The sequence below is a fragment of the Aulonocara sp. 'chitande type north' Nkhata Bay genome, linkage group LG7 (assembly GCF_057382095.1).
Source record: "Aulonocara sp. 'chitande type north' Nkhata Bay isolate Kocher_YH1m ecotype deep benthic linkage group LG7, A_spYH_male_GT1.1, whole genome shotgun sequence".
In the NCBI taxonomy this organism is placed as follows: Eukaryota; Metazoa; Chordata; class Actinopteri; order Cichliformes; family Cichlidae; genus Aulonocara; species Aulonocara sp. 'chitande type north' Nkhata Bay.
The window spans coordinates 1,181,751-1,292,759 of record NC_141350.1 but is presented as its reverse complement, the minus strand read 5'-3'; the positions used below and the strand labels follow the sequence as shown (position 1 = coordinate 1,292,759).

Sequence of the window (111,009 nt, the reverse complement as noted above, 5' to 3'; positions counted from 1 at the left end):
GCCGAACCAATCACAGCCGCAGCGTCACGTCGCGTGACTTGTAACTTACAGCACAAGTGCCAAGCCGCACGTGTGTTTGTTTGGGAAGCAGCCAGCGGGTAATGGAGCCAGCGCGTAATGGAGGAAATGAGTGTGCCGACTAGAAAAATCAACCGAGCGTGACCGAAGAGAAAACAGATGATGGTTCCAACGCCGGAGAGATTGTCGAACGGAAGAGCCATAGAAGTTCCGTAGTGTGAAGGTATTTCGGCTATTTCAAGTCTGACAAAAAACAGAGTAGCTGCACTGTAAATTGTGCCGAAAGCAAGTCTGGAAATACAATAAACTGGTGCATGCGTCACACTGTGCGCCACGTTATTGTTTCGGTGAAATGAATTTCTACAATACTGTTAATTCTACTCTCTGCAGTGTTTAAATGCTTACATATACACACAGTTACTGTCCCTCCACACATACGACTCGGTTCTGCTTCTATGCCCCAGCTTTGTTTACTTTTTCCCACCGAGGCTTCTAGACTTCTGATTGGCCAACATTTCTGCACGGTTAGGAATCTAGCGCCACCTGCTGCTTTGGCATGTTCATAGCAGCGTTTTCCTTCATTTCTCCCTTTATGTGTGGACGGGATTATTTTTTAAAACGAAAACGGAAAATCTCCGTTTTCAAAAATACCCGTGTACGTGTGGACGTAGCCTCAGTCTCTGACTGGAAGCGCTAATTCGTCATTCGGCTTTTGTCAGACTAAAGTAACTGTTAAAACTGTTTGAAAAGCTCAGCTATACAACAAGGAGAGATTGAGAATTTCCTTTTAGTTCTCAGTTTATTTGATACTGACAAAAGTTAGTCAGTTTTGTCTGTTCTTCTGTAAAACAAACTAAGATTTATTTTTAGAATTAATATTTTGTTTCTAAGTGGAATTGACAATTTAGTCTGTTTCGTTTGTTCTATTTTGAAACTTAAACGCTTTAGCGGCTGCCTTTTGTGTAGTTTGCAATATTTGCCTTTATTTATCTGAAAAAGTCTCATGTTCCTTAAGTACATCTACCCTGTTGAACTTATTATGGGAAATAAATATTTAAATAAAAACAAGCTGCTGATTATTTCACATTTTACTTGTGAGCAACGGCACATTTAAATCTTACAAATATAGTTATTTGGCTGATATCGTGATAGATATCGTTATCGCCTGAAATGAAAAAAACATATCGTGATATGAAAAAATCTCATATCGCCCAGCTCTAAAACCAAGTTAGTACAAACGTCACTAATGTCACATAACTTTGCCGACATGTGGCCAACAGGAATGTTTAATGTTCTTTGTTATTAAACATTCGCACATAAATAAGTGACATAATATTCAGTATGTCTGTGAAGGTTCTCAGTCATCCAGGTCATCGTAGTCAAAGGAGCTTGCAAAGAAAAGCGTCTGGACTTCTTTAAGTTGCTTGAAGACGTTTCACCTCTCATCCGAGAAGCTTCTTCAGTTCTAAGGTCAAATGGTGGAGAGTCCCAGATATAAACCTAGTGGGAGTAACCCCCACAGAGGGACAAAGGACCCCCTGATGATCCTCTAATCGCCTGAGCCAAGGTGTGAAACTGGGTGTGGGTCCCAATCAGCCAGGGTTTCGGGTGTGTTCATTGTGAAACCTGGTCCCACCTTATCATGCGAATTCCTGAGGTCAGATGGCCCAGGATGTGAGTGGGACACATCCAGGCTGTGTCCCCTGAATTGGGACACAGCCAGGGTCTGCACGCTTGAAGTACGCGCACTACGCGTACTACGTACGGTGCGTACTATAAGTACGAGAAGTGCGGAAGTGAGAGGCTTGTGAAATGGGACGGTATACGCTTCGTCGTGCTGTTCAGGTTGCCTAGCAACCATGATACTAACCGCGAGACACGTTACATACGCTTTGTGTGACAGAAATGAAGGAGAAAAAAAATGTTTTGTTGGTCATTCATTTCTGTCATGACATCACTTTGATTAGTTGAATATCAGAGGCTGAGACCACGGGACTGTAAAACATGATTGTTGGGCTTCATTTCTGTGCTGAACAGTCATTTAAGATTAGCTAGTAAATAACAATTAGCTAATGTTGTTCATGAGACTAAAGTCATCTCACTGTGGTAATGTAAATATAATATGGCCAATATTATATATATATATATATATATATATATATATATATATATATATACCGCAGGCATGCCGGCTCGGATGTCGCCCGGATCAACAAGGTCCGCGTCAGGTGTTGAGGAACCAGGGCACCCTGACGAAAAGTGGGCTACTGGAACAAGAAGGCATCGGTGGGCAAGGGACGAAAACAGGGCATTGTTGGAATGCTACTACGCAAGTAACCCCGGCAGAAGGGGCTACATGAATAGGATGAGGGACCTATGGATTCTTCGATACCCAACATCCACAATGACAGCGAAACAACTAGTAGCTCAGTGTTCCAACATTCGAAAGAAGGGACTGCTCTCACAGCTAGAGATTGACGAGGTACAACACAAATGCTACGGCAAGGAGGAGTCAGGACGCCAGGTCAGGGGGGCGATATCATCACCCCCACCCGAGATTGGGTACATAGCCCCAAGTGCGATAGGAGAAGGATCGTTGAGTGCGAGAGGAACTGACCTGAAAAATAGGATCATGGCCAAGCTTGAAACCTGGATCCCCCGTAGCCGGTTACCAAGATTACGTGAAGTACCCTCAGAAGGGCTGCTAGATGATGTTAATGCAGCACTACGGACAATACCTACAACCACGATTACCGACACTAACAAGCTGATCTACAATACGGCAGCAGTGATCAGTGAGATGCTTGGCTACAAGTTGAACAGCGACAAGGGGCAGTACCCTCCATGGAGAAGGAGGCTAGAGGGCAAGATCAAAGTAGCCAGGAGGGAGGTTAGCCAACTAACGGAGTTGCAGAAAGGTGCGACAAAGAAGGTGCATAAGAAATACAGCAAGCTGTCCATACCTGAGGCCTTGGAAACTGCCAAGCAAAGACTCACAGCCTTGGCCAGCCGCTTGAGGAGGTACACCAGAGAGATAGAAGGCAGGAGAATAAACCAGCTGTTCTCCACAGAACCAGCAAAGGTGTACTCTCAGTGGCAAGGGAACAATAAGAGAACAGCACCACCAAGGCTGGAGACGGAGCAATACTGGAAGAGCATATGGGAGAAGGATGCAACCCATAACGGCAATGCTCAGTGGCTAGTGGATCTGAGGGCAGACCACAGCGACCTCCCTGAACAGGGTCCAGTAACCATCACAGTGGCAGATATCCAAGAAAGGGTCTCCAGTATGAAGAGTTGGACAGCACCAGGGCCCGACATGGTTCACGCCTACTGGCTGAAGCTGAAGCTGACTGCACTCCACGAGCGTCTGGCAGCACAAATGAACCAGCTGCTAGTTAACGAGAGACACCCGGAATGGCTAACTGAAGGCCGGACGGTCCTGATCCCCAAGGACCCCAAGAAGGGACTGGTCCCCTCCAACTACCGACCAATAACCTGCCTCAGTACTACATGGAAGCTCCTGTCAGGCATCATATCGGCTAAGATGAACAGGCACATGGGTCAATACATGAGCGGGACACAGAAAGGAATTGGCAAGAATACCAGAGGCGCAAAACACCAGCTACTGGTAGACAGAACAATCAGCCGAGACTGCAAGACCAGACTGACCAACCTGTGCACTGCCTGGATTGATTACAAGAAGGCCTATGACTCAATGCCCCACAGCTGGATACTGGAATGCCTAGAATTGTACAAGATCAATGGGACCCTAAGAGCCTTCATCAGGAACTCAATGGGGATGTGGCGTACAACACTAGAGGCCAACTCCAAGCCCATAGCACAAGTCACCATCAAGTGCGGGATCTACCAAGGAGATGCTCTGTCCCCACTGCTGTTCTGCATAGGCCTGAACCCCCTCAGTGAGATCATTAACAAGACTGGCTACGGATACCGACTACGGAATGGAGCAGTTGTCAGCCACCTCCTGTACATGGATGACATCAAGCTGTATGCCAAGAGTGAACGAGACATCGATTCACTGATCCACACTACCAGGCTATACAGCAATGACATTGGAATGTCGTTCGGACTGGAGAAGTGTAGTCGGATGGTAACAAAGAGAGGGAAGGTAGTCAGAACTGAGGGGATTGAACTACCAGAAGGCAACATTGCAGACATAGAGGACAGTTACAAGTACCTGGGGATCCCGCAGGCGAATGGGAACCATGAAGAGGCCGCTAGAAAAGCTGCAACCACCAAGTACCTGCAGAGGGTCAGGCAAGTCCTGAGGAGTCAGCTGAATGGTAAGAACAAGATCCGGGCCATCAACACGTACGCCCTGCCCGTGATCAGGTACCCTGCTGGGGTAATAGGCTGGCCAAAGGAGGAGATAGAAGCCACTGACATAAAGACAAGAAAGCTCCTTACCATGCATGGAGGGTTTCACCCCAAGTCCAGCACCCTGAGGCTGTACGCTAAGCGGAAGGAAGGGGGCCGGGGACTGGTGAGTGTCAGCACCACAGTCCAGGATGAGACAACGAACATCCAAGAATACATTGGGAAGATGGCCCCAACTGACCGAGTGCTCAGTGAATACCTCAGGCAGCAGAAACCCAAGAAAGAGGAGGGAGACGAGGAACCATCATGGAAGGACAGGCCCCTGCACGGTATGTACCACCGGCAGATAGAGGAGGTGGCTGATATCCAGAAATCCTACCAATGGCTGGACAAAGCTGGACTGAAAGACAGCACAGAGGCACTAATCATGGCAGCACAAGAACAAGCTCTGAGCACAAGATCCATAGAGGCTGGGGTCCATCACACCAGGTGCAGGCTGTGTAAAGATGCCCCAGAGACAATCCAGCACATAACAGCAGGGTGCAAGATGCTAGCAGGCAAGGCATACATGGAACGCCATAACCAAGTGGCCAGCATAGTGTACAGGAACATCTGTGCCGAGTATAACCTGGAAGTCCCGAGGTCAAAATGGGAGATGCCCCCAAGGGTGGTGGAGAATGACCGAGCTAAGATCCTGTGGGACTTCCAGATACAGACGGACAAAATGGTGGTGGCTAACCAACCGGACATAGTGGTGGTAGACAAACAGAAGAAGACGGCCGTAGTGATCGATGTAGCGGTTCTGAATGACAGCAATATCAGGAAGAAGGAACACGAGAAGCTGGAGAAATACCAAGGGCTCAGAGAAGAGCTGGAGAGGATGTGGAGGGTGAAGGTAACGGTGGTCCCCGTGGTAATCGGAGCACTAGGTACGGTGACTCCCAAGCTAGGCGAGTGGCTCCAGCAGATCCCGGGAACAACATCGGAGATCTCTGTCCAGAAGAGCGCAGTCCTGGGAACAGCTAAGATACTGCGCAGGACCCTCAAGCTCCCAGGCCTCTGGTAGAGGACCCGAGCTTGAAGGATAAACCGCCCGCAGGGGCGTGCTGGGTGTTATATATATATATATATATATATATATATATATATATATATATATATATATATATATATATATATATATATATAATCACTGACTTTCAGCTTGTTGTGTTTGTGGATATATGACTGACTTTAATTATTAAACATTCGCACATAAATAAGTGACGTCATATTCAGTACTTTTGACAAACATAAATGTAAATTTCAAAACTCAACCCCATCATTTAATGTGTTTTTGATTGAAATTGAATATTACTTAAACTCTCTTAAATTAACTTCCAATAAAAAAGGTTTATCATTGATTGAAATTCATTCAGAAATGTTTAACGAATGAGCTGTCACAACTTTCAAGTACAAAGTTGTTGTGAAGTCTGTCACATTCCCCCCCCCTTTTTTTTTCTTTTTTCTTTTCTATCCTTTATTTATTTATCCTTCTTATTTCATTGTACTGTACATTGTTACTCTTATTTGCCTTGTATGTCTACTGTACAAACTGAACTGGAATGACTGACTGTTCGCTTTGTAATTTCAATAAAGTTTTGAATAATAAAAAAAAAAAAAAACTCTTCGGCCGCTCCCTTCTGTCGTATTTTGCGGCAAAATTATCCACACCCACCGCCGCGCTATGAATTGTGGGATATATGGGACCACGAAGCATGCACCGGACCACGCTTGATATTTGGGGAAATCGACGGCGCATTTGGAGTACACTTCAAATTGGGACACATTTCTGGATATGATCACTATGTTATACACTGATATTAATAGTTGTGTTTCTCTTTCAGAAGGCACAAGTCCCAGGTTCAGGGTGGAGAGAGGTATCAGGCAGGGCTGCAGCATCTCACCTCTTTTATTCATTGTAGCCACTGAATTACTTGCTATTACTGTCATAAACTCAAACATAAAAGGATTAGACATAAATAATCACAAATTAATAATAAGTCAGCTTGCCGATGATACAACAGTCTTTCTAAAAAATAAAGAACAAATTCCATTGGCCTTAGATACAATAAAGATCTTCTCTGATGCTTCTGGACTACGCCTGAACCTGGACAAATGTGAACTCATGAGTATCCACAATTGTTCTCACTCTTCTTTGTATGATATACCTGTCAAAAATGAAATCAAATATCTTGTAATCTGGATAACTAAATGCATGGCTGATAGTGAAGAAAAGAATATTCAGAATACAATTGACAAATGCAAAAAAACTCTGAACCATTGGCTACAGAGAGATTTAACGTTGTTCGGCAGGATAATGTTGACCAAGGTTGAATCTTTGTCCAGATTAATCTATCCAGCTTATTCCCTAGCCATCCCACCAAGAATTATAAAAGACATCAATAAGGTGAATTTTAATTTCATATGGAAAAATAAACATCATTATGTTAGTAACAGGGACTTGATAAAAGATTATGAAGAGGTGGGTTTAAAAGCAATCGATTTTGAAATAATGAATGGCATTTTAAAGATTAATTGGCTACGATCTTTCTTGAAAAATGATAATGAGATCTGGTTCTTGATACCATCTCTTATTTTCAACAAAGTTGGGGGGATCCAATTCCTTTTAGTGTGTGATTTTGAAATTTCTAAACTACCCATAAAACTTTCCAAATTTCATCAACAAGTTTTGTTAAATTGGAAATTAATGTTTAAACATAACTTTAGTCCCCACAATGTTCCATTGTGGAATAATAGGGTGATATTGAATCGGGGGAAATCTATGTTTGTGGAAGAATGGATGACAAAACAAATTTGGTCTGTGACACATATAATGGATGAAAATGGAGATATACTTGAATTAAACAGGCTTAATGAGAAATATGACATGATTTGCTCATTCGAGCTCTATAAAAAGGTTTCACAAAATATCCCAACAGTCCTTGTAAATACGGTAAAGAACAATTTTTCAAATATACAGACTCCAAATTTGCATAAAGTTAAACTAGATGGTCTTGAATTGGTTAATGGAAAATGCAATAATCAGTTTTTGAGGAGGTATTTGGTTAACACCTTATATCCAGGTAGGACAAAACATTCACTCGTCTTTAAAGATTATAACAAATCTGAGATCTCGTTGATCAGAACCAAATATTTAACATTTCCAATTCCCCCCAAATTTAAAGAAGTCCATTTTAGAACTACAAAAAATATTTACCCCTCCAATGAATTTATGAGAGAAAGATTTAAATTTGTGTTAGACAACTGTTATATTTGTAAAATAACTTCGGAAACAACAGAGCACATGTTCTATGGATGTGTGACAATCCAGAATTTATGGAAATCTCTCCATGTCCTAATATTGTCCCAGTATGGATATATTGATTTTTGGTCTTTTCAAAATATTCAAATTGGAGTAATCCTTAAGGACAAAAATAGTGAGTTTTTAATTAACAATCTCATTATTATAACAAAGTATTACATACATAAATGCCGATATGCTAAATCCCCCCCTTCATGGCCTGCTCCTAAAAACGACCTCTCCCTGTTCCGTAAATCTCTTAAGCTAATAAATAAGCCCCAAGCAATCAAATTGCATAGATTTTTAGAAGAGTTTGATTTTTCTTAGCCCCTTATTTAAGTTATGAGTCTTGTTTATGGAACCTCACTTTTAGAGATTTTATGATCCCCCTTGTCTTCTTTATTTCTGTTCCTTGTTTTTCTTTTTTTTAAAATTCTTATTTATGTTTGTATTGGTTATTCATCTTTTTATATTATTATTATGTAGATGTGTGAATATGGATGTGTATGTATGCATATGTATATGCATATATATGTATATATATGTGTGTGTATGTATGTATGTTTACTCTCAGTTACTGTCGATTTCATTGTGGTGTATAGGAGATGTGATTCTGTTCTGATTGATTTAATATGTCGCTTGTCTCTTTGAGATTGTCATTGTTATTGCTCTAAATAAAGTTCATATAAAAAAAAAAAAAAAAAATTGGGACAGCCGTCGTCGCGTGGCGGTGACGTAACCGCACTTAAAATGCGTACTTCAAGCGTGCGGACTCTTAATTGGGACACAGCCCCTGAGTTGGGATACAGCCTACGTCCACTGTGAGCGACCATCTTTGAACAGAGGGCGGGGCTTACCACACCATGTTTATTTATTCATGTTTTTGGAAACTTGCCTGTAAAGCAGACTAAATAATGTTGGAGCATTTGTCTAAACACATCAGTATTTAAAATGTTTACCTGCTCTCTTTTGATTTGATATAAACGTCTCAAATCCATCTAGAAATAAACCCTCCCTTTATAGGTACTGTAAAAAAAATCAGCCAAAAGTTATGAATGTTTAAAATGTAATTTAATAACTATTTTTCCACAAACACAAAGTTACATGTGCACTTTCTGAATACAGTCTACAAAAAGTAAACAAGTTAGACAGTTTTCTTTGGCTACAAATGCCACACGAACACGCAGCAGCTGAGAGCCGAGGCCGAGCGTGAAGGTCCATGCCACCGGTGACTTTACGGTCAGCTGAATGAAACCGGCACACTCGTTTTCTCAGACTGTCTGGGACAGGTCACCACAAATGCATGAAATTGGCGTCATACTCGAGTCCTTCTGTTTGTCTTAACTTCTGACTAAAGTGAGTAAATGGCTGCTCACGCAGGTTAGTGATTTAGGTAAACTCCAGCGCACTAGCTGAAGCCCTTCCAATCAGCCCGACAATTTTGCACAAAGTCTGAGGTCACCATTATATTTGTGTTGGCTGAATTCCAATTTCAAGAAGCTGGTGCCAAATGTTGCTTAAAACTGAGTCGTGGATTAAGGCCGCTTCAGTGTCTCTGCCTATCTCCTGCTGTTCTTGCTCCAAACGTACTCGCTGGCCTCATTACAGTTATTACACGTGCTGACTGTAAACTTCTCTAGTCCGCTCCCGCGTCCCTCATCCTTCCACTCTCAGGAGGATGCGGTGCCAGCCCTCATGATCCTGAAAAGCGCGTTGACGTTATTGCTTTTGATGGCGTCTCGACAGGCAGAGATCACTTGGTTCTTGGGCTTACCCACTGCAGAGAAGCATACACAGAGGCAGATACGCTTAATATATCATCTTCTCCCCTGGTTCAATTGGAGGTAGTTAACAAACAGTGCTGCTATGTTAAGAAGTAGTGCTTGTCAGACTTACCTCGAAGCCTGCCGGCTCGCTGTATGGCTTGGTTGACAGACTTGAGACAAGCCAGAAGAGCATTGTGGTTGTTTGAGCGGATCTTGTACTCATTGATTAGATCCCGGTTTAGATCATACAGCTCTCTGTAGCGCTTCTTCATAGTTGTCCTACGGTGGAAACGAACAAAGATGTGAGGAAAAGAAGGAAGTTTTTGCAGTTTCATGATAGAAGAACTGACATGAATGAAATGATACTGTAACAGGTTTTATTCTTCTGCGTTAAATCTATGCTGTAGGTATGTCAAGACTGCAAACCCCTGTGCAACCCTACGCCATAACCTATGCCGTTATCTGACGTGCACGTCCCTGGAAATGTAACGCTGCCTCGGTGCAGCGCTTGACTACCGCCATCCTCTCGGTCAGTGCCGTCAGTCCTCTGATCCATTTATGGATTTCTGTTTGCCGCGCTTTTTGAACGCATCAGTGAGAGAATAACAACTATCACCTTAATAAAGGACTCGTATCATTAGTAAATTCCTGAAGCTAGATCACCAAAACTATTAGATATGTTTACCTGTAGGGGAATAAAAACACGAATAAATAAATCAAACTGCTCACAACAAAGAGAGAGAACCCAGGATTTTATTTCTACCATGGCTGCAGTGAATGAAACACACGCCTTTCAGGGCACATACATCCATTCGCTTCCGCTTATCCTTTTAAGGGTTGCTGGAGCCTATCCCAGCTGTCATCAGGCTAACATACAGAGACAGACAACAATTCACACTCACATTCAATTAAGTAAGCCGGAGTACCCGGAGAGAACCCACGCAAACACCAGGAGAACATGCGAACTCTACACAGGTGGTGGAGACGGTGGAATTGAACTCAGGACCTTCTTGCTGTGCAGCAACAGTGCTAACCACCGCGCCACTGTGCTGCACATACAAGTCCAGATAATTCAACAATAATGTAGCAATATGGCTGCAAGTATTACGAAGTAAAATACTGAGATAACTCACATGTCACCCATTAGGCGCGCGTCCTCTGCTTGCACCAGCATGTTTCTAATGTAGTTGGAGTGGTCAGCCATAGCTGCAGTTAGTTTCTGGTGGACAGAATGGAACTCGTCCACCTAGGAAACACATTTAAACGTACAGGTCACCTTAAATTCAGCTGACCTATTTTTGGCCTGTAGTTTAGGAGATAGACTACAGGGACTAAAGTTTTGGTCCACACCTTCTAATCTCAAGAATTTGGACTTTTATTGCTACTGACCCAGGCTGTCCTGAACGTTTGACAGAGAGCAGATGAAACCTGAGCCAAACCTCAGTGAGCGTAGTGTGTAGCTCCTCAAAATATGTGGGGAAGTCCGCTTCTGCTGACAGGTCCTCAATTGCCAGGAAGGAGGCTAATGATTGGATCAGATCTCCTGCTAGGTCAATATCATCAGTTCTTATGGTGATCTGATTGGACACATTACAAATTATTATTGTTCTTAAAATACATATAAACTAATGACAGAGCAAGTCTCTAAGTTCATATAAGAAACAAATGAGTGCTGTGGATATTTTATTGTATTGTATATTTTTCACACAGCAGTGTTGATGTGTACCTGTCCACTGCTGGCCATGCTGAAGGACAACAGCCCCCCACCTCTTAGTGAACTGAAGGTAACATCGGGACTCTCCTCTCCCTCTGGAAGCAGGAAATTCTGATTCAGCCACATCACCACCTACACAAGAACACAATGACACAGAGCCGAGGATTAAACAGGAGACACATTTATAATCATTCAATATACAGCAAGTGTACAAGGAAGGACATTTCACTGCAGCTGGCTCAAAACAGGATAAAAAAAGTGCAACATTAAACATGTATTAACATACGGAGCAGAATTAGATTTTATAAATGCAGATGATCGTGCGACAGCCTACCCTCTGCTGTCGATCGTTGATGCTGAAGGCGACCCTCCCTGTGGGCTGTGCAGCCGACGAGTCGACAGCGAGGTCGTACATGGAGAAACGAGGCAGCTGACGAGTGATTTCAAACACGTGGAACTGAGTGCTAACGAGGACGAAAAGAACAGGATGACGTGAGAATGAGAGCGGCGTTGTTAACTGCATTAGAAAAAGACTCATTACTCGCAGAGCTTACCTAGTTCTCCCTCCAACAAAGGCTTTGATGTGCAGATCCACTGGTATATCCTTTGGGGGCACAATGGGGACTCTGACACAACCAGACAGGCTTTGAGCACTGGGGTGGACAACGTGACTCTCACCCTCAAATATGCCTTCTGCAAAGATGAGCACTGCACGGATAACAGTCTCTGTAAAAGATCAAGGAGAGACTCAGCAACTTATACGCAAACACTCAATAAACGGTGAGACGCGCTAACCAACTCTACCATTTGGTGTTGAAATGCTGAGCTCCACATGAGCCTTCTGGGTCTCTGTAGCAGCTTTCACTGACAGTGCTGTCTGGAGCTGAGTGTTGGCTGGTATGACTCCCATCCCACTGTGTGTCTCTGACACACCCTGAAATAAGAGCAGAGTTTATGACTCCTCACACAGGCTGAGCCCAGAAATTCTTTCAGAACACACAGTTGTGACTACATTCGATCAGAAACGTTGCTTCCACAGATCAGACTTTTTATTAACATGGATAAATCAATAACAAAAACTCTTTAACACAATTACAAACAGCTGCCTCAAAGGTGCATGTTAAACTGTAGTGGCGCCTGTCTGCAAAGCAGTGTGCTCCAGTTCTAGGGTTTTTATAAAGATCTTTCGTTAACGTTTAAGAAGAGCTTTTTAGATTATTGGTACCATAAATGTAAAGCCACTGTGTGCCTGCTGAAATGTAGAACCCACAAACATCACCAGATGCATGCCTCTTAAATCCCCGTCAGTTTATTGTGACTGAATAAATCACCTTGGCATTCTCCTCGTAGTTGCGAAGCTCCAGCAGCAGATTCTGTCTGCGCTGGCTGAGCTCTCGAACAAGGTCCTGCTCGGCACTCGTGTCCATGAGATTCCCTTTTAGGTCTTTACTGGCTGGCAGATAACCACGAACTACAAACACATTGACAAGTATAGCAACATCCTCTTATGAGCTCACAGTGTCAGTCTTTGAAATTATACCTGGCTTGTCCGTGTTCACAGAAAACACACAAGGAAATGTACAAATGTCCATTTTCAACCAGTTCTCACACACAGACTTACCTTCTCCTTCTGTAGAGGTGCAGATGAGTTGTTTCTGTCCATCCAGCCTGTAGTCTCCCTCCACTACTCCAGCCACAGAAGAAGAGAAGTTGTCTTTGAAAATGACCTCACCAGTGCGGTCGCTGCGAGCGTCAATCTGACATAAAAAGCACACCGAATCCTTGCCAGTTGTTGTCCCACAAAATCATTTTGAAAAAATCCCATGTTAAAACAGTAAGAAGTAGTTTGTGGATAACAGTTGTGTACTCACCTTTCCATTGGACCAACCAGTGATGAGCTCCACAACCCCATCGGCATTCAAGTCAAATGCAAAGATGCTCATTGCATGATTCTTGGACTAAGTGAGGAGAAAAGAGCACATTACACAGTAGAGAACTGAATTATTTACATTTAATCCCAGCCAAAACTGTCTTTACTCATCAGGTTCAAACTGCAGGTGAGCAATGCACTACTGTCCCTAAATCTTCATGCTGTGAAAGGTAACACTGAGAGGGTTCCATCGTTCATGGACGTCCTACAAATGACTATTAGTCATGTTACAAGTAGTATTTGTTACTACTACACTAATCCCCGTCAGAGACATTTATACTGGCAGACTTGAGCGGAGAGTCAGTATCATCATGGCACTCTGGACCCCCCAGTAAAGGCTACAGGTCGATCAGGTCAAAGACAAACAGACTCAATAAAGGGTTTTACCCGCACGCTGTCAAACATGCCCCACCTCCACCCTGACTCAAGGTCAACTGTGCTGCTAACATTTATTTACATTTTCACTGTAGTTATAAATAACATTCCTACCTGTATTTATAAAGCAGACTTATTATAGTATAATGCAACCGACATTCCTACCTCTTACTCAATGTGCACCACCAACTGTATATATCTGTGCATCTTTTATTCTAAAGTAACTTTAATGTAACAAATCTACATATTGCTAATGGAGAGATGCCAAACTGCCGTCCATTGTTCTTGTAACAGTGACAATAAAGATCTATCTCATCTAAACCACATTCACAGAACAGATACAGTTTGACATTATCTGGTTATAAATGAATTGAAAAAAACAAGAACATTTGGATTAATTAAATGTTTATTGCAGAATAATCTCAAAGTTTTGAACTTTTAGGAAACATAAAAAGTACAAAAACAAAATGAAAAGAAGGAGAGACGCCAAAGAAATGAAGAACGTATGAAGATGATTACGGTACCTTGATTCTCCAGTAGCGGGCAGCGCGGTCATACACACCGACAGTGCCATTAGCCAGAGCATAACCAAACCTGCTGCCGTGCATATGGCACAAAGATGTTACTGTCTGTTGGAGCAAGACACACAGATAAGAAATTGTACAACACATTAGTGCTACAAGTGCAAAGTGTTTTATTATTGCTTCTTGTGCACAAAGCACATTAAAAACATGTAACACAACATGATCAAGCTAGCAGTTACCAAGCTACGCATTGCACCCTCATTTTACCTCATTCTCAGTCATCTCTGACACAAGTTCATCCTCTTTGAACACTCTGATGTCAAAATCCTCAGACCCCACCAGGAGCTGTGAGTACAACAGCAACAACAGCCAGCTTTATTTATATGGCACCAAATGACAACAACAGTCACCTCAGGGCAGTTTGTATTGTAAGTTAAAGACCCTCCAGTCATATTTGTATGAATTAATTTCATACCTATATTTATAACAGAACTGTAAGATGCTCTGTTACTGAAATTGTAGTGTGTTAAGTGGAAAGCTCCCCGACTACTGGGCAGTCAAGACTTACCTCGTTTTTTCCATCTCCAGTGAAGTCACAGAGCACCAGAGACCTGACATTATCTCCAGTGACCTAAGAAGATGTAGTTTAAGATCAAGTGGAGCACAATTTTTTTTATAAATATGTGAAAAATATGTAAACATTCATGATTTTAGACCAAGAAAACCAGATTTTCTTACCGTCCAAAAGTGGTCATTGCCCTGATAGTCAAAGCCTTGCAAGGCACAGTTCCCTCCAATGATAGCAAGAGGAGAGGGGATGTCCCCAAGTTTCCCCAACGCGATGGCATTAGCTCCATCTGTCACCTGCACACAGAGAAGAAGCACGTTTAAATATAAGCCAGCTTCACATCGTTTTGGGCAAAGCATTTATAATCGAGCCACTTTTCATTTTGTGACTGTTACTATGAAGTAGCGGTGGGGGAAAAAATCGATACTGTGTAGTATGGTGATATTTTGTTTGCTAATAATGTATCGATACAGGGACGGCAGAAATCGATATTTTGTTACAAAAAGGTTTTTGTGCTCTGACTTCAGAGCATGTTGACCTTTTTCTGAGCAAGAATCCTGACATTCCTTCACTGTCCAAATGTGTTTAACTTTTTTTTGGCAGCAATAAACATGACAGTTTACTTATTTTAATTTAAGACATGTTTTATTTTAATTAAGTGTAAAACTTTTTTATTTAATGCAAAATTATATTTTGTTTTAATTTACTTTCAAATTCTTCAGTTGCTGAAGGGGCTGCATAGTTTTCATAAATTGCATAGTGCAGAATAGCTGTAATTGTACCAGATGGTTGCATTCAGTTAAGTTGGACTAGACTGTAATACAAACCGTTTAAGTTTGTCAACAATAAAACTGAAACGAGAGAAAGACTGAGTGCGAGACTTTGATATTAGATAAAATTAATATTGATGAAGTTTACCTTCATGTACAGAATCTGAATATCGCAAAATTTTTTAAAAAATTGCAATAATATCGTATCGTGCGTTAAGTATTGTGATAATATCGTATCGTGGCATGTTTGGTGATTCCCACCTCTACTATGAAGCAGAGATTTTTACTTGTCACAACTGTATAATTAGCTGAGTCAGTCAGGTTGTGGCGTCAGCTGGATTAATCAGTAATTCTGTCACTTTTTAAACCAAATTACATATAAAAAAGCTGAAATCAACAGAACTAATTAAGAATTGTTTGAATCCTGATTTAAATATAGAATAACACAAGTCACAACACCCAGTTCCAATGTCTTGATGCATTCTCAATCATCCAGGAAAGTAAATCTCCAAAAGTTGATTCTGTTCATCTGGACGCAGCGTTTTGTGGGAGAAACGTTTCGTCACTCATCCAGGTGACGTCTTCAGTCTCAGCTGACTGCAGGTCTCCCCAATCTTATAAACAGGACATTTGCATAATGACTGAAACCTCCTGATTCGAGGAGGGGGCCTAAGGGTACATCTGTCACCATCTTACAATGCTGTGATTGCAGCCATTCCCCAACTCTCTGTGAATGGTACTCATGGCCATTGATCAGTGGTTATTGATCAGTGGTTGTTGATCAATGGTCATGAGAATTTGCATAATTAAGATTAAGGAACTGACCTCCCAGCCCATTGTTCCTTCAGTGGGCTGGTTTCAGTCATTATGCAAATGTCCTGTTTATGAGATTGACACCTGCAGTCAGCTGAGACTGAAGAAGTCGCCTGGATGAGTGACGAAACGTTTCTCCCACAAAACGCTGCGTCCAGATGAACAGAATCAACTTTTGGAGACCCAGTTCCAATATTTTTCCTGACTTTACTCACCTCTCTGTAAAATATGTCAGCATTGTCATGGACATCATAAGCCAACAGGTTTGTCTGGGATCCCACCAACAGTGTGTCCCCAGTAGTATTTGGTCCCAGTCTTCCTGCAGCCAAACAGGTGACTGCCTGATTGATGTTGAGCAGAGAAATGTCAGAGTCTTGGGCACTCTGGCTCAGTCGGTGAGCCACAGGTCTCTGGCCACGGGTGTGGGGGTTGTGAATGAAAACCTTTTAATGAGAAAGACAACAAGAGAGTAGGGAACTGCCAAATGCTCCAGAGAGTCAGCAGTTCTTTTCCACACAGAGCCAGATAAGTTTGGGTAAATGAAATCATCATTTGAAAACTGCATTTTGTATTTACTGAGGTTCTAATTGTCTAACATTAAAATTAGCTATTAGCGTGAACCAGGTAACTGTGACAAGTACGATCAAAAAAGAAATCACGAAGAGGGCAAATACTTGGCTGTTTTCACTCTCATCGGGTCACAAAAACATGATAGTAATTTTCCTACAGCATGGATGATATTTATCACATAACTGTGAGGATTTTGCAAACATTTATTTCCCTCACCTTTCCAGCCTGCGTGGCGGCAGTAAGGCATGGATGAACCCCATCAAACTGCCCAATAGTCACCATGCGAGGGTTAATCTTGTGGTTCAGCTTCAGAGTGAATATGGGGACCAGCATGATGCTTACTCTGGTCTTAATATAGAGATGAGAACTTACTGAGAATCAAATATCTCACACACAAGACGAGAAGGTTGCCTAAAAATAAGCAAAAGGTGATGAGTAACTTTGCCACACTAATGTAATTACAGGCTTTAGCTCAGCCAGCCACAGGCGACTTCCGTTGCCTAGCAACAAGGAGTCGCAAGCTAAAGCTTTTCATCTGGCTAATCTCCCCGTCGTTTGCTCCAGAAGAATGGCATTTAACCAACCATAAGACACCACACCCGACACCTTCACACGTCGTAAGCCCTGCATAAACACCAAGTACGGCATGGTGCTTTCTGCTGAAAGAAATATTGGACTTAAACGCATGGAAAGCTAGCACAACTAGCTGACATTAACGTCGATGTCTTGGAACTCGCAGGAAACAAGTCCAAACTACTGACGGCCCAACAACAAAAGACATCACTCATTTGTGACAAACGTACCAGGCCCACGCGTTAGCAGCAAAACTTCGATTTTTGTTCCAAAGAATCCAGTCGCAAATGAGCTACCTGGATAAAATGATAACACGGCCACAGGAAGTCGACTAGCTGCCAACATCCGGTCTGCTGTTTTCAAAATAAATTACACAACTCAGAGTTGCAGTGGGCTAATGTTGCTATACATGGAAGAAAAATGCATTTCTTCCTCTTCTTTCAACAGATCACCTTCCTTCATCTTAACCTCTTCCTAATATTGTGTCACCTCAACCCACTTCATGTCCTTCTTCAATATATCCACGAACCTGCTTTGCTATCTTCCTCTATTCCTTCAGTTTGGGAGCTCCATCTTCAAGATCCTTGTGCAGAGGCGGGACTGTGGATGTATTGGACCTCTAATATACTCATTTTTAATCTTGTCTTGTCACTCCCACTCATAATCTTACTATCTCAATTCTGCCACCTCCAACTCATCCGCCTGTCTTTTTTCATATTTCTACTGCCACATATCACAACAAGTCTCACTACCATCTTGCAAACGGTCTATTTCACTACTGTTACCAATCACCCCTGACGCTCATCTTAACACACTCTACCTGCCTCACACACGTGTGTGTTCTGTTTCGTTTCTACTGACTTTGATTCCACGGCACACCTCTACCCCTCCAGACTATCACTACAGATAACAATGTTGTCTGTGAACATCATGGTCCACAGAGACTTCTGCCTAACCTCTTCTACCAGCCTGTCAGTCAAAACTATCTCATCACCTGTCCAAATGGGGATCAGATCAGAATTCTGTGCTCCTAAGGACTACCACATGATCGGCCCACGGTGTCTCTACGTTTATTTTATTAGTAGTTTAAAAAATAAAATAAAATCCCACCACCACCAACAACAACAACAACAACAACAACAGGCGTTTTAGTAAATAAATAAATACATTCTGACAACTAAGGATTCAATTCAGTGGGACAATCTCAGATTTTTCATTGAAAAGGTGTAGGCGGAAACTTAAGCTTGTTACATCTGCACTTTTTACATACATAATATCATAAATGAATTACACTAACACACGTAAAACAAAACACAACCATGAAAAAACATCTATAATAACTTTGCCACTTGGTTTTTGAACTTTAAAAATTGAAGAAAAACTTAATAACTTAACTCCTCATCAAATTTTCCACTCAAAATTTGTAAGCAATATACATATTTTTTAACCACTTACTTCTAAATTTCTATTTTCTAAATTTCTAATTTAGAAGTACTGATAAGTTCTGTGTGGTTAGAGAATAATTAAATATGTTAAATAACTCTCTTCACAGTCACAAAAGTCAAGTCCAACTGCATGAGAAAAGTAATGATTGCTGTTGTTGTGTGTTTTCATAAAGTGATTATCAACAGTCTGTCTTTGTAAAAAAGAAAAAGAAAGAAGAAAAAGTAAGGGCTCGTCCGGGATTTGAACCCGGGACCTCTCGCACCCAAAGCGAGAATCATACCCCTAGACCAACGAGCCAGTTGAGAACCACACCTGCACCTGGAATTTTTAACTATAAAGACGTGCTGTTGAATTCTTCAAAACTTGTGATGTGGCACTTTGGCCTCGTCATTTTAATCCGGTCAAACATTACCCTCTGGTGGTGGACAACAGTATAGCTTCAACTTGTTCCAATCCCGTCCAACCATCCAGTTCGGGGGGGGGGGGGGGGGGTGGGCACGTGAAACAGAGTCAGAGTCATCCGGTCGTTAAGTCTGACGTCACTAGCCGTGTCTGGGCCTAAACTCCGCTGCAGGTCCATATATCAAACGATCACTGTGGCATTACTGAGAGTTGAAAAACTGCCTAAAGTCTTTCATCTTTAATAAAATGATCAGCGTTCTGCTCTACCAGGTGTAACAACTGAGTTTAACATCCAGGCATCCATGAAAACGGAATTTATGACATTTAACGGAGTTAGAAGTTAGCAGGGAGTTAGCTCGCTAGCTTCTATCTAAATACAATATAGCATGTCCTGACTGCGGGGTTTTGGAAACAAATTAAAACGTATAGCTCTAATTAGACTAATTAGTTTTGATAAAATGAAAGATAAATATTCATTAGAAACACAGGATTTTTATAGATATCTACAGATGAGGCATTTTGTCAATAAAAAGCTAAAAGCTAAGGCTGGATTAAGTAAACAGCTGCTAGACGTATTTAAAAGGGCAGTTCAAATAAAAATAGAGGTATTATAGGTGACCTCTATAAAGGATTAACAAATATGAAATTACACTCAACCTTATATAGCAAAGCAAATTGGGAAATGGAGGGAGGAATAAAGGAGGAAGAATGGACAACAATATGGGCATATCAATGGAAATGTAGCAGCTCACAGAGCTGGAGGGAATTTGGGTGGAAAAGCCGGATAAGATATTTTATTACACCTCACCAAAAATCTCACTATGAAGGTAAGCCTCCCGCTTGCTGGAGAAATTGTGGAAATACAAATGCAAATCACTATCATATTTTCTGGGACTGTCATGTTATTAAAACTTGTTGGAAGGGAATACATGCAGCAATACAAGAGACATTTGGAAGATATTTACCTTTGGAAAGTAAAACTATGTTTTTGGACTTATGCCAGAAGGATGGACAAAGAACAATAAATACTTGTTTAATATTTTACTGGCAGCAGGCAAAAAAGCCATCACAAAAAAATGGCTTTCTTCAGAGAGCCCAACTATGAACATGTGGATGAACATCACAATGGGCATTTACAGAATGGAGAAAATGACAGCAGATGTGAACTACAAGAGGGACCTGTTTGTATCACGATGGAAGAAATGGATAGACTACATTAAAAAACGCAGGCCAGTTTTTGCTTTTGCTTTAGATTTTGACTTTGTTAACTACTAGAAGACTAGACGAAATATTAGTTACATTAATGGAAACAAAAACACACTCCCTACATTTATTTATTTATTTTTCTTTCCTTTTTCCTTATGTATTTTTTATTTATTTATTGTTTCCTGTTTTGCTTCTTTTTCTTTTCTTTTCTTTCTCTTCTTCTTCTTTCATTCTTATTTTAGTTGTTTAAATATAGGGAAAAAAATATATATATGTACTGAAAAATTGCTGAAGTTGATGGTATTGTATAGTGATTCCAAAATGTCAATTAAATAAAAATAAAAAAAACCATACAGCTCTGCTATCACTTCCAACATAAATGAAGACAGAAAACTAAACAGCAGTGACGTTTGTAGGGTTACTGAAGTTTGGCTAGCTGCTATATAATGATGTGCTACATGACCGCTAGCGACACAGCTATGTTAGCATAATATAAACAAGCTAACTTTTTTCCACTCGATAAAAGTTAACTTGTTGTGGTCAGAAACAAATGTAATCGCATGGCAGGATGCTGTAAAAGGACCAAACTTCAGCCAGGAGAACAACCCCCCCCCCCCCCTGTCCCCTTCTGGCTGCCTCTGCCTCAATTTTATCCCACAACTTAGACATTCACATTACTCACACTCTCATTACACATACATATAGGATCTTGGGGGTGGGCACGATACACGGAATCCAAAGTACCATCAGGGTGTACACCCCACCCCTGGTGTCGTTGCCCACCTCTCAAGGTTAAATACACGTAGACATTGAGGGCTAGCAGGAGGGACCATGCGCTTACCTGCTGCTCTCTGGCAGGTAGCTCCATGCCCTCCTGGGTTTTAAATGCACCTTAGAACACACATGCATCAACATTACAATGAGCGGGTGGAGGGAGGTTTGGAGTCTTCTCCCACCCCCATTCTCTGCGACCTGCTGGAGCGGGGGGGCTAGGAGGAGGAGTTGGCCGTCCGACTGCGGTCTGGAGTGTGGGGCCTCCCTGCTGCTGCGGAGTCGGGGCGGTCTGCCTCCCCCCACCGCAGGGAAAAGGGTAACACCACCTGGGTCTGGGTGCAGTTCCCCCCTCCAGGGGCAAGGGTACCTAGACCCGGTTTGTAGAGTACGCTTGGGGAGTGTGATCGTGTGTACAACGTCTCTTTATGTCTGTCTCCACGTTGGTTGAGTGTGGAGTAAGTGCATATGAGAGCATGAGGGTGGGAATGGATGTTTGTATCTGTGTGTGCCTGTATGTCTGTGTCTATATGTCAGGTTGGGTATCAGACGCCACCTCTCTGGGGACATCTTAGGCCCTCCAAGGTTTGGAGGCCTATCTCCCCCTACCACCACTTCCCCTGCCAGTGGCAGACCCCCTCAGACATCGGTGCGTTGGTGGTTCTTTGTGTCCGGGGATGGGCGTCCGGGTACACACCGGCTCACTCCTTGGCGGCCGCTTATCGGGGCCTGGAGCCTGGGGCTTGCTCGGGCCACTTCGGAGGTGGGGTGCCCCCGGCCTCTCGGCCTGGGGCTCGGTCACTCAGGCGCGGCTGGCTGCCGGCGGAGCTCACGGGCGCGTCACTGCAACCCCCCTGGCTTCTGCTCCGCGGCTGCTGAGTGAGCCCTCATCTGGGACTCTCCTCAGCTCTTTCCGGGACAGTGGCGCAGCTGCCCCTCTGTTGGTCTTCCTTGGTCTCTTGTGTTCTGGGGGCCTCTGGATGTCTGGAGTTTTGATCTCCTCCATACCTGCTTCATGCCCTGGAGGACGGGGCTGTGGCCCCCCCACACCCTCTAGCAGATCATTACATGAAGGAACCTTTTAAAAAAACAAAAAACAAGCACGTCCATGCTCACAGGTGTACACACGGGTGATCACACCCACAAACTACACCCTTTTTGGCTCCTACCTCAAAGCACACTGTGTTCTGTTGATCTTATGTGCTGCACAATAATGTTTAATATTTAGTATTTACTGTCATGTTCCCATATATCATTGTGATGTTGTTTATTCTATTACTCTTGTTCTCTTCTGCTTGTTTTCTTTTTTCTTTCTCAGCAGGTGATCCAGGTGATTGATATATGCATTTTTTTTTTCTCTGCCCATTCTGTTGGTTTTTGTCTTTTGCCCTTCTCCCCCGTCCCTCTTCTCAGCTGTTTCTCTTTCCCTCTTTCTTTCTCCCCTTCTTTCCCCCAGTCAAGTCTGTCCCGTATTCAGTAAGTGAAAATAAAATAAACAATAAAAGGTGAATCAAATGGACCATTACGGCAAGGCTGGGATGGTCAGTTTGGTAAAGTAAATCCGTTGGGCATCTTTCTTTGCCTTTAGACAACAATTCTGATGCAAAAGAGCCAAACGGGACAGGCAAAAAAAAAAAAAAAAAAAGGAGAACAACTGAGATAATCCATCCACAATACGAGGTTAGTCATTCATATACTGCTGCATGGGCTGGGCTGTAGTTACATCCTAAGGTTTTAAAAACTGAGTTTAAATAAATGATTAGCGGTAATAAAAGCCGAGGGAGGTCAACAGTGATCACTGACTGTTTTAGGAGCTTTTTGAGATCAAATAGAAGAAAATACAAAACATTAAACATGTTAACAACACAAAAGCCATATTAAACGCAGACTACTTTAGGCCCGGAAGTAGGATTCATCACTTAACGACCGGATAGCTGGACTGGCCATAGGCGCTAGTGATGGGATTTCCGGCTCTTTTTAGAGAACCGGCTCTTTCTGAATGAGTTGAAGTTATGAACTGTTTCTGAGAGACAAATAACACCAGGATCCTTTTCTATGTAGCTGACAGCTGGTAACTGTGCAGGGGCGGATCTAGCAAAGTTTTTGCCAGGGGGGCAGGTAGGGCATTAACAGGAAAAGGGGGCACAAAGACATACTTTTCTTTCTTATTCTCATTTAAAACGTTTCACTTTTATTAAATAATCATCTGAATCTTGCAACCAAAGTTTTTATCTGACATACAATGTATATAAATCATACATATACCAACAAGACAGTGTACATCACTGTCACAACAGCGTCCGTTTTCATTCAAAGGCTTTATGGCTTTTCCTATAATACCTGGTCTCTAGTCAAAATGCCCGGGCCCATTTTTTGTCCCAGTCCAGCCCTGGTCAAAGTAACAGGTAACAATTTAGAAACACCAGCTGACCTAACACCACAAATTTAAACTTAATAGCATTTTAATATATTTGCAAAAGATGCTCACTGCAAATGTATTCTAGTTAAACTGTTGCACCGACACAAATGGTCTACTATATCAGCAATCATATCAATAGTCCAATGAATCACAACAGAAAAGTTTTGACCTCTGAACTTTGGCTTCATAGAGACCCACTGTTGGGCTTCTAAATTTGTGATATATGATACTCTGGCCTCAGCACTTCATCCAGTCCCCTACCACCCCCTGTTGGTGGACAACATTATAGCTTCAACTTCTCCAATGTTTCTATACCACAGAATTATAAACATTCTTAATAAATCAATCAATAAATAAATGGAAACAAAACTTAGGTTTTGGTAGATTTGTCACACTTAAATGTCAATAAAATTCTAATAATAGCCAAAGAAAACCGAATGAACTACAAAATGCTTTTAAAAAAATATGATTTGAGTGAAACAGCAAAGAAACAAGGTCAGTGACGTCTGTCAGTCTCCAAAGAGCTAACGGTGCGTTCACACCGAACGCGATAGACGCGACCAGAGTGTCAGGTTTACATGTAAAGTCAATGGAGAAGCGTAATGAAGCGCGACTGGGGTTCCCACGAAAACGTGGTGGTCGCGTGTCCTAGTAGCGCAACTGACGCGTTTAACGCGCGAATAAAAATACACACGTCAGTTTGTGTGTTGCATTTTGTGCATTCGCGCATATCGTGTCAACCGCTCGAGTTGGAAAAATCTGAACTCCAGCGTGAAGTCGCGCCGCGACAACCAATCAGGAGCCTGGTGACGTGGCTCTGACCTAGGTCAAAGGGGCAGGTCCAGCCAAAGCCCTTCATTCTTCATTCAATATGTGCTGCACCCACAGCTATGTAATTGTAGCATCAGATGTACCGCAGCACTGATAACTTTTTACTCGCCCCTTGTGATCACTTGGCCATCCTGGTGTCCCTGAAGAGGCCACACCAGTCTCCAACGGAGCATTTCCTCCTCAGCCTTGTTCCTGCTCTGGAGAGCATGCCGCCTCAGATACGAGTATTAGTGAAATTTCAAATTTAGAAATTAGTTTTTGAAAACAGCTAAGCTGTGTTAAATTTGGAAACATTGGACCCGAGCGATCAGTAGTTTTCTGATGAGGCAGCAGCTCTGCAGGGCAGAAACAATGTTCGTAGTTTTCTCCTCCTTCTCCCTGAAGCTCTAACACTTTAAGCTGGGTCCTTTTTATTCCTGTCTCTCTGTAAATACTTATATTTGATATATTTATGTTTAATGTGTTTCTGTTTGAGAATTTTAATATTATTTCAAATAAAAAATTTTAATGACTAATGTCTCAGTTCAACTACACAGCAAATATTGGCACACAGCTTGAAACATGTAGAATTTATCTCATGTTATACTAATGAAAAAATATACTGCTATATAGGAACATAGTGAAGACCAATTATTTAAAAGAATAAAGAGAGGTTAGTTTATTTTGGAGTCAACCTCCATTTATTAAGAATATTTAAAAACAGGCAGGAACGCTCTTCAGAGGTTTGTGGGTGGCTCAGAGCCGTTGTGGGGAAGTTGCTGGGACTTCAAACGGGCTTCTTTTGGCTGCCAAGACGCTGCCCCCTCCACCGAGAAGTGGGCCCTGAACCTCTCCCTCACCAGGACGGCCTCTCTGGAGGAGTTGTTGGCTGCTACACGACCCAGGCCTGTTTTGAAAAATTAACCTGTGATAAGACAGCATATCAAGATATATTATCATATAACTAAAGATGAACTGTTCACAGTTTTATCTAGCTCTCAGTTTTAAGAAAGGCTGGTGACCCCTGCTATAGAGTCTGACAGCTGCAGGGATTATATACAAATATTCAACTGAATCTATACCAGAATTAAACCAGGTCTAAATAAAAAAAGGACTTTATAAGATAGACCTGAGTATCACTAGCAATCAGAGGTGGAAAGAGTACTCACTCAAGTACAAGTACTGTTACACTGGTTAAGTTGTACTCAATTACAAGTAAAAGTACTGGTGTTAAAAAAATACTTGAGTAAAAGTACAAAGTACTCTTCTCAAAAACTACTGTAAGTATTAATAACTTTTTAACAGACTGATGTTTTATTCTGTCGTCAACAGCAGGCATTCGACTCGATTCACCAGTATAAATATTTATGTTCAAAGCACATTTCTCAGATGAACAAGGTATAGAAAGGTAACTTGTTTTGTAAATAAATGTAGATATAAAAGGAGGAATTTTGTTTGTTAAAACAATGACAAAAATGTTTCTGAACATGTGTAGAACCATTTAAACTTTTCCCCATACACTGAACAACAGGCAGGAGTGTCTTAAAGTCTTAGCGTTTCTGTCACACTTTACTTTCTGAACCTTTTGTTCAGTTTCAGCAAGAGCTGGTTTTCTAAATTAACAGAGGCAATCCGACTTCGTTTGGCTGTGAAGAGTAGACCAGCACAGCTAAAAAGTCGTTCACACGCAGCAGAAGCAGGCAGAGCTGTGTTCAGTTTAAGAGAGAGGTTTTTGATGGCTGAGGAGTGCAGCAGCTCCATGGTGTCTGTGGCACAAGCAAGATAACCATCAAGCTCAGCTGCACTTTGGTCTGGAGAAGAATTCATCTTCATCAGATGACTCTTTGCTGATCCTCACTCTCATGCTCTGTCGTTTCAAGATGTTGTTTGATGCATGTCAAGGCTGTAATTGCAAGTAGATAACACAATTTTGTTATTTAAATTTCAGTGATTATTCCTGAACACAAATTTAAAATCGGCAAATTCTCAAAAAGGATTGTTTAGTATTCAGGACAGACCATCAATAACTTACAATGTATTAGGTGAAATACTCACTTAAGCATGTGTTCAAATGTAAAAATACACAAAAATGGGATCACATGAATCCTTACCAGCCTCTGTTACATCTGCTCTGTCAGTCCAGGAAGTCTTGAACTTGGGTAAGAGGACTGCAGCTGCAGCCAACTCTGGATCCTCCATCATCGCTCCAAAACGCTTTTGAAGGCCATTTTGCAGGGCTCTGATGAGTGGCACGCATGTCGTGCTTGATGTCTCCAGCCTGCTAAGTTTGGACAGTAGTTGTTGGATTACTGGCAGGAGCCATCCCATAAAGGAAGTGGACTCAGACTGAAGGATGTTTGCAGCTTTCACCAGTGGCTTCATGGTGGTACAGTACTCCCTAAGGAATGCAACTTCTGCAGGACTCAACCTGTAAGACACAACAACAAAACCCACCATGACTATAATAGGGATCTTCTGATTTAATATTAAGAGTCTGCTCACGTTTTTAACCATCCATTAAGGAAAATTCACAAAATTTGCAACCATATTGGTAGGTGTCCAATTTTACTCACATTTTCACCTTGAACTCACAAATGCTCCTGATGGCATCTTCCTCCTTCTCATCAATGATGCGCATTATCCTGTCAATGGCAAGGTAGGTTGAATTCCACCGTGTTGCATTGGGACGAATGATCTGTAGCTCACACTTGTCCTCTACCACTTCATTAGCCAAATGAGATCGGCCAGTTTTGTTCCAAATGGCCTGGCATTTTGCAAAGGTTGCACGGGAGAGCCTCTTGTAGGTTTCATTCATGCTCTCTGTTAGGGCAGCGTCAGATGTTGCCACAAGGTTTAGCAGGTGACATGCACATCGCTGATGAGGCGGGAGTTGATACTCCAAACCAGAGTCTTCATCAAGAATTGCACTTGCCTCATGGTAGTCAATATGGTCAGTCAGGTCAAGAGTTTCTGGGTCTGCTTCATCTTCAGCTTCATCTGCATCATTTTGTGCCCCAAACACGTGGAAGGCCTTGACAGAGTTGGATCCATTATCAGTTGTGGTTCTTACAACTTTGCCTCTAATCTTGTATTGGCAATGGATACCATCAAGCGCACCAGCAAGCAAGTCAAATGTGTGAGACCCTCTCAATCTTTTGCATGCTGATGCTGCAGACTCTTCCTCTATCCAATGGCATGTGACTCCAAGGTAACTTTTCTGATGAGCTGACCAACAATCAGTAGTGGTAGCAACAAATTTGACTTTATCGAATGCTGCAACCAAAGTCATCTTCATGTGATCAGCAGCTTCACAGATTCTGGCACGGACAGTGGGTCTGGAGATGACTTGAGGTTGTAATGTGGTAACCAATTCTTTGAAAGATGGCTGTTCTACCACTGCAAATGGCTGTAGACCCTCACATATGAAATTGATGACAAGCTGTCAACAGTTACTTGTGGAACATGTTTGTTTGCAGCTCTCAACATCAGGTCTGGTAACTTGGCTTGCGTATTTGCTGAGAGCTTGTTTGGTGTGGCTGTGGTCTTTCGCTGATGAGATGTTGATGCCACAGTGATATTGCACTGCTCAATCTTCGATGGATGTTTCCTCTGTAGAGATAAATATTATCATACGTCAGGTTCATACATTACTTCATAACCTCACTGTGATTAAAAATAAAGGAAAACACATTTTTAAAACATCATTCAACTAGAGTCGGGGTGGGCAACTCCAGGCCTCAAGGGCCGTTGTCCCTGCAGGTTTTAGATGTGTCCGTGATCCAACACAGCTGATTCAAATGGCTAAATCACCTCCTCAACATGTCTTGTAGTCTTCAGAGGCCTGGTAATGAACTAATCATTTGATTCAGGTGTGTTGAGCCAGGGTGAGATCTAAAACCTGCAGGACACCGGCCCTGTGGATTCTTTCTTTATAACTTCAGGTCATTCAGGTAAACTAGTTATGTTATGTGCAACGCTGTCATGTGCCACTCTGGTTTTATGTTTCAAATTCATGTAAGACATCCAGAGTACTCTGATGACATTGACAAGGACATCTCCAGTTTACATGGGAAACTATTATTTCGTGTTCTTGAGATTACTTATTTACATCACTTTTCACAAAACGTACATACAGGTCTGATTCAAAACTGCATTTCTATTTTTTTAATGCATGTTGAAAGGGCAAAAATATTCCTGAGATACTGTTAACATTATTAAATTTGAAGGTTATTATACAGTGGTATTACTTTAAACTGAGTAAGACGGTATTTTGATAAAAGTTAAGGTCTCCGTTTGTTTCAGAAAAAGCATACTGTCATTTATTTGCTTTTATTATTTATTTATATGCCCTCCGCGGACCATCTCTGCACTGCGATGGTGATTAGTGGCTCCCTGCACACTAAGGGCTGCACACAGGGACAAGACGCACTCGGTTACGATCGGATCTTCCCTGGGCAGGGGGAGGTGATGAACTGTATGCCACTTTTTCATTGGCATACATTAAGTACAATGTTTTATTGCCTACGGTGGGGCAGGTCACATACTGGGTGAAGGTGGGCAGTGTGGAGTCCAGCGAGACATGATTAAAGTCCCCTGATATTAGAAGAAGAGCTCTCGGAGATTGCGTTTGCAGTCTGCGGACCACAGAGAGTCACAGGCTGCCTCCACGGATGCTAACGGCTAATAGCTCAATGTCTCTGCTGCAGAGTTGTTCTTTTCACAGCGATGTGCCCAGGGATACCACAACAAACACTGCCAGTCCCCCTCCTTTCCTCTCACCGCTGTCTCTCGTCTTGTCTGCCCGCAGCTGGAAGCCGGGCAGCCTACTCACAGAGGGAGTACCGGGCAGTGCCGGGATACTGCCACTGTGACCGGGTTAGCGTCATTAGCTCCTCAATCATATCAGGGAGCGATCTCACATTTACAGTGATTACAGGAAGGAGAGATGGTGTGTAAGGTGTCCTTCTCGGGAGACATCACCCCCGTCTCTTCCCTCACCGGGGTTGTCGGGTCTGTCTGCCGGTAGCGCAGCTGCAGGGCGCAGCACTAACAGCTGATCCCTAACGTAAACAAAGGAGCCATGCGCCGAGTGTCCAAATACGGGTGAAAAAAGAGGAGACAAAAGAAGAGAAGAGTCAACATAACTAGCACAAAGCGGTAATGCATGATGGCAGAATCTGATTGCTAAGACATAAGTTAAAGGTTAAGAGAAGTAAAGAGGAAAATAAGAAAGAAGCTCAGAAATGAGCAGAGCTGCCATAACAGGTAACACAGTTAAGGTTTCAGAAAAAGTATTCTGTCGTTTGTTTGCTTGATCATGCTTTAAACACATCAAAATGCATAGTGGGATTATAATACAAGTGAATACTGTGACAAGCACTGGTATTGAATAGGCAATCACTTAGCAGCAAGGTGAATCGGTGATGCATTAGTGTGGTCTGCACTTCCTCTTCTTTGATTGGGTGAAATGAGTTGAAAGTAATTGGATGAGGGAACCATGGGGAGTGCTCTGCATAATTTCAATAAAACGCCGTTTTTATGCATCTTTGAACGGTGTTTTCTGCCGAGTGACGTAAAAAGCGGCGTTCAAAGATAGACGAAAACACAGTTTTTTCCGCCACTTGGATGGTGCATTCAAGGCGCCATGTGAGTGGCGGAAAAAACGGAGTTCTGTCTGGACAAACGCTGGGTTTTTTGCGTTTTAAATAATTAAACTGCGTTTTTTTACGCCATTTCTTAACCAAACGGGTTAGAAAAGGGGCGATATTTGGCACTAATGGCTTGCCATACCTGATGGACCCAGGTACGGCGAGGACGTCCTTTACGCCGCTGATCTGCTCTCCACAGTAAATAGAGAAGGGAGACTCTCTCTTCAAACGCTAGATTGACAGCTGCCATCTTGCAAACATACCGTCTGGCACTACTTCCTCCCACATTTCTGCTTCACGCGTGATCAATTCGCGTTGGATGTGCGTCAAGGTGCGAATGTGCACACGACCAGCTAGGGGCGTCTGGCGCGTTTTGGTTGTGTCTATCGTGTTCGGTGTGAATGCACCGTAAGAAACAATTTCAAAGGCTTTGGGACTCCACTGGTACCAAATGCACAAACCTTTGAACAGTTTGAACAGTTGCTATTTGAAACAGCCCGTTCTCCCCCTGTACTGTGCACAATACTATACAGGGCCCCAAAATACAGTACGGACTTTATAAAGGAATTTCTGACTGAAGTCACGATAAAATGTGACTCCTTTCTTATTGTCACGGATTTTAATATTCATGTGAGCTGTCCAGAAAAGCCCATGGTTAAAGACTTTTTCAATCTTACTGATTCTTTTAATTTAGTTTGATGTGTGTCTGCACCCACACAAAGGTGTGGCCACACTCTCGATCTGGTTTTAGCGCACACATTGCCTGTTTTTAATCTGAAAGTCTCTGACCCTGTTTTCTGTCCCTGTTGTTAAATTCTTTCACAGCACCACGGTTCTCCACCTACTATAATCAATTCTCCATTCCTGAGACACTCAAACGTAGAGGAACTCAGTTCTAGGTTTCATACCACTTGTCAGACTGCCTTGGATATTGTTGCCCTTCTAAAAATCAGGCATGTTAAGACAAAGCTTGAACCCCGGTTGAACGATGAAGCCCGCGCTGCGAGGCGTGAATGTCGTAGGGCTGAGCGGAGATGGAAAAAAGATAACTTACAGGTCTCTTTGCAAAATGAGAGCGCTGGGCCTTATATAAGTTCACAGTAAAAGAAGCAAAGCGGAAATACTTCGCTAACATTATTTTGATAAATTATCGGAAACCACATATATTGTTTAAGTCAATTGAGACCATTTTAATCACTTTTCAGTTTTGAGCCTTCACATGAAATGTGTGAAAAGTTTCTGCACTTCTTTATAAACAAGGTAGCTTCGGCTAGGGCGCAGATTATTTTGCCCACATCTGACGCCTCTGATCCTCCAATTTGCTCGGCTGTCTTTCAACAGTTTGAGTCGGTTACTCTTGCTCAGCTACAGGAGGTGGTGGATCATCTAAAGCCTGTAGGCTCGCCCTACGATGCCACCCCTCCCCGTTTTCTGAAGGAAGTGGTTTTCTACCACAGGTTCAACTGTTTTAACCATTTTAAATAGCAGCCTTACCTCAGGTGTGGTTCCAAAGAATTTCAAAGATACAATTGTGCAACCACTTCTTAAGAAACCTGGGCTAGATACAAATCCGGTTTTGAAAACTTTAGACCAATATCTAAGCTGCCCTTTTTATCTAAAGTCTTGGAAAAAGTAGCAAGTAACCAATTGATCCTGTACTTGAATGCACAAAATGTTCAGGAGATTTTCCAGTCTGGTTTTAAAGCAATGCATAGCACTGAATCATCACTCTTAAGAACTTTTAATGATATATTTTTATCATGTGATTCTGGTGAAAGTGTCATTCGTATTTTACACGATTTAACTGCTGCATTTGACACTGTAGACCATGAAATTTTAATCTCGTGTTTGGAGCAGTGTCGGTATAACAGGTGTGGCTCTGAAATGGTTCAGGTCTTACTTAACAGATCGATCCTTGTCAGTTCGCCTAGGAAAGTGCTCCGCTGTCTCATGGAGTACCACAGGGTTCCATTCTGGGCCCTATCCTGCTTTCGCTTTATTTACTTCCCTTGGGCTCAGTTTTTAGGAGACACAGAATATATTTTCACTGGTATGCAGATGACTGCCAGATTTATGTTCCAGAAAAGCCAGATCGGGTCGGTTGTAACCAATGTTCCCTCTAATGTTTCACGTGTCTGAGTGAACACACAAACTCTCTGAGCGTCCCTTGGACCACTGTGAGCGACAGCAGACGTGTGCACTGTGGTCACGCCAGCATCCAATCCATCCAAGTTACATGTTTATTAAAATAATCAAATTACAGCATTTATGTTAGACTACTTTTAATTAACTGCTTCAGCCCACTTACAATGAAAATTAAAAATAAAATCTTGTTCATGACCTGTAGTATGTTAACACTATTAGAAGTAAAAATAACTTGAACTCCAATTGTTGCAACTTTCATACATAAATAAAGCCGCGGCCGGCTGAGTTGGTTGTGTCCCTGTGACGCGCCTCCAATAATCCATAATGAGTCGTACTTGTACTTTGCACATTTATTTTAGGAACAAAACAAAAACAAGCGTTTGCGCTTTCAATCAATTTACAAATAGCGCATGGATTACAAGGTGTGCCAAAAAATGACGGTCAACAGAAAAGTTTGCCCACAAACCACTCACCCAACACACCTGCCGCGAACACCGAGATCAGGTACAGTAAATAGACTGTGACCACACCCACATGCTATCTCCTGAGATGCAGGTAAAGCTATACACCTGTGCCACCATAACAAATAAACAAAACATAAACATTGACTTTGGCTCTTACACCAATTTTGAAAACAAAACTTTCTTTTTTTATTTGTTATACAGGGAGTGCAGAATTATTAGGCAAATGAGTATTTTGTCCACATCATCCTCTTCATGCATGTTGTCTTACTCCAAGCTGTATAGGCTCGAAAGCCTACTACCAATTAAGCATATTAGGTGATGTGCATCTCTGTAATGAGAAGGGGTGTGGTCTAATGACATCAACACCCTATATCAGCTGTGCATAATTATTAGGCAACGTCCTTTCCTTTGGCAAAATGGGTCAAAAGAAGGACTTGACAGGCTCAGAAAAGTCAAAAACAGTGAGATATCTTGCAGAGGGATGCAGCAGTCTCAAAATTGCAAAGCTTCTGAAGCGTGATCATCGAACAATCAAGCGTTTCATTCAAAATAGTCAACAGGGTCGCAAGAAGCGTGTGGAAAAACCAAGGCGCAAAATAACTGCCCATGAACTGAGAAAAGTCAAGCGTGCAGCTGCCAAGATGCCACTTGCCACCAGTTTGGCCATATTTCAGAGCTGCAACATCACTGGAGTGCCCAAAAGCACAAGGTGTGCAATACTCAGAGACATGGCCAAGGTAAGAAAGGCTGAAAGACGACCACCACTGAACAAGACACACAAGCTGAAACGTCAAGACTGGGCCAAGAAATATCTCAAGACTGGTTTTTCTAAGGTTTTATGGACTGATGAAATGAGAGTGAGTCTTGATGGGCCAGATGGATGGGCCCGTGGCTGGATTGGTAAAGGGCAGAGAGCTCCAGTCCCACTCAGACGCCAGCAAGGTGGAGGTGGAGTACTGGTTTGGGCTGGTATCATCAAAGATGAGCTTGTGGGGCCTTTTCGGGTTGAGGATGGAGTCAAGCTCAACTCCCAGTCCTACTGCCAGTTTCTGGAAGACACCTTCTTCAAGCAGTGGTACAGGAAGAAGTCTGCATCCTTCAAGAAAAACATGATTTTCATGCAGGACAATGCTCCATCACACGCATCCAAGTACTCCACAGCGTGGCTGGCAAGAAAGGGTATAAAAGAAGAAAAACTAATGACATGGCCTCCTTGTTCACCTGATCTGAACCCCATTGAGAACCTGTGGTCCATCATCAAATGTGAGATTTACAAGGAGGGAAAACAGTACACCTCTCTGAACAGTGTCTGGGAGGCTGTGGTTGCTGCTGCACGCAATGTTGATGGTGAACAGATCAAAACACTGACAGAATCCATGGATGGCAGGCTTTTGAGTGTCCTTGCAAAGAAAGGTGGCTATATTGGTCGCTGATTTGTTTTTGTTTTGTTTTTGAATGTCAGAAATGTATATTTGTGAATGTGGAGATGTTATATTGGTTTCACTGGTAAAAATAAATAATTGAAATGTGTATATATTTGTTTTTTGTTAAGTTGCCTAATAATTATGCACAGTAATAGTCACCTGCACACACAGATATCCCCCTAAAATAGCTCAAACTAAAAACAAACTAAAAACTACTTCCAAAAACATTCAGCTTTGATATTAATGAGTTTTTTGGGTTCATTGAGAACATGGTTGTTGTTCAATAATAACATTATTCCTCAAAAATATAACTTGCCTAATAATTCTGCACTCCCTGTAAAGCTCTGACTTGTATTATGAGTCTGAGTCTGTGGTCTGGGAGAGAGTCTGTAACTCGGTCTGCAGAATACAGTAAATAATGACCAATGTTGGGCAATTAATTATATAGTTACTTCTTCAAAAAAGTAACGTTGTTGTTTGTTATACAAACAACAAAGTTTTTGCAGCTGTTTACCTAAAAATGCAGCCAAGGCGTTTTTTAAACAAACATTTCAAACTATTTACAGAACAATCAGCTGTTCTGCATCAAATCTGATGCCACACAAATTATTTGTGCCACTCCAAAAATAATTTGTGTCCACTATGAGATGAAGGAGAACAACACCTGATACCTGCAGGCCTGACAACAGGAGATGTATCACTGCTGTAACACCTGTAACACTCAGCAGTCGCCTCATTGTTCTGACACACAACAAAACTATTGACTACACTACACACTAACTACACACTAACTACACAAGATTTGCGCTAAACGTCACAAATCTCTCACATCTCAAACACGCCGTCACTCCTAAAACTTCCCCCTCCCTAAACAACTAAATGCCATGTTGCCATATCACGTTTTGATTGATCCACATAGTACATTTGTTCACAGGCTTTCGAGCGTTTTCCTTATAAAACGCAGTTTTTACCGTTTCTTCCTGCAGTAAATATAAACAACGACAGTATTCAGGAAGAAAACCAAACATTGCAGATATTTTTATCATAACTCTGGTTTTACGTGGCCGATCAACACAATTTAAAAACTGGTATAAAGTCCACACTTTGCCCGTCAGTTGTTCCGTCTGTCCTGCTCACATCTCCAATGGTTGTACATGCTGTCATTAACGTGGCTTCACTCGCCGCTTTGCTCGCTAAAACACCGGTGTCGGCACATAAGGACGCTGTCATAGCCTTTCAACCATGTGGATTAGCTGCGTATATATGAATGTGAATCGCATGATTGGCTGGACTGTGGGATAAGGTAAGATAAGAGAGAGAGATAAGATAGAACTTTATTAATCCCTCGGGTGGGTTCCTCTGGGAAATTCGACTTCCAAAAAAAGCACAGCAACGACCGAAGTTAGTTACAGAACTGTTATATATATATATATATATATATATATATATATATATATATATATATATATATATATATATATATATATATATATATATACACACACACATATATATAAATACAGAGACAAATATAAATAAAATATACGAAGGGGATAAATAGAATAAATAGGAATAAAAAATAAAAATACAAGTGAATTGCACATTTCAAGTACTGAGTCTATTGCACTGTTGACTATTTACAAAAGTATTGCACAGTGAGGTGCAGAGGCACTACAGCTTAGTTGTTCCCCCCTCCTTTGTCCTCCTGTTTCCCCTCCCTCTCCCCTCCAGAGAGGAGTTAAACAGTCTGATGGCGTGTGGGACAAAGGAGTTTTTAAGTCTGTTAGTTCTTGTCTTTGGGAGAAGCAACCTGTCACTGAACAGACTCTTCTGATTGTTTATGGCCGTGTGCAGAGGATGCCCAGCATTGTTCATAATGTCCAGCAGTTTCTTTAATGTCCTTTTCTCTGCCACTGTCACCAGAGTGTCCAGCTTCATGCCGACCACAGAGCTAGCCCTCCTGATCAGTTTCTCCAGCCTGGATGAGTCCCTCTTTGCTGTGCTGCTCCCCCAGCACACCACAGCATAGGTGGCATCGTTCTGATCCCATACGGGAGCAGCCAGTCACTGACTAACACTGCAGAACAGAATTGTTAAAGTTTTAATGTTAATTTCAATTCAGGTTAGATTTTTTTTCTGTGCGCAGAGACCGTGCCAGAAGTGCGCAATTGCGCACGCGCGCAGCTTAGAGGGACCATTGGTGGTGAGGTCTAGTTTCTTTCATCTGAGGCAGCTGACCAAAATTAAGCACTTTCTTGCATGACAGCAATTTGAAACAGTAATCCATGCCTTTGTAACCGTTCGGCTGGATTACTGTAATTCTCTTTATTTTGGGGTGAGTCGATCTCCTGCTTGTCGACTGCAGCTAGCTCAGAATGCTGCTGCACGTCTTTTAACTGGCACTCGTAGATGCGAGCATATCACCCAGTTTTATATTCACTTCATTGGCTGCCCGTGCATTTATTAAGCTGCTTTTATTTGTTTTTAAATGTTTGTCTAATGCTGCCCCTCTGTACCTCTCTCAGCTTCTTCATCCATACATACCTTCCCGGTCCCTCAGGTCGGCAGACCAGCTCCTCCTGAGCGTGCCCAGGACTAATCGTGAGCTCAGAGGGGATCGGGCGTTTGCTGTGCAACACTGTGGCAGCATCAAAACTGTGGAATGAGTTGCCTTTACATGTTAGACAGGACCTTCCTTATCTGTTTTTAAATCACGTCTTAAAACATATTTATTTACTTTGGCTTACAGCAGCAGGACTTGTTGATGTCTCTTCATATGTTTCTTATTAATCATATTATTTTTCAATTTTAAGATATTCTATATGTAATGTAAACTGCTTTCTCTTTGTTTATATTTGTAGTACGTTGGCCAACATTGTTGGATGTAAAGTTCATTATAAATAAAGATGCTATGCTATTCTAAGCAAATATGATATTGAAAATGTGATAAATAAAAATGAATAAAAATAAGACTGCAAGTTTTTTACAGCTGCAAAGTTCACGGGCAGCAGCCTTTTGTGTGTCTCCGTGTGTGCTGCATGAAAAGTTACAAGAAATACATTTTTCAATTATCACAAAATTAACTTTGACACAAGGGGATTAAAAGAAGCAAGGGCTCGTCCTTGACAGTTGACAGATGACTTGACAGTTCATGTGCAGTCACTTACTATACTTGCTTTGATAGCGTTTGTCTTCAAACATCTCATTTTGAGTACAGCTTTTTACAGGAGTTCAGTTCACAGGCAGCAGACTCTTTTGTGTCTTTGTCCATTTGAAAAGTTGCAAGAAAGTCATGTTTCTATTCTCAAATAATCCATTTTAACTGAATTGATTAAAACTTAGGGCTCGTCCGGGATTTGAACCCGGGACCTCTCGCACCCTAAGCGAGAATCATACCCCTAGACCAACGAGCCACAGGACACAATAGCTCACATCTGGACTTCTGACATATACTTGTGTGTGAATCCTGCAAAGTTGTGATGTGGCATTTGGTCCTCACTGCTTCATCCAGTACAACACCACCCTCTGCTGGTGGAAAACGTTATAAGTCTTCATCTCGTTAACAGACGCCCCCACTATATGCTGTAGCATTTTTATGGTATCTATGTACCTTTTTCACTAGAGATGTGTAAAAACAGCATTTATTTCTTCAGTTGCACAAACGTAATTATACAAAAAACATTAAAAAGTTTTTAAGGGACAGGAATACACCCCTGTGGATTCCTGCCTCATCCCCGTGGTCTGCCAGGATGGCGCGCCGCTCCTCCGTGACCCCTGTCCTCCACAATCTGAGGCCGCTGTGTCGGACTCCCTGTAAATGACTTTTCAGAATTTCTAGCTGGGATTATACCCAACTACGACCATGTTCTTATTGTGGGAGATTTTAATATCCAATTCTCATGTTTGTTTTTAAATGTTTAAACGGTCTTGCCCCAATTTACCTCTCTGAGCTTCTTCATCCTTACTCACCCCCAGGTCTCTCAAGTCAGCTGACAAGCTGCTCCTGGAGGTACCCAGGTCCAAGAGGAAGCTCGGAGGGGGCGGGGCCTTCTCTGCCCCAGCACATTAGAGAGGCCCCCTCACTGTCCACTTTTAAAACACGTCTTAAAACCCATTTTTACTCCTTGGCTTATGACACAGTCTGACCCTGATTTTATTGTTTTAATCTAATGCCATGATTTTTATTGTTTTAAATGCAATTCTAATTATCATTTTATTCAATTTTATTATTGTTTTTGCTATTTGTGCCAATTTTATTACTTTAAATGTTATTTTAATTGTCATCTTATTTTTTAAAAATATTTCTCTATTTTATATATATATTTTTTTAACTTGTTTAATGTATCATGTTTGGCATGTCAAGTGTACAGCACTTTGTGTTCAGCTTGGGGCTGATCTGAAAGTGCTATATAAATAAATTGCTTGCTTGCTATTTAAACAAAACACTTATTTACCGAGTAAAGAGAAATTTCTTGATGCATTCTGATTAACGCACTGTCACAAGACAAGCTGTCAGTTTGATAGTACGGTAATTCTTGACAGTTGACAGTTCATGTGCAGTCACTTACTATACTTGCTTTGATAGCGTTTGTCTTCAAACATCTCATTTTGAGTACAGCTTTTTACAGGAGTTCAGTTCACAGGCAGCAGGCTCTTTTGTGTCTTTGTCCATTTGAAAAGTTGCAAGAAAGTCATGTTTCTATTCTCAAATAATCCATTTTAACTGAATTGATTAAAAATTAGGGCTCGTCCGGGATTTGAACCCGGGACCTCTCGCACCCTAAGCGAGAATCATACCCCTAGACCAACGAGCCACAGAAAGCAGTGGCTCACATCTGGACTTCTGACATATACTTGTGTGCAAAGTTGTGGCATTTTGTCCTCACTGCTTCATCCAGTGCAGCACCGCCCTCTGGTGGTGAAAAATGTGATATCTTCAACTTGAACTTTTAAACGTTCTTTTTTTTTTTTTTTTTTTTTTTTTCTTTCTTTCTTTTTTGTGTGTCCCGTTTGGATCTTTAGCATCAGAATTGTTGTCTTAAGGCCAAGAAAGATGCCAAGCGGATTTATTTTACCAAGTGGATCATCATGGTCTTGCCATATTGGCCCATTGGATTGACCTTTATTATAATTATGAATTTATTTTATTTTCAGTTGCTACAAACGGGACAGACATGACTGGGGGATAGGACAGGGAGAAAGAATGAAAGAAAGAGAGGGAGAGAAAGAAAACCAAAGGTGGGAAGAGACGGTGAGAAGGGGGAGAAGAAAGAAAGAAAAAAACAAACAAAAAAAACAAAACACCTGGATCACCTGTATGGAGAAAAAAAACAGAAGAGAAAGCAAACAACAAAGAGCAACATAATTAAAAAAACGGCACCATCACAATAAACTAGCTAGCAGTAGATATCAGTAGATACTAAATAATTAACGATATTGTGCAGCACGCAAGATAGACAGCGCACAATGTGCTTTGAGGCAGCAGCCAAGAAAGCTGTAGTCCGCGTCTGTGAATACCCGTGTGTACACCTGTGTGCATACCTGTGTGGATCAGCATGCTTGTATTCCAAAGGTTTCTCCATGTAACGATCTGCTAGAGGGTGTGGGGAGCCACAGCCCCGTCCTCCAGGGCATGAAGCAGGTATGGAGGAGATCAAAACTCCAGACATCCAGAGGCCCCCAGAACACAAGAGACCAAGGAAGACCAACAGAGGGGCAGCCGCGCCACTGTCCCAGTAAGAGCTGAGGAGAGTCCCAGATGAGGGCTCACTCAGCAGCCGCGGAGCAGAAGCCAGGGGGAGTTGCAGTGACGCGCCCGTGAGCTCCGCCGGCAGCCAGCCGTGCCTGAGTGACCGAGCCCCAGGCCGAGAGGCCGGGGGCACCCCACCTCCGAAGTGGCCCGAGCGAGCCCCAGGCTCCAGGCCCCGATAAGCGGCCGCCAAGGAGTGAGCCGGTGTGTACCCGGACGCCCACCCCCAGACACAAAGAACCACCAACGCACCGACACCTGAGGGAGTCCGCCACTGGCAGGGGAAGTGGTGGTAGGGGGAGATAGGCCTCCAAACCTTGGAGGGCCTGAGATGTCCCCAGAGAGGTGGCGCCTGATACCCAACCTGACATATAGACACAGACATACAGGCACACACAGATACAAACATCCATTCCCACCCTCATGCTCTCATATGCACTTACTCCACACTCAACCAACGTGGAGACAGACATAAAGAGACGCTGTACACACGATCACACTCCCCAAGCGTACTCTACAAACCGGGTCTAGGTGCCCCCGCCCCTGGAGGGGGGAACTGCACCCAGACCCAGGTGGTGTTACCCTTTTCCCTGCGGTGGGGGGAGGCAGACCGCCCCGACTCCGCAGCAGCAGGAAGGCCCCACACTCCAGACCACAGTCGGACGGCCAACTCCTCCTCCTAGCCCCCCCGCTCCAGCAGGTCGCAGAAAATGGGGGTGAGAGAAGACTCCAAACTTTTAAACGTTCTTAACAAAAGAAGTCAAAGACTTTATCTTTGATGTGCATGGTATCCATTATTGCAGATCATATATTATATATCCTGTAGTGTTTGTTTTTCACAATAGTACACGTGGAAGTATTAGTAAAACTGACTATGATGTTAACAAAAGGTAGAAAGAATAAACAGGAAGTGGTCAACGTTCCTGCAAGACCATGGTGCTACATATTACATATAGCAGACAATCAAAACAGGACCACATGTGCAATGTGCAAAAAATGCAAAAAATGCATAAACAAAAATGGTGCAGCACCGGACAGAACAGAACGAGACAGACACAAGACAGTGCAGGAACAAGAGTACAATAGAAATTTGCAAAAGACTTTGTATTGTGCAAAAAGTCACATGTTGTATGAAGGTTTGTGTGTGAGAGAGAAAGAAGAGTGAAGAGGTGATGTCATGTTCTCGGCTTTTTAGGAAACAAACATTTGTTCCACATGACTTTTCCGGTAATTTGTGCCCCACCAGTGAGGCATGCCACACACTTTGAGAATTGCTGCCCTATAGCCCAACAAGCAAAATGAAACCTTTATGGTGCTGTGACATGAGAATCTATTCCAACATAATCTTCTGCTGGTAAAGTTTTTCTTTATTGTTTTTTAATTTCTTAAGACATTGGAGACCTACATAAAGAACGATTCAATAAGTCGCTGAGTGGATTTCCCACTGTATAGACTATGTGCACCTTAGCATATGCTACTTCCGGTGGGGAAACTCCTGTAGGGCTTCGTTTCCAGTGTGATATTCGCGTCTTGTTTACGGTCGGGTTTTCCAAAAAAAAGGTCAACCAAATGGACGAATCAAGCGGCGATTTACATTTCTCAAGATGTCTTGGGCATTTACCGAATATGTCTGTAGATGATGTTCATCGACTTATCGATATTTTTCCCTCGCACCTCAGAGCAAAAGAGAGAAAGGGTTGAAATTTCTCAGTATTTGTATATAGAGTTCCCTTGTCTTGATGCATGCTCAGTCATCCAGGTAAGTAAATCTCCAAAGGTTGATTCTGTGCATCTGGACGTAGCGTTTTGTGGGAGAAACGTTTCATCCCTCATCCAAGTGACGTCTTCAGTCTCAGCTGACTGCAGGTTTCAATCTTATAAACAGTACATTTGCATAATGACTGGTCAGTTCCTTAATCTTAATTATGCAAATTCTCATGACCATTGATCAACAACCACGCCCAAAACCCACTGATCAAAGACCACTGATCAATGGCCATGAGTACCTACCCTGGAACACCACCAAGTCATTGGTTCAGATATGTGGATGACACCTGGGTGAAAATCAAATCTCAGGACGTTCCACATTTCACGGATCACATTAACTCATCAAATTCACCAGGGAGGATATGAACAGTGGCAGGTTAGCCTTCTTAGACTGTGAGATTTCCATCAGTAATGGGGGACATCTAAAAGCTGACGTGTACCGTAAACCTGCACATACGGATCAGTATTTAAGGTTTGACTCTCATCATCCACTGGAGCACAAACTGGGCGTCATCAGGACGCTACAACACAGAGCGAACACCATCCCCACTGACACAGCAGCCAGGGAGGCAGAAGAACATCAAGAAGGCCCTGAGTAAATGTGGTTATCCCCACAAAGCTGGGAAGGCTCCTAAAGAAAGCTCCAGCCGATCCAGGAGAGAAGAACAACCGCTGCCTAAGTGAAAACCTGTAGTGATCCCGTACGTGTCAGGAGTATCGGAGCAGCTGAGACGCATTTTTTCTAAACATCAGGTCTCTGTGGCTTTTAAACCCCAAAACATGCTGCGGCAAAAACTGGTCCACCCCAAGGATCGGGTCCCCGACACAAACAGAGTAACATGGTGTACACTGTTAAATGCAGGAGGATTGGCAGGATTCATACATCGGGGAAACCAAACAACCTCAGTATTAATCATCAGTATTAATTTTAATTTCAATTCAGGTTAGATTTTTTTTGTGGGCAACGCAGATTTTCTGTGCGCAGAGACCGTGCCAGCAGTGCGCAATTGCGCACGTGGCAGCTTAGGGAACATTGGTGGTGAGTGTTCCCAGACTACAGCCAGATCAACTATGCTATGTGATAGTCAGTAGATGGGTTCCAAATTGAAGATCATATGCAAGTTTTGGAGACTGTTTATTACTAATCACTGTGTAACTGCTGTAAATTCACAGTAACTGCCATCTCCTTACAAATGTTTTTTGGATTAACCACACTTATACAGACTGTATAGAACTACCACCTCTAAAATGTTCGTTTGCAGAGAAAAGAGACAGGCAGACTATGCTTACAGGATGTGATGTGACAACACTAATGAAATATTGATGTGTCATATTTGTTCAAGACGTTTTTCTTATGGGCAAAAATATTAAAATCATAATGAACAGGGGTGGTGATTCCTATGACTTTGTGTATATAATTTGGAATTTTTTACAAATGTGGGCCAAAAATAGACACATGATATCATTTCATTCATTTCAAAGGTTTATTTGCATGACGCACAAACAGACACAATTGAAAGGTACAAATGTGTTGTGCCTGAAACGAATTCAAACGTGGTGCAGATGTGTGTCACAGGTTGATCTGGCTGTAGGCTGTGGCACTTGGCCAGAGGTGGCGCTGGTTGACTCGAGTCCATGTTAGTGCACAAAGTAAACTGCTCGCTTTAGTTGTGAAGCAAAAACGCTGAAATCGGAGAAATAAAACGTGCGAGGGAACGACTCGTTTACTCTTTCTGTCCTGTGAACAACATCGGCGTGGTGTTAATTGTTTGCTGTTTTCGCCATCGCGTCGTGCATGAGACAATCACCAGGTAAACTCGCGACAGTTTTAAACATTTTGTTGTTCAACAGCATCAAGACTGACGGAGTGTGTTTGAGATAACCTCACAAGTGTCACAGATGACACATTTGGCGTTTTTTTGCTGGTTTGTCGGTAGCAGCTCCTGAAACGCAAGTCTGCCGCACACCTGTTCGACCAAATCCAGTTAATCCAAGAGCGTCTGGAACACCGGAAATGTACAACCCTACAGCCGGTCTTAAAACAGGAAGTTAGCATTTTGTCGTGCACAGGGGCTGTATCCCAATTCGGGGTCTGCAGCCTTAAAGGCCGCACTTTAAGGCCGATTACGTCGAAGCGACAAAGGCTGTCCCAATTCGAAGGCTGCTCGAAATGCGGCCCTCAAATGCATCCTTCATTTCCCTGAATTTTAAGGACGTGGCGGTGTAGACTTCGTGGCCCAACATATCCCAGAATGCATAGCGCGGCGGTGGGTGTGGATTAGTGATGTTCGATTTGTGAACGAATCGTTCAATACTCAAGAATCACTTTACTGACTCGTGAATCATGATTCACAAGCCCAACTGACTCACTGACTCAACCCTGTTGCTGTTAGCAAACTAATTCCATTAGTAGAAATATATCTAGCTTATAATTAAAATTGTGGGGGGGGGGAAACAACAGCCAGTTTCGTAACAAAAGCATTTCCGCTCTGAACTGGAAGAAAAAACCCTGAGTAGAAGCTCACATCAAGAAAATAGCTCTTCGGTTCAGAGTAGCATCGCGCTGCTAACATGCTAACAACACATTTGAGCTACTCACCCCCTCCCTTCCTGTGCTGAATCGTAAGCATAAGCGAATCACTCAGGACTCACTAACCCCCTCCCTCCTGTGCTGAATCGTAAGCGTAAGCGAATCACTCAGGACTCACTAACCCCCTCCCTCCTGTGCTGAATCGTAAGCGTAAGCGAATCACTCAGGACTCACTAACCCCCTCCCTCCTGTGCTGAATCGTAAGCGTAAGCGAATCACTCAGGACTCACTAACCCCCTCCCTCCTGTGCTGAATCATAGAACGAGCGAATCACTCAGGACTCGCTCACCCCCTCCCTCCTGTGCTGAATCATAGAGCGAGCGAACGAATCACTCACTCACCCCCTCCCTCCTGGCTCACAGCTTCTTCTTCTTCTTGGTTGGCAACCAATGTTAAGGCGCATTACCGCCCCCTGGCTGAACGCACAGTGGACATTTAGATGAGAAAATATATATTTGACACACTTAAGGAAAATACTAATAAAATACAAATAAACAAAATAAATGTTTATTACGGAATTTTGATAGGAAATTGCTTAATTTTAGAAATGTTTTTGCTCTTTTTTTCTCTATAAAATAGTAGTTGTTTTTTTTTTAAAATCATTCATCTTAGCAGTGGGATTTACATGAAAAGGGAAAAAAATTAAGTTTGAGTGAAAATGTAAAATTTTTGCACTCTCTGATCAACTGACTCAGTGACTCAAAACACCCGATTCACTTCGGTGAGTGACTCATTAACACTCGACTCAGTAAAAAGAATCAAATTTACCATCACTAGTCTGGATAACTTTGCCGGAAAAAAACGGTGGATGAGTTGCGCCCGAAGAGTAAACTTTAAGTAAGTACTGAATATTATGTCACTTATTTATGTGCAAATGTTTAATAACGAAGAACATTAAAACATTACTGTTGGCCACATGTCGGCCGAAGTGTGCTCTTCGGCCGCCTCTCATCCGCCGTTTTTCTTTGCAAATTTATCCACACCCATCGCTGCGCTATGCATTCTGGGATACGTTGGGCCACGAAGTCTACACTGCCACAGCCTTAAAATTCAGGGAAATGAAGGATGCATTTCAGGGCCGCATTTCGAGCAGCTGTCACTACCCGATCCGTACCAGAAACCCGATCGGTACCCCGCATGCGCAAATCTTACGTCACTTCCTCTCTTTGCCAACATTGCGACATTCAATATATTTGAATGATACGGTTAGCCCCCAGTTAGCTCCTAGCATTTCTCAACAGCCCTGCCTCCTTTTCGACTGCCCGGGACATTTAAACAATGGATAATCCGTATACAAAGAAATTCATGCTTTTCTCCTCAACAGAGAGCATCCCCCGATTGAGCAACAGCGCCGTAAAATAAGAAGAATGGCGCCTAATTACAGAGTTAATAATGCAGACTTCGTAATATCTCACGTGTAGATTCATCAGCCAGATGAAGTGTTAACTGACAATTGACATCATCATCACTATTCCAACAATCCTCTCCTCACAGACAAGCATAAGCACACTCGGCTATCGCTAAATCAGATTTAACACACGTTTGTAATGACGCTAATTCAGTTTATAATAGGGTTTATTCGCTCGGTCAGCAGGTGGCGGTATCCTCGTACACTGGGGAGTACACTGCCATTAAACGAACAGAAGAAGAAGAAAACATCTGCACATGCGCGGTACGGATCGGGTAGACCCGATTTGTACGGTCAGACTTTACACATGCGCAGTAAGGATCGGAGAGTCCTGATTCGTAACTTTCTTTTTATTTTTCGTTTTTGTCCACATTGTACTGAAATGCTTCATTGTTGCAAACATTTTAAGATATACTTGTTATTCTTAACATCTTAACAGATACTCTGACCTGTAACTATCGTAAAACGCTACGACCGGAAGTAGAAACCTTTCGCGCATGCGGGGTACCGATCGGGTTTCCGGTACGGATCGGGTAGTGATAGTGACAGCAGCCTTTGGATTGGGACAGCCTTCGGCGCGCCGCTGTGACATAATCGGCCTTGAAATGCGTACTTTAAGGCTGCAGACCCTGAATTGGGAGACAGCCACTGTTACACTAGGCAACCTGGGCAGCGCGGGGGAGAGAAAGATGGCGGAATAAGCGGTTGTACAATCTGCGGGTCTGATTAAGAAACGTGATTTTGATGTCCTGTAAAATACTTTACTGACAAACTGTTACTCCAAAGGAAGTAGAACGCAAGCAAAACCCCCTGGAAGTTACTTTGACAGACCTTCAGGCAGACACAAAGATAAACTTAGAGCGATAAAAATGGCTAACCCCAAGCTAACAGGTAGCCTCTCCGACCATGATTACAACCTTGCTGCTATGCGAGAAGCATGTGAGGATGAAGATATAGAAGAGATGGAACTTCAGAAAGAGATTGGAAGACCCATAGGTGACCACACTCCGTTACCAAGTCCCAATCCCAAAAAAATGAAAAGCAAAATAACTGAGAAGCAGGTGAGCATCGAGAATGTATATGAAGTTTTACTTGGCTTCACAAAGAGATGCGAGGAAAGGTTTGATTCGCTTGAAAAGAAGTTGGAAGCCTTCGAACAACGCATTGAAGTAAATACACAGGCGACCCAAAAAAACAGAGAGGAAATTGACAAGCTGACGACGAAGGTGGAGTCGCTGATGAAGGAAAACAAAGAATTAAAGGAGAGCTGTCGGGAGAGTGCACGTTACCGCAGAAGATGGGACCTCAGAATTTTGGGTCTGACAGAGAAGGACAACGAGAATACACGTGAAACAGTGATCGGCATTCTAACAAGAGTGGTTCCTGTATCAGTGGGAAAACTGCAGCTCATGGTTGATACAGTACACCGACTGGGGAAGAAAGACAATGCAGTGAGCAACAAGGTGCCAAGACCAATCATCATACAGTTCAGCATGAGGACGGCAAGGGATGAAGTATGGAGGAAATCCAAAGAGGCCAGGGTCTGCAAAGAACTGAACATAAAATTTAAAGAAGACTTCTCCAAAGAAGACCGTGAAGCTCGGATCAAGCTGTGGCCCAAGGTGCAGGAAGCTCGAAACAACGGCAAAAGAGCATTCCTAAAGGAGGGTTATGCAATAATAGACGGTAAAAGGATCGATCTGTGAGATGCACTTGAAGAAGTCACTACAAGTTAACCATAAAATGTGGGTATGTGTGTGTGTATATATATATGTTTATATATACATATCTGTTAAAAATACACAAATAAAAAATAGGAGAGGGTCAAAAAGCAAAGCCGTAGTTAAACGTGGGCTATCCAGAGCTAAAATTGCCGCATATATAAAGGGGTAGTACTGTGATAGGGTCGGAGTACTGTTATGATTACATAGGTAGGACACTAGGCTTATTCCTGCTTCAAGCACTTTTTTTTTTCTTCTAGTAAGTGCCAAGGAAGCCGTTACTGTTCTTGTTTTGTATTTTGTTCTTGCGTTTTTGTTTTTGTTTTTTCTTTATCTTATAGATGGCTGTTCTATTAAGTTCCTTAAATGTTCGAGGCTTAAAAAACAATGTCAAACGTAAGGCCATGTTCTTATTCTGCAAGGAAATTAAGGCAAACATTTTGTTTTTACAAGAAACACATTCTGGTAAGGAAGAGGAAACATTTTGGAAACATCAATGGGGAGATAGTATTCTTTATTCACATGGTACTACTCACTCAGCAGGAGTTATGATCTTATTCAACAAATTTGCAGGGAGAGTTATTGATCATAAAAGCGACGGAATGGGGCATTGGATCATGGTGTTGGTAGAAGTCTGTGAACAGAAAATTATTCTTATTAACGTGTATGGATACAATAACAGGTCGCTAAATAGAAATATGATGTCTAACTTAAGTAAATTAATTGCAAAGTGGAGTACTACATATGGTTCTACCCGGGTGATAACTGGAGGCGATTTTAACCTGGCTCCTAACTCATGGCTTGACAGACAACCACAAAGAGGAAATCAACCAGAACACGATAGCATTATTTGTGACTTTTGTACGACAACCAATATGATCGATTATTGGAGGATGACAAACCCAAATACGAAGAAATATACTTGGTTTAGTCCATCAAATAAAAACGTATGTTCAAGATTAGATTATTGGCTTGTCTCCCAAACAGTATCATCATATGTTACGAAATGTGAGACCCAGTCAACCCCACTTACTGATCATTGTCTGATAAGTCTCTTATTATCTCTACGTAAACAACAAAGATCTGACAACATATGGAAATTTAACAATAGTTTATTACAAAACGAAGACTTCTGTAAACAAGTTAAAGAACTTAAATCAGAAATTAACAATATGAGCATGACTAATGTCAGTAAATGGGAATGGTTTAAATATAGTGTGAAACAATTAGCTATAGAAACGGGAAAGAAAGTGTCTGCCCTACGCGTATGTGAACAGAAAAATCTAATTGAACAAATTCATTTATTATGTGGTAAACCCTGTATGACTGCGGAAGAGTCAGAACGCTTACAATCTTTACAAAATAAGCTAGATGAGGTGTACTTGATTAAAGCTAAAGGAGCATATGTAAGGTCTAGAGCCAAGTGGATTGAGCATGGAGAAAAAAATTCATCTTATTTCTATAGTCTAGAGAAGCGTAGACAAACAAAGAAAAAAATAACTAAATTGAGTAAGGATGGTACTATAATTGAGGAACCAAACAAAATAAGTGAGGAAATTAACATGTTCTATAGTAATCTGTATAAATCAAGAACTGAAAAAGAAAATGCAGATATGTTTTTGATATGATTAAAGATCAGGTTAAAAAATTGGAAGAGGATGATAAAACATGGTTAGAAGAAGATTTGAAAATATCCGAATTAGATACAGCTCTAAAACAAATGAAAAATGGAAAATCGCCTGGAATTGATGGTTTAACGATTGAATTTTATAAAACCTTTTGGCAAGACATTAAAGATTTGTTATTTAATGGCTTTTTGGATTGTTTAAAAAATGAAGAACTATCCCCAACAATGAAAACAGGATTAATAACCTTATTACCCAAACCAAACAAAGATTTACAAATGCTAGACAATTGGAGACCCATAACACTTTTATGTAACGACTACAAATTATTAGCCTTAGTATATGCAAATAGGCTTAAAAGCGTCTTAACCAAATTGATTGATGAGTGCCAATCAGCGTTTATTAAAGGAAGGCAGATTCATAATAACATAAGATTAATATTAGATATGATTGACTATCGATCCTTTATTAATTCAGAAAGTTTAATACTATTTATTGACTTTTTTAAGGCATTTGATTCAATAGACCATAATTTTTTATTTAGATCTTTAGAACTTTTTGGATTTGGAAACAAATTTTGCAAAGTGATCAAACTGTTCTACAAGCAAATTTATAGTTATGTTTCGCTCAATCCAGGCATAACATCTAGGATAGACATATTCTGTGGAATTCGACAGGGTTGCCCAATTTCTCCAAAATTATTTATTCTTTGCACTCAATTAATGGCTTACCTCATTGTGAACCATTCAGACATCGAAGGAATAAACATTTTTGATATTGAACTGAAAATAAGTCAGTTTGCAGACGACACAGTAATATTTTTAAAGGATAAATCAATACTCGAGAAAGCATTGAATGTCATTTCAATTTTTTCTAAAGCTTCAGGCTTGTGTCTGAACCTAAATGGTAAATGGACTGGTTCTTATATAGCGCTTTTCCACTCTTCTGAGCACTCAAAGCGCTTTACACAACTTGTGCATTCACCCATTCGCACAAGCACAACTGACATTCACACACATTCATACTCCGATGAATGCATCGGAGAGCAATTTCGGGTTAGTATCTTGCCCAAGGATATTTGGCATGCAGACTAGGGGAAGCCGGGAATCGAACCACCAACCTTCCGATCAGTAGATGACCTGCTCTACCACCTGAGCTACAGCCACCCAGAAGTGTGAACTTTTGCCACTTTATGATTGTTTGGAAAATAGCATGAGGACGATTCCAGTGAAAAATGAAGTTAAGTATCTAGGCATCTATTTAAACAAAGACATCAACACTAGAGAATCAAAAAACCTAAAAGACAAAATTGATGGCATGTCCAAAACACTAAATCATTGGTTGACGAGAGATATTACAATTTTTGGATGCAATCTATTATCCAAATCAGAGGGCGTCTCAAAGATGGTTTATCCAGCATACTCACTATACATTACCCCGAAAAGCATTAAAAAGATTAACTCTATAATCTATCAATTCATTTGGCGCAATAAAACACATTACATTAAAAAATCACAACTTGTCAAAGATTACGCTAAAGGTGGTATAAAGTCAATTGATTTTCAATCAATGGTTGGAGTATTTAAAATAAACTGGATAAAAGCCTTCCTCTTGAAACCTGACTCCATATGGTTCCATATCCCAAAAAATATTTTCAAAAAGGTGGGAGGGTTGGATTTTCTCCTGAAATGTGATTTTGATATATTGAAGTTGCCTGTGAAACTGTCAGAATATCATAAGCAGGTCTTGTCTTATTGGAAGATGGTGTTTGCCCATAACTTTTCACCACATTGCTCCACCTTGTGGAATAACAGAACAATTACAATTAATAAGAAGTCATTGTTTATTAAAGAGTGGTTTGAAAAAAACATCATCTTTATAACAGACTTACTTGATGAAAGGGGTCAGTTTCTCTCAGTGGGTGTTTTTAATGCGAAGTTTAACATTCAGTGTTCCCTTAGAGAATATGACAAGGTTTGTAAGGCAATCCCCTTACCTCTGTTGAGTTTGATTCAAGGTTATTTGTATTACTCTAAGGCACAAATTAGTCTACCTTCTTTACATCTAAACCAGATTCCTTTGACGGATAAAAACTGTAATAATAAAACCATGAACAAGATATTTAAAAACAAATTATTTCACGACTTTAACAGTAACACAAAACTAAAAGGGAGTAATGTTAAAATAACGAACAAATATACGCACTTTTTAAAATGGCCTATCCCCCCCAAAGTCAAAGAAATGCAATTTAAAATAATTAATGGATATTACCCAGCAGCTGAAATGCTTAAAAAAAGGTTTGGGTTTGAGGTAGAGCCATGTGGATTTTGTTCACAAAATGTGGAAAGTATTGATCATTTGTTTTTTTCCTGCTCAGTAACAACTGACTTTTGGCAAGATCTAGTAGACTGGTTGAGTATAAGAATAGATGGGATGACCCCACTGACTCTAACACAAGTTTTATATAATAATGGTGATCCATCTAAGGAACTGTCCATGCTACACAAGGTGGTGATAATTATGGGCAAATACCACATACACAAATGCAAATGGCAAAGTAAAAGACCTTCCCTAACTGTATTGAAAATTGAATTAAAATCTTTTTTGTCATCTTTAGAATTACTGAGGGATTCATGTAAAGAGGCTGCTTTGATATGCGACAATGGGACTCAATCTCTATCCTTTTAATGATTGTGTTTTTGGTGTACTAAGTAAGCCACATGTATGTTAAAGTGTTCGCAGAAAGGAAACTGTTATATGTCATAAAAATGGCCTTCATATATTTATGTATATGTATATATGTGTTTTTTTTGTTTTGTTTTGTTTTGTTTTGTTTTGTTTTTTTGTTTGTTTTGTTTTTTTTTCGTTTGATTTCTTATTCAACCTTTTCAAGATGTTGTTGCATAAATGTTGTCTCCCAACGAGAGATTGTAATATGTGCATAAATTTAATTAAAGTATTTAAAAAAAAAAAAAAAAAAAGCCTCTCACTTCCGCACTTCTCGTACTACGAGTCACCGCGTGGGCCAAACTTAAGCTGCACATGTTTCACAGTGCGCATGCTCGAGTTAGCTTCGAGTGTACTTCTGCGGGATGGCAGCAAGAGCGAAACGAGCCAAGGTAACAGTTTGATCCGGTTTGTTTTTAAGCAGCAAACACGACGCCGCGTGTTTCTGTGTACGTGTAACATGCTGTGGTGCACACGCTGGGTTTACGCAGTCGATCGTGATCTGCTACTTAAAACGTGCCGCCATTCAGCTCACTTTATCACTTAGCATTGATGCAAGGAACACAGTTACCTTCTTCTAACTGTAATCACGTGGCTTCGTTTTAGAAGCGCGTGAAACCACGTGCACGATAGCATTAGATAACACGTGCCTGTTCGTATTGCTGATGTTTCTGCGCTGACAGGTGGAGGATGGCTCAGAGCTGAGCCCTCTGCAGAGCTTTTTACAGTGGTGTGACGGAGTCGGCCTGGAGCTCAGCAGTAAGGTTTGTTACGGCGTCGTGCGACTGCATTTACAGCTTCTTAGTCAGCACTAAGACCTGGTTTAGGACTGACGTTTGTACCTGTAGGTGTGCGTGAGTAAAGAGGGGACCGTGGCCGAGTACGGGATGCTGGCCAAGGATGACATAGAGGACGGGGAGGTTTTGTTCACCATCCCCAGATCAGCTCTCCTCCATCAGGGAACAACCAAAGTTTCTACCTTGCTGGAAAAAGGTGACGTGCAACGCTGCAAAGATGCTGCCTGCCTGCATCCCTCAGTTTGTAACTTTCTCCCTTTTCCTTCACAGAGCAGTCGACTCTGCAGAGCTCGTCGGGTTGGGTTCCCCTGCTGCTGGCTCTGCTGTATGAATACACATCCTCACAGTCCCACTGGAAAGCCTACCTCTCTTTGTGGACAGACTTCAAAACACTGGATCATCCCATGTTCTGGTGAGGAACACGCTTCAGCTCCCATCCTATCCAGAGGTGTGGTGTTACTTCCCTGGTACGATGGCGCGTACATCGGCGTGCTCGCTGGAGTTGTGTTATTTGTTTCCAAACCTGTTTAAATAGCTCACTTAATGAAAGAGCAGAATCCCTTTCCTTTCTGTTCTTCTAATATTTTGTTGAAACTGAGCTTAGTCACATTTCTGCACAGAGATCGGTGTAATTAAAACGTCTCTTCTCAGCAGTGAGCACACAGAGCAATGTCCATGTAATTTCTTTTTTTGCTAAAGATTTTCTCTGAGCCACACACATCAGGTCCAAATGTCTGTCCTTCCTAACTGCACGTGCCAATTTTTGAGCCGCTAATTTGCGTTTGTTTAATTGGCCTGATCTTATTTCAATAATTACCCTGCAGGTAATTATTGAAAGAAAGTGACTGTATCTTTGTTTAGTCTTTCTAAATTATACTACCGTACATGAAATAGTGTTAAATTAATATTTTATTTCCTCTCTTATGGGAAAGAGGAGGAAAACATTTGAGCTGTCCATCCTTTCAGGTCTAAAGAGGAGAGAGGCAGCCTCTTGAAGGGAACAGGTGTGCCGGAGGCAGTGGACAGGGACCTGGCTAACATCCAGCGGGAGTACACAGATGTGGTCCTGCCATTCATGACCAGACATCCTGACCTCTGGAACCCTGGCACACACACTCTGGACTTGTACACACAGCTTGTGGCCTTTGTCATGGCCTACAGGTTAGCATGCATAAATACATAAGACAGTTACAGCAGGGCACGAGTATGTGTGTTTGTTTCTTCTTTCCCATCCCGTCTCTCCATTCGTCTGCAGTTTCCAAGAGCCACAAGATGAGGATGACGACGATGAGGATGAGGAGAAGCCTCCCAACCCACCAATGATGGTTCCCATGGCTGACATGCTTAACCATGTGTCCAATCACAATGCTAATCTGGAGTTCACACAAGTGAGGAGACACATCTGTTGTGGCAGCTTTGCACCTTTGAAAATCATATACTGTAGATAAAAAATGGGAGAAGCCAGCGCGATGCCCCCCATTAGTTTTTGATGTCCAAGACAAGCAAGAGGTGGCGAAACACTCGTACAGCACCTGTCTGTGTATGCTTGGACAGTAATGTGGCCATGATGTATAAAATTAGCTTGAAACGAGGGATTGTGGTCATGAACTCATCAGGAAAGCGTAGAATAGAGTCGCTGTGTTTCCAAATTTTAGTTTTGAACAATGAATTTGCGCAACATTTTTTCAGGATAGCTTGAAGATGGTCTGCGTGCGCCCTATTCATAAAGGCCAGGAGGTGTTTAACACGTACGGGCAGATGGCCAACTGGCAGCTGCTTCACATGTACGGCTTCACCGAGCCGTGTTCCAGCAACAGCAACGACACTGCCGACATCCCCGTCGCTAAAGTCTACGAAGCTGCCGCACGAGGTGAACGATAACAACGATAACAGCTTTGTTTCAAAGCGTTGTGACGTGACGGTGTGAACGACATCCCTCATTTTCCCTCCCAGGTGCTCAGTCGGATCTGGACCGGCAGCTGGTTGAGGAGCAGTGGGGGGTGTTGTGTCAGATGACGGAAGAGGAAGCAGCCTTTGTCTTTGGTAAACAAGGCTGCCTTACAGACACAGAGCTCTATACGGCGCTCAAGGTGAGGGAGCACGTAAAAACAGCGCTAGTTATCGTCTGTTTTTACTTATGACAACAGTCGGGACAAACACTTGAAGCAGCGCCGTTTGAGATAAGATTGTTTGCTGATTGACTTTGTTTTCAGGTGCTGTGCATGTCAAAGGAGGAGCTTTCAGAGTTTAAAGACAACGAAGGATGGGAAGAAGACGACGAGGATGATGAGAAGATATCCCTGGCGCTTTCCAACGAGGGTCTTTCCGAGTTAAAGGCTTCATGGAAACGACTGATTTATGAGGCGGCCCATCTGACATTGAGGTCCTACGGAGACGGAGAGGAAAAAGTCATGGATGTCGACCGGGCGTTAATGGAGGATAAGGCGGCACTCGCGGGACTGAGCTGCAGGCAGTGGAAGGCGCTGCAAGTACGCTATGGACAGAAGAGCATCCTGCATGGACTCATGGAGCTAACCAAGTCATGAGTTCGGCTCTGACGGGAACCGCAGCCGAGGTTTTTAATCGTATGTGTGCGCCATCGTTTTTAGATGACACGGTTAATAAAACAAATGTCTTACAAGATGGTTTGGGGCTTTTTTGGACTTTTCTTCACTATTAATATTGAGATTTCACATTTCATCAGAACATCTCGCAAAAACAAAATCAAGTATTAATATACAGAACGTGAGCCGCTTTAACTCGGACTCGCTCCCACCAACACTGACTTCACTGTCCAGTGAAGGAAAATGTAGTAAAACTATTACACTGAGAACTGACCAGGCTCTAACCATGAATGTCGTGTCACGGTACAGCATACATCTGGAATTAGTTTTAAAAAGTTATTTTGGATTTTCTCCAAACCACTGAGGCTCATATGTCTTATCCTCATCAGAAAAATCAAAGAAACAACCGGTTCTGGTATACCCTCCAGTAGGGCTGCCACAAACGATTATTTTGATAGTCAACTAGTCACCGATTATTTTTACGATTAGTCGACTAATCAGATCATCATCCATTGGACGTAAAACTACAGCTTATTGCACCAGCAGCATCTGCTCTTATATAACTATCATTAGCTTACAGCTTTAAGTGTTTAAGGTCTGTGCTAACTAAAAATAAAGACAAGATGGTAGTTTATTAAATTTTAATGAAGTTTGCAGATTGTTTCGGTGAAGTTTAATAAACTCCTTGCTATCTAAAATATAACAGGACACCGGAGTAAATTTTCCAGCATCTCACACTTCTGATAATCAGCTGTCTGCTTGATGTTTATTCAGCTGTGTAAAAACTATAACTTTAATCTCAGCCAAACCGATTTACTCAGGAACAAATAAAATACTGAAAAAAAAGCCAAACAATAACATGTTTAAGTTATCTAAGTGACTCATATATCATGTTTAACCTGAGTAGCGAAAGACGGCGGTTGGTTTGAAAACGATTTGCGGGGAGTCCGGTGTTCTCACGGCGCTAGTGAGCCTAGCCCCCGGCTCGCTAACGAGCTAGTGGGTAACAGACGTCTCCGAAAACGTCGGCGCGCTTTTGAAAATATGAGGTGTCCTGATAAACTGAGCAGATATTTGAGGTTTACACAGCTACATTCTCACCTGAAAATATGTTAAACGTTTATTTTGTGACCCATAAAGAATAATAAGAGTAACATTAAAACTAACTAGCTGCCGCCATTGTTGGAAACTGAGCTGGGCCGCGCTATGAATTCTGGGACACAGCTGCTTCTTCTTCGGGGTTTAACGGTAGCTGGCATCCTTGTACATGCAGTGCTGCCATCTTCTGTTTCAGTCCGTTATTACACTCTTAAATCCTGCTATTATTCCTGCGTCTTTTGTGATCTTACAAAGCTTCAAACGACGCGTCGACTATTAAATCAGTCGTCGACGATTTTGATAGTCGACGTAATCGCGACTAGTCGACTAATCGTGGCAGCCCTACCCTCCAGCCACCCGCAGGTCTGTTTCTGATTGTTTGGTCAGGAACATTCTGGTGGAGGTCATTTCTCCTCTCACTCTCTTCAGATGGTGCTGGGAACAGCAAACCTTCTGGCATCAGCATGTATTGATGTGCTATCTTGGGTCCAGATGTCTCCTGTTAGGCATACTGATCTGAGCCAAATGTTGAACTGGTCAAAAAATAAATGTCAGTGGCCTCGACCTGTAAAATCAGTGGTGACGAACTCCAGGCATCGAGGGCCGGTGTCCTTGATCCAACACAGCTGATTTAAATGGCTAAATGACCTCCTCAACATGAAGTTCTCCAGAGGCCTGGGAATGAACTCATTTGATTCAGGTGTGTTGACCCAGGCTGAGATCTAAAACCTGCAGGACACCGGCCCCGAGGCCTGGAGTTCCCCACCGTTGTGTGAAATCATTCCTGTTTTGGGCATTGGCTCATTGTTACCTCTGGACTTAGGGCTGTTCGATACAATGATATATATCGGATGACGATATAAAAACAGCTATCGTTTATTTTACGACACCACGAAACAAACTGTTTACGGCAATAGTTTTTCATCGTTTTGATGGTCACTGTAGCGGCTATATTAATTTCTTAAAGTTCTCTTATATTTAATATAACCACACTACGGACGGACAAGCGCCTGTTTTTACGTGTTGTCGTTAGCAACAACGACAGTAAAACCATCGCGTGGCTCTGCTTTTTTTTGACGTAAACCTTTCACAATAAAGCTCACGATCCTGTTGAGACTTTTCAAAAGAAACTGAATCACGTGAAAGAATGCAGAGAGTTTACGGATGAGAAGCAAAAGCTGTCAGGTGCTAAAAAAAACCCCAAAAAAACCCTTAGACTCAAACTTTGAAAGAAAATGTCGGCCGTTACAACTTGTGTCTAAAAATATAGTTTCATGATCTGTTAAAACACTCGACTCCAGGTAAAGGACGCCAGCTGGAAACACTTCACACAAGTCGAGCTGCCCGAGATTCACAGAATTTACAGAAAATGTTACATTTTTGTGATTTATATCGTCAGGACGATACATGTCTTAAATCAGGATATGAGATTTGTCATATTGCACAGCCCTTTCTGGACCTGTTGTTAACTTTAAGACTAAGTCTGTCAGACTCGGCCCCCACCGGTCCAGCACCATCACACTCAGCACCGGGTCTCCACAAGGATGTGTTTTGAGTCCCCTCCTGTTTACGCTCTCCGACTGCTCCCCTACCCATCTCTCAAACACCATCATAAAGTTCGCGGATGACACCACAGTGGTTGGACTCATCTCAAGGGGGGATGAGTCGGACTACAGAGATGAGGTCAACAGACTGACTGAGTGGTGTTCAGTTAACAACCTCCAACTGAACACCACGAAAACTAAAGAACTTATCTTGGACTTCAGGAAGGGCAGAGCAGACCCGGCCCCACTCTACATCCACGGGAGCTGTGTGGAGAGGGTACACTCCATGAGGTTTCTGGGCGTGCAGATATCTGATGACCTCTCCTGGACTGCAAATACTACAGCGGTGGTTAAAAAGGCCCAGCAGCGTCTCCACTTTCTGAGAGTGCTCAGGAGGAACAACCTGGAGGAGAGGCTGCTGGTGACATTTTACAGAGCCACCATAGAGAGCATCCTAACGTACGGCATAACAACATGGTATGCAGGGTGCTCAGCTGCAGACAGGAAAGTACTGCAGAGGGTCATCAACACAGCCCAGAAGATCACTGGCTGCTCTCTGCCCAGCCTGGAGGTCACTGCAAACTCTCGGTACCTCAGCAGAGCTGGCAATATCATCAAGGACCACTCTCACCCCAGCAACCAACTGTTTGAACTATTACCGTCAGGCCGACGGTACAGGTCACATAAAACCAGGACAAACAGATTCAGGGATAGCTTCTTTCCCAGAGCTATCACCGTAGTAAATAAGCACAAAAACAATTGAACCTATTCCATACCGTCACTGTCATTATATTATGCTGCTATCCTGTATATATTGTACATACTATTGTTTGAGTACTTACGATTGTTTTTTTTGTACTTTTTATATTTTACATTTATATTTATTATTGAAACTTGCACCAAGGGAGTGGCACTCCAATTTCGTTGTACTCTGTACAATGACAATAAAGGCTATTCTATTCTATTCTATTCTATTCTAAAGCAGCTGAAACTGATTTACAACCCCGTTTGATAACTTAACTTCCCAGAAGTTTTGACTTGATGCTTAAGAAGTGTTTGATCTTTTGAGCAGTGCTCATATACTTAAATCTGTTTAAGTGGTGCCGTCTTAACGTGACACAGCCAAGCCTCATTAACAATCGTGATAGTCTACAACTGGTAGTTTCTCTTTGGCAGCATATACAGGATTTGACATCAGATTGACCAATACCAAGTCCAAGGACCTTCTCCAACTGAGAAGTTCTCTTTAAACCATCACCTAAACATCTGCAGATCCCTAGATGATCAGTTCAAACCCAACCCAAATGGTTGCCCTCAGATGTGAGGAAACCGGTTATGTTTAGAAACAACTCCAAAGACTCCACTATAAACTGCTGCTGCACCAGCATCACCGTCTACAGTGAAGTATTTGGACTGAGAGTGCGCCAACCAAGAAGCCCGGCTACAAAGCAAAGACATTTATGCTTAACTGAAATTACTAACTGCCCATATGAATAAGCCAAATGTTTTCTGGACAACAGTTCAAATTTAAATGAACTCTGGTCACTCTTTAGCAAACAGACGGCCAGAAACTCGCTGACTACAAAAAGCATTTGGTTCAAAGAGTCCATTTTTCTGGCTTCCTAATATTTAAAAACTAACATGCTTGAAAACTTATTACTGCTAATACAGTTAGTCCCACTTTGTTAATCTTAGTCATGCAGTCCTGAAAGAAGACAGATGAAATAGCAGTTTGAATGCTTTATTTACTGTATGTATGCATACTGCAGTTAAGTAGCAAGAACTAAAGGCAAACTAGAAAGGACTACAAAATACAACACATGGACCAATACATTTACAAAACATTCAAAATGTTACAAAATGGGCTGTATTGGTCCTTCTATTGTTGTTCTTCAATTTGGATCTTTATACAAATTTGTCAAGATACAAGGTTTCCATCACTGCATAATTTTACACGTGCCAGGGAGAGACTTCCAGAGCCAGTTTCAAATGGACAAACCATCAGCAAACGTTCTCCACCAACACACCAGGAGTAGACCCCCACCCCACATGGGAGAACTACATCTTTCTGTCCCACTTGGAGATAAAAGGAATCAAATGAAAGTAGGCAGCTTTTCTCGTCACTCTACCGTTCAGCCGCTGAAGAAAAACAACAACAAAAAAGCCAGGAAAAAAAGGATGTGTGGGAGGGAAGCAAACAGAGGACTTTGGTAGTGAGTGAAAATATGTTTACATGTCTTTACATGTCAAGGTACATTTTATTTGACATGTGCGTTGCTTTCCACTTGTCTACTCCCCTATTTTCCCCTTTTTTTTCTCCAATATTTACATCAAAGCGTCAAAAAAAGTATATTAAACAGCATGTCCCGATCCATCTCATCTCAACTCCAAAGGGATATGACAAAAAAGGGGGAGGGAAAAAAAACCTAACTAGATCCATGAGCAGTAGTCCTTTCATCCACAGTCCAAATGACTATGGTTGCCAGTTTATCCAGTGCCAACAGTAAAGAGGGAGGTGTGTATGTGTGGGGTGGTGAGGGGGGTGGATCAAGGCCACAGCATCTCTCCGGGGGGCTACGAGCTGGCTGGTACACAGGCTAACTGGCACCGGTGCCCTCCATCACCTGCTGGGCCTGCTTCTGTCCCATGCAGCACTGGGCGACAGACTGAAACAGCCTGAGGAGAGACGGGAGGAAAAGACAGCGTCGGTTTAAGGCGCCACAACAACAGCTGCTCCCAGACATCGCATATCAAACAGGCAACATACTTTTCAATCTCGGGCGCACAGTGCACAAAGTCGTGGCTCCAGAACTTGAAGGCAGGATTCTTGATCAGCTCGATGAAGGTGATGAGGAGACCCCACGGGTGAGGCCTGTTCACTATCAGCCTCTCCAACAGAACCCTAAAGAACAAGGAGGAAACATTAACCAAGTATTCGCAGACGACGCTCAACGACATCGTCTGGACCTCGGATCGGTCTCACCTGGTGATCTGCTCCTGGATGGCCTCAGTGTTGGCCTCGGCAAACAAATAGAGCATCGTGCAGCTGAAGTAGTGAGTGTGACTGTTGGGGTAACGCAGCTGATTGGCGATCGCATTCAAGAACAGGTAACGCCCTGGAAAAAGACAAAATCAGAAGCCTGATGATTTGCTTAAGGTCAGATGCTCAACACCTAAAAATCCAGCTCCGTCTGCACTACCAAGAGCCAGCAAAGACATTCGTTATTTGGGTGAAAAGAGCTTTAAACACAGTTGGTTTCTAAGGAGTAGTGTCTAAATATCTATGAAAAGACCTTAATTTAATGCTGCTAGCCTACCCTCAGTGTCCAGGTCCACAGCCAGATTCTGGAAGATGTCCATGTGAGCGGAGTGGGTGATGGTGCTCATGGAGGGGGTGCTGCCCTTATTGTGGATGTGAGCGATTGCCTGTGTCCCCACATACAACACTAGAGCATTGATCAGCTGGATGTTGTAGCGGTTTCCTGGTTCATTAGACACCTGGGAGACAAAAGACCGCCACAAGCTCGTCACACCTTTGTGCTTCTCTTACTCCTGATTTAAAGTAAACGGACACCAAGCCTACCTGCAGGTTACTACGGAGCTCCGACAGGAACGTCACAGGTGAGCGCGTCTTCAGATACGAGTCCAGATCCTTTTTGAACTGTGACGGCATCACGCCTGTGAAGTTTGTGAGAATCCGCGGAGCGATGTTGATCTCGCTCAGCATGTCCACCTGCGGCAGGAATCGATAAAGGACAGGCCTATTACATCTTTCGGTCTCGAACCAACTTGGCTCATATCCACGATTCACACCAAAGCGCTAATCGAACCTTCAGGTTGGGTGTGAAAGGGTCAGGAAGCCTCATGTTGCGTGGAAAGGCACTGAGGATGAGGTTGCGGAGCTGGATGCAGTTGGGTGGGATGACGTCACAGAAGCCGTAATGGTAATCGCACAGAAACTCTGGGAAGTCGTGAAGCAGAACCAGGAGCACTCGCAGCGTGCCCTGAACGGATCATCAGAACAGCAGACGTTTTCTACACATCACTCAAAATACTCCTTGCTTCAAGAGCAACATTAACACTTAAAAGCCAGGATATTGATTAAAATGACCCTGAAAGATCACCTTGTAGAGGATTTGCATAGGTTTGTTGAGCTCTACGTTCCTCAGGAAAGGGGCCAGGTACTTGAAAAGATCAATCAACAGTTGTGCGTACATGGGCCAACCCTAGAGGACAGCATCGGTTTAGAACAAATATTCAAAAACTATTCAAACAAAAACAGCCATGTGATGTTATTTATGTAAGATTTCTCCTTAAAGACCTTCTGCTGCGGGGTGTGTGCAAGCATCCTGGCAATGAAGATGCGATGAGAAATCAGTTCCAGCCAGGCGTACACAAACCCAGGTGCTTTGGTGGGTCTCAGGATGTGGAAGGTATTGCTGCAGATAAAGGCAAACGTTGGACGACCACATGGACCGAAGAAAACATCACAAGAACTCGCCGAACTACAGTTTCTCGGCAGGACGAGGCCCTTCAGAAAAAGCGACTACTTACCAGAAGGCAGTGAGTGTCTGGAAGTTGATGGTTTCCAGGACATGTTCAGGGGCGTTGAGCTCCAGCAGCAGCATGATGAAAATGCGGTGATACGGCAGCTGCTGGAATTCAGTCTGACGAACATCGTGGTCCTGGATCAACACGCCAACTACAATACCGAGCACCTGTGGAGATATTAAGGTTATACCATAATGAAAATGAGTGAAACTGGGCTATAAATGATATATCAGAATAATATTCAGTGTGATGTGGGTGCACCTTGTTGAGGAGGTTGATTTTTGTCACTGTGTTGGTGGCCTCTCCAGAGTGTTTCACCAGCAGGGCTATGAGCCTCACAAAGGCATCCAGGTTGTGGTAACATTTGGCTCTGATGATGGCTGCACTGGCTGCTGGGTTGTGCTGTTGTTCAGCTTGTGCCCGATAGCTAATCTCCACACACATTTCTGTGCACAGCCGGAAGAAGCGAGTGATCAGGTCATCTGTCTTCAGAATTCCCTGCTGGTGCATCTAGGAAAAAGAAAACGGGGATGCAAACATGAGTAACAGTACTACTTTTTAATCATTCCCATTAACTAATAAATGCTGATAAAAACCTGGCCAACAAAGGCAGAGAAAGCTTTGGTGCTATCCCTGCCAGCAGCAGCGGAGTGATACAGGTTGACCCATTCCCTCAGGAGGTACTCCGCTTTCTCCCTCAAGCCTGGAGGATCATCATATTCTGACGCCTGTGAAATCCCAGAGTGCATCATGAAGTTGGGTCCACCGTGGGCCCGGTCAATCATGGCTTCATAGTTGGAGCGAACCACATCCATCAACTGGGGAAGCCTGGAAACGAGGTGGTAGAAGGCGTAGGAATCAGGTCTCAGCACACTACACCTCCAGAACTACTCATGCCATCAGAGCAAAGGTCAAGCTAGGGTCTGCCACCTCAGACGAGCAGACCACAAACACATGTTCAGATCACTGAACATCAAACACATGTAAGCGCAGTGAACAAATGCCATCACAGAGCAAAGGGAAACATTACCGTCTACCAAGATTTTGCACTAGCATCATAAAACTGGCCAATGGAGCTGTAAAGCAGCCCTGAAGGTTAATCTCCAGCCTCAGATTGTAGCTATAATCATTCCACTTCTAATGAATTAAAACTGCTGTGGTTCATTACCCCTCAGGTGCATTAGCTCTGGAGTGCGCACAGGTCCTCATCAAAGTCTCAATTGTGTGGAAGAGGTCAGCTTCTGTGACGTGGCTCACACTGCGTTCATCCACCAGCAGCAGCTTCACCAACTGCATGGCAAATGCAACCGCCATGTAGTGCAGTCCATTTTCCATTGACTGGAGGGAGGAGGGGAAAACATTTTGTTAATTTAAAAACACATTGACAGAGCAACCAACAGCAAAGGAAACTGATTCAATCAGAAAAAGCATGTTTATGCCTCCAGAAGTTTTATTTCACCAACTTACAGAACAGATGTGAAGACCAGTTAATGGCAGTGAACAGACAAAGACACTACCCACAGAAGTAGAAATGTGTGTACCTGTGCTAGGTGCAGGTCATACTGCTGCATATTTACAAGATGGTTCCTGATCAAAAGCTCCACCGCCTCGACGTTGTACTTGTATTCGTCACGGCATTCAATCAGACACCTGCGAACATGAAGCAAGTCAGAGACACTAAATTTAACAGATTCATGGAAAATGTTACAATAGCTTTTAGGATGGTGCAGGATATCCCATTCTGCACAAAAACTGTTCCAACATAGACGCACCTGGTGATCTGCTTATTGCACCACTGTGGGCCATAGGCACGTCCATCCTGCAGGGCTTTAAGCACCAACAAGTGGCACTCCCTGTAGCGAAGCAGCAAGTCGGCATCGGCGCCACTTGTAGCATCCAGAAGACCTTCAACAGCCTGGAGGATGGAATGAGCATTAAGACCTGACCTGTCTAACAGCGATTGTGAAGACAAAACGACATCAGTTCTATAAACTGCTTCTAAGTATGCACAAAACGAGAAGCTACTGTGCGGAAGACGTCTACGAGCCAAAACTAAACCAGCAACATTTAGTTATCCCACCTTCTGCAGCAAGCCAAGCGCTGCAATGCCATCCCTGGAGTTTCTAGCCAGAGCCACAGCTTCCAGCAAGCTCCGCAAGGCCTGGGTAAGAGGGTTCATGGCAAGCGCTGGAGGGATGGCATGAAGATGCTGCTCCAGGTCTGCTATGCACTTATCATAGATCTGAGCAACATCATCCGTCGCCCATGCCTGTTGCTGAGATAACATGGGGAAAAAAAGTTTGAGTTAAATGCGGCAACACAAGAAGTATTTAGTTAAATGTTGCTTTCTGAGCAACTCATCCACTGAATATTCATAAATGATGACAGAATAATAAATGATGATCTCTCCATGCTACTCTAACCTGCAGGACATAAACTTCTAAACATGTTATCAGTTCTGTAACACTGTGGTACTTTTCAGCATTCAGCTCTTGTGTTTGGGATGAGTGCGTGGGTCCCTGAAAATAAACGTACCTTCATGGGCTGAGCCAAGAAGCCAGTTGGTTGGGAAAGGTCATTACTTGGCAAGAAACCTGGAACGTTTCTAGCAAACTCCTCATACACAGCCAGCTGCTTAGGGTCCACTCCTCCCACCTGCAGCACAGGCACACCGTTACTCAGAGACTGTATCCACAGATTATGAGTTCTTTTTGTTGCATCTCTTCAAATTAATACAAATTCAGGGCAGGTTTCCATTGTTAATCGTGCGTTTTAAGATAAAACTAGCATGTTACAGTGACCTCACCTTTAGCCTGATCTGCTCTGGCATACGTTCAGCCTGGTAAGTCAGAACAACGGGATCACAATAGCGACGTCCCTCCTGGCGTGCATGCTTCCTCAGCTCAAACTCCTGGAAGAGTAAAAAGGAAACAATGTCAAGAAATTTGACTTAAACGTTTCTACACAGTTACAAAGCTACCGTATTTTCGCGACTATAAGGCGCACATAAAAGTCTTAGATTTTCTTCAAAAAGTGCGGCGCGCCCTATAGCGCAGTGCGCCCTGTGTGTTGTAAGGAGGACGTAGTAGAGAACACCATGAGAACGCTAAAGGGTGAAGTGTGGGCGTTGATTGTTTATAAAAGAACAGGTATGTGCGTTATGCAGAACATCGTTGTTTTAACAACCCTGAAAATGGCAAAGAGACACGCTTATGAAGCACAGTTTAAACTGAAGGCCATCAGCTACGCGGAGGAACATGGAAAACAAGCTCCGACAGGTCAAGAAGACGCAGCTGAGTTTCCGCGGACATAAGGCGAGGTGGCCAGAGTTGGAGGAAAGACTCGAGCGGTGGATCATCGAGCAAAGAACGAGCGGGAGAAGCGTTTCGACTTCACCATTCGACTAAAAGCAGTTTCACTAGCAGAAGAAATAAAAAATTGAACATTTCCGAGGAGGTCCGTCTTGGTGCTTTCGTTTTATGAAACGGTGCCATTTTTCCATCCGGACCAGGACTACGGTAGCGCAGCAACTTCCAGCGGATTATAAGGAAAAGCTGGCCATCTTCCGCTCCTACTGCAGCAAACACATTGGCGACAAAAACATCCAGCCCAGCCACATCACTAACATGGACGAGGTCCCGCTCACTTTTGACATCCCGGTGAGTCACACTGTGGAGAAGAAGGGGACCAGCACGATACGCACAATGGGGTACGAAAAGTCTTCTTTCACTGTTGTGCTTGGCTGCCATGCTAATGGACAGAAACTGCCGCCTATGGTGATTTTTAAGCGAAAGACTTTGCCTAAAGAGAAGTTTCCAGTAGGAATCATCATTAAGGCAAATGAAAAGGGCTGGATGGATGAGGAAATGATGAAAGAGTGGCTGAGGGAGGTGTATGTAAGAAGACCAGGTGGTTTTTTTCCACGCATCACCATCGCTGTTGATCTGTGACTCTATGCATCTCACAGCCGATGTGAAAAAACAAGTGCAGCAAATGAATCAGAATCAGAATCAGAATACTTTATTGATCCCTGGGGGAAATTATTTTTTGTTACAGTGCTCCATTTTAAACCAACATTAAGACAAGACAGACAATACACTAACTAAGAATAGTACAATATATACATATATATACATACATACATACATAAGTCACTTATAAATAAATATTTGGAAAAGAAACATGTGTAGTTGTAGCAGCAAACAGTGTGTTAAGTGGATGCGTTGTACAGGGAGCCACAGGCAGGAATGATTTCCTGTGTCGTTCAGTGGTGCTTTTCGGTAATCTCAGTCTCTCACTGAACGAGCTCCTGTGACTGACCAACATGTCATGGAGTGGGTGGGAGGTGTTATCCAACATTGTCTTTATCTTGGACAGCATCCGCCTCTCCGACACCACCTTGAGGGAGTCCAGCTCCATCCCCACAACATTGCTGGCCTTACGGATCAGTTTATTAAGTCTGTTGGCATCTGCGACCCTCAGCCTGCTCCCCCAGCATGCAACAGCATAGAGGATCGCACTGGCCACCACAGACTCATAGAAAATCCTCAGCATTTTCTGGCAGATGTTGAAGGACCTCAGTCGCCTCAAAAAATAGAGACGACTCTGGCCCTTCCTGTAAAGTGCTGTGGTGTTTTTAGCCCAGTCCAGTTTATTGTCAATGTGTACTCCAAGGTATTTATAGTCCTCCACAATGTCAACACTGACCCCCTGGATTGAAACAGGGGTCAAGTGTTTCCTGGTCTTCCTGAAGTCCACGATCAGTTCCTTGGTCTTTGCCACGTTGAGCTGCAGATGATTCTGCTCACACCACGTGACAAAGGAGTCGACCACAGCCCGGTACTCTGTCTCATCATCCCTGCTGATGCATCCAACCACCGCAGAGTCATCAGAAAACTTCTGAAGATGGAGGTCTCTGTGCAGTGGCTGAAGTCTGTGGTGTAGAGGGTGAAGAGGAAGGGGGAGAGGACAGTCCCCTGTGGTGCCCCTGTGTTGCTGATCACCTTGTCAGACACACACTGTGGGAGACGTACATATTGTGGTCTTCCTGTCAGGTAATCAACAATCCAGGACACCAGAGAAGCATCCACCTGCATCGCTGCTAACTTATCACCCAGGTGGGTCGGCCTGATGGTGTTGAAAGCACTGGAAAAGTCAAAAAACATGACCCTCACAGTGCTCGCCGGCTGGTCCAGATGGGTGTAGACACGATTGAGCAGGTAGATGATGGCGTCCTCTGTTCCGAGACGAGGCTGATAAGCGAACTGAAGGGGATCCAGATGTGGTCTTACTATGGGTCGCAGCTGGTCCAGGATGAGCCTTTCCAGGGTCTTCATGATGTGGGAGGTCAGTGCCACGGGCCTGTAATCCTGGGGGCCACTGGGACGTGGCGTCTTTGGTACAGGGACGAGGCATGATGTCTTCCACATCACCGGGACCCTCTGCAGACTCAGACTCAGCATAAACAGTTTATGAAAGACTCCACACAGCTGGGGGGCACAGGTCTTGAGGACGAGGGGACTCACTCCGTCTGGTCCAGCAGACTTGCCTGAGTGAAGTCTCCTCATTTGCATCTCAACCTGGTATTGAGTGAAGGTGATGGGTGGGGGAGGGGTGTCAGGAATCTCACAGGAGGCAACATGTGAAGAGAGAGGCTGGCACAGTGGTGTGGCTCTGGATTCCAGGCTGACTGCAGGTGAGGTTGTGGGGGTGGGAGCAGACACTGTGGTGTCGAATCTATTGAAAAACAGATTCAACTCGTCGGCTCTATTCTCACCTCCCTCAGCTCCCCTGCTGTTGGTTGGCCTGAATCCAGTGATGGTCTTCATGCCCCTCCACACCTCTCTCATGCTGTTCTGCTGGAGTTTCCACTCCAGCTTCCTCCTGTAATTGTCCTTAGCCTCTCTGATCTTGTCCTTTAGTAACACCTGGACCTTCCTCACCTCCTCTTTGTTGCCCCCTCTGAAAGCCCTCTTCTTGTTGTTGAGGAGGGCTTTGATGTCCTTAGTCACCCACGGCTTGTTATTTGGGTAACAATGAACAGTCTGAGCTGGAACAATGGAGTCGGTGCAGAAAGTTATGTAGTCTGTGATACACTCAGTAAGCCCATTGATGTCCTCGGCGTGAGGCTCACAGAGTGTTTCCCAGTCGGTCACCTCGAAACAGCCCTGTAGTTCCGCTATTGCCTCCTCTGACCACCTCCTAACAGTCCTGGTGGTCACAGGTTCCCTCCTCACAATTGGCACATAGCGGGGGGTGAGGTGAATCAGGTTATGATCTGACCTACCAAGTGGGGGGAGGGAGGAGGAGCTGTATGCATCCTTGACGTTAGCATACAGTAAGTCTAAAGTTCTCTCTCCCCTGGTGGGACAGTCCACATATTGTTTGAATGTTGGTAGTGTATTGTCCAGTGATACATGGTTGAAGTCACCCGAGATCACAATAAAGGCACTCGGGTGCTGAGTCTGTAGCCGAGCTATGGCAGAGTGGATAGTGTCACATGCAGCTGTGGGGTTAGCAGAGGGGGGAACATAGACAGCCACCAAGATGACTGTGAGCTTGCTGTCATTCAGGAGGCCTGACAAAGGAACTCCAACCGCTGGACATCACTGTGAACCGGCCGTTCAAAGTAAGGCTGCGAGCGGCCTGGGAGCGATGGATGAACGATGGAGACCACAGTTTCACCAAGAGTGGAAGGCAGCGCCGGGCGAGTTACGCCACAATTTGCCAATGGATTGTAGATGCTTGGGCTAACATGTCTGCTGGCACTGTTGTTCGAGCTTTCGCAAAAGCCGGCATCATTTCCGAGGAGCCGCACGGCACGGAAAGTGACTCTGACAGTGAAGAAAGTGAACCTGGCATGTTTGATGGAGATTTAGCGCAGCTGTTCAATTCAGACACAGAGGATGAGGACTTCGATGGGTTTGATTGATGACTATTACCGGTAATAAAAATGTGAGTACCAAACTCAGTTTTGCTCCCGCTTTATTTTTAAATACGCACACTTGTATGCGCCCTATAATCAGGTGCGCCTTATGTGTGTGTTAAATACAGTAATGGCACACATAACTGAGACTGCGCCTTTTAGTACAGTGCGTCTTATGGTCGTGAAAATACGGTACATGTATTCACCACTCCAACTTGGGCCATAGGCCAATGATCAGTTCCATGAAAATCCAAGTAGATTTGTATTTGTGCCTTTTGGGTTAATCCCCTTTAAAGTCTTACCGTGGCTAGTCTCTTGTCCATTTCAGGGCCAGCCTTCTCCACTGCCGTTTTCTGAATGAAACAGCAAGCAAGTTCACAGTTGTCTTGAGCAATTCTGGCTGCAGCCTCTTCCATCATGTCCCTCTGTTGGGGTGTTGGTGCCTAAAAGGAAAACAAGTTTGTTATTTGATGCATGCTTTTCCTCTTTCTTCTGTAAACTAGCAATTTAAATACACACCCTCGTGGAGGCCTTACCCTCAGAGCTGCAGCAAAGCTATTCTTAAGGTTGGTGGCAATGCTCATGAGCAGAGGCTCACGGCAGGTGATCATGGCCATGCCAGCAGTCAGGTTTCTCATCATATGGTGCGCAGCCACACGCATGCGGGACTCTTCAGAATCCAGAGCGAAGTCCTTCCTGATGATCTGCTCACAGGTCGTCATTGCGATTTTGATAGAGCGATCGACCACAGGGTGCACCAGCTCCTGGACGGCACGCTCCACTGACTGACGCACACATTGCTTTAGCTGAGGATGAGCCTGCAGCAGAGGGATCTAAGAAAACAAGAGCAGCCCAAGAATGAGAGAAACTACTAAGAAGAGATCCAAACACATGAAATGATTACTCATTAATTAGTTACTCTCGGTGTCATCAGGTCCCTGAGGGCGTCTAGTGTGCGTAGCTTCATGTGTGCATAGCTGAAGTGTATAGAATCCTGCAACAGTCTACAACTCTGCTCAGACGCCAAAATCATGACGCAGTCTTTATACTTACGTTGACATTTATATTGATGTGGGGAGCCAGGCCTGCCAATGCATACACATTGATGTCATGGTAACTAAACTGCGGGGTGGGCGGCCCGGTCGTTGTACAAGTGGTGGTGGTTGCAGCTGGGGTGGAGGGAGGAGCTGCAAATGGAACAAAGTCTCCTGTTGGTTGAAAATGCTAATTTGATTAAAAAACTCCCAAGAAAAGGCAAAACAAACAGCAAGCACACAAAAACCAACGAGCTTCTTAAAGTGTTCTCAAAGGACAAGTGATGGCCCCAACATGACAAGATTACAAGTAACAATAAGATTCTGACATGTTCAAGTATTCAAAACAAAACTATTCAAGTTTCAGACGTAACAGAAGTAATGCATTTTGTTTCTACATGACAAAAACAAACATTTGAGATGTTTAAACTACAAAGACAATTTAAAGAGGAATAACATGATCACCTGCAGTAGAGACTGGCAGCATCTCCTCTGGAGGTTTTGCCTCCTTCTTTGGTGCCGATAGCTGCTCCTCGAGGTTCTTTAGCTTCTCCTTGTCCTTCAGCAGGTTTCCTGGCTTCAGCTCGTTGATGTCCAAAGATAAGTTCTTACACAGAACTTCAATCTCAAACTTCAAATTCAACTGTAGTAAACAAAAGCATGGAAGCAATGAACTTCTGATACCTTTTTATTTACCTAAGGAAACGTCAGTCACTTGAACTGTAATTTTATTCATGACGTTAAGTGATAATGACGGTTTAGACAAGTGCAGTTTTCAGTGATAAGACATCCTGCTATGCATCATTGTGCATTTAATCTTAATTGTTAAATATCACTCAGTGCATCCAATCAAAAACAGGAATTATGGGAGGCAGCTCCACTGTTGTTACTGTAAATGTAAAACAACCGGACTGGAGTTTAAGACTACGGTACAAATCCAGATGTGTTTTCTAAATAGCAACACACAAGGCTAACTTATTACCTTCAGGTCATGTTCCTGATGCAGCTCAGCGAGAACATTCATGATGGCCATAGTCCAAGGATTCTGGGGTCTGAAAACCTGTGGACTCAAAAATATAATCACGCTGAGTGGTTTGGACATTTCCCCCCACTGTATATATAGAAAAGTTGGTATATGGGCCATACTGCTTAGGGTCTACTGAGAAGTACACCTATATTTCTCACCATGCTTCGCACGCTGGACTCCAAAACTTTGGCCACAAAGGGAACCACATAGAGCAGCTCCTGCTGGCCTTTCACATAAGCTTCCAGTAGCAAAGACTTTACTTCTAGATCCTAGAAGAGGGGAAAAATAAAAATTAGGCCACTCTGAAGCACAAAAACCAGCAGATAATTTTACGGAGCAAGTAATAAAATGCTCTTACTGTATAAAGGATAGGCTTGTTTTTGGCCAGTGTAATCATGCCTAACCAGTGGCCAAGGTTCTTCAGCAGGGAGCGATCAGAGAAGTTGGCAGCTGCCTTGTCTGAGGTCAGAAGCACCTGAAAGACGCAGGGGAAAAGTACTTTACAAAGGATGACAGTTTACCAGAGCAAAACCAGTTTACCCAACATAATAATGTGACGTGTGAGAAACGTAACTACAAGCGCATCACACTAGGCAAGTTTTTGGCAATAAGACAGCAGAGCTCAATCCGACTTTTGGTAGAGGTGTCAAACATTGCACTGAACTAAATATTCCGTCTTTAAGTCTACCTTGATGTTCCTGTAGGTTTCATTAAGAACCATCTTCACAAACTCGGGGTTTTTCAGTGTGTCCAAAAAGTTCGAGTAGAGGCTGTGAAAGTTGGGCTCGATGCTGACTCGCTTCATCACCAGGTACTGAGACACCCAGGGCATGAACTCCTCTTTCACCGTCTCTTTCAACTCCTCGACCTGACAAAAGAAATGTTCTGCTTTTAAAAAACAGCATCTTTGATTATTAAGGTTGTTCTAATGCAGTAATATTTTGTTTCTTTGTCTTTACCTTCTGAGTCATGTTGGATTGAGAAAGGTTGTTGAAAATAAAAGCAATCTTCTCCTGGACATTCTCCGGAGGTTCTACGATCCTTTCCGTTTGGTCAGTAGCCACCAGCAGGGTGTCAATGTTGGTAGTGTTTATGGAGGGCTGTAGGTAGGAACGGAGACTATTTATTATGATTGTGTGTGTGTGTGTGTGTGTGTGTGTGTGTGTGTGTGTGTGTGTGTGTGTGTGTGTGTGTGTGTGTGTGTGTCTATGTCTATCTATATCTAGATATATCTCTCTCTCTCTCTATGCTGCCGCATGGTGTCCGGTCAAAACTGAACTCACAGGCACATCCTTCTTGAAGTTAGTGGCTGTCGGCCTTGCGATCGTGGACGTCTTAGAGGCTGTGGTTGTAGGCGTGGTGGTTGTGACGAGGGTGCTGGGCTGGCCTGGCTGTGGGGCTTTAAGGCCGGCAGGTTGCTGCGACTGTGCCTGGGCTTGTACTAGAGCCAGGCTCCCAGGTGTGGTGATGGACCCCTGCATCTTCACTGGAGGGTCCCGTGACTGTTGTCCATACTCAATATACTGCACACACAGGATATTTGAAGATGCAGAGCGACAGATTTAATTTAGCTGAATCAAAGGCGCGCTTCTCTCTCCAGCAAGAGAGAGAACTAAGTAAAACTTAATGAATGCTGATAACAGAAAAAGGATCACCACAAATAAATTAAGGAAACCTGATTACCTCTTGTAAATGGTGGGGGAATTGCAAGAAGTGACCAATTGAAGCCAGGTGCTGACAGTACTGAGGGTAGTCCTTTAGCCTAGGGGAGAAAAAAAAAAAAAAAAGAGATGTCAGCTGTAACATAACGCCTTATACTTACACTTGTTTTGCAAAAGAAAAAGCTAGTACCTGTTTTTGAACCGATCTAGGGCAGCAATTCCAAAGTAATACATTTTGGATCCGTACGGTTTTCGTAAGGCTTCAAGAACATATCGGAGGGCCAAACCCAGGGCCATGTAAGTGACGAGACCTTTCTCGATTATTCCACCAAAAAGACAGGCAGTGATATGCAGCTCCTTGTCTGGGTACTGGGGGAAGAATCTGTATTCCTCAAACAGGTTTCGAAGCATGCAGTTGAACACCTCTCGCTCCCGCTTGATGGTAGAATCCTTAAACCTTTGCAGCATTTCCAAGACCTGCATGAGTCCAATGACATCACATATGAATTGTTTGACAAGTGTGGAAAGGATTCTATTTGAAGAGGAATGATATTCGCAGAAAAAAATGTCATGTAACTACTCACTTCATCCACAGACATGGTTGGGTGAGGTGGGTGGTTGTAAATGCGCTGGAAGTAACTGTTTGCTTCGTCATCTATTTCCTTACTAAAGTGCTGGTTTGCTTCGGGCCACACCTGAGAAAGGTCGGCTGGGAACAGAAAAGCACAAGTGATCATTTTAAGTCCAACAATGAATAAGAATGCACTCATTTTCACTATAATAAAACACAAAAGTGTCTTGGTTTATCTACAACACGCAAGTCACATTGTTTGTGTTGTTTAAAATTTCTTCACACACAAGAAAAAGAAAAGAAAAATTCCCGTAGGGGCCCTTTCGGAAATGTTACAGAGGCGAGCAAACACAACAACAACAGCTGAAACTGAATGACCTGATTCAGCCCAAAGTACAGGCGACAGCTGGAGGTCAATAACAGCTGAGAAAACTTCTTTCACCGTTAACCTTAAAACACCAACATCTAGGGCTGCGCGATATGACCAAAATCAAACGTAACATTTTCTGTAAAGTCTGTGAATCTCGGGCAGCTCGACCTGCGTGAAGTGTTTCCAGCTGCGCGTCGTGTAGCTGGAGTCGAGTGTTTTAACCGATGCATGAAACGACACATTTTTAGACACAAGTTGTAACGGCCGACATTTTCTTTGTGAGTATTTATTGCACGGCATGCTGCGGGGAAAAGCCTGTTCTAACGTTTGAGTCTAAGGTCTATTTTTTAAGCACCTGACGGCTCTTTTTTACTTCTCATCCGTAAATAATCTGCTCTTTCACATGATTCAGTTTATTTTGAAAAGTCTCAACAGGATCTTGAGCTTTATTGTGAAAGGTTTACGTGGAACATTAACAAGCGGACACGCGATGGTGTTACCGTCGTTGTTGCTAACGACAACGCATAAAAACAGGCGCTTGTCCGTCCGTAGTGTGGTTATATTAAATATAAGAGAAAGAGAGAAGTTTAAGAAATGAATATAGCCGCTACAGTGACCATCAGAACGATGAAAATAATATTGCTGTAAACAGTTTATTTTACGACACCACGAAACAAACGATAGCGTGAAATGAAACGACAGACGTTTTTATATCGTCATCCGATATATATCGTCGTATCGAACAGCCCTACCAACATCAATCATTCATGTTCGTCTTTATAGACTGGATGAAAGAAAACAAGTGTCTCCTCATCTTAGAGGCCTCTAACAATTCAGTACTGTAGACAATTACGTCATGTTGAAGAAGCTGAAAAATATTAAAGTGGGGCTGTCAGCAAAAGCAGACAAGGAATGGAAGACTGATCTGTATTTCCTCTCACACTGAAGTCTACAATCATTTTATGTAAAACAAATCACCAATTAACTTGTTTCAGGAATAAAATCTCACGTTAAGGAAACGTTTTGGTGCGGCAGACAAAGTGCCCTGAAAGCCAATTTCTTTAGTAAGTGATTGTTGTCAAAAGCAGAGGAAATACAGTGCTGAGCAGCGCGGGGCGGGGCTCTCAGTCACACCACTACCACCACCACTTACAGGCCTTCATCTTACTCTGCTGAAAGGTTGGTGGGTTCAGGCCCGGTGTGCTCATCTTCCTGGGACCAAAAGGATCAGTGCTCCCTGCTGGCATCCCTAGACCAGGACCGATGCCCGTGCCCAGTGGACCTGGAAGTAACAATAATGTCACTTTTCTGCTTCACACTTGATAGCATGTTTGGATTGAAATACAAAAACCTGAGGTCATACCAGGGAGTTGTGAGGGCAGGCCGGAAATGCTCCCAAAAGGTGTGCTGGGATTAGGATTGGGAAGTGGTGGAAAGGCTTTTGCTGGAGACTGGGGATTATTGAAAGGTGTATTCACTGGGGTTGGGAAACTTATGCTTGGATTGAGGGAAGTAGCTGAGGGCCCCAAATTCAAACCGCCAATGCCACTCAGAGGGTCCATCTAAACAAAGGGACATAAAGTTAAGCAGGCAGGAATGGAACAGAGCTACTAACGTCAGCTTTTTACAGTAAAAGAAAACATGACAGAACTGTTACAGAAACCCAAAACATTGTACACTTTATAAAAGTGTTAATATCAAAATTAGCATCCACAAAACCAATCATGAAAATGTATTTCAAAAGACGTGATATGCAAGATACCTGTACAGGTGAGATGGCATCTAGGGTGCTGGTGCTCGGGGCACGTCCCTTTGGCATTACACCTGGTGGTGGCTGTCGGGCTTTATTCATTACATTGCTGCAATTAGCCACCATCGTCAGGATAGTCTCCGACAACTCCTGGGATACACTGCTAAGGATTTAAAACAAAAACAACATACATGTAAGACAGATGTTACACTGCATCGAACCAGCGTTGGGCTCCACTCGAAGCTCCAAAAGTCCAGGAGCATCAAACAAAAGCCCCTTTTCCTTTAGCACCTACTCGGATCAACTGGCCACAGTTTTCCACTAAGTCAGTCTCTGGTGCTAAAATAGTACCCGCTCGGCCGAGGTTCAAGTGATCCAAGCAGGTACTGAAATGCGATGTCACCAGAGTGCATGCTACTGATTGAGAGATGAGTCGTGAAAGCAGCACGTTCACGAAAATCACAACCGCCATTTTCATAACCTGGCATCGAGGGAAATGGCTACAACTAAGAAGAAAAAGCCGCGGCCCGAGTACGATCACCTCTGCTTGTACCTTTGTTGTAGTGTGTTGCATACCAATTACATCACAGGACGCTCGCTCGCGTTGCTATGATGACGACCACGCACAAAAGGTGGTGCGCAATTGCAATGGAAAAAGCAGTCGATCCGAATAGGGGATAAACACCAGGCTTTAAAGTTCCTCACCCAGCACATGACTGCAAGCAGGCCAGCATGGTGGCTAGAGTCTCTGGAGGCAACTGGGCACTTTTGGGCTGGTCCTTATCAGGAGCCAAACCCCCCATAATGGATGGACAGCGCCTCTTCAAGAACGTCACACAAGCTTGGATGAAAGGTTCCTGTCACAAGAACAAGAAATATAATTAATACAAAACCAGACTTTTCATGAAATACGTTTAATGTTACACTAGCATAAACAGGAAACCCATCTAAAAAGACATATCGATTAGCAATCATTAGTTTAAAGACCTACCCCGTGCTCTCTAATTTTGTCAGTAAGCCATTTATCGAGTTTGAGGTATTCACGACGCGAGGCAAGTGCAGCGAGATCAATAACAAAGGCAAACGGAGTACCATTCAGCAGCATTGATAGAGACTGTAGAGAGGAAAAACACATTCATGTTCACATTGGGTTCACTTAATTTGTCTCCATTTATTACATGAAACATTTAATAATCCACCTTTACAACTATAGACACGGACTCTTTAAATCCAATAATCAGATTATGTACAGAGGTCTGTTATTGCAGCAAATACAATGTTTTTAAATATTAAATCAAAAAAAGTTTCTAAGGAGAGAACCGACATGCTATACAGCGTGTACCTTTACCCTCTACCTTAAATTCAGATGAAATGTTACAAGAGTACAAAAACTTTAATGGTCAAGGAGAACGCAGTATTCTAACCAACCTTTAAGTCTTGGGCCACATCCAGGATGCGAGATAACTTTGCTTGGTCATACTGCTCCCCTCTCATGTACCATTCAGCCATCGAATGCATAATTAGCTGACGTATGGAAGGAGACTGTCCCTGCAAGACAGACAGACAGAGTTTTGTATGCAAGCAGGATTTTTTTAGTTTTTGTTTTTGAACGACGCACCAAACTAGTAGAAAACTTGAGAAACACTTAACTGAAGACATGACTTGCCAAACAACATGTTACCCAGCAACACTGATCTAATAACAAACACCAACCTGTCCATGCCAGGCATAGTGCAGGATAATGGCGGAGTTGGGGTGATTTCCCAAAAAGATGGGCATCAGGGTGGAGATGAGCTCGTGGCGCAGTGTGTGCCACGAGGTGGTAATCTGCAGTAACGCCAGCACCAACATGTCGGGGCAGTGTTTGATCGGGAAGCTGAACAGCTGCTTCACCTGCTCATACTGGCCCACCTCAGACAGTCGAAGCAGACTCTCCACCAGATCCAGACTTTTCCTGTGAAGAATTACAAAAAGATGAGCGCTTTGGCAGAGTTTTAAAGTGTCGTGGTAAACTTGATTTGAAGTGATGGATTTTTTTTATTTATTCATTTTTTACGTGACCACTTCAGTACACACAGAGGTCCAACTTTGCCTCCAGTTTAAGAGCCCATCAAGGACACCTCAATTACATTTTTACTGCTTTAAAGCAAAATCTGAAGCCACAGTAAGAAAAATACGCAACGGCACACCGTTCTGCAGAGGCAAGGTGATATTCAATTTCCATACCATGTGGCAATCTCTCTATTGTCATCCTCTGGTGGGGCCTTGAGGATGTCAATGGCCACAGTGTGACAAGGGTAGTCAGCAAAGCAAAACACGTCTGGGTTCATCAGGGAGTGTTGAATGAATGACAACTGGAAAAAATACAGAAAAGATGCATTAAACTACACAAATCTATTCCAACTTGACAAAGATTCCTCTCATAATTTTCCCCAAACACCTGAATTTTTACCCTCTCGATGAACATAAGTTACCTGTCCCTCAGCATGTTTCCAAGGCCGATAGATGAGATCCACAGGAAAACTTTCAATGCCCAGCCCTCTCTGGATCCCATACACCACTACCTGCAGGCCTTTGCTGTCTCGGATTATAAAGCCCGGGTGGTCCAGTTCATATGTCACCTCTTTGAAGTTGAGATTGGGATTCTAGGGTATAGGTTAAAAATAAATAAATAAATAAGCAGTGAAAATTCAGTCATTAAAAAGGATTTTTTATTTTTGTTAAGTTTTCCATCTCAGCGTTTCCTGGAAAATTTCTGGTTTTCAGATGAACTGACAGTTCACTTACCACTTCTTTGACAATGTCGATGAGGACCTCAACGTTCCATGTATGTGTCTGCGAACCATCGTTCTTATCTTTCCCATCGCTCCAGATACCGCTTCCTGGAGCAGAGATAGACTGCAGAAAGAGGAAAGCCATCAATCATCCATCAAAATCTGTGTTTGAGCCACCGTCTCCACCTTTGTCCAGTACCATGGGACAGAGTGCACTCACATTTAAAAACAAGAGAAGAGCAAAGCAGGTACGCCTGGGCTTTGATAAGGTTTCTTTTTAACATTAAGCCCACGGCGTGAAGGCTTAACTAAGAGGGACAGAAAGAGCCGAGTGTCGAAGGTGAACTGCTACATGCTTACAGAACACAGCATCAGACAGAAGGGCTGCTCGGCCTTGTATGATAACAGGGTACTCTATTCGACTTCATTCTGTCAGTTAAGGCCGACTTCAGCATGAAAATAAAACATGTGCACACGGAGAAGCTGCCTGACATTGAGAAGTCCACAGCTGTGCTAGCCAAATCTTTAACTGGTTGATAATAAAACAGTGTGAACTGCTAGACTGTCTCCTGCACTCAGCAAAAACAACAGCAGTTTGAATCTTCATGTTTGCACTTACAGTAGTTCATGGCAAGTCTGTGTGAAGAGAAACTAACTATGAAGCAAACCAAACAGCGTTCTTACACTTTCCTGTCCCCTCCATCAAATAAAGAGTCTCACCTGGAGTGGGATGCCGTCAGTTAGACCAGAGTGGGTACGAGCCATCATGCCCAGGACCCTGGCTACCTGGCTGGCCGTCACCTCTCTCACCCCATATTGAACGATTATGTTTCTGCACTCGTCCAGACTGAAGAGAGGAAAGAAAAGGTCAATGTTGCCTACAATCCGTCATTACTGAGCACTCGCATGTAATTTCAGACCAGAACTTATATTAGGACAGGATTAAGTAATAACTCACTTTGAGGTTTGTGATAAAGCGTGTTCAAACAATAAAAAGACTGCCAGTTTTCTTTCATATTTATTTAACACAATTTACCAAACACGCAAGAGCTTCTTGGTGCCAACACACGGTCGTTCAAATGATTACTTAGAATTTAGATACAAGACAAATAACTGTAGTCACAGGTTTATTTCTTTTAAATCACTTTGTTCACACAGTTTCAAACAAGCCACACTCACCTAGCACAGAAACCATAGCCAACTTCTTGAATGAATTCTGCAAGAGAACTCTCCATCCTGGTCTTAGCTAACTCCCCCGAGTCAGGTAGGATCCTGTCCATGAGAATGTCCCGTTTTTCAGGGTACAGCAGTGGTGCGAGCACCACAGGACAGCGCTCCTGGGGGAAATCTGACAGCAACACACAGAAAGCGTGGCAGAGTCAGATTGGGAAAACAAAACTGGCCGTTTCACCATATCGAGTCAGTCTGCGTGCATATTTAAGATTTACAATCAGCCCCCCCCCAACTGATCCTCCATACCTCGGCAAAGTGTTTTGAGGAAGGCGTCAATCTGCTCTTGCCCTACCCCACTGGCTCCCTTCTGTCCAAACAGTAGATGGGAGAGCAGTAGGTGCAGCACCTCTATGGCAATGTCTTGGAAGCCACCTTCTTGGTTTCCTCCAAGATCTGCGTCAACGTATGACCGCAGGAGGTCTGGAAGTTTCTGCTTGATGAACTGAGCAGCTGAGAGAAAAAAAACAGTTTATCATGTGCTTTCCTGTGTACTATGTTTGAAAAAAAAAAAAAAAAAAATCATTAGGTGCAGCTAATGTGAAACATTTAAGTGATTAAATGTTCAGAAGAATGATAGGGACAGTACGCCATGCCTTCCAGAAATGACTGCAATCAAAGCACACAATGCTCCTTAATGCATCTCCGCAAGAAGCGTGTTTGTGTGCAAAAGAGATGAACTGAAATCTTGAAACAAAGTCAAGCTTTCTCTGCATTGGTAAGCGTGTGTGTGACAGGTAGAGCTGCCACGATTAGTCGACTAGTCACGATTACGTCGACTATCAAAATCGTCGACGACTGATTTAATAGTCGACGCGTCGTTTGAAGCTTTGTAAGATCCCAAAAGACGCAGAAATAAGCAGCAGGATTTAAGAGTGTAATAACGAACTGAAACAGAAGATGGCAGCACTGCATGTACAAGGATGCCAGCTGCCGTTAAACCCCGAAGAAGAAGAAGCAGTGTCCCAGAATTCATAGCGCGGCCCAGCTCAGTTTCCAACAATGGCGGTAGCTAGTTAGTTTTAATATTACTCTTATTATTCTTTCTGGGTCATAAAATAAACGTTTAACATATTTTCAGGCGAGAATGTAGCTGTGTAAACCTCAAATATCTGCTCAGTTTATCAGGACACCGCATATTTTCAAAAACGCTCCGACGTTTTCGGAGACGTCTGTTACCCACTAGCTCGATAGTTAGCCGGGGGCTAGGCTCACTAGAGCCATGAGAACACCGTAAATCGGTTTGGCTGATGCAAAACGAGGGATTTAGGAGAATGATCAACACCCTAGACAAACGCTACACAGTGCCGTCCCGCAACTATTTTTCTATTGTTGCACTACCTGCTCTATACACGCAGCATCGAGCAACGGGGGAGACAGAATTTCAAGCAGTACAACATTTTTCGGCAACAACAAAACGTGAGACATTTGTTGTTTTTATGTTTATTTATTGTTTTTATGTTCAATCTCAACTGTTACGAAGTTGATGTGCAGTTAATAAGTGCAATAAATATTTATACTGGAAAAGAAAATCGTGAGAGAATCATGATCTCAATTCTAAGCAAAAAAAATCGTGATTCTCATTTTATGCAAAATCGTGCAGCCCTAGCTGGCATAAAGAATGCAAACTGCATACCAGCAGCAGACTACCAGGCTCATTTCAGCCAAGATTTTAAGACAATTCAGGAAGAACAAGCATGAAATGTATTAGTTCATCTTTAGAAATACAAGATTTGTTGGAAATATAACCGTTTGTTCACTTTACTGACAAATACTGCTAGAAAAACACTGTTTATTCACTGGGTTTAAATAAATGAAGGTGTGCTAGAAAAACTTACCAAAGCCACGAAGGTCTGTGTTGCTGGAGTTGAGCAGAGCAAGGCCAAATATAACCTGAGGGGTAAAAAAACAAAACACTTAAAAGGAGAGCCTAATGTTTGCTTGATTTCATACAGAGAATCTTTAGATCAAAATTTAACTTTATGTTCATACAAGTGCCAAAGCTACTATATTGCATTTACATTGTTTTCACTTGATCCTTTACCACCTAGTGTCATCGAGGCCACTTGTCCTTAATTTGTCATTTTTCGCTGAAAAGTTACAAAATACATTCTCATCTTTCAGGAACTACTTAAATTTTCTATTTAGCCCAGAATGGTGGGAGCTACAGTTAAGTAAATCATTGCAAAGTTGACTTCTGTCTGTTCAGACATCAGCATATGTGAAAGCTTTGAAGCTCGTCTTCTCTTCTTTCCAAAACAGTTTGAATTTTGTTTAAGGGAAAAACTGTCTCGGAGTTAGTCATTTAAAGAATGCTTGTAAAATGGGCTCGCTGATGGGCCAATGGTTTAAAATAAAGAAAGAAATAAAGTTGATAGAGCGGGCTTACCTCTTGGACTTTGCTGAGCTTAAGAACTTTGCTCAATTGAGTGAATAAGTGAGCAGATGGCTTCAAACTCTGAAAGACAATTTAAATCAACAATGAAAACCGGTTGTTATCTTGTGTTTCACCTGAAGGTTGAAAGACAATTCATTGTTAGTATTCGTAAACACCTTTAACATGGGTGTCTCGAGTTTGTCTCTCAGCTACTTAACCCTTTAAGACCATAGAACCAAGTTCGCCAGAGCTTATCTTTATATTTTTCATGCTGTACTGCCAATTTTGGGAGCACTTCAAGTTGCTATGCATCAATACAACCGTTATAGCCCAAATTTTAATAATATGTCTGCATTAAATCCATAGGAACTACAGTGGGGCAAAAAAGTATTTAGTCAGCCACCGATTGTGCAAGTTCCCCCACCTAAAATGATGACAGAGGTCAGTAATTTGCACCAGAGGTACACTTCAACTGTGAGAGACAGAATGTGAAAAAAAAATCCATGAATCCACATGGTAGGATTTGTAAAGAATTTATTGGTAAATCAGGGTGGAAAATAAGTATTTGGTCAATAACAAAAATACAACTCAATACTTTGTAACATAACCTTTGTTGGCAATAACAGAGGTCAAACGTTTACTATAGGTCTTTACCAGGTTTGCACACACAGTAGCTGGTATTTTGGCCCATTCCTCCATGCAGATCTTCTCGAGAGCAGTGATGTTTTGGGGCTGTCGCCGAGCAACACGGACTTTCAACTCCCGCCACAGATTTTCTATGGGGTTGAGGTCTGGAGACTGGCTAGGCCACTCCAGGACTTTCAAATGCTTCTTACGGAGCCACTCCTTTGTTGCCCGGGCGGTGTGTTTTGGATCATTGTCATGTTGGAAGACCCAGCCTCGTTTCATCTTCAAAGTTCTCACTGATGGAAGGAGGTTTTGGCTCAAAATCTCACGATACATGGCCCCATTCATTCTGTCCTTAACACGGATCAGTCGTCCTGTCCCCTTGGCAGAAAAACAGCCCCATAGCATGATGTTTCCACCCCCATGCTTCACAGTAGGTATGGTGTTCTTGGGATGCAACTCAGTATTCTTCTTCCTCCAAACACGACGAGTTGAGTTTATACCAAAAAGTTCTACTTTGGTTTCATCTGACCACATGACATTCTCCCAATCCTCTGCTGTGTCATCCATGTGCTCTCTGGCAAACTTCAGACGGGCCTGGACATGCACTGGCTTCAGCAGCGGAACACGTCTGGCACTGCGGGATTTGATTCCCTGCCGTTGTAGTGTGTTACTGATGGTGACCTTTGTTACTTTGGTCCCAGCTCTCTGCAGGTCATTCACCAGGTCCCCCCGTGTGGTTCTGGGATCTTTGCTCACCGTTCTCATGATCATTTTGACCCCACGGGATGAGATCTTGCGTGGAGCCCCAGATCGAGGGAGATTATCAGTGGTCTTGTATGTCTTCCATTTTCTGATGATTGCTCCCACAGTTGATTTTTTCACACCAAGCTGCTTGCCTATTGTAGATTCACTCTTCCCAGTCTGGTGCAGGTCTACAATACTTTTCCTGGTGTCCTTCGAAAGCTCTTTGGTCTTGGCCATGGCGGAGTTTGGAGTCTGACTGTTTGAGGCTGTGGACAGGTGTCTTTTATACAGATGATGAGTTCAAACAGGTGCCATTCATACAGGTAACGAGTGGGGGACAGAAAAGCTTCTTACAGAAGACGTTACAGGTCTGTGAGAGCCAGAGATTTTCCTTGTTTGAGGTGACCAAATACTTATTTTCCACCCTGATTTACGAATAAATTCTTTACAAATCCTACCATGTGGAGTCGTGGATTTTTTTTTTCACATTCTGTCTCTCACAGTTGAAGTGTACCTCTGGTGCAAATTACTGACCTCTGTCATCATTTTAAGTGGGGGAACTTGCACAATCGGTGGCTGACTAAATACTTTTTTGCCCCACTGTACATAAATTGCAAAAAAGTGCAATAAACTACAAAAAAAATGGAAAAAAAAACAAAACTATTTTTTTACATATATTTCTAGTTAGAGAAATTTAAGAACTTTATCCCCCAAAACTGTAAATACAAAAAAGTTGCACAAAATGGTTTCCAGAGGAAATTTGTGCTTCATAGTTTTATTTTTGAGATGCACCATTTTTTATGGACTGCAGGAAAAACCAAAATAAATATCGTAATGCAAATTTGCAAAAAAAAAAAACAAACAAAAAAACCACCAAACACACAAACAAACAGCATGTGCATCAAAAACTATTTCCAGCAGTTCCAAGAAACAATACAGAAAAGCATAAAGTCAAACAGGACTTTTAAAAACACCAGTATAGGCTTATAAGGCCCTGAAGGTAAAAAACAAAAACTGTTTTCTGCAAAAAATGACAGCACTTCCGGTTTTGGGCAGGTAATGGCGGATATGTGATAGTTCGCGCTGACGTCTATTCCAATGCAGGAAGTGTTTTGAACAGCTGATCGGATCGGCAAAGCCTGTTTCTGGAATATTATGTATTTGTTAGCTTGCTTCCACCAGTGTGTGAATGTGAGAGTGAATGAATAGTGGCATTGTAAAGCGCTTTGGGTGCCTTGAAAAGCGCTATATAAACCCAATCATCATCATCATCATCATTATTATTATTATCATTATTATTATTGTTGTTGCTGCAAGTGCTTTTTACGCAGTTTCTGCAAAGCTTTATGTGGAAGGAAACTGACCTAGGACAAGCTGATGGCACAAGATGTAAGTACAACTCCTCCGGTTTCATATGCAAAAAAAATTACTGCGCTAGCTTACGTGGTTGCAGAGCTACAGGAATTTAAAAATAGTTACACAACATGGAGCGTGCCCACTCCGACCGGTCTTAAAGGGTTAAAGCCCAACATGTAAAAAAGTGGTTTAATAGATCAAGAGCTTATCTTACTGATACGCTGACATTTCAGCATCTTTCCTTACCTTCTGGTAGTGCAGGGGATTGTCGATGGCGTAGCACAGAGTAGAGATAAAATTTGGTTTTGATATCAGCGACACACACTCCTGGATCAGAAACTGTGTCTTTGACAGGTTGGAGGAAAAAAATAAAAAAGTTTAGGGTGAAGAACAAAATCAGAAAACTCATAAAAACAATAACCAGACTAAGCCATTTTAATTAATGTAACTTTCCTAACAGAGTTACCAGTGACTTATGAAGTATAGGTTTCCCCACTTACAGGGGCACAAACAAAGCTGCACAGAGACCGCAGTGAGCTGTCAACACACCAAACTGCATCTCGGAGAAAGTGTATTCTGTTTTTTAATAACGTCAAAGACACAAACAACGTGCATTTCAGGGGTTTAAGCTAATTTTCTGATTATAATAGCAGTGTCCTAAGCAAGGATTCATCTTTCTTCTGCAAGTTTTGTTTGCCCAACTCCACTATTACCAAATATGAAATGTATAAGATTGTCATTAAACATAAAGTGTGAAGGAGTTGATGACAGATGCTTGTGTCTTACAGCTTACAACATCAGAGCTCAGTTAATAAGTTACTGTCAAAGTGAAAAGAAGGTACTTGTACTCTTGGACAGCCACCCACAGTGGACTCACACTTTGCTGCTGGAAGCTGATTTTATTACAATAGTTGCTCCAACAGTTTAAAGGTAATTTCAAAGGAAGATGTATTTTCATGTTTTCATGGCCAACAGCTTTCAGAAAATGACAGATTTAATAACAAACGCTAAGTTCACAAAAGAAGAAGAAAAATAAATATGATACTAAACAGGAATTGATTACATCAGCCTTCTACGTATTACTGGGGCTCCAAGAAGCAACAGCAGTCCGACTCTCAAGAAGAGATGTGAAACTAAACCAGAGGTTAAAACGGATCTTACCAAGTGAAACCATTTTACATTTTAGTTTCCATATTGCAACCCCCTAACCCTAATGTTTTGTTTACACCATTTTTATTCTTTCCAAATAGAGTCTAGTTGAAATTCGAGCAGGATAAATTTTTCTCTTCATTTCTGCCAAATTACTGCTGTAAACACAACCAATAATAAGTTAAAGGAAAGTTTCAGGCAACTTTAAAAGACTGATTATTTTCTGAAGTTGTTTGGAGCGAGAACAGAGTTTCTGGTCATCCACTGCTAAAAGCTTACGTGTCTGTTTGATGTTGGATGATCTGATAGCCTCGTGTTGGTGTTGGTGTTGTTCCCAGACCATCATGAAAATGTTGTTCCAGGTTCAACATTGCAAGTGACCAATCACATTGTTGTGACGTTATTCTTTTGCGCGCCAAGCCATTCGTGCATTTATGAAATTCCAATGTTGCAAGGACAATATCAATTCTGCTTACTGTTTATTAAAGGGTCAGGGTCCGTTGATCGGCGGACAGAGGCGGTTTCTCGCAGCTTAAGTACAGTTTTTTGTTTTACGCCGGTTTTTCCCGAAGTCGCAAAAGTATGACGTCACAACATTCTGATTGGTCACTTGCAATGTTGATCCTGGAACAACATTTAGTATGATGATCTGGGAACAACACCAACACGAGGATATCAGATCGTGCTTTGATGTTAGTCATCAAGTAAGTAGATGGCAGTGCAAGGGTCAGAGTCTGTAACTACTGTATTTCTGACACGTCAAACGCCTATATCCTTATACATTACATTAACTGGTGTTCAAAATGGAGAAATTGCAGCCAGCGGTTGTATATTTACAGTTATTATCACTACAGCAAAACAAAAGACCCCCAATGTTGCAAAGGCAGTCTAAGGAGCAAGCACAGACAATTAGTATCAGCCCCATCTCCATCCCTAAGGTCTAATATCTCAACTCTCACAGAGTTCACTGATGCCACATGTGTTCACAGCTGTATAGAATAGAATGCCTTTTACTGTCACGATTCTCACGTACAATGTGATACAGAGCATCTCCTACCCAATGCAAACATGTGGGAAAAGAAAGGGGTGTGAGGTGCACAGTTCTGCAGCACTATATACACATGAACAGTAGTCAAAAAAAATATAAAAAAGTAAAAAAAAAAATACAAATCTGCAATAAAATAAATAGTGTTCTAAATTTATGTGCAATAAGCCACACTGTAAATAAAGTAACGCATAGTAGTGATTGTAGTCTGTTTGAAGTCGTTGGATTGGGGGGTGAAGTGTGTGGTCAGTGCATGTGTGAGTTCAGGGTGGTTATGGCTTTTCTGTAGTGCTTGAGTGAGTCATGCTCAAAATACTATGAAAGGAATGGGACATTTTGCTTGGAAACAACATCCCCACTGAAATTTAAAAGAAAAGAGGCGCTGTTACTTTGTTATTGGTCCTTGTTTCTGTCATTCTAGCGGTAATAAATGTCAAAGAAAAATGCCAAATTCAAAGAAAGCAATGAACATATCCTGTGTAAACATTTAAATTTTAAAAACACCATGCTGCCATTTGGCAGCCAATTTCTTATCTACATGCTCCATGGAGCATGTCTTTATGGATCCAGCAATTTTTCAGGATCAGGCCTTAAAAAAAAGAAAGAAAAAAAAATACCCTTGCAGAAACTGAGGTATTCTTCCTAAACAAAGTGTGTGTATGCTGTGAACAAACAGCCACCTTGGAGGATGTCAGTGAAAACATATCAAAGGGTAACAACAAACAAATTTAAAAACATTTAATTAAAATGCCACACCGCACCTCCTTAGATCCCCCATCAAAATCTTTTCCAAGTACGAAGAAGTTGAGATAAGCAATGGTTGAGCAAACTGAAGAACAAACACGAACACTCGGCCACCATGTTAAAGCTAAGTGTGTTTTCCACCTAATGGCTCTGCGCACATCCCTTCTAGTAAGACGAAAACCTGTCAAAACCCACTCAAGAGTTTTGTTTTGCTCCTCTGGCAAAATTTAGCTGCAGCCTTATATGACAACAGCACATATGAAAATCCAGAATTCAAACATCTCAAATTTAAAGTTACCTGGTGAAAGTCCTTGCCACTGCTTTTACCATCGCCACTGAAATCCACATGGGAGAAGAGACAGCGTAGTAGATGCCTGTCTGCCTCAGGACCGTGACGATTTACAATCTGGGAGAGCACATGAAACACACCAAAATGTCAGAACATGTCACACAGACCATCACAGACACACTAAGCCATATAAAGTTCAAGTTTTCATAACAATGTGGCCACAAGTGAAACATCAAAACGGCAAGACCGTGTCCTCTTTGCTCCTCCTTTCACCGAGGGAAAAAGAGCACTGCCCAGCTGATCCAATAGTATCTTGAAAGTGAGCCAACTTAAACTTCTCTGATACGCAGACCCTGATCAACATTGGGCAGTCCTAGCGTATTAGCATCATAAAATTTACACACACAGCTCTCTAAAACAGAAGAAAAATGCAATTTTTTGTTTAATTAAGGTTTTAAACATCTACAACTTTAAGTGAATAGAATATCTTGTGGTGTTTAAGTATTCCAAGATATCTGTTTGCAAATTTAAAATTAAATAAATAACGGTAAAGACTTTTCGCTACCACTCACATGCTGTATTTCCTGCTGGCTGGCTCGGTAGTTTTTCTTTGTTAAATTGTCCACCAGATAGCTGATTTGAGACAAAGCCAGCGAGAGCGAGTCAAGATTCATTGCTGGTTGGGGCGGAAGCAGGCGGCCGAGCACGGCGCAAAATCACCATTATTCCCCTTTAGTCACTTCAGTGATAAGTTACTTCTGCTCCCCCCCCCCAAAAGGTGTGAATAATGTTGACTTCCAAGGTAATGGTGGGTGGGTGGCTCCCGGTGCTAAGTAGGTAGAGTCTTTCAGTTTAAAATCAAGTTCAGCATCTGAAACAAGAAAAACAAACACAAAAATCACTTTGAAATATAAGAGAGAAACTTACTTTTGAGCTGCACTAAACTTTATGTGCAGCCTAGGTGCCACTAATGAGGCCTACTTGAATGACAGACCCAGCAATGCAGTGAATAACTGCATGGCTACTTATCTGCTAATAAATTCAGAAACAACAGTGAAAGAAGTTACTGCCACACAGTTTGGTACAACATATGCACTAAGATTGTATAGGGTTGCATAAACTACACTAGGCCTTAAAAACACCGTAATGTTTGGAACAGAGTCACTCCGGTTTGGTCACTTAATGAAATGCCCCCCAAAAAAGTACGTGGCGTTAAAAGCAACCAGCCCTGAGTTTACAATGAGAAAAGGACAAGTGTGGAAATCACACACTGAAACAAAGAGCAGGCTAACGTAACTTACCAAATCTTGGAGAGTACCTATGCGCAAGCATGAGACATTTTTATGAGCGTTAACAGATTCATAATTTACCCAAACGTCTTAATATGCGAATAAAGACAACGTTTAAAAAATGTCAAGATTCAGGGACCCGGTTCATGTAGCAAGTAGTGAAACATGCCAAATACTCGAGCTAACTATCACCATGACGCTGATAAACACTTGCTACGGAGCAGTTAGCCCTTATGTTCACCGAATATTAGCTTCGTATTAACATAAAACATGAGATGTATTATTGTTTACTCAGCCAAGTCTAAACGGGAATTTAAATCGGATCGATACCATTCGTCGCTGATTAAATACCAACATTAACCCATTACCAGCCCCGGGTGCGAGAGTACAGGCTAATGCTATCTCATTAGCAATGTGAAGCTAACGGCAACGTGAGTCCCGTTTCATGTTGGTTATTGTTATACAGCAGAATCGAATAAAATGGCATTCCTTTTACACATTCAGATACAAGTTGTTTATGTAAGCAACTACTAAGGTTTGGAACGCCACATTTGGCCGGAAGCCTGAAGGCCGCGAGCGCAATACTCGGACGGGTTTTGCGCGATCATGTCAGCTAACGTTAGCACTAACCTTTTTAACGCTAGCCTCGCTCTCTCTTCGGGCTCCGACTAGTTTATGGAATCGCTAACACTTTACTTAAAACTGCTATCTTCGGACATAACGTAAATCTCACGTGTTACCTGAACAAATACACGTATACAGCGGTACCTTCGCTACACGAAAAACTTTGCTAAATTATGGAATTTTTACTTTTTTGCGTTCACCAATATGACAGCTGTTTCTCAGCAAGTAGACCTCCCCCGCTCCGGGAGCTAACGGCTATTCTCCGTATTAATATCGCTGCTTTTGTGCCAATTTCTCAACCTAAAGCAATCCACGATCATTTGTTAAATACATCACAAGCCTCACCGTGCTCTCAATAAAGTAATTCAGATCCTCATCTCTTTTTGTTTCTCGGAACAAACTTGACGAAATGGAAGGGTTGCCGTGCCTTCAATTCAGTTTGATTTTCAAAATAAAATGGCGACTATCACCGCCGCGGCGCGCTCACGGTTCGAGAGAGACGAGTGCGTGAACTTATTCGCGCGACACACACCTGAAACCGCCACATATTCAGTCTGTATTTTATTCATTTAAAACGATAAAAGAGAAGAAGTTATATACGACAAACAATGAAACTGGCGATATTAAAAATATCTAAATAAAAAGGTTTGCTGTGCAGATTTTTTCCCCCTAAACTAGGAAGGAATACATTTTAAAGGGACCTGCGCAAATTTCACACGTGAAGGTGAGCAGGCTGGTGCTCTGCAGCCTGTGCTTTCTGTTTCTTTTGTAATGATGAAAACGATGTCACTGGGGTTGTAAATTCAGGGACATGGCAGACGATTTGGGTTTCATTAGGTTGTAAATAAAAAAGGATGGTACGGCTAAACAAAAAAAGATCCCACCTATAGCCTGCAGGGTTGGCCAGATACCTACAAGGTTGGTCTGACTACAAGCAGGCGGAAAGGCAGTTTGGTGTCAGCGTCAATGTCAAGAAAATAAATGAGATATAGATTTCAGGTGGCACAGAAAGTGGGGAAGCAGGTGTGAAAATGGTCTCCAGCAAGGATTTTACCTGGAGCCAAAACACTTCCTTCCTTCCTTCTGCAGATGTGTGGTTCGTGCATCACTATGTGGTGTGGCGGCTGCTCTGTGACAGGGAAGAAGACTCTACTGAGGGTGATGAAAGCTGCACAGAGGATTGTTGCCAGCAGCTTCACCACCACCACCACGGACATCTACATCAGCAGATGCAGGAAAAGGACCTGCTGTATCTTGAAAGAGCCTATAGTCACCCAGGACACACACTATTATTGTCCCCCTCCCCTCAGGCAGGAGCATCAAGAGTAGAGTTCCCAGACTAAGAGACAGTTAACACGGTTGAACTTTGGTGGTGCTTTCTATCATCTGCTACTCCCAACCAAAAGCAACAGATATGAGCAATCGCCTGTCTTTGTGCTATTTGCTGCACATGTTGTAAACATGTTCAGTTCCTTGGTTCTGCAAATATTCCTCTTGTGTTCACATTGTTGTTGATCAGTACAGGTGTTGGAATGACAATAAAAATCCTTGAATCAATCCTCAAAGTTTGGATAGCGTTAGTTATCTAACTATCCAATAACATAAATAGAATTATATTGAAAATATTAAACAAGATAAAATCAGTTTTTATTCATAGCTTGGTATTCTTAAGGTGAAATCTTACCAAGTCTTGACATAATACAACATGTTAGCTGTATAGTTGTCCAGAAATGGTAAATGGCCTGTATTTATATAGCGCTTTACTAGTCCCTAAGGACCCCAAAGCGCTTTACACATTCAGTCATCCACACATTCACACACTGGTGATGGCAGCTACATTGTAGCCACAGCTGCCCTGGGGCGCACTGACAGAGGCGAGGCTGCCGGACACTGGCGCCACCGGGCCCTCTGACCACCACCAGTAGGCAACGGGTGAAGTGTCTTGCCCAAGGACAAAACGACCGAGTTGGTCCAAGCCGGGGCTCGAACCGGCAACCTTCTGATTACAAGACGAGCTGCCAACTCTTGAGCCACGATCGCCCACAGAAACATCTTTGGGTGCTCCCATCTTGACTGACAGGTATTGTTTCCTTCATCAAAACCAACATTCATTCGACTGCCAAGTATTCAACATCTTTTTTTTTTATCGAGTCCTTGTTTTTTTGTCTAGAGTTTCACATTTTGTTGAACACAATGAATTTGAATTCATGTTTTGAAACACACTTGCTCGGGGACTCAGAGATGCTTTCTTTCTAGGAGATAAAGGAGGACAATAAATCCCTTAATGAGCAGTTTTAAGATCAACACAGGAAGGAAGTAGGGGGGAAAAAAGCTTGAAGGAAAACACAAGCTTCTAATAAATCATCAGTAAATATAGGGCTTCATACTAAAGCTCATGTGGTAACCCTGGAAGTCCTTCTGAAAAAGAAAATGGTTGAAAAAGAGGGGGGGCAATAAGGACAAAAGCTTCGAACTGGAGATGCAGTGGAAATTAAGAAGGCTCTGCTCTGTGACAAACAGTTTAAACAACAGGAGGCGTGCCAGGAAAAGAAAAACAGGGGTGAACTCTGAGTCAAGTCACGATAGCACACTTAAAATAATAGTTGATTCTCATGCCATCATGAAGACATATCTTCATTAAGGTAACTAAAACATACATATGTATGTTATTAGAAAAGGTCATAGATAGACTTTTCCCCGTGCTGAATAACAGCAAATTTGAAAACAAAATTGGCCAAGAGACACGTGCCAAGGACTGATGGACTTTGATACAATTGCCAAGGGTAATTTTTAAAATGTTGAACCTCACTGAACCATCAGTTACTGATGATATGTCCTCAAATCGAGATTTGGAGATGAACGGAATATAATGTGATCATTGTACTGACGTGTGCAGCTGTCTCAAGGTATCTTGAGGGCTGCATTGTCAGTCGTAACCTATATTAACCTTTCCAGAAACAGGCAACATGGGACTATACACACCCAAGTCAGCTGCACAACTCAGTGCAGCTGATTTGGAGTCTCCTGGGACGGTACTGTCAGATACACCCTGGATAATAGTTTCAGGATATGGAAACAGAAGAATATGGAGATCCAACCTGGTTCAGTTCAATTCGCTTTTATTTATACAGTGCCAAATCACACCAACAGTCGCCTCAATTAGGTTTTTTTATTGTAAGGTAGACCCTACAATTATACATACAGAGAAAAACCCAACAATCATATGACCCCTATGAGCAAGCACTTTGGTGACAGTGGGAAGGAAAAACTCCCTTTTAACAGGAAGAAACCTTCAACAGAGCCAGGCTCAGGGGGGGCGGGGCCATCTGCTGTGATTGGTTGGGTTGAGAGAAGGAAGACAGGATAAAAGACATGCTGTGGAAGAGAGACAGAGGTTAATAACAGATATGATTCAATGCAGAGAGAAGAAACACCCAGTGCATCATGGGAATCCCCAGCAGCCTACGTCTATTGCAGCATAACTAAGGGAGGATTCAGGGTCACCTGGTCCAGCCCTAACTATATGCTTTAGCAAAAAGGAAAGTTTGAAGCCTAATCTTGAAAGTAGAGATAGTGTCTGTCTCCTGAATCCAAACTGGAAGCTGGTTCCACAGAAGAGGGGCCTGAAAACTGAAGGCTCTGCCTCCCATTCTACTTTTAAATACTCTAGGAACAACAAGTAGGCCTGCAGAGCGAGAGCGAAGTGCTCTAATAGGGTGATATGGTACCACAAGGTCATTAAGATGAGATGGGGCCTGATTATTTAAGACCTTGTATGTGAGGAGCAGGATTTTGAATTCTGGATTTAACAGGAAGCCAATGAAAGGAAGCCAAAACAGGAGAAATCTGCTCTCTCTTTATCTTCGGTTGTCTTCCTTATCTGTAACCACAGATGGCATGGCCCTCTCCTCCAACCCACAGTACACAGTATGGTCGTCACATCTTTCGAAGCATAACCAAACCCATTAACGTATTTGTTTCTAAGCAATCAAAGCTTTCTCTAAAAGATAAAAAGAACATGCAGGTGTGCTTATGATTCACTGAAGATCAGACAGGCTATTATCTGTAAAGCCACAGGCAGATCATTCACCTGGATTGCTGAGTGTTGATTAAAGTGAAAAATCCTAAAGTGGTATCCTCACAGATGCTTCCAGCTTCCCTCTTAATTAAACCAACCCAGGTATTGGTTTTTTGTTTGTTTTTTTGTGATACTCAGTTTTTACTTTACTGCTGTCACTTGAGTGAACCTGATATGCAAGGTCAGGGTTTGTTTGTGGTCACTGTTTTTTACATGGATAATTTTGAAAAGGAGTACTGCTAAAAAATGTCAGCGAAAGAAAAACTAAACAGGTAATGAAGAGGAGAGGAGGCAAATGAGTGATGTGAGTGACCTGAATGGACAGGATTGTAAAGGAGAATATCAGAGAAAATACTCAAACTGAGTTATTTGGACTCAAGTATGTTTGGACATGTGCAGTGGGAGGACAGTGCATGTATTTTACAAAGGATGGCGAATACGGAGCTGACAGGCAGGAAGAAAGGAGGAAGACCACAAAGAAAGGAGGACTTGCTGTGAGTTGGTGTGACAGAGATGCATGCTAGTGAGATGGAGGGAGATTATTAATCTGAAGGAGCAGAAGCAACAGCACCGCCTACAACTGCAAAGCTCTCCAGCGAGTAGTGCGGTGCTCTGAACGGATAATTGGAGGTGAGCTTCCCTCCCTCCAAGACATCTACAGGAAGCGGTGCCTGAGGAAAGCGGGGAGGATCATCAAGGACTCCAGTCACCCCAGCCATAAACTGTTCAGACTGCTTCCATCAGGAAGGAGGTTCTGCAGCATCCGGTCCCGTACCAGCAGACTGAGAGACAGCTTCTTCCACCAGGCCATCAGACTGCTGAACACGTCATAGACACCTCAGCTTCACTACTGGAACTTCAACATTATGCACTCCACACTGTATATAAATGCCACTTGTTTTGCACATATTCAACTCTGTATATTTTATATATTTTATTATTATTATTATTATTTTATTTTATTTTTTTACTATTTAATTTGTAAAAATGTGTATACACACACACACACACACACACACACACACACACACACACACACACACACACGTAGGAAAATATTTAGTATACACATCCAGAAATGCATACACTATTATATATTGTACATATATTTATTAGTTTCAGGTTGGCCATTCTTGTATTTTGCTCGTTTGTGTTGTTGTGTTTGCACATCTCTGTTGCTTGTGGGGCTCGCACACAAGAATTTCACTCGCATGTGCTGTGCCAGTGTGCCTGCACATGTGATGTGACAATAAAAGTGATTTGATTTGATTTGATTTGAAGAAAGAAGAAAAACAATATGACAATAAACAGCAGTGTACAAATGTAAATGCTGTACTGAAATCTGTATTTTTAATTCAACTAATTAATGGAGTTATATGTCATATATTTATTTACTAATATATGTGTTTCACGATTATTATCACTTTATATTTCATTTTTTTACATCCTTAGTTATTAATTATTTGTCAAGTTTTAAATTTAACACCTACATTTAGTTAATTTGTAGTTTCGTTTCTGCCTGTTTGTTTACAAATCACTTTTAATGTGTAAACAAAGAGCTACAAGCTGCTAGGAGTTTCAAAGGCGCAACCATTAATGTTATTAGAGGGTCGTCCAGCAGGGGGCGATGGTGCACCTACACACTGTGAGAGCAGTAAAGCCAGAAGAAGAGCTCTTCCCCTCCTCGTTCATCACCACAGGCTGTATCTGGTAACATTGGCGGAATAACACCAGGAGAGCGTCTTTTTCTGGGTGTTTTTAAAGCTGCCTTTTGCTGAGGTGAAGTTTAAAGGCAGGCAAAATGTCGTCTTGGGTGAAATCACCTGCGGGTGGTCGGCGGCCATCCGGTAACCCTAACGGAAGGTGAGTTTCCAGGCTAGCGAGGTTAGCATTAGCTGCTAGCTCACAATAATATAGAAACGTGAAACGCTGTCAATTAGCGGCCCTATAAACCGCCACCTGTGCTGTGTAGTGCTCCACAGCCGCGTGTGTTTCGGAGGGCAGCTCCATACCCAACCAGAGAGGAGAGGACCGAAGAGCTCAAGGATGCCCTGGACAGGTACCAGCCTCGGGCAGCCTTTTTGTTGTCGGCAATGGTTTAAAGTGACCAAAGCTTTATTATGAGTGATTTACTGTGCACCTTCACTTCTGTGTGTAGTGCTACACGTCATTCATGGTTTTGTTTTAGATGAAAGAAAATGCACCATCTTAGTAAATAAAAACTGCATTTAAAGCCTCCAAGTTGCTATAAGTCATATTTAATAGTTCCTTATAGCTGCCCAACTCTCTTTATGTCAGCACTGGGGAACATCTTACTTCCTTCCCAGCCAGACTTTTCTTTCCTCCCTGAAGGTAAATCATGAAACAAATAATTCTAGGATCTTGTTTACAGGTTTAACTGGTTAGACCAAACTTTGAATGCAGCTCTCCAGTTTGAGTACACTTACAGTTTCAGCTGCCTAGCGAGGTTGTAGACTCATCTTTAACACAGAAATCACTTTTATTTGGGTAAGTTCATAATTGCATGTGCAACAGGCAAAGCAGGTACTGATAGAAGCTTGGTAGTTTGGAATCATAGATGTAAAATGAACTAAAGTTACCTGAACATTAATTTTTAGTGTGTGTTGTAAAACTGTTAGTGCTTAGAGTATATAAGCTGAAAGCAGCTGTTCTGAGCTCTGTGCAAACTGCACTGACTTTTTTGCAGCCATGTCACCAGACTAGTATAGAAGTAACGTGTTACTGCTGCTTCCTGATGAGAAAAATATTGCACACTGTTCACTGTAGAGCATGTGCTATATGGATGGAAGAATTGGGGCCCACCTTTTATCTTTAAGTGAGGTGTCACAGGTGTGTGCTCCTGGCTGTGGCGTTCCAAACATTTGTGACGGGATGGGTCATTCAAACGAGTACGCTGAATTTGAGCGTCGTACTATAATAGGATACCGTCACTGCAACAGTTTCTTCTCTCCTACATATTCCACAGTCAACTGTAAGATGTGTTTTTGTAAAGTTTAGCAACCAGCCACTCGGTCACGAACGTAAAGTTAGAGAGTGGGGTCACCGACTGCGCTCTGCTGACTCACCAACTCCACATTTCCAAACTTCTCAATGAACATCTGTGCTGACATGCCACTGGAGTTTCAGGGTTTGGGTTCCGGCAGCTGAGCAGCTCCCGTGGGTCTAAAGTGTGGGTGATCCCATACTTTAGTCTCTATTCTGTACTTTGGGACAGAAGACGGATGTAATTTTACTGTCAACTATGACAAAATCAAGTATTTCAACACTTTAGCTGTGAATCCTTTGAAAGTGTGAATGTCAGAATATGCTGACGTAATGTTTTAGTAAGACATCAGGAATACGGTGTTTGCAACAGTCTACTATTGTTTCTGTGTTGTGAGGGGAAAAAGCTGTTTGAGTGAAACTTAAAACTTTGATGCACTTCGTGCACTTGCTCTCTGAGTCTCACTTTCAGAAAATCTATTTTTGGATATTTATATGCTCGTCATATTAAGGTGTCGTAGAGGAGGCATAGAAATACCTCCCATATTAAACTGTTATGACACTTTTCACTGCTTTTTTTCAGTTATGAAGAGCTAGAGCAAATCCAAAACTACAGTGGAAGTGTGAAGTACGAGGGCTACAAGCATCAGCCAAATGGTGAGATTTGTTTCTTTGTTTTGTCCGTATGAGCAAAATGGATACGCTTTACACAAGACATGTTTTTAAATACTCTAAAATCTTAATTACACATTGATCCAAAGAAGAAAAGAGTGCAGTAATATTTTTGCCGCTTTTCGAGTCTCTTTCAACGTCACCGTTCTCAAACTTCCAGCCAAACCAGAGGGTGGCACTCCAGCAGACAGACGTAAAACGCTGTATCAGAAGTTCTACAGACAGGTGCAGGAGGAGAGGAAGCCAGCCGACTGCGTGGTTCTCTCTGTTACCAAACAGTGCCTGTGAGTATTTATTCATTGCCAACAGAATTTGCTGGTTTATCCTTTACTATCAGCGTGAGGAGACTGATATCATTCAGTGTTTCCCCACACTCGGGCCGACTCATATTATCTTTTGTTTTTCTATCTTCCTCAGTCTTATATTAAAACCTTAGTTGATGCTAACAACCTTTCCCCGGCTGGTGTTTTCCCTACCGGTTGGCTTGCTGGCCAGGTTACTGTTGTAGTGTTTCTCAGTGTCATTGAGTCAACTGCACCGTCTTGGACTGCAGCTGGCCACAGTAGTCGTCCTCCTGCTTTGGAGCTCTGCTGTGAGCTTTAGGGTCACTTTAATCAGAGCCTGCAGCAGATGGAGGACTGGTTCTTGTGCTGCTGTGCTAAGCTCACAGAGACCGCAGAACAAATGAGTGCTTCCAGCAGCAGCTGCAGACCATGACTGTGGAGTTTTGGTTCCCTGCAGGATGAGACTTATTGGATGAAAGCTGTTTTGATGTGTCAGTAAGTATGAGGCAATGAAAGTGTTAGGAGCAGAAGGACTTATAACTCTGTATCAGATCTTATCCTTTTATTATCACCGTCAGTTTTTTGCTTGCCTTTCTTTACTTTCTTGGTGTGCTGTGCAGGCTGCAAATCGTTTCAGCTACGAGGCTTTGTTCACATTTAACGTGCTGTAACTTCAAATTTGTTCTGGCTACTCAAGTTTAGGTTCTTGTTCCCTTTGGAAAGTCTTTTTGTTGATGTATTAACAGTGTTTCACACGCAGACCCTGTGTGTAAGTGTTCATATAACCACATTTCCAATGCAGATGTCTGCTGTGAAGCTTTGTCACCATGGCAACAAACAAAAAAACAACAAAAACCAAAGTAAAAGCCCACAGGTTTTTTTGCACACGTAGTTTTCTTCCTGTGTTGTGTTGAATGATTGTCTGTTAAATTAGTTGTGATAACTGACAACCACAGACGAAGCAACGTGAACACCAGCAAAAAAACACCTCACTTTGTCACTCACACAAACACATTTACATAAAGTTGGAACAGCTGTTTGTTTTTGGTGTCTTGATCAGTCAGTAACGAAGATTGTATTCATTTATGCACAGTCAAAAAATGTCATGTAGCACATCTTTAAAATTCAGTGTTCAACTACACACTGATTTGCATTGAAGTACATTAACAGATACATACATGTGAAGGTTAAACATTCTTGAATACACCTTTCACATATCAAATGTGCCACTTGGATCACGTTCTGTTAAAATACTCTTTATTTTATGCTTTTGAAAAACTGCCACAGTTGTAAACCAGTAATCAATCAATCAAACAAACCTTTATTTGTCACATGCAAGTTTGCACCTGCAGTGAAATTGGACCCCCCCACCCCCCGACCATGACATTCTACACATGGTAAAAGTCTAACAGAGTAGCGGTCAAAGCACACTAAAAAACTTGCACTCCTTATGCTCTGCAAGATTGCAACATCATCAGTCAATTTTCACGCACTTCTACACTAAAAGCAACGATTAATTTGAATCACAAATATGGCCGCTTAGGCTTGATTTAGGCCATACTCCTGTGTTGAATGGCACGGCCATGCACCCTATACTGGGTATACAGACGTGTCCAAGAAGACTTGCTGAAGTTCAAACTGAGCATCAGAATCAGAGAGAGTGCTGATTTTAGGGGACACATTTAATGTGGAATGGTTTCCAGCACCTTGTTGAACTTGCAGGGTGTACTTAATAAAGTGTCCTACTAGTATAGTCACAAGGGTGTCAACCACTGGAATTGGTTCAGCACAGGAGTATAACTCAAGCTAACTATGAGACTCAGTTGATACAGATGGACTGGCAGTTATAAAATGCTTATTGATAAGTATAAATTGATGCAGCACTTTATTTGACTTTCTCAGTATCCCAAAGACACTAGGAAATACTAGTATTATAATATTTACGGTACAAACATCTCATTAAGAATAAACCCACAATACAACACTAATCACACCGATGAGAGATTTGAAAATCTGTGTTAGCTTCACATAAAACACTGTTTTTGTTGGGAAAGCACATTTTAAATGAAGGAGTCACCCTTTGCTCCGTCACAGATTTAACTCGGGGTATCTCCTATACGAGGTGAGTCGCTTAATATAGAAATGTCACGTTAACAAAGTGTTTCTCTTCCTCTCAAAGGGATTACCCCAAATCGCTAAGCCAGTGCTTGCAGGAGCGTGGCCTGTCAGTGGAAATGCTCTACCTTCAAGCGGAATCGGGCCTGACCCGGGCCCTACAGGATGTCCGAGCAGAAGGCTCCCCCTTATGTATTCTGGTGGAGCAGACAAACGTAGCTCTGTCCTCCTGCACTGTTATCATATTCTCAGAATCCCTCAAAAGTAAGTTCGTACCCCTCGTATTCCTTCAAACTTACCAAACCATCCCTTTTACTAGGCTCAGTTCAACAGTCTGTAGATTCCACATCTTTAAACACGAGGTCTAAAACAAATTTCTTGTAAAACCAAATAAATTAAAAAGACACACTACCATTTAAAAGACCACTATCTAAAGTTACACAAAGCTACAGTTCTTCAGTCATGCATGCATTTAAAAACTGTGCCGAGTCTATCATATCTACATGTTAATAGCTGGATCTTGGCAAACGATCCTTTGGCTAGCACATGCATATACTTCACACAACAATACATGACAATACATCCCAAAAAAACCAAACCAAAAACTAAAAAACGGTCAATTTATTACAACATGTGTTTCATTTTATGGGTCATCAGTTCTGTCACTAACTGCTATCTTAAACCAAATAACAAACCAGACCAAACCAACAATCAGACTTCTTTGGAAGACGGCACAAAGGCAACGTTGTAGCTACCATTCAGACTATTTGTTAGCTTACACACCAACTTCACTTCATCTTTGATTTTTGTGCGATAACGTGAGTGTTACTCTTAACAAAAACAAATAAACCAAATCTGTATTATTATTATCAGACGTATGCACGATCTGTGCCAGGTGCCAAACGCAAGACCTGGGCTTGAGGTCAGGTTCAGCTGCATATGAGGTGCAGTCGAGACGTTTAGCAACACAGACCATAAAAGTATTTCTGTGTCACCTCAGTCCTGTGGGAACCAGATGTACCAAGTGTCGCAAAACTACAACGTTTCAGCTGAAACTTCATTTCAGGGAGGACAGAAAATTCTCAGGATGGTGTGAAGTAGGGCTGCCACAAACGATTATTTTGATAGTCGACTAGTCACAGATTAATTTTGTAATTAGTCGACTAATCAGATCATCATCCATTGGACAGAAAACGTACAGCTTATTGCACCAGCAGCATCTGCTCTTATATAACCATCATTAGCTTACAGCTTTAAGCTTTTAAGGTGCTAACTAAAAATAAAGACAAGATGATAGTTTATTAAATTTTAATGAAATTTGCAGATTGTCTCGGTGAAGTTTAATAAACTCAGTCGTCTGCGCTTTGCTCCCTAAAATATAACGGGACACCGGAGTAAATTCTCGACCATCTCACACTTCTGTTTAATCAATTTTCTGTTTGACGTTTGTTCAGCTGTGTGAAAACCACCCAGTGGATTAATAAAGTTTTATTTTATCTAATCTAACCTAATCTAATAACTTTAATCTCAGCCAAACCGATTTACTCAGGAACAAATAAAGGCTATCTCATCTCATCAACAAATAAAAAACACAGAAAAAAGCCAAACAATAACATTTTTAAGTTATCTAAGTGACTCATATATGTTTAACCTGAGTAGTGAAAGACGGCGGTGGGTTTGAAAACGATCTGCCGGGAGTCCGGTGTTCTCACGGCTCTAGTGAGCCTAGCCCCCGGCTAGCTATCGAGCTAGTGGGTAACAGACGTCTCCGAAAACGTCGGAGCGCTTTTGAAAATATGAGGTGTCCTGATAAACTGAGCAGATATTTGAGGTTTACACAGCTACATTCTCGCCTGGAAATATGTTAAACGTTTATTTTGTGACCCAGAAAGAATAATAAGAGTAACATTAAAACTAACTAGCTGCCGCCATTGTTGCAAACTGAGCTCTTAAATCCTGCTACTTATTCCTGCGCCTTTCAGGATCTTACAAAGCTTCAAACGACGCGTCGACTATTAAATTAGTCGATTAGTTGATAGTCGACGTAATCGTGACTAGTCGACTAATCGTGGCAGCCCTAGTGTGAAGATTGTATACAAATCCTTTCACAGTTCCACAGCGGCGTGTATCACAGTTCAGCTGACCCAGTTTTCTCCTTCGAACTCCTACGGTCGGACTCCTACTGTAGGACTGCATTTTCACATCTGAACCTGGGAAGCAGATTTGCTGTGAATGTCAAAAGGAGACCGTGACCATGCTCCTGATGCCTGTGGTTTCTCAAACTGAGAAATTTTAGGTCGAAGCTGAACAAGCAGCACTTTTTAACAGAGAGTAATCCTCGACTCCAAAGCCTGAGCTGAACTTTGGATCTGCATCAGATCAGATACTGGCTCTAAATATGATCACGAGGAGGAAACTGGCTACATTTAAATCAGTTATGGTTTTATGGACCTTTATGATCTAACCTCGTAACTGTGGGGATTTTCATTTTTATCTTTTGTATCCTCCTGGACGAAGCGTGCGGCCGGTTTTACAGAGGCATGACCCAGGCTCTGGATAAAATCAAACTCAAGTTGTAATAATGTGCAGTTTGCTTTAAATCTGCTTAATATGACATTTTATGCTTTATTAGCACACATACACGACCTAATCTTTATAACACAAATGTTAAACACATTGTTAGGTGAATTCAACCAAAATTAGATCAATTCAACAAACACAATTGTCTGTCCTCAGAAACAAAGCTGAAAAAGCGTCACCATTCATTATATTTAGAATAAAATGTCTGGATGCACATTTAGATAAATTCAGTACTTACTAATCAGGTTGTATTAAAGTTACTGATAATGCACGTATTTGCACAAAATGCATGTCCCTCAGTGCCACACATCCAGCAATCCAACACCACCCCCACCCCCCGAAGCATTACTTACCAAAATACTAATTTAATCAGCTGATCCCAACATTGACATCAAAACGATCTCAGCGCGAGCTGAAAGGGATCTTTTTTTCACCTCTTTCTCCTACCTCAGCCTCATGACACTTCACCGTTACCGTTCCCTTTCCCTCCTCAGTCCATCGAAACATGCCCAAAGACCAGGCCATGGACTTTGTTCTAGCAGAATACAACCGTGGACTGGCTAAAGAGCGACCCCCGAGGGACCCAGCAGACATTGCAGCCGAGGCGTCGCAGCTGCTCGATGACTTTCTGGATCGAGAAAAGATCGCGCGCCACACCGTTCCCTCTGAAACACGTCAGCTCCTCGTACTGTTAGGCGAGGGTGTCCATCTGTACCCCGAGGAGTTGGAAACCATCTCGGAGTACGTGCGCTCTCGGCAGGATCACGTACAAGGTGAAACGATTACACAGCAGTTCCTACAGAAGCGCTGTTTCAGCTTTGACTTCTTGTATCAGCTTTGCTTTGTCCTTAGGTCATATATCTCTGTTTCACCTGCGTTTTATCTCTTCAGCTTCCAACAGTGAGGGTGAGAAAGGGATCATGTTACCTCCAGGGTTGGGGAAACCACCTCCTCTGCTTCCGACTCCATCTGGGCCACCACAGCCTCAGCCTGCATCTTTAACAGGGGGGCCCATGGGAGACCACGCCTCACCTTCACCTGTACCCCTCTTGCCTTCACCAGGTTTGGGTTTTCCCTCTTTGTGTCTTTTTAAATCTGTCAAACCTTTAATGCTGTGAGGCTGTGAAGCATGATGAAAAGTCCTGGTGTCCTACTTTGGTGAGAGTGCTAAAACCTACCACGGCATTGCTAATCATGAACAGCTAGAGGCTGATTTGCTTCTTTTTATTTTTAGTTGCTCATCCCAAAACCAAACCTCCTCCGCTGCTCTCCTTGCATCGCCTTCCTGGTCCGTCGTTAGGGGGCCCAATTGTCCGAGGTCCCCTGTCGTCACACATCCCTTACGGCGGTCCCGGTGTGCCTCGTGGGCCCCTGCTCCACCCTCCTCCTGTGTTCCACCCAGGCCCCAGAGGTCCCACTAGAGGAGCCCCTCCCACTCTAAAGAGTGCTCGCCCTCCACTTCTGTCGTCTCCAGGTTGGTCTTTGGTTTCTTTTGGGGGGTTTTTCTTTCTTTTCTTAAACTTTTGTCCTAAAGTCGTGTTTTTTGCCTCTTTGTTTTCTCAGGTGCTCCTCTTCTTCGTCAGAGTGTCCCCCGGCATTAGGAAATGAGACGCACACACACACACACAAATTTGCAGGTTATGAACAGTGTATCACTTCATGTTAGAGCAAAAGCATCCTTTTTTATGTTTTTTATCTAAATTTAGCTGGAAGATAAATGAAAGTTGATGTCATGTCTTCAGCTCACTGTGGATGGTTTGAGTGGTAATGTTAAGACCCCCCCCCCCCCAAGGCATCGGTGCCTTTTTTATGTTTTGTCCGTCAGGGTCTGTAACTGTTGGTGAGTGTTGCACAGGTCCATCAGGTAGTTCGTTTAGCTGATTGCACAGAAATACAGCCACGCAGTAATCAATACCCAATCACGGCTGCAACAGGACGTCTTCTGTATTAAACGCCACGAGCCTACTTGCTGTGTACAGTTTTTCAACATGGTGCTTTGAATTTCTCAAAGTTTCTCTGGACAACAGATATTTCACTTTATAATGGTTTGTTCTTCGGAGCCGTATGTCTGGTTCAAATATAACTTGATTCATGTGTAATTTTATTTGTGCCACAGAGGAAAACGGTCACTCTGAAGGACTCTGTATGATGCATGCAGTATCTTCATGGCAGAACACAAACACGTGTATTTGTTAAATTGCATTTCCTGCACTGTGCACAGTAAAATCGCTGTCGTGTACAGTACATTTCAGTAAAATAATCGTCCTTGTGACATTGGAATTGCAACTATCAGCTTTGTTTTGTTACCCAGGCTTCTGACAGAGTCCTTCTATCAAAGCACAAGACTAAGCTCCAACTATTTCCCAGCATAAATGAAAGAAATGCGACTCTCTTCATTATAAGTCCAGTGACCACATATTTTCTGAATGGCAGGTCTGATGTGAGTAAGAAGGCTCCACAGGTTTGGTTACACGCTGTGGGTTTCAGCCTTTAAGCTTAATATCTGTTAAATATGTGATGCAGGCAGAGCACACGAGTCTGGAACAAACAACTACTTATCATATGTGGCTTTTTTTGTCATTGCTAGAATTTCTAGCACACTGTTGTTTTGTTGCTAATATTTATTAGCATTACTGAAAAGCATTTATCTGGTTAAGAAGCCTTTTTCTGTTGGAGCTGCGGGAGGCTGAGGCCTCACAAAGACAAACACTTTGCTTTGCTTTTGTAGATACTGTAAAAATGTTTTTTTCTTCATGTTTTTGAACCACTGTATGCTTTTCCCTTTGCTGTGCGGCGTGCTGATCTTGAACAGGTTTGGAGTCCCGATTATATTTTCAAAGAAAACATTTATAAATGTTTTGAGACGTTTTTCTTTTATTACGAATTAAAATGAACATCTTGATACAAGTTCACCAAACTGACGCATCTTTCTGTAAGAGTCTGAATAGATGTTAGTGCTCAAATTCCTAACACATACGTATTGATCAGTCTATTTAAGTGAATAAAACATAAAAGTGAACCCTTTGTGTATTTTGTACAACGAGCTGCTGCAGCAGCGAGTGAGGCCTGGACAGGCTTTGGTTTCGCTGCATCGGTTTTTAAAGTTGTATGAGGATTTTTTTAAGCTCCAGTTGAAGCTCTCGCGTGGATGGAGATTTCTGGACTCATTTTTATTTCCATACTGGAAGCTTGCCTGAGCTGCTGTACAGTAACACACAGGAAACAGCTTCCAGGCTTCATGGTAGCGAACTGCATATTAAGTGGCACAGAAGTAGTTGTGTACATTTGTATTGGTGATTTTCTGTCGCGTGTTTGCTGTAATGTTCTTTTGACATCTTAGTGTAGTTTTAAACACCAGAGTCTCTACTTTGCTCTTTTTATACACAGTCATGTTGCTGACCTGTTGCCAGTTGTTCCAGCTGTTTGTTTTTACTGCCACCTGCTCGTCTAGCCTTTGTTTATCAGTTTATATATGTTCATATATTCTACTGTGAACAATCAAGATTATTATATATGGTTTTAATTTATTTACAGTCCTGTGCAAAAGGGTTTCGGCAGGTGAAAGGTGCTTTCAGAAATATAAACGATTGTTTATTGGCCCCAAATGTATTCTGCAGGACAACGACCCAAACACACAGCCAAAGTCATGAAGCGCTATCTTCAGCGTAAAGACGAACAAGAAGTCCTGGAAGTGATGGTACGGCCCCCACAGAGCCCTGATCTCAACATCGAGTGTGTCTGGGATCAGAGACAGAAGGATGTGAGGACGCCGACATCCACAGAAGATCTGTGCTTGATTCTCCGAGATGTTTGGAACGACCTACCAAGATTCTTTATTTGTCACGAACATAGTTAAAAAATGGTAAATGGCCTGCATGTGTATAGCGCTTTTACTCAGTCCCTAACAGTGTTGGTCAAGTTACTTGAAAAAAGTAATCAGTAACTAATTACTGATTACTTCCCCAAAAAAGTAATCCAGTTACTTTACTGATTACTTATTTTCAAAAGTAATTAGTTACTTAGTTACTTAGTTACTTTTTAAAAACACGATTTACAACCTGAGTAGGTGATAAAGTGATAGATCTTTCAGCCCAATTCTACTTTTTCTGCATAATCCATCATACAAAATGTAATCAAATGGAAAAGTCTCTTTTTAAAACTTGTTTTATTAGTTTTAATCTTTTAACTTTATGCATCAAGCAAACATTTAATTATCTGCAACATTCTCTGACTGGAAGAAATTAGTTTAACATTTAAACCTATTTTCTGCACATTCCAGCTCATAAAATAAAATATTTTTGTGTTTACACTCAGTCTTTCAAATAGATGCAAGTAAAACACAGCAGAAAATAAATAAAGTCAAAGACTCAGCGGTCCTGTTGCTCTATTTTCACCTGTAAAGCAGGAGTGGGGTAGGCGGAGGTTTACCCTGGTGCAGGTGTGCCGCGGTCAGTGGAAGAATCCGTGAGTTTCTCTGTGAGTTTCCCATTACATCGTAGCTACTCGGTGCTTGTTGGAAGTTTAGGGGTTTTTTTGCTGTAAAAAGAAGTTTTCTTCCCACGCACAGCGGACACTAATGTTTTTGTCACTTTTTATGGAATCAAACTCAAAGTAAGGTCAGTACTTCCACGCTTTAAACGCTGCACGCTCATACTCTCTGCACTCGATATGTGATCCATTGTTGATCTGCACACAGCTGTTGTCACGAACGTCGCACTCGCTTACGTCACTGTCGTGAGAGATTCTCGCAAAAAATCACGGTTTTAGTAACGCAGTAACGCAGCGTTCCTACGGGAAAGTAACAGTAATCTAATTACCGTTTTTGCAATAGTAATCCCTTTACTCGTTACTTGAAAAAAGTAATCGGATTACAGTAACGCGTTACTGCCCATCTCTGGTCCCTAAAGACCCCAAAGCGCTTTCCACTACATCCAGTCATCCACCCACTGGTGATGGCAGCTACATTGTAGCCACAGCCACCCTGGGGCGCACTGACAGACGGACACTGGTGCCACTGGGCCCTCTGACCACCACCAGTAGGCAAACATGGGGTTAGTATCTTGCCCTACAGTGGCTACAGCCACCCCTAATAAAAGTACAACACGCAGGTGACCTGATACGCTCGACTGTGCAAAAAGAGAGAGAACATTATATTTAGTGAGTGAGTTACATTATATAAATAAAACAATCTGGAAATTTACAGTTCAAAATCTGAGCATTGTGTGAGTGGGGTGTTAAAGTGTGCTGTAGTGAAGCCAGAAGGCTCAGCCGTGATATGAGAATGTGGTAACAATGACAGGAGAGAAGCTCCTCTTCAGCCTCTCTGTTGCTCGGGTGGTGTTGCACCTTCTGCCTGATTGCAGAAGTTGGGACAGTTTATTGCTGGGATGGGACGGATCCTTCAGTATGTGAGCTGCTCTGGACCAGCATCTCCTGGTGTAAATGTCCTGTAGCGAGGGGAGAGCAGCCCTGCAGCAGCGTTCTGCTGTATGGATAACTTTGAAGAGCTTTTTGGTCCTTACAGCAGAGTTCCTTCAAAAACTGTGTGCCAGTGTACTATTAGATTATTCTGTTATTATATGTTACCTTATATATGTAATCAAAGTAGTTGAATTAGAATACTGCTGTAGATCATATTATACCCTTTAATATAGAGTGTGTGAGCTGTATGTAGTGTAGTTCTCGTTATACTTTTGAGTTAACAGAACATATTCACTTATTAGTTTATTAGACAAGTGTGCATCACTCTGTATCCTTGATCTGCTGTGAATGTGTTACATGCTTAATTGTTGAATCATGAAGAGAAGATTGTAAGCAGGAGACTCTGTGTCTAAGACAGGGGAGATAGACAGACCACATTCCACACCCCCACCTTACAGAGAGCAGAGAGACAACTGCCGAGGTCATAACTTAGGCGCTGTAACAGAGAAAGAATGTGATGTTTTGGCTTTTACGACTAGATGGGGGCCACTAGAGACTATAAAAAGCTGAGCAACCCGTCACCATTTTGAGACTTGCTGTGACCCTCTTCAGGCAGGTCTCCCCATCATGATGGTCCTTATGCTCTTAAGTGTTGAATTGTATGGAAATAAATGATTGTTGATTGAGCATAAATACACCGAGTATTGTCCTTCCTTCAGCCCAAAGATTCAAAGAATTGGGAGATTTCAACAGTACCTAGAAGAAGGCCAAGGCTGCTCACACCAAATGTGGATGTGATTTAATTTCTCCTTCTTTCATTCTCTGCATTTTGTTGATTGATGAAAATAAACAATGCTTTTGTTTTTGAAAGCTTTCTTTGTTTACAGCATTTTTTCCTCACCTGCCTAAAACTTTTGCACAGTGCTGTATTTTTTTAAATTATATTTCACAACTTTTTGCGGGTACTGGGGCATCAGATGTTACACACTATATGTTCAACCAAACTAAGTGGACAAGCAGCCTGGTGTGTGCACTCACGCACGCTGTTCAGAGGTTTCATTAAGCGATTTTGCAATAAGATGAGACTTTATTGATCCTACGCAGGGAAACCTGTGCGTTACCACAGCTCAGGTACAGATAGCAGAAGAATACAAAGAGTATACCAGAATACAGTCAAGTAATACAAAATAAACAAGATAATACAACAAGGACTTGCAACAGTAGCTGAGGTTCTGAACATGTTATATATTTTCCATCTACTATCCATATGAGGCTTGTGGAAATATGCAAGTATTAAATTTCAACTATTCTACTCTTACTGTGTAAGTAACAGATAACTATAAGTATAGACATGTACATGCACACATACATGTACAAATACACATACACCAAATATGTAGACATATGCATGCACACATCCATACGTCACCACTTCATGCATAATGCATCAATAGCAAGAGATTTGGGGCTTCAGTCATTTGAGGGATGTTTTTCTTTTCTTTTGTCAAAATAAAAAAAATCTAACGTTACCTTAATCCCGTCATGTGACACTGCGAGGCAATATTGTCCTCTGAAAGGAGAAAAACATCAGTTTCCAAAGCTGCAGGTTAAACTGGATTTTACAGCCCAACATTTTAATTCAAAACATGAAACTGGAATAAAATCGACTTTCTGTTTGAAGGAAAAACGATGCTGCTGCTTGGATTGTATCGTGTGTGCTTTTTTGAGTTGACATGAAGCGTAAACCTGTAGAAATCCTGTGACGTTGCACCTTTTCACCTCTAGATGGCGACACAGACCTGTTCTTTTATTTGATGTCACAGCAAAAGTTTGTCCTGTCAAATTGTTTATTCTTATGAAACTTGCTAATTTAAACACTCCTGAAACACAAAGTTTTCTCTGACAACACGACTGTGTGCCAAACCGAGTGTGTGACCAGCATTTTCATTCATCACTGTGATGCTGGCATCGTGACTGCAGTTAGTTGTTGAGCATCTTTACAGTCAACATCATACTACCCAGAGTCAAAGTAATTATATGTATAAATAGAAAGTGACATCTGCATTACTGCGTCGTCCTAGCTTTGCATGAATGAAGATGTTATATCGTGGCACGATCTTCCTGCCTCCTCATCTCTCTCATTTAACAACAAGGATCAGGTTTTAAATTGGATGGAACTGGGTGTGGATGTGACGGAGTGCTGCGTTCCCGTCTCTTTCCTGTTCCTGAGAATAAATTGTTACTTTTCTTACTGTATAAAAGTAGAAAAGAAAAGAACAACTTGTGAGATACTTGCTGTGTAAGTAAAAAGTGCATTATGATTATTTCACTGATGACATTATATGTGGGAGTCAAATAAGCTGTGACACAAACACAGAGCAGGAATATGGCTGAATGTGTCTGATACTCTCCTCATGGTGCCTCCACCCCCTCTCCTCCAGCTGTGGCTGCACTGCTGTGAGGAGCCCATCAACTCAGGAAGTAATGGACAACTGTCTTCACCTCATTACACCAGCCTACACACAGACTCTGATTGGACACTGTGTGTGTTTGAAGGCAGTGCACTGTCAAGTAGCTCAAATTCATATTTCTCGTGTCTTACTTTGAAGAATTATTCCAGCCTTTGCAGAAATGTGTGCAGGAGAACATTTCTAAAGAGTTTGATTTAGCAGACTGTGTTTGATTTAAGTTTTCCTTTTAAAAAGCAGCATCCAGAGAACTGACAGCTTACAGATACTTCAGATTATCTGTCATAACTGATGTCGTTTTTCATCTGTGTGGGTATCATGTATTAATAATACCTTAAGCACCTCATGAAAAGGGCTTTTTCTAATAACTGTGCAGTTTCATAATTTAATTGTGCATCATAATTCACAGTATCCTTTGATTGTAGTGCAGTAAAATAAAGCAGAGTTTGCAGTGACTGTGGTTGAGTCAACCTCTGAAGGGAACAATTACTGTCCCTGATTTTCACAAACACGTTTGTATGAACATTTTTCTCATTTGCTGCACTAATAAAAGTTCAGTTTGGGGTACATGCTGCACTTTCCTGAGATTAACATTTGTGCTACATCCCAGTTTATGGT

The 111,009-nt window shown here is 42.4% G+C and overlaps 5 protein-coding genes and 3 non-coding genes across 18 annotated transcripts; 3 read left to right on the top strand and 5 right to left on the bottom strand.

Moving 5' to 3' along the window:
- Positions 1-8,751: 8,751 nt before the first annotated feature.
- On the bottom strand, positions 8,752-17,853 carry bbs2 (Bardet-Biedl syndrome 2). Of its 3 annotated transcripts, none has more exons than XM_086297879.1 (18): positions 17,835-17,853; positions 16,949-17,080; positions 16,378-16,605; positions 14,750-14,875; positions 14,580-14,642; positions 14,279-14,356; positions 14,012-14,116; positions 13,054-13,140; positions 12,804-12,939; positions 12,514-12,653; positions 11,987-12,116; positions 11,737-11,908; positions 11,517-11,646; positions 11,195-11,314; positions 10,908-11,045; positions 10,602-10,714; positions 9,599-9,747; positions 8,752-9,479 (listed from the first exon to the last, which is right to left on the bottom strand). In XM_086297879.1, the coding sequence occupies exons 2-18, from the start codon at positions 17,063-17,065 to the stop codon at positions 9,373-9,375; spliced, it is 2,139 nt and encodes a 712-aa protein (XP_086154005.1). In that variant the 5' UTR covers positions 17,066-17,080; positions 17,835-17,853; the 3' UTR covers positions 8,752-9,372. The 3 variants fall into 3 exon arrangements, with proteins under 3 accessions (XP_086154005.1, XP_086154003.1, XP_086154004.1); XM_086297877.1 differs by lacking the exon at positions 17,835-17,853 and adding an exon at positions 17,536-17,693; XM_086297878.1 differs by lacking the exon at positions 17,835-17,853 and adding an exon at positions 17,536-17,651 and having other exon boundaries at positions 16,949-17,143.
- Positions 17,854-18,976: 1,123 nt separating this feature from the next.
- trnap-ugg (transfer RNA proline (anticodon UGG)) lies at positions 18,977-19,048 on the bottom strand. Its single transcript has one exon. It is a non-coding gene; the product is annotated as a tRNA-Pro (tRNA).
- An 18,333-nt stretch (positions 19,049-37,381) lies between these two features.
- trnap-agg (transfer RNA proline (anticodon AGG)) lies at positions 37,382-37,453 on the bottom strand. The gene has a single exon. It is a non-coding gene; the product is annotated as a tRNA-Pro (tRNA).
- A 1,329-nt stretch (positions 37,454-38,782) lies between these two features.
- Positions 38,783-38,854, bottom strand: trnap-agg (transfer RNA proline (anticodon AGG)). Its single transcript has one exon. It is a non-coding gene; the product is annotated as a tRNA-Pro (tRNA).
- A 7,260-nt stretch (positions 38,855-46,114) lies between these two features.
- Positions 46,115-51,791, top strand: LOC147324233 (uncharacterized). Its single transcript, XM_086297876.1, has one exon. The coding sequence runs from the start codon at positions 46,424-46,426 to the stop codon at positions 47,258-47,260; it is 837 nt and encodes a 278-aa protein (XP_086154002.1). The 5' UTR covers positions 46,115-46,423; the 3' UTR covers positions 47,261-51,791.
- Positions 51,792-51,899: 108 nt separating this feature from the next.
- On the top strand, positions 51,900-55,069 carry setd6 (SET domain containing 6, protein lysine methyltransferase). The gene is made up of 9 exons (XM_086297875.1): positions 51,900-52,019; positions 52,311-52,391; positions 52,476-52,620; positions 52,695-52,836; positions 53,391-53,585; positions 53,680-53,812; positions 54,114-54,294; positions 54,378-54,514; positions 54,638-55,069. The coding sequence occupies exons 1-9, from the start codon at positions 51,993-51,995 to the stop codon at positions 54,968-54,970; spliced, it is 1,374 nt and encodes a 457-aa protein (XP_086154001.1). The 5' UTR covers positions 51,900-51,992; the 3' UTR covers positions 54,971-55,069.
- A 4,286-nt stretch (positions 55,070-59,355) lies between these two features.
- On the bottom strand, positions 59,356-90,249 carry cnot1 (CCR4-NOT transcription complex, subunit 1). 9 transcript variants are annotated; one of them, XM_086297868.1, is made up of 49 exons: positions 90,116-90,249; positions 88,430-88,728; positions 87,867-87,974; positions 84,877-84,975; positions 81,913-81,981; positions 81,362-81,416; positions 79,773-79,976; positions 79,473-79,641; positions 79,014-79,140; positions 78,307-78,417; positions 77,994-78,164; positions 77,746-77,873; positions 77,233-77,473; positions 76,948-77,067; positions 76,511-76,633; positions 76,225-76,376; positions 75,532-75,682; positions 75,133-75,331; positions 74,923-75,051; positions 73,413-73,537; positions 73,019-73,305; positions 72,851-72,929; positions 72,451-72,690; positions 72,127-72,267; positions 71,856-72,035; positions 71,526-71,642; positions 71,326-71,436; positions 71,123-71,200; positions 70,606-70,783; positions 70,160-70,314; positions 69,643-69,939; positions 69,409-69,549; positions 64,988-65,092; positions 64,717-64,836; positions 64,262-64,456; positions 63,954-64,096; positions 63,723-63,831; positions 63,350-63,519; positions 62,778-63,009; positions 62,443-62,691; positions 62,185-62,348; positions 61,952-62,069; positions 61,755-61,856; positions 61,461-61,634; positions 61,214-61,363; positions 60,948-61,128; positions 60,614-60,746; positions 60,398-60,532; positions 59,356-60,306 (listed from the first exon to the last, which is right to left on the bottom strand). In XM_086297868.1, exons 2-49 carry the CDS (start codon positions 88,529-88,531, stop codon positions 60,228-60,230), a joined length of 7,146 nt encoding a protein of 2,381 aa, XP_086153994.1. In that variant the 5' UTR covers positions 88,532-88,728; positions 90,116-90,249; the 3' UTR covers positions 59,356-60,227. The 9 variants fall into 9 exon arrangements, with proteins under 9 accessions (XP_086153994.1, XP_086153999.1, XP_086153991.1 ...); XM_086297873.1 differs by having other exon boundaries at positions 70,160-70,293; XM_086297865.1 differs by having other exon boundaries at positions 72,451-72,700; positions 72,852-72,929.
- Positions 90,250-95,506: 5,257 nt separating this feature from the next.
- Positions 95,507-105,521, top strand: LOC147324230 (uncharacterized). The gene is made up of 9 exons (XM_086297864.1): positions 95,507-95,711; positions 95,821-95,907; positions 97,435-97,508; positions 97,684-97,807; positions 99,987-100,186; positions 102,997-103,275; positions 103,394-103,564; positions 103,737-103,976; positions 104,066-105,521. The coding sequence occupies exons 1-9, from the start codon at positions 95,650-95,652 to the stop codon at positions 104,101-104,103; spliced, it is 1,275 nt and encodes a 424-aa protein (XP_086153990.1). The 5' UTR covers positions 95,507-95,649; the 3' UTR covers positions 104,104-105,521.
- The last annotated feature ends 5,488 nt before the right edge of the window (positions 105,522-111,009 follow it).

What these genes read in the sequence shown, in the direction of transcription:
- bbs2 (XM_086297879.1), bottom strand. Translation starts at nt 17,065, where the DNA reads ATGCTGGTCCCCATATTCACTCTGAAGCTGAACCACAAGATTAACCCT. An exon ending in CAGAGATGACTGAGAATGAG is followed by an intron (nt 14,117 to 14,278) that starts GTAAAATGAGGG and finishes TTGCTCCAACAG; the next exon opens with ACAGTAACATCTTTGTGCCA. An exon ending in GCGCGCCTAATGGGTGACAT is followed by an intron (nt 9,748 to 10,601) that starts GTGAGTTATCTC and finishes TTTCCACCGTAG; the next exon opens with GACAACTATGAAGAAGCGCT.
- LOC147324233 (XM_086297876.1), top strand. Translation starts at nt 46,424, where the DNA reads ATGGCTAACCCCAAGCTAACAGGTAGCCTCTCCGACCATGATTACAAC.
- setd6 (XM_086297875.1), top strand. Translation starts at nt 51,993, where the DNA reads ATGGCAGCAAGAGCGAAACGAGCCAAG. An exon ending in TTCTACCTTGCTGGAAAAAG is followed by an intron (nt 52,621 to 52,694) that starts GTGACGTGCAAC and finishes TTTCCTTCACAG; the next exon opens with AGCAGTCGACTCTGCAGAGC. An exon ending in AGCTCTATACGGCGCTCAAG is followed by an intron (nt 54,515 to 54,637) that starts GTGAGGGAGCAC and finishes CTTTGTTTTCAG; the next exon opens with GTGCTGTGCATGTCAAAGGA.
- cnot1 (XM_086297865.1), bottom strand. Translation starts at nt 88,531, where the DNA reads ATGAATCTTGACTCGCTCTCGCTGGCTTTGTCTCAAATCAGCTATCTG. An exon ending in AATAGAGAGATTGCCACATG is followed by an intron (nt 77,474 to 77,745) that starts GTATGGAAATTG and finishes AATTCTTCACAG; the next exon opens with GAAAAGTCTGGATCTGGTGG. An exon ending in CAGAGCAGATCAGGCTAAAG is followed by an intron (nt 64,837 to 64,987) that starts GTGAGGTCACTG and finishes CCTGTGCTGCAG; the next exon opens with GTGGGAGGAGTGGACCCTAA.
- LOC147324230 (XM_086297864.1), top strand. Translation starts at nt 95,650, where the DNA reads ATGTCGTCTTGGGTGAAATCACCTGCGGGTGGTCGGCGGCCATCCGGT. An exon ending in TCTGTTACCAAACAGTGCCT is followed by an intron (nt 97,808 to 99,986) that starts GTGAGTATTTAT and finishes TTCCTCTCAAAG; the next exon opens with GGATTACCCCAAATCGCTAA. An exon ending in TCCACTTCTGTCGTCTCCAG is followed by an intron (nt 103,977 to 104,065) that starts GTTGGTCTTTGG and finishes TTGTTTTCTCAG; the next exon opens with GTGCTCCTCTTCTTCGTCAG.